A 138,431-nucleotide genomic window follows, 5' to 3' on the forward strand; every position below is an offset into this window, starting at 1 on the left:
TAATCCTAGATCTTATTTCAGGCAGGGTTTTAAGAGATGGTTTTTCCTGCCCCTGGTCCCTCTCTGGCTCCAAGAGAGCCCACACAAAGAGACAAAGCAAAAACCTTCCCCCCCACAGATTTGAAAGTATCTTCTCCCCTTATTGGTCCTTTTGGTCAGGTGCCAACCAGGTTATTTGAGCTTCTTAACCCTTTACAGGTAAAGGAGGGATTTTATGCTACCCTTAGCTGAATGTTTATGACATACCATAATAAAGTTGTGTGTTTTCCACGTGCTGAGCTGTGGTCTCTATCTCTGCTGAGTTTGATACGCTTGTCGTGTCCCGCTTAAAGCGCCTGTAACAAAGACGGGGCTCCAAGCACTCAAATACCGCTTGCTCCCCAAGTAACTATTGTTCTGAACCCCTCACCCGTATTGTATTTTTAGGCTGTGAGCCATGTGGGTTTGCCCCCCCGCTCCTCCCAAGGAACATCATTGACTTCAGTGCGCCTTCCTGTGTGGATCTGCAAAACTACAGTGACAATGCCAACATGCTCCAGAAGGAGGGAAAAAGGGGAGCCCTTCTATTGCATATCCTTTGGGCCTGCTGTCAGAGGAGCAGGACTGGGGCCACTAAGCCAGGGGGTCTTCTCCAACCGCCCCGCTGTCTCCGGTGCTGTCCGCACCCAGTAGTAGCCACAGGCTGCCCCACCCTCGCCCTTCATCCCCTTTCAAGAAGGGACATGTCAGATGAGCACTCAGCCTTTCCCCACAGCTATTCCACACGGTTTGTCATCTGGCAGCGGTAGGAGGGATTGCTCACCATTGCCAAACAGGTCTGGCTTCATAGCCTGGGACGAGCATGATGAAAGGGGACGCTTCACATCCAAATGTCAGCCACTGAAATACTCCTTTGCTGCCATCAGCCACGCCTGGCAAATTGACTCAAGCAACTCCCTGCAGGCTGATTGGCTTTGATGGGCTCCCATTCATGTGGGTCAGCTTCTAGGCCTTACGGCCCTTTGTCTGATGTTCTTATCCATGGTTTCAGAGTAACAGCCGTGTTAGTCTGTATTCGCAAAAAGAAAAGGAGGACTTGTGGCACCTTAGAGACTAACCAATTTATTTGAGCATGAGCTTTCATGAGCTACAGCTCACTTCATCGGATGCATACCGTGGAAACTGCCATGGTATGCATCCGATGAAGTGAGCTGTAGCTCACAAAAGCTCATGCTCAAATAAATTGGTTAGTCTCTAAGGTGCCACAAGTACTCCTTTTCTTTTTGTTCTTATCCACGTTACCTTAGCATCCCCAGGCACTAACCAAAACTGGGATCCCGCTGCGCTGGGTCCTGTGCCGTCACATAGATGCAGTCTCTGCCCTAGAGAGCAGACAGAGGAAGGGGGGGAGGGAAACTGAGGCACAAAGGAAGGGACTAGCCCAAGGTCATACAGCAGTCAGTGGCAGAGCTGGGAACAGAGTCCAGGTTCTGTGCCCTATCCCTTTTACACCTTACTTTGGCAGAGAGCAACCTGGTCAGTTTGCCTTGGCTGTTTCCTAAAACCCTATTTAAAAAATCATCCACCAACTAGGTTTTAGCCCTAGCTGATGGTAAGAGACTCGCTTTCAGATACATCCAAGGAGTCCCAGTCAAACCCGTGACCACTTCTTGGTATGTTCTATCCCTGGCACCTGCCCTTCCTGTTTCTGCCTCCCTCAGACAGGAAGTTCAGAGACTGTTTTTTCCCTATAGGTTTGTACAGCACCACACACAATAGAACCCCAGTCATCTTAGTAGTTGTATTACAGTAACACCTAGTGGCCCCAACTGAGCTCAAGGCCCCATGGTGCTAGGCACTGTACAAACACGTAGTAGAGATAGTTCTTGCCCCAAAGAGTTTACAATCCACATAGACAAGAAGTGAGAAGCTTTATTATCCCCATTTCACAGGCAGGAAACTGAGGCACAGAACGAGAAAGTCTCAGATCCTCAAAAGTATTGAAAATCCTAACATACCTTTGAGGAGATGGGCCTAAGTGGCTGGGCCATTCTGTGTCAGAGCCCAGTACTGAACCAAGGTCTCCTGGGCCCATAGCCCTGAACAACCCTTTCTCTCAATAATCTGGATTGGGGCCTCCTATCAATGATAATCATCGTGTCTCTAGAAGAATGTCAGCCTCGCAAAGTTCAGTTTACCTTGGGCAAGTCCTGTCTGACAGCCACACAAAGTCCCTTTAGTGACCAGTCCCGCTTTTGGCACCCTCGGACCGAGACAATTTTGTGCATGGGCTGGCAAATTTTGGTGATGGTTTTGCCAGCCTGGAATAAATATTATTCTTGCTGAGCCCTAGTAACCATCTTGATTTTCATCCTGAAGGATCTCAATGTGCTTTAGACAGAGGGCTCGCTTTACCTGCCACTGAAATGCAGCCACTTCTGGGGTGGAATGCTGCAGCTGGTTTAACAGCGCACAGCAACACCATACTGCAATAACCAATTGAAATAGCAGGGGAGAATTTAAAGAGGTAGAATGTAATTACCCTGGGTGTAATTTGGCAAGAACAATGGGGTTACAATGCCCCACCTCCTATAAAAATGACAACGATTAGTGAAGTCCTTTGCTTTACGTCTGCTCCAAGAGAGACAGTTCCATGCGCAGCCAGAGACAGAAGCTATTATACAATGTAATTTTGGAAACATTTTTTCCCTCTCCTAGCCGAAGATTTCCAAATGTGAACGGGGAGGAGGAAGGGGGCGTCTGCGCCTGGAACGGCCTGCCTGGGCATGGCTCAGGAATTTCCTTGCTAGATCCCACTCTTTCTACTGCTGAGTCTTCTTCCCCTCGACTCTTCAGATGGGGGCTCTGGCCAGGACAGCTGGCCTCGCCAACCCCAGCAGCTGCAGCCCAGCCAAAGCCTGGGTGACTCCCAGAGTGCCCCTAGTCCCCATAAGATTGGGGAGAGGGGTAGAAGGAAGCAGGTCACCCACCCCCAGATGCCCTTTGACCTGGCAGGTCATGGACCCCCAGGGCAGATCTGGCTGACTCCTACATCTCTCTATCAGCCCATTGCAACATTAAAGATGCTTTGGATGAATCAGGACTGACCAATGTGTTGTGACCCCCAGAGAGTGCGGAGGTGGGAACCTGGGGCCCTGTCCCTGAACTGTAGATTGCAGCCCCCCTTCCCCTCATTACCCACAAGATGGGTCTGGAGGAGACCTGAGCAGAGATTGCACCATCTCTCCCCCACACACCCCTTCCCCAAGGCAGAACCACTCGGGGATCCCACAATTGGGCCCTGCGTGGGGCTAGGCCTGCTGCATTGACCTCAAAGGGGGCCAGCAATCAGGGAGCAGCCTTGTCTCCCGCTGCAGCCCTGGCAGGCGTTTCCGGCCTAGGACGCGGAGCTGATGCCGGAGGGAACCCGAGCCTGGCAGAACTGGTCCGCAAGCAGGGGACCCTGGGATGAAGCAACAGGAGCACGTGCAGGGAGTCGGCCAAGGAGCGAGTGACTCCAACTCTCCGGGGAGTGTCTCTCACTTTCTCCACCCTCTCTCCTCCTCGCCCTCTTGTTTGTCATCCTCTGGCCACTTTCCTGCCTTCCCTGGGCCCCGGTCAGGCCTGCAGTAGGAGGGCGCCGTTCCCATCCGGTCTCCAAGCGGACCTGGGAGGGATTTCACACAGAGTGTGTGTTACGAAGCAGGTGTCAGCCGGCTAGGAGGCGGGCGTGACAAGCGAGTGTAACTTGCACGCACTGATCTGGGGCGTGCATGACGCGTGCGACCGACCCCGGAGAGGTGTGCGGGGGAGCGAAAGGGGTGAGACAGGAAAAGCGAATGACACAAGGGAGTAAGAGAAAACAGGTCTCTCTGGCAGGTGCAACTGCCCTGACCTCGCAAAGGCAAAAGGAGGAGTTGATTGGAAAACAGATTTAAGCTAAGAGGGACCATCCCTGCCCTGTTAGCTGGGGACCCCCATTCAGTCCATGAGGGTGTTAGCTACGGGACCCCATTCAGTCCTAAACGGGGGTATTAGCTGGGGGACCCCCATTCAGTCCATGAGGGTGTTAGCTAGGGGACCCCATTCATTTCCCAAAGGGGGTGTTAGTTCGGGGACCCCCATTCAGTCCATGAGGGTGTTAGCTAGGGGACCCCATTCATTTCCCAAAGGGGGTGTTAGTTCGGGGACCCCCATTCAGTCCATGAGGGTGTTAGCTAGGGGACCCCATTCATTTCCCAAAGGGGGTGTTAGTTCGGGGACCCCCATTCAGTCCATGGGGAGTGTTAGGTAGGGGTCCCCCCGTATTCAGTCCATGGGGGGGTGTTAGGGGAATCCCAGCCAGTCCGTAGCCTGGGTTCCTCCGGAGCCGCGGGAGCGCCTGATCCGGGCCAGGAGGAGCAGGGCTGGCTCGGGTGCAAGGGCGCCTCCTAGCGGTGCGGTTAGCTCCAGCTCCGGGCCGGCCCAGCCCGGGGTGACGCCTGGTGTGTCCCTGGGTCAAGTCGCGCACGCGGAGAGCAGGAAACGGCGCTGCTCCCCCCAGCTCCCCGGGCCGGTGCTCAGCCCAGCTCCGCCCCGCTCCTGCCTTAGCAGCCTCCGGCCACAGGGCGCCGCCGCTGCCAGCTCCGAGCCGCGGAAGGTCCCGGCGGCGGGGGGCGCAGACCCCGGAGCGGAGGCAGGCTGGACAGGTGCGGAGACCCCCGTCCCAGGCCCGTGCAATGTAGGGGAGGGGGTGCGGGGAGACCCCCACCAGGCCCGTGCAATGCGGGCATGGGGGAGGGGGTGCGGGGAGACCCCCACAGGCCCGTGCAATGCGGGCGTGGGGGAGGGGGTGCGGGGAGACCCCCACAGGCCCGTGCAATGCGGGCATGGGGGAGGGGGTGCGGGGAGACCCCCACAGGCCCGTGCAATGCGGGCGTGGGGGAGGGGGTGCGGGGAGACCCCCCCCAGGCCCGTGCAATGTGGGGGAGGGGGTGCGGGGAGACCCCCCCCAGGCCCGTGTAATGTGGGGGAGGGGGTGCGGGGAGAACCCCCCCCCAGGCCCGTGCAATGTGGGCATGGGGGAGACCTCTAGGCCTGTCACCGTGCAATGTTGTGGGAGGTGCGGGGCGACCCCTAGGCCCGTGCAATTCGGGGCTGGGGGTCGGGAGTAAGAGAGAAAAGAAGCGGGGGGAGGGCTGCTGAGAGGGAGATACGGCTGAGCCGTGGGCATGCTGTGGCCAGTGGGCCCTGCTGTCCCTGGGCTTGGGTCTGGGTGGAGGGGGGTGCATCTCTGCTCTGACAGTTTAATCTCAAATGTTTTTAATCCCAGTCAAAATAGCCTTTGTTTTTTGGTCCCGGCTGGCCTGGATTCAGCCAGTCTGCCTGAGGGCCTCTCCCCTCCAGCCCCTGTTGGCAAAGGGCGGCCGGGGGGCAGCAGGGCTGTGATGGGGGTAGCTCCACGCAGGGGATCAAATCCCCTTTCGCAGCTGAGCGGGGGACAAGCTCGCTCGTCCGCAGGCCTGTTGGGCTGAGCTCCTGGGCCGAGCTCCTGGGCCCCCCGTCACTGGGAGCTGGGATGTTTTGTGCCTCCCTCACGTCTGCAGCAGGGACCCCGAACCTTCCTTCTAATCCTCAGCCCGTGTTTCCTTTCCAGCGCTGTGGAGGAATAAGCTGCCCAGGCCTCTCCCCTGGGTTCAGCTCCTCTGACCACAGGAGCCCCGGGCCCTAGGTCCCGGAGGGGGGTGTTGGCCGGACTCGGTGTCCAGTTGCGAGTGAGTTCCGCAGCTGGGGGTGTCTACAGTCGGATGTTGTGGCACCCGTGGGGCTGGAGGGGGGTGACCCAGCTCATGGGGACATGACGTCATCCGGGGCAGGAGAAGTCCCCAGCCGCCCTGAGCGCGGCTGGCCTGTTCACGGGCGCTCACCCGCCCTGGGCCCGCGCATCACGGCTTAATTGTTGGCCGCAGCGGGTGGCTTTGGAATCAGTGCGAGGCGGCTGGGTGGGTGAACAGGGTAGGGGGATGCCCTGGGACTCCTCTGTGACAGGTGCTGATGGCTCCTAGCTGCTGGCCTGCTCCAGCGCGGGGCAGGGAGACCCACTTGAGAAATGGCTGAGACGGGGTGACCCCGACTCACCTTGTCTCTTCCTCTTCCTAGCTAGGATGGCTGAGCAGGACCGCCCTGCGCCCTCCTCCTGCGACTGCTTCGTCGCCCTCCCTCCCGCCACCGCCTCCCGGGCCGTGATCTTTGGCAAAAATTCAGACCGGCCTAGAGATGAGGTCCAGGAAGTCGTCTATCTCCCTGCTGCAACCTATGCCAGGGGGGCAAAGCTCAAGGTGAGAGGACCATGTGCCAGAGTTGGGGGCAGAGTTTGGGACCCAGTTTTGGGTGGAAAAGACGGGGATCTGAGCCCCTGTATTAAGGAGAGGGAGTCTCCTTTCTTGAAGGTCCACAACCCAGTCGTCTGTGCTTTCTTCCCCCTGCCCTGCTTCTAGTGTACGTACATAGAGGTCGAGCAGGCAGAGAGGACCCATGCGGTGATCCTGAGCCGCCCCGCCTGGCTGTGGGGCGCTGAGATGGGAGCCAATGAGCATGGCGTCTGCATTGGGAATGAAGGGGTGTGGACCAAGGAGCCTGTTGGGGAGGAGGAGGCCCTGCTGGGCATGGACTTGGTCAGGTGAGAGTTGCCGGGCGGGCGTGGGAGACGGGTGCTATGTCGTGTCGCCGCCCCCCTGATCAGCTGGACGTGTTGAGTCCAACCCCCTCTGTTGGGCTGTGATCTGATATTTTGAGCTGCCCGGCTCAGTCCTGGGGCAGCTGCCTGCTGCCCACGCTTGTTTGCCTCCCTCTCACACCCCCGCAATTCTCTGGATGTGCTGGGGGGATCCTCTGGGCTTGTGCCTGGAGAGGGGCAGAGCGCAGATCCATGGCTCCCCCCCCAAACCCCCTCTTCAAAGCTGCTCTGTTTGCCGCAGGCTGGGTTTGGAGCGGGGCAGCTCAGCTCACGAAGCCCTGCAGGCCATCACGGCTTTGCTGGAGTGCTACGGCCAGGGCGGCAGCTGCAAGGAGGAGCCGACCCCTTTCATTTATCACAACACCTTCCTGCTGGCGGACCGGAGCGAAGCCTGGGTGCTGGAGACAGCCGGCCGGTACTGGGCAGCCCAGAGGATCCGAGGTGAGCAATGTGAATACCCGGGGAGGCAGAAGTCCTGGATATACTGGAAGTGGGGCGTCAGGGAGCTCTGTTCCTGCAGTCCCAGCTTGTCCCAGCAGGAGGTGCTGTGGGGGAGCTGTTAATCCAGCCTCAGCAGGGATAGTGTTTGCACAGGGATGGATGGAAGAAAAGTTCTACTGGGAGACGATCTGGGGTATAGGGGCCTGGACAGCTCAGATAAATGTGGGGCCTTTCACCTCTTGCCGATCAGTCCTAGTCCAGCTGAGGCTGCTGGTTACCAAACTTTGTTCCTATCTGCAGCTGCTTTGGCGGCCTGTGTGATGAGTTTGGTGGGTCTCAACCCAGTTCGCCTCACAGCCACCTCCAGCCCATTTGTTTGTGATGCCAGCAAAAAGGCCAAGGATTGAGCGGGCCGTGGCGGCGACGTGACTCTTGTTTTATTCTCACGCCTCGAGAGGTGTCTCTCTGGGTCGGGGGGTTTCCTGGATGGTTGCCCTACTCCTGCCTGTTCTGATGGGTGGATAGAGGTGTCAGGTCTTGGGAAGGGCCCTGGGCTGGGAGCCCTCATGGCTACTGTCCCACCAGTATAGCTCCCTCTTCACCAAAGCCACGTCTTGTTGCAGAAGGGACCCGGAATATCTCCAACCAGCTGAGCATCGGCACGGATATCACCGCCGAGCATGCGGGGCTGAGGCGCCATGCCCAGAGCCAGGGCTGGTGGAGCGGGGACGGGGAGTTCAGCTTCAGCAAGGTCTTCTCTCTGACCCACCAGCCCGTGCGGATGGAGGCGGCCAAGGCCCGGTTCTGCGCTGGCAAGAAGCTGCTGCAGCAGCATGCAGGTGGGTGCGGGGGGTGGGGCTGTGCCAACGTGGTGCCTCAACCCGGTACCATCCACGGGAAGGATCGAAGCCGGTCTCCTGGTGCTCAGTGTCTCCCTGCCCAATGGGATGGGAGCAGCTGGTTGGCAGCGGAAGCACCTAGCAATCAGGAGAGGCAGGGTCCTGGGTCATCCAGACTCTGGGTCATCCAGCAACCACTTGGTGTCATCTCATTGGCCACAAATATGGTGACCTGACCTGCTGCTGGTTGATGGGAAGCATGAACCACCCAGTGGTTACTTGCCCATTGATCTTCCATCTCTTCCCCCCTGGTGTTGCTAGGCCGCATCACGGTGGAGACCATCATGGACATCCTGCGGGACAAGGCCAGTGGGATCTGCGTGGACTCGGAGGGCTTCTGCACCACGGGGAGCATGGTGTCCATCCTCCCCCAGGACCCCGCCTTGCCCTGCGTGCATTTCTTCACAGCCACGCCCGACCCCTCCAGGTTAGTACCAGTGCTGCCCAAGGGGCCCGCTGTGCTTGGAAAGCCCCTGGCTCCGGGCTGTCGGAGGAGGCTAGGAGAAGACAGTGTGTGAAAATTAAACAGACCCGTTGTGTCTAAGGTGCTGAGGGTTCTCAACCATCAGCAACTTCCCCGAGGATGCTTGGCCCGTGGCAGGATCGGGCCCTCTGTTTGCACATTAACGTCATGAGAGCCTTTGAACCAGGAGCCCTTTCCATCCTGTTTAGCCCTTTGCCCGGCAGCAACGAAACCGTCTGCTGAGTGCCCGTTGCAGATGTCCGAGGGGGATCCCGGGCGGAGACTGACCTGGGATTGTTTCAATGAGAAGCCAGGGCTCCACCCTAAGAGTGCTCAGTGCATGGGAAGTCACTGGGAGCTCAGGGATAGAGACTTAAATGGGGAACCCGACAGCGTCCCAGCCGAGTCATCTACGCTACCCTACTAGCATCCGGCCCCATTTCCCCGGGGCGCCCCCAGCTCAGCTGCAGAGCAGACTTTTGGCTCAACCCTGGCAGTGCTACTGTCCTGCTGTTCACTTCCCCTGTGGGCATGAGCTGCTCAGGAGGCAGATCCCTGGCAACCTCTGCCCGAAACCCACTTTGCCGGGGAACGTCTCAGCAAGGATGTTGTGGGGCTGCAGAGACACCCCTAACAGTCTCTGCTCCCGTCTCCTGCCCGGGCAGGTCCGTATTCAAGCCCTTCATCTTCGTCGCCAACGTGACTCCAGTCCTAAAGGCAATGTCTCCGAGCTTTGGTGACAAGGACCCCGTCCAGAAGGTCCCTCGATTCCAGAGCAGAGTTGATCGGAGACATGAGCTCTACCAGGCACATCAGGCAGCACTGGGTCTCGTGGAGACTAGCCAGGTAACTGAGTGCCCTGGGCTCGTACCCTGGGGTTCTGCTTCCCTCTCAAATGCTGAGCGAGGCTCCTGATGGCCTCGCCTGGTGCTAACTGCCCATCACCCCAGCCCTGGGAGGGTTCTCTCTTGGGAGCCAGTTGGGCTGCAGAGCTCCCAGCAGTACAGTGGGAGGACTGGGGTTGGGTTGTCTGAGATCAGCAGGGTGTTTCTGGGAGGTGGAGTGGATGGAATTAGACTTTGGACTCACTCAGGATCTACACCATCCCCATGAGCAGTGGCTTAGGCTGTATGTGTCTCTTACATCTCTCTCTTCTCCACTGACCCTGTCCAACAGGAGCAAGGCCAGAAGCTCCAGCAAACCATGCAGGATCTGGAGAGGCAGGGCCTGGAGGCCATGAAGGAAATCCTGGCCGGCGGTATCACTCTTGACCCAGAGGAGCTGGCTGACCTCTTGTTTGACTGTGTGGACACAGAAATCAAGTTCTACAAATAAGCCCGAGGCAGGTGGGTTTCAGGGTGGGTGGGTAGGGGAAGGAGAAAGATGCTGCAGAGTTCATAGATTGTGGGCTGCACCCCTCTGGGCTCTATTGGGGGGACCCCTCTATTTTGCCTGGTGCTCCCTGACTGCAGGTCCATTTTGGGGTATTGTCTGCACTGGCTCCCCCCTTGCCTCTGTGCTCATTAACATCCCTGTCCTAGACAGAGCCGCTCTGGGCTGTGGCCTGGAATGAAATGGAGCAAAGGCTCATGGGAAACAGTGTGGCATTGCCCCATGGCCCAGTATCCACGTGAAAGGCACAACGTTGTGGTCTAATACCTGTCCCTAAGGGCAGGGTCTGTGTGCCATGGGCTGGGAGAGTGTCAGCCTGGAACAGCTCCATTTATTTATGGGATCGGGGAAGCACGTCACAGAGGGGTTACATTGATCAGTCACTGGGATCTCGATGGTCTCCTCTTGGGAACCTGAAGCTCCTTCATCCTTAACAGAGATATATGGCCAGTAGAGACTACAGGGTCCACCATGCAACAGAACTGGGTTGCTCAAAGCAAGGCAGAGCATTGCATTCTGGGACTTGGGGTCTTCTTATGCTCATAAAAAGGAGAATAGGTGGGGCTGAGCCATGGTCACCTTGCGGCCACCCCCAGCCGCTGATGAAAGGACACCCTTCCTCTTGGTTTGTTTCAGAGCCTTGCCTGGCCTACCCTGTCTGGAGGTTGCTTGCTTCTCTCCCCTGCTTTCCTTTCAGCATGGAGCATTTCAAAGGAACAGGAGAACCTTAATTCCTGCTGCTGCTGCCCCATCTGCTCCAATCCTGATTCTTAACCTCACATCCGATCGCTGCCATTCTCTCCGGCTGCGTTAACTGGACTGGAAGTGGCTTTGCACCACCGGGATTATTGCTCTGGCATGGTGCCCTTTCTGGACCCTCCGCCTGGCATTTCCCAGCCTGTAGCTGTGGACAGCCCTCCCCTGGAATGGGCGCCTGCCACTCCTTTCAACTTGCATGAGTTGTCACTCCCATGAAGAGTCCGGAGCTTCAGTAGCTTGAACAGGCCAGCTGTCCTGAGCCAGACTCCGTGGGACTGGGAAGGGGAGAGCCTCAGCTAGCTAGATGGAGCTGAATGTGGTGGCTGGGTTACCAGGGCCCACCTTGCTTCTTCCTAAGAGGAAACACTGCCTAATGGTTAGAGCATAGGACAGCTGGGTTCTCTCAGACTCACCTAGGGACCTCGTTCGGGTCACTTTCCCCTTCCGTAGCAGGGGGATGATCCCCACCTATCTGGCCTGTACAGAGCTGGGATGCTGTGCAGGGCTAACCCCACCCCCGCCAGGGAGCGCAGGACAGAAGCCCCCAGGCAGACAGACTGAGGTGGAATAAAGAGGTTTTACATTTCAATCGCAAACGCCACTGTGCTGTTTTGTCGGGGCCGGCGCGGTCAGTCCCCCGTGCGCCTTTGCAGCGGGGGCTGGCTGGGCATCAGTCATTTCTTTGTTGCTCTGGCTGCAGTTTTAACCGTGGTGGAAGCTTCCCCTTTCAGGGGCTTGAGGCGGGCCCTGCTCCCGTGCTTGCTCTGCCCGCCAGTGCGTGGGGTGCCAGACCTCGTAGAGCCTCCTGACTTGGGTTTGGGGTGCGGCTCAAGCAGCCCAGGGGCTGGCGATCTCCCTCCTGCAGCTCCCTCCTCCGCTGGGCTAGGTGCCAGGCGGCCCTCCCGGCTTCCTGGGCACAGATGTCCTGGTGGCTGCATCAGTCTCTGGCGCTCTGTGAGCTCCTCCAGCCGGGCCTGGTGTTCACTCAGCGCCTCCTGTCTCCTCCTCTGTGAGCGGCCAGCCAGCTCCTGGTGGAGACCCATAAAGAACTCTGCGCAGGGGAGAGGGGGAAAAGTTAGAGCAAATCCCCCTCTGCAGCCAGGAGACCAGCATGTGGGGCAGGCTCATTAAACTGGCTCCTGTCTGTTACGGCACAGCATGCCCCTGGTGGTGACAGGGGACCATGGTGTGTCTAGCCCTCAGCTAGGATCCTGCAAAGTGCTGCAGAGCGGAGGGGTTTTCCCCATCTTTGGAAGGTGAGGACTGTCAGATCAGCCCCTTTCACCAGCACCGATATTCACGCACACAGCCCAACCCTGTTGTCATGTCTGTGCAAATCCAGGGGCAGGTGACTTCATCTGGATTTACCCATGTGTACCAAGAGCAGAATCCGGTCATGGCTGACAGCAGCAGCTTGATCACCTTTGTCTGCACAGAAAGGACCAGTCAGCTCAGGGACATCATCATCTTCCTCAGAGTCACTGTCATCAGAAGCTCCCTCCTCTTCCTCCTCCTCCGTTGGGTCAGGGTCCCTCCAGCTGGGGATAAGCTGGGTGTCCAACTTCATGAGATGGGGCAAGGCCCCGAGCAACAACTCTCTGGAAAGGCCAAAACAATATTGTGCCTTCCATCCCCGAGGATCCCACAGTGCTTTGACCACACCCACACACTGGCTCATGCGAAGCGTTGCTGCAATGCAGCTACCTCTGGGGTGGAACACAGCAGCGAACAGGGATAACTCCATATAACAGGTTTGGGCAGAAAGTGACCATTCTGCTATCCAGTTGAAATTGCAGATGGGGGAAGAATTGAGGGAGGCCAAAGGGAATGACTCAAGTTGGCATTTAGGGAGGACACCCGTTTAACATCCTGGGCTCCTGCAAAATAGGCCGTGGGGTCTTTAGTGACCTGGAGAGGGTAAGATGGAGATATAGCCCCACCCCCGCACCACCATGAGGCACTGGGTCAGAACTCACAGGGGAAATAATGTGCCACCACTGGGTGCGGGGGAGCCTTTAAAGATCTCAACTTGCTGGAAGGCAGAGCAGCAGACGAGTGCAGGTGGTGCAAACCAAACAAAAGAGAGGAGGGTTAACTCAGACAAGCATAACCCGGGGCTGTAAATATAAATGCCGGGCAGGGTGAGGCCAGGGTCAAACGACCTCAGAGCCCAGGGCAGGAAGAGACTATTTGCATTTTGATAGAAACACAAAAATCACACAACAATAAGCCAACAGAAAACAACTCATGGAAGCTCGCCAACTGTCACCACTCAATCCCTGGGCTTGTTCACTATCTCCCTTGCCCCTACATCTCGGTATAGGGGGAGCCCTTTGGGGGCACAGTCTTGCCCTCAACTCGGGGCACAGTGGCCCACATGCTCCAAGGTATTTAGGCTCCAGACTTCCACTGATTTCAGTGGCAGTTTGGAGCCTAAATAGCTTAGTGGATCTGGGCCTATCTAAATAACCCCACTCCTTGTGATGCTTAAGTGTATCCTTAGAGGGTCTCCCGTTGAAGGTATACAGCTAGCCTGACCCTGTTTAGCAATCCCCAGCTTGCACTGGAGACCGTTATATAAGAGAAGCAGGATTAGGTGCTTGGGTCCAGATCCTCAAAGGTATTTAGATGCCTAACTCCCACTGGGGTTATCTTTGAGGAGCTGGGCTTTAGTTCTCACCCATGAGACTCAAAGGAGGGGAGATTTCGCACACTCGCTCTCACCTGTAGCCATTTTGGCTGGTGCATCTGTTTCCTGAAAAGTTCAGGATGCGGAGGCTCCAGGGCAGCTCATCTGCACAGACCAAAGGGAAGAAAGAAGGTGAGGTAGCAAATCTGAGCTCTAGCTGCTAAGTAAGCGGATGAGCTGTTAGGTTGCAGGTCCAATGAAACCCTCCACCCCTCTCTGCTCTGGAGCTCTCTGAAGCCTCACAATACCCCTTGGAGGTAGGGGAATATCAATCCCCTTTCACCACGGGGGAAACTGGGGCACAGCGGTGACTTTCTCAAAAATCACACAGCCATTGTGTGATAGAACCCAGGAGTCCTGATTCCCAGTATCCTGCTACTACATTGTTAAGCTTTAAAAACCCAGGTTCCCTTGCTCAGTTCTCCCTGCCACAAACTAGAGGCCAATCTGCACGTGCTTTTCCCACATCGGTGCATATTACTAGAGGCCTGCTTAGGACAGAAGAGATACATTGTAGGAGAGCATTTCTGCCCAGAGAGTGTTTCATTCCACACTTTACCCTGGGAACACCCCGATGGATTTGTCATTAATCTGCGTGTAGCTTTGTTTTTGAAAAGCGGAGCGCATGGGAAATGGCTACTGTGCCTAAGAGTTAGACAGCCACACTACCGGCCATGGCCGTCTCTTATCCGCTTCCTGCCCAAATGAAACTGAAAAGAAACTTTAAGCTCGCTCTGATTCAGCAAAGTACGTGCTCAGGTTCGTTGAAGTCAATGGGACTGAAAAACACATGCGTTGGTGCTCTGCTGAGTCAGAGCTTTAACAGGACACAAAATGTAAACGAGGCCCTGGAGTTCATGGGAAAATGTGACGGCCTATTGGGCTGTAGCTTAGAAACCTGGCCAAGGTTAGTCAACGTCATAGGACTGTTGGAACGTGATGTGGCATGTAAGCTGGATTCACAACAGCATAAAGAATTCCTTCCCTCGAACACACACTTCTTGCTTTTTAAAGAAGCTGCTCTTTTGGCAGGAGACACACGTGCGGCATGTGCTATTCCCATGTCGGTGCGGTATCTCCGCTCGTGGTGTTGCCATGTGTGGTCGTAGTTTATTCCTGCTTTGGCATCCTTGGCTGGACAAGGCTAGGGACGTGCCCAGTTATCAATAACGGCAACATTCCACGAGGGGTCCACCCTCGAAGCGTGTTAAGAGCAATGAGGAATAAGCAGGAGGAGGCACGGAAGAGCAGCCAACTGCGTGTGTCTGAGCCTGTCCAACGGAGGCTGCTGCCTGCACCGCTCCTACCAGGGTCCAGTGTCTCGATCCGGTTCTGCGACAGGTCCAGGAACTGCAGGTCCTGGAGGTCCTGGAGGTTCTCCACTGCACGGATGCGGTTTCCAGCCAGCGAGAGGAACCTGCAGGGCGGGAGGAGTGGGGGTGGAAGAAGCTGTGTCAGTGAATGCAAAGGGGAACCACAGAGGCTGGGGACTTCCGCAGCGGGGACTATATCTGATCAAACCTGCATTGTGCTCTTGTGCGAAGCGAGATGGAGCTTGTGCTGATCTCAAAGGACCTGCTCCAATTCCCGCTGAAGTCAATGGCAAAACTGCCATTGCCTTCGGTGGGAATGAAAGGAGGTCAAAGGGCAGATACAGTCGTGTCTCTAAAGCAGAAGCATTTAGTTGGGATGCGTGCCTGAAAAGTTAAAACCAAAGGTCAAAGTCCTGTGTGCCACAGAACCGGGGCCAAGTTCTTAGGGTTAAACTGCCATGAGGCTGCTGATGTCACTAACTACACCCAATCCTCACTCCTCCCTGAGGAAAAGCCGGTGTTTTCCTCTGATTGCCGTGCCTGCGTTTGGGAAATTCACCCCCCACTAAAACTGCAGTGCAACAGCTGCTGTTTATACACGCTCTCTGTACAGCTAATCATGTCATTAAGAGCCCTACTTACCGGAGGTTGGGAAGGCAGCTGAGATTCTCAATGGTCTCAATTTGGTTCTGAAAAATGAAAGGATTTCTTGACTAAATGAAGACGAACAATGGCACTTCATATGTTCACAGTGCTGAACAAATATTAACTAGCCCTCGGGGCTTCCCGGGCAGTTAGCTGGGCAAGTATTATTTTACAGATGAGGGAAACTGAGGTAGCGAGAGACTTGTCCAAGGTCACAAAACAAATAAGGGGCAAGGCTGAGATTATAACGCAGAACTCCCCAAGTCTTAGTCCTGCGCTGGCTGTTCCACAGGGAACAGTTCCAAAAGGATCTCAGATTTATAAGGGTCAGGGGTGGGGGGAATAGAAAGGAAAGAATAACTTGCCAAAAAATCAGACCATGGGAGCAGACTCTCCAGTCAGGACGATAAGGTGTGAAACACACATGTGGGGTGGCCGAGTGTTAATCAGGTTAGATTTGCCCAGCTTCCCAAACAAGGAACCTTTACATAGGGATCACTCAGCTCCTGCAAGCCTTTACGAACATGTGCGGCTTTCCTCAGGGAGGTAGCTCAGCTGAGTTCCATAAGACACGTGGAAGAGTTTCAGGTGCAGATTTGCAGGATCACAGTCTAAGGGTATGTCTACACCTAAACGGCCACAGCAGCACAGCAGCTGATCGTTGTAGTGTTTCAGTGTAGATACTCCCACGCTCCACCTCCCCGAGAGGAAGCTAGGTTGATAGAAGAATTCTTCCGTCGACCTAGCACTGTCTACACCAGGGATTAGGTTGGCATAGCTACATCTCACAAGGGGTTGATTTCTCGCAGCTCTGAGAGATGAAGCTATAGCGATGTAAGTTACCAGTGCAAACCAGCCCCAAGACCCCAATCCTGCAATCAGAGCTGCACAAATGGACCCCAAAATCAATGGGCTCTGTAACGGGGCAGCATGCAGGGATCCCATTGCAGGTATGGGGCCTGTACATGTACATGACCTTAGCCAGATTTGCCAGATGGCTGAAGGCAGAGCACCACTCTGTTATTTATTAATCCAAAGGGAGCTCTTTTAAAGGTCAAAGACTGTAAGATTTTTAAAAGCTGAAATGTTCTTATTATCAGTGTAACTTAGATGGTTAAATTCCTGATTCTTCTTCCGTAGTTTAGATAATCAAGAGCAAAAGAATTAAAGATCAGATTTGCTTTTCGTTGGTTTTAAGTCATTTGTTTATTTTTTGTGATCACTTGTCTCTCAGAGTGGAAGGCCCCTAGTCATTGTGACTTTTGTTAATTGTGTCTGTCTGGATGTATTCACTTCTGGCTTTCAAGCCCTGACACAAGGCTGTGATGGTTAGGTGGCCGTTGCTATAGGGAAATGTTTAAATCAAAACACAAAACCGTGTTCAGTGATTTTTTTTAAATATTTCATAAACTTTTCTATTAATAGTACATATTTAAAAAAATAAAGTCTGGGCCTAACACACTTGCCATTGTCTCTGTTCTCACCCTCGGGGTGTCCCTCCCCAACACACAGCATTCTCGAGCAATTGCTTGCCAAAGGAAAGAGTCTGATCTTATTTCAAAGCCAAACTATGTTCTTGCTTACAGTGGAATTTACTGTGATGTGCAAAGAGAGTTTGGCTGCTGTGAAAAACCAGAGCTGATCTCCAGGGGGTGCTTTCTCCCAGCCTGAGAGACAGATCAGGTTAAAGAGCATGCTAAGTGCTTTACCTGTTGCAGGTAGAGACTGCGGACCTCTCTCAGACCCTGCAGGTTGCTGATAGCGCAAATGTTCTCCCTGTCCAAGCGGATGGTGAGCAGAGACGCCAAGGCCTTGGATCTATGGAGAAAGGCGTTCAGAACAATTCTGTATAGCCAAATTGCGGGTGTTGCTGGACTCCAAGAGCAAAGGCGATCCTTCTGAGAGCTCCTTCACAATGAAGGATCGCAGACTGCTGGGAGAGCAATGTTCAGTTCCCTGTAATAAAGCTACAACTTTATTTTAACCTGCTGGGTCGTGGCAGGAGCATAGCAACCGGATGCGCTTAGTAATTAGGGTGATCTCCCATTACTGTGTGTGTCTCAAGTCACTACCTCCGTGCCTCTGTTTCCCCATCTGTAAAATGGGGATAATAATGCTGACATCCTTTGAAAAATCCTTTGCAACCTACTGATGAAAAGTGCTATGTAAAAGCTAGGGAGTATCATTCCATCTCCCTTCCCATCTGCTAGGTTCTAGGGTGCCCACCCATCCCCCATTCCAAGGGACTTCCCTTCTTTGATCCCTCACATCCCATTTCAGCAGCGATCAGACACTCACATGCTCTCTGGGGTCTCTTTTTCTGCGGGGCAGGACAGGTTCCTCCGGGCGATGAGAGAGTTGGTGATGCTCCTCCCTTCCCCTGCCGGGCTCTGCTGAAGGTCTGGAAGCAAACACAGGGATCCACATTCCCTTGGGGTCCCTGATCCTGCTCTCAGCAATGTCAATTGGAGTTTGGCCTTGGACTGCATTGGGAGCAGCCCTTGGTTAAACACGGTGAAAAACTCCTGACCGTGCTATATATGGCGGGGGGCGGGTCCACCCTGACACCCCCCCATCTGCACCCCTGCATGCAACCTTCTCTCACCCACAGCCCCTCCAGGGCAACGGTGCTCTGCTGCAGTGGGAGATCCCATTGCACGGGCCACTCACCCCTGGGCCTGGCCTCTGGTGGGTTCGCCAGCCTGAAGAGGGAGGGGACACGTGGCCCCTGTACCCCAGTCCCCACCTCAGCAGGCCACAGTCATAGAAATGGGGATGGGGAGGGGAGGCGCTGCTCAGGGTCACTCTGCTGCTCTGTGTGACAGCAGGGCTGTGGGGACAGGGCCCGAGACAGGTGCCACCAGGAAGGGGCTGGGGAGTAGAGCCTGGCCTGGGGGGGATCCCGGGAAGGGGCGGGGGGCAGAGCCTGGGCCAGGGGGGGATCCCCGGGAAGGGGCGGGGGGGGGCAGAGCCTGGGCCGGGGGGGATCCCCGGGAAGGGGCGGGGGGGGGCAGAGCCTGGGCCGGGGGGATCCCGGGAAGGGGCAGGGGGGGCAGAGCCTGGGCCGGGGGGATCCCGGGAAGGGGCAGGGGGGGCAGAGCCTGGGCCGGGGGGGGATCCCCGGGAAGGGGCGGGGGGGGCAGAGCCTGGGCTGGGGGGGATCCCAGGAAGGGGCGGGGGGGGCAGAGCCTGGGCCGGGGGGGATCCCCGGGGGGGGCTGGGGGGATCCCCGGGAAGGGGCAGGGGGGGCAGAGCCTGGGCCGGGGGGGGATCCCCGGGAAGGGGCGGGGGGGGCAGAGCCTGGGCTGGGGGGGGATCCCAGGAAGGGGCGGGGGGGCAGAGCCTGGGCCGGGGGGGATCCCCGGGGGGGGCTGGGGGGATCCCCGGGAAGGGGCGGGGGGGGGCAGAGCCTGGGCCGGGGGGGGATCCCCGGGAAGGGGCCCGGGGGGGCAGAGTTGGGGGCTCCCCGGGAAAGGCCGGGCAGGCGGCGGAGGATACGCGTAGCGCGTGCCCGTTGCTAGGAGACAGGCGCTTCCGGGGGCTCCCAGGGGCGGGGGGGCTCCCCCTGCCGGCCTGGGGGGCGCTGGCAGCCTCGTGCGCCCGGCCCCTTGAACTCCCCCCGCCCAGCCCCGCGCGGGGGGCGGTCCTCCAGCTTCCCACAACCCCCCTCGGCTTCTTCCCGGCTAAGATGGCGGCAGCGGCTTTGTGCTGCCGGGGGCTCTGCAGGACGGGTAAGGACCTTCCCCCCCGGGCCCGCCGACCCCAGCAACTGCCCCCGGCCACAGAGACCTGCCCGCCCCTCTGACAGCCCTGTCCCAGGAGGGTCCCCCCCTTCTGAACCCTCCCCCAGAGACCCCCCTCCCCCCTTTGAACCCCCCAGAGATTCCCCCACCCCCGGAGACCCCCAGCAGGGCCCCCCTCGCCCTCTGAACCTCCCCCCAGAGATCCCCCACCCCTGACACCTCCAGAGACCCCACAGTAGGGTTCCCTTCCCCTCTGAACCCCCCCAGAGATCCCCCACTGACACCCCCAGAGACCCCTAGGAGGGCCCCCCCGAACCTCCTCCCAGAGATCCCCCACCCCTGACACCCCCAGAGACCCCACAGTAGGGTTCCCTTCCCCTCTGAACCCCCCCAGAGATCCCCCACTGACACCCCCAGAGACCCCTAGGAGGGCCCCCCCGAACCTCCTCCCAGAGATCCCCCACCCCTGACACCCCCAGAGACCCCACAGTAGGGCTCCCTTCCCCTCTGAACCCCCCCAGAGATCCCCACCCCTTGACACCCACAGAGACCCCCAGCATCACCCCACCTCTCTGAAGCCCTATCCCTAGTATTGCCCCCCCACACCCTGCTGAACAGCCCCTCCCCCCCCGAGAGATTCCCCCTTCTCTCTGGATTCCCCCCCCCCCCCAGCATTGCTCCTCACCCTTCTGACACCGCCAGAGACCCCCAGCATCACCTCTGTCTTTCTGAACCCCCATCCCTAGCATTGCCCCAGTAACTCTCCTCACTCCTCTGACAACTCCCTCCCCACAAGCTCCAGTGACTGTCCCCACCCATGGGGGACTCCCTGTATCCCAGTAGCCCCCATGCAGTTACAGCCTTGTAGATCTGGGGAGAGCCTGCACCTGATGAGTTGCTGGGTCTGGGATAGAGATGAGTCTGAGCTGATCTCTTTGCCCTCCTCCTTTCCTCCCCCCTGTAAATCCAAACTTGGCATTTCACACTTATTGCTGCAGTGGGTCCTGATCTTCCGAACCTCATATGACCCCTGCGCACTCCCCTGCCCCCAAATTTCAGATCTGGGTCAGAACTTTGCATCTTGGGCTGTTCAGTTACTGAAACGCCTCTGCAGTCTGTAGTGGCAGGGCCAGGCTGAACTTATCCCTTATGGGGGTCCTGTTAAACATCCCAGGTCACAGTCCAACTTGGGATCAAAGGCCCAGGAGCTGAGGCGCATTTAACTACGGCAGAATTTCGGCAGAAAAGGACCTAGGGGTTACAGTGGATGAGACGCTGGATATGAGTCAACAGTGTGCCCTTGTTGCCAAGAAGGCCAATGGCATTTTGGGATGTATAAGTAGGGGCATTGCCAGCAGATCGAGGGACGTGATCGTTCCCCTCTTTTCGACATTGGTGAGGCCTCATCTGGAGTACTGTGTCCAGTTTTGGGCCCCACACTACAAGAAGGATGTGGAAAAATTGGAAAGAGTCCAGAGGAGGGCAACAAAAATGATTAGGGGACTGGAACGCATGACTTATGAGGAGAGGCTGAAGGAACTGGGATTGTTTAGTCTGCGGAAGATAAGAATGAGGGGGGATTTGATAGCTGCTTTCAACTACCTGAAGGGAGGTTCCAAAGAGGATGGATCTAGACTGTTCTCGGTGGTAGCTGATGACAGAACAAGGAGTTATGGTCTCAAGTTGCAGTGGGGGAGGTTTAGGTTGGATATTAGGAAAAACTTTTTCATTAGGAGGGCGGTGAAACACTGGAATGCGTTGCCTAGGGAGGTGGTGGAATCTCCTTCCTTAGATATTTTTAAGGTCAGGCTTGACAAAGCCCTGGCTGGGATGATTTAGTTGGGGATTGGTCCTGCTTTGAGCAGGGGGTTGGACTAGATGACCTCCTGAGGTCCCTTCCAACCCTGATATTCTATGATTCTATGAACTACATCGTTCTTTTTTCTTTCCTGCACCAGGCTGGCTGCCCACCCTGCAGATCGTCCGCTATGCCAAGTCAGTCACTCGTCACTGGAAAGCGATGCACTTTGAGCGGCAGAAACTGATGGCGGTGACTGAATACATCGCCCCCAAACCGGCCATCCCAGAGAAGTGCGTCACTCCCTACATCAGAGCAATCAAGGAGGTAAGCGCTGAGCATGGGGCTGAAGCACTTGTACTGCGAGCAGCTCTGGTCTTGCACAGAAACCTTGTAGATTTAGCCTGTGTCTACCCTGCACCTGGGAGCAAGTCTCTCGGCCCGGGTTGAAACGCTTGGTCATTAGGGCCCACCTGGGCATGCTAAAAGTAGCTGCGTAGAAGATGCTTTGACGTTGCATCTCAAGCCCCCAGTGCCCCCAGGCTTGAGACCCCAAGCCCCAGCCTACATAGCCTTTTAGCATCCTACCTTGAGCCCTGCTAGCCCAAACCTCTGGCCCCGGGCTGGGAGGCTCGCTTACAGGCGCTGGGGATTCGTGGCTCTAGGAAACCTTCTCAGGTTATAGTTGGATTTCCCTTTCTTGTCCTTGCTGCTGTTGGGTCTGGACTTTCCTTTTGTTGCTCTGTTGTTGTTTTTTCTACCAGCCTCTTGAGTGATAGGTCTCCCTCAAAGCCTCTATCTCCCATATTTCTCAGCATTTCTACATCCCTTCGGCTTTAAGGTCTGATCGGCCCTTCTGCTCGCTGCATGCCTGATTCATCAGTGGTGCTGGGTATCCCGATCACGCCTGCTGAAGCATGTATGAGCTGGAGATGTTTGGCATCTCTCAGATCAGGCCTTATGCCCATGCTGTCTCTCTGGAGCTGGCCTCTTCAACCTTTGCATTCTGCTCTTTCCCGTCTTGGCTCTTTGTTTGTGAAGGACCCAGTCCAGCTCCTCGCTAAGTTAATGGCCTGTTGATGTCAGTGGGTGCAGGATCAGACCCCTAGTTCACATGGTACTATGGGCTAGTAGCTAAAATGGGGAACAGGGAGTCAGGATTCCTTGGTTCTATTCCTGGCCCTGCCACTCACTCTGTGTGTGACCATGGGCCAGTCACTAAATCTCTGTCTCTCAGTTCTCCCATTTGTAAACTGGGGATGGTGCCCACATCTGCGAAGCATTTTGAGGTTCTTGGATGACTGGAGCTCTCTAAAGGCAGAGTTCTTTTGCTTAATTGCTCTCTCTGCGCAGGCTTCGGGGTGGCCCCCAGGTTTCCCCCAGATCTAGGCTTTGACAGTTGTGTGTAAAAAATACGGCTCTCCCTCTCCCAGGAGAATGGCTATGCAAAGCTGTTACGCCGGCAAGTGACGGAGACATTCCGGGACAGTAAAATGATCGCCGTGTGTCAGCACAACTTTATACCCAGCGAGGAAATGCTGCTCATGAAACACCGCCTCAGGAAGCACAACATCCATGTCAAGTTCTTCCCTAATGAGGTACAGTCGGAGCTGCCTAGCAGCTAAATCCAACGCAGCAGGCTGCTCCTATTGGAGCAAGGTTTAGTTCTTAAGGGGTTGTGGCAAAGCCCCAGTGCGTGATTGTGCCCCTAGACTGCCAAAAAAAGGGGGGAGTGGAGATTATTGTGCGCCCTTTGTTGTGTTTTCTGGATTTGTTACGTGTATTTAAAAAAAGACCCTCATCTGGAGTTAAGTGCCGTCTACATCAAAGCACCAGATGGGCTAAGATAGTGGAGGTTGGCTTCTAGGGCAAACGAATGGTTGGCCAAAAAAAGATGAACCTTGCATTGTCCTGACGATCGGTGTGCTCTGGCACACCACGAGAAGGAGCGTGTTCCACCGGGATCTTGCACCAGAATGCCTTGCCCACAGCTCAACATCTAGCTTGGCTCTCTTGATGTTTCCTAGGGAATGGGGAGATCTGAGGCAGCTGGGTCCCAAACCATGGAGGGCTTCGGCCTGGTTCCCACCTGCTCCTGAATGCAGTTGTTTTCAAGTGCAGTACACTGCACACAAGTATAACATGCTCATTCTGGCCTTCCCCACTAAATAGTCTTCTGCATTTCAGCACTCGGTGAGGCTTCTAAGCAGCTGTCAGCACACGATCTCTTCATTCATTTACTGGAGGATGTAAGCTTTCCCTCCTCTGCCTCTTCCTGGAACACCAGGCATGTTAAACACATTGCCATGCCATGTGACTATGAGCACTGCAGAGGGAATGTCAGAAAAACATCTGGCTACTGGGGAACTGATGGTGCTGGCCACTTGATCTAAATGAATCCAATTTCAAGGTGGTTTTGTGCTGAAAATTCTGGTTAATGGGTGTCTGGAATTTGCTGGTCTCAGATTTCGAAGAGGGCCCAGGTCTGTTCTCATCTGGGCAGATAAAGGGCTTAATTTGAATATGGAGCTCCTGAAACGAATGTCCCTGTGGTGCTTTGAAGATGGCTTCAGCCTTTGTGTGATAAATTAACTGAGATCTCTCTCTCCTTATTACCTCACATACTGTTTGCCTCCCTTTTTCAGATCGTGAGACCCTACCTTTCAGTATCCAAATACAAGAACCTCCTTCCTCTCTTTGTGGGCTGCAGTCTCATGTTAGTGAGCCCAGAAATCAAGGCGAAGGAAATGTTGCGAATCCTGAAGAACGTGCCACAGATAAACCTCCTAGGTAAGGAGTCTCCCTCAATCAGGCCAATCTGTTGGATCAACCTCCTTGGAGAGCATCAGATACTATTATTTATATTACAGGGGTGTCTCAAGGTGCTAACTGATGTTAGGGCCCTTTTGCGGCAGGTGCTGTACATACACTTAGTGAGAGGCAGCCCCTGCCTCAAAGAGTTTATGATCAAAAGAGAAAGGGTGGGTGGAGTAAACAGACCGAGGGAAAACCATGGCATCGCTCTGAGTAAACTACTACTGCCAGGGCTGGCAATAGAACCTGTGTCCCGCCTGGTAGTTCAGTGCCCTGTCCAGTGGCCCACATAACCTCTCGATGCATCTGCGAGGGGAAAGTTTCTGTCTCTAGGTGGTTGGCCTGGGTATCTTTGGCACAGCTGCTTTGCCCTCTGTCCCCAGCAGGTTCAAGAGGGGTTTGTGTTAACACAGTCCAGTGGCAGCCCGGCTGGTGCAGCTCCCTGATGGCAGAAGGCTGGAGGGAATTGCTCCTTGGGTCTCATGGACCCGTGACTGTTCAAAGAGGTCTCTGCAGAAGAGAACAACTTTGAACCAGGCTTGCAAACAACGACACTGAAATATGTTTAGTTGGGCATGTGGGGCGGTTTACCGGACAGCTGAAGAGGCTGGAGCTCTTTAGGTCACTGGTTGAAATTCAGTCCAGGATGGGAGCAATCCAAAGCCCTGACCACCTCATGACTGCTAGGGGGATGAATTGGTTTGAGTGCAGGTGCTCACATCACATTAGCATGTCCCCTCCCGCCTTTGCTGGCAGAGTTGGAGACCAGGATCACGCTCCCCTTAAAGTGACCACCTTCAAGTCAGGTCTGAGTCACTTTGGCAGGGAAGCTCGCACTGCTGCTACCTGCTTTCTAGGTCCTGTCTACTGAACTGAGCGCAGGGCTAGGAGCCAGGAACTCCCTGGTTCTTTTCCTGACTTTGTCACTGATTTGCTGCCAGACCTCGAGCAAATCATATCACCTTTTCCCTTCCCCCTCTGCAAAGAAGGCAACACGGTCTCCAGGGTTGTAAATCCAGCAGCTGTCACCAGCATTAAACTCCCATAACCAAGCACCTTCATAACACACCCATGGAAAATAAGAGATCCCTGGCTCTCTTTCCAGCTTTTGCATTGTAGCTAGTATCTTGCACTCAGCCGTCTCTGCTCCTCTCTTGTCTTTCAGGTGCCTGTATTGACAACACCATCCTAAGCAACCAGGGGGTCGTAAACTACTCCAATTTGCCTGCTATGGAAATCATCCAGGGGCAAGTGGTGGGCACTCTCTCTCTCCTGGCATCCCAGACATGTGCTCTCCTGCATCACAGCCCTGTGCACCTCACGGCTTTGCTGGACCAGTACATCAAAGAGCAAAGTGGCGGAGCTGGGGAGACTGATGGGAAGGCAGGGGAAGGCCAGGCTGAGTTGGGGCCTGCCAAGAGTTCTGTGGGCCTTTGATGCCGGGTCCCTGGCACCCTGTGTATTAACCACATCCTGTACATAGAGGCTTATAGCAGGGAGCGTGTTCCTGCCAGTTTCATCTCAGGTGGGTGGGGATTAGTGGGAGAGGCCAATTGCCTGTCTAAGCCAACAACAGAAATAGCAGGAAAAAGATCCTAGAGGACTAACCTGTCAGACTGGTGCTAATGCAATGTGCTACTGTTTGGGGGTGGAGTCTGCAAGGTGGGTCCAGTCCCCCCGTTTCTCAGCCTGGACATGCGAAGCTATTCCTCCCTCCACTTTCTGTAACGCCCCCTCTCGTCAGCTGGTAATGCCACTGATGGATCATCCCGAGTCTTCCTCAGTGGGAAGGATTGTTCTGTGATGTGGGGAGTGGAGCGGACACTGTTTGTAGTAGCGTATGCTTTCCAACCACCACCAATTCAGCTGTGAGAATCACTTGCTCTGGGGGTCAGAACGCACATGGGGAAATTCAGAGTCCCTCTCTCAATTAGGGGAACAGAAAGGCAGCCACCTCTAGGGTGGAAGGCACCAACTGTTTAACAACACACAGTAACACTCCTCTACTGTTTTAAGACCGGAAGTGAAGAAGATACTGAAACAGCAGGCTATGCTCGGGACACAGAACGGAGGGATATGCCTTCACGGCAGCTGGAAAGTGTAATTCCCAGTGCGGGCAGATGTACACACGTTAGCTCTGCTTAAGCTCCCCCCTAAATATAGCACTGGGTCCGCCGTGGCTTGAGCTAACCGCCTGTGTATAGTCTCACAACCCCCTTGGTTGTACTCGAGTGACTAGTCCATGCGGCTGTGGCCACGCTGCTATTTTTAGGTGCTAGCTTGAGCAGAGCTAGTGCACGTATGTCTGCCCCAGCAGGGTATTATATCTCCCAGCTGCTGTGTCGACGTCCCCTTCGTGGTTAACCCTAGAGCAGGATGGACGTTTTCTATGGAGACATTTTTGTGGACGGATAATGGCTTTTATTTATTTTTTTTGTAAAACAGAATTTCTCGGGGGAGGAAGGGAGCATCTGTTCTTGTTAAACTGTGAAAGATTTTGGAGTCTTCAATTAAATCCTGCAAATATTTTAAGACCAATCTTATTTGTGTTGGAAACATTTTACCGAGGAGGAAAAAAAGGGAAAAGAAAGGTGTTAACCGGCGCCTGTGGACAGCTCGGCTTTAGCTAACAGCTCTGTTCTTTCAGATGGGGCCCAACGGTAGAGAGCTTGACTATCCTGGTTATTTTTCTCAGATGGGCCGCCCCTGCCTGTCCTCCCCCGGGGTGAACCTCCTGCTTCTCTCTCATCTGTGCTTCAGTCCGGCACAGAAATGCTACAGCCCAGTGCCTTCCTAAGAGCAATGGCAGGCACCCTGCCCCACATGCCAGCGGGACGTTAGCAAAATAGCGTTCATAGTGTAGTCAAGTGGCAGCCAATCTATCCTCTTCGCTGCTGTTGGCAGGGTCTGGGTAGCAATGGGAATTGAAGATGTGGAGGCAGATTTTAGCCCTGATGTAAATGGGACTAACACCACTTGACGTGAGTGGACTTGTGCCTCACTGAAGCAGGGCTGCGGATGGCATAAATCTACAGGCCTGCTCTGGAAAAGGCTTTGTCCTAACATTGTCAATGCCGCCAGTTAAATTGTTATTGGTGTAGGCCCCCGTTTTTTTTTTTTCCCCCGATAGCCTTGGCCACAAAGTTGCATGGACTGGAGCCAGGCAGTAGCAATGACAAGCCTGCCGCCTCCAAAGATGGAAAAACTCTCTGAAAGCGGGTTCCGGCTTGAGTGTTAACCAGCGCCTGTGGACAGCTCCTTCGTCTGTGCTTTGAACTAAGCTTTGCAAAGCATCGAGGCCTGGCCCCAGCCTGGCTGTGGGAGTGAAATGGGAGGACTCGTTAATAAACACTGTTTTCTAGAATGTCTGGGCTGCGGGAGTCTTTGAGGCTTTGCTCTTAGGATTTTTACAAAGCTGTTCCCCTTCCTTTGACTCCTTTGCTGGCTTCCCTTCCAGCTGCAGTATGACCCACTTGGTGTTGGTGCCACAGGGTGCTGGCCTGAAGCCTTCTTTAGGCAGAGCACAGAGGCCTCCCTGATCCTCAGCCCAGCCCAGCGCAGGCAGGGAGGGAGGAGGAGGTCCAGTTTCTTTACTAACTCAGCCTCTGCTGAGTCTCCAGGCACAGGGAATCCTTCTCCTAGCAGATGAAGCCTGGGTGGCAGAGCATCTCACTGGTCTCCTGGGAGATTAAAGAGCAAAGTCTGGTGTTAACCTGAGCTTCTCCTGCACTCCGAGATGCACTAAACTCTCTGGATGTCAGGAGGTGATCTAGGCGATTACATGCACCAGTGCCTCTTGCAATCTGTACAGTAAATGGGTTCAGTCTTTGCTTTAGTGAGTGAAGGAGGGTAGTAGTCTTTGGACTTCTCCAGCACCTTCCATCCAAGGATCTCAAGTCCCTTTAACAGTATGAAAGATGGCAGGAGATTGTTGTCTGCTGGGGAAACAGAGGCACAGCTGGGACGTGGCCTGCTCCTAGACACGGGGGATTTCTACTCAGCAGTGGCCTGTGTGTGTGGAGTGTTGTGTCTTTCTGCTTCCCACCAACACTGATGTCAGAGTTATACTTAGCTCAGGGTAACAGGATGTGGCAGAGCCTGAAACAGAACCCAGCTCTCTGCCTCCACTTCCTGCCTGACAACCGCACGGCCATCCTTTTGCCTGAGAGGGAGCTGCTGCATCTTCTCACAGGGGTACCTGGATATGCTCCCTGGGGCCTGTAGACCTCTGCATCTTCCAGGCTGCTTCAGGCTCGCTCCCTTTGTTATTGCTTGTAGCATAAATCACTTGATATCCCTGAGCCTCAGCATTGCTATAGGAGTCTGGGAGGGCCGATCCCTTCGCTACTCACGGCTCTTGTTCCCGAATGGAGGACCCAAGTCCAAGCAAGTGTGGTGCTCTCCTGATTAGCAATAGGGAGCCTGATTGCGCCTGGCGACCTTGGCTGCTAGGGACAGGAGATCAAAGGGGGCTGGCCGTGACAGCTCTGTCCCAAGCACAGTGAACTAACGAGGCAGCCCGGTCCCCTTCTCAAGGTGGGCGAATGTCTACTTCATGCCTTTGCTCTGCTTGGCAGCCAGGAAAGAACAGTGTGTGCTGCTAATGACCCTTTTGGTTGACTGTAGACCATTTCCCACCCCCTCTCCCGCCGATCTGATACAGCCGTGAAAGACCCTGCTGGATGGCACGTGATCTGTAAACATCAACAGTGGTACTGCATTTTCAGATTGTTCAGTGGGTGCCCCACTGCTACAACTGTGTGTGGGGGAGAGAGAGAAAATACTTGTCACAAGGCACCGAAGTGGAAATTCTTCCGCCATTGGGCTTGGCGCGTGGCGTTTTCTGCTGGTGCTCCCCATTGCAAATTGACTGGATTTCTCCCTTCACAATACCTGAGTGATAACAGCTCTGAAATCTGCACTGAGGTAGGTGGGGGGGGGAAGGGGAGGGGAAGGTTTTGTTTTTAAAAGGGGGTTTTGTGTAAAAAAAAAAAAAAAAAAAAAAAAAGTCATTTTATGTTTATTTTGATGAAAACAGGTGACCAGAGAGAGCTGCTGGAAGCAGGGGTTGGTTTTAGCCATTGGATCAGCAACATTCCTCATTCTCCATCCTCCTTGATGCCCCTGCAATTTAGTTCCTTCCCGTGGCTTCTGTGCTTTCCTACTCCCTTCCAGAGATAGCTGACGATATTAACTCTGATCTTCGAAATGCAAGGGGCTTGGGTCCTGTCTCCCTGGAGGGACCAATCTTCTCTCCACTTTACTTTGTGCTGCTGTAGCAGTCGAGATAAGGGTGAACATTTTCCGAGCTTTTTGGCAGAAAATTGGGGTTTCAGCTACATAAAAAGTGTTTTTTTCTTCCCATGGAAAAGTTTGGTTTTTGGCACAAGATTGAAATCCGAAATATTTTGGGCAAAATCCAAAATATTTAAATTACGAAAAGCTGCTGTCATGCCTCATGGGAGTTGTAGTTTAAGTGCCTCACACTCCCATTCTCTGTCAGTTGAGCTTCCTGGCTGGATTGCACCTCCCATGATGCACTCCCAACAGGGGAGATAATGATGCATCATGGGAGACCCAGTCTATAGAGGTGAATGGGAATACGAGGCACCCAAACTACAACTCCCATGAGGCACTGCAGCACCATTTCAAAACAGAAACATTTTGGGTTTTGGCCAACCTCTGTCAGTTTGATTTTTGGCCCAACACTTGAAATTATTGGCCGTCTTTGAGGTCAGCCGGGGGCTCCCCAGCCAGGAGTCCCAAGATTTAAACAGCTGAGCATTGTCAGCGTGCAAGACTTTGACTCTGGAGCTATTGTGTCAGTGGAAGAAGAAAGAGGGTGGAGGACTATGTGGTTAAAGCACTAAAGTGGAAGTCCATTCCTGTCTCTGCCATGGTTTTCTGTGGCCTTGGGGAAGTCACTTGACATCTGAGCCTCAATTCCCACTGTGTAAAATTGGCAGAGGTTTGAGTGTGTGTGTGTGTGTGTTATCCTTCCCAATTCCTACCCCACAGGGGTGTTAGGAGGCTATGTTAATCATGGGACAATCTGAAACCATGATGAGGGTGACCAGCATGACAAGCCCAAAAGGGACGCAGCCTCTGTGCAGATAGATTGCCAGCCCAGCTCACCTCTAGCAAGGTCCTTCACATGATCTGGCCAACTCTTCTGTGGCTATGTCTCTTGCTGGTGATCTTAAGCCACTGAAGTTTGTGGTGCCCATGTGGTCACGGGCCCTGCAGTGGCCTTCCTGGGCAAATGCCCTTTGTTCTTGCATGCTAATAACACGTCTCTATGAAGACAGTCGCTCAAACTGAACCAGCGTTGATGGAGGTGGTTGGTGGGGTCAGCCACAATGATCCTCTTTGCTGATCTTGTCCTGCCAATTAATATGGAGCAACCGACAAGTCCTTTTGTTCATCCCTTGTGGCTCCTTAGAGACTAACGCATTTAATTGGGCATAAGCTATCCTGGGCTAAAACCCACTTCACCAGATGCTCAAATAAATGTGTTTGTCTCTAAGGTGCCACAAGGACGCCTCTTTGGGCCGGTTCTGGCGGAGCCTCTGCGGCCGTCCCCGCTCCGGCAGGGGCGCTCAGCCCGAGAGACCTCCCCGCCCGGCCCGGGCAGCGCCCGCTCGGAGAACAGGACCCTGCCCGGGTAGGCTGGACCGGGCGGGGTCTGGACCGAGCCCGTTCCGGTCCAACGCCTCTCTCCCGAGTCCTCCACGGAGCAGGGGGGCAGAGCCGAGCCGAGCCGAGCCGCGGCAGGAGCCATCGGGGATTAGGGGCGAGGGACCCGCGGCCGCTTTCTTCCGTGTTCCGGCTTCCTGCAGCCAGCCGCGGCGGTGCGGGGCAGGGATGCGGCCGGGCGCCGGCGGCGGGGCCGCTGCGGGGCTGGGGATGGCCCCGCACGTCTAGGTAAGGGGCCGGCCGCGCCCCCCTGGCTCCAGACCTGGGCGGGGGAGGGCTGGGATCTGCCCCCCCCCCCCGGCTGGGGCTCAGCAGCTGCCCAGGCTCGGGGGCTGGGCACGGGGGGTCTGTCTCTGTCCGTCCGTCCGTCCGTCCGTCCCACCTCCTGGCCGCTCCGGGGGGGGCTCTGGGGGGTCTGCTCCCGGCTCTGGGGGTGCAATAGGCTAGTTGCGGGGGTGGGAGCGCCTGGCCGCCCCCGTCCCGGAGCAGGGACCCCGATATGCTGGGCGCTGTCCCCGGTGAGGGCAGCCGGGGACCGGCAGCCAGGACGCCTGGGTTCTATTCTCAGCTCCGGGGAGGCAGGGCCGGCTTCGGGGTTAGCGCGGGGGACCGGCAGCCAGGACGCCTGGGTTCTATTCTCAGCTCCGGGGAGGCAGGGCCGGCTTCGGGGTTAGCGCGGGGGACCGGCAGCCAGGACGCCTGGGTTCTATTCTCAGCTCCGGGGAGGCAGGGCCGGCTTCGGGGTTAGCGCGGGGGACCGGCAGCCAGGACGCCTCGGGTTCTGTTCCTGGTTCTGCCACTGACTTGCTGAATGGCCGCGGGAAAGTCACTTTCCCCCCCTCCTGCCTCAGTTTCCCCCATCTGTAAACTGGGGTAGGGACACTGGCTGAAGTGCCCTAAAGGAGGATTAGACAGTGTTTTGAAAATGCAAAGGGCCAATTCTTAGCCGTTTGATTGGGCCGGGCTGTTGCCCTGCTGTCTAGCCCAAGTGTAACTGTGATTGCATTCTGCCTCCTTAGATTCCTCCCCCAGTGTCACTTGGGTACAGCCGTCTCCTTCCCTTCCTGTCCTAAACCTGGGGCTCCGCGTGGCTGTAGAGCAGCCCCTGCGTGCCACCCCAGAAGCTGCTGCATTTCAGAGGGCCTGGGTGACGCGATGCTCAGACGCTTCCTTTGGGCGCATTGGCAAAGCCCTCTGGGGTGAAAAGCACCGTAGGCATCTCGGGTATTTTTAGCAGCGGCGGTGAGTGACACCCGAGTGGGTAGGCAGATTGAGGCGGCAGGCATGGCGGAAATTTACAGTGAGCGGAGGGAGATGGGGCCTCCCCGTGGAGCACGCCTCGTCCGGTTCATTCACACGTGCCTGGTGGCCGTTTGTGCGACAGCAGCGCCAAACCCAGGCTAAGAGACGGTCCTGGCCCTGAGGGGCTGATAGATTGGAACGACAAGGCAGTGGGGGAGGGCGGGGGGGGGCAGATTTTCAGAGCAGCTCAGGGCCAGCGCTCGGTACTCGCAATCCCGGCCTTCAGCACCCACTGGGCAAACCTGGTCTGTGCCTAGTCCCGGAACCAAAGCCCTAGGTCTAGTCTCGCGTTTTCAGGTTCAGCCTCCTTTTGCAACTCCAAAGGGACCTTTCCATGCCCCCCGCTGCCCTTAAACCCTTTCCAGCTCCTCCCCTCATCTTTGCACACCCCCAACCCAGCACCTGTTTCCTGACTCCAACACCCCTTCCCTCTGCCTGTATGGAGCCAGGCACTCCGGGCTTTGTGGCCTGTGGTAACCGCTCCCCCATAAACCGAGAGGCAGTAAAATCAACGCGGCACATCTTCAATGGGGGAGGGCAGTTGGGTTCAGGCTGGAGTTTGGGGGTGGCTGTCAGATCAGGTGGCACCGTGGAGGGCACAGGCCTTAAGGCTATCTCTGGGACGCTAGCTTCACACACCGTAGCTGTGCCAGTCTCTAGGGCTCCATTCACAGATTATCAGCAGGTCACCCAAGGTAGGAGGGTAAAGAAGGGGATCTGCCCTCATGAGCTGCCTGCAGAGGTACTGAGTCACCGCTGGCCACATGCAGGAAATGCTGAGGAAGCAGAATGGGGCAGGGTAGTTGGGAGGATGGAGTTTGCACTCTGAACCCAGCTGCCTGGCAGCTCCCAGGTAATTAGCTGTCGAGGGGAAGTTGCACTTGTCCGTTGGAAGAGAAGCCAAAATAACTCTTAGCGGGTTTTTCTCCACCCGGAGTAAGAGTGACGCTGGGCCCTTCTCCAGCATTTTCTACTCGGGGATCTCAAAGTGCTTCGTGTGTGTTGGGGAGTTAAGACTCAAAATCCCATCTGAGGTGGGTCAGTATCGTTATCCCCATTTCAGATGGGGGAAACTGAGGCACGGGGGGATGGGAGGGACTTGCCTGGGGTGAGACAGTGGGTTCATGGCAAAGCTGGGAGTAGCACCTAATAGTCCTGGTTCCAAGACACCCCTGCTCTAATCACTAAACACACTCTCCTTCTAGAGTTGGGATTAGAACCCAGGAGTTCCTTGGGCCCTCTGCTCTAACACTAGACCCCACTGCTTCCCAGAGCCAGGACTGGCACCCAGGAGTCTTGGGTCCCAGTCTTCTGCTCTAACCATTAGACTCACTGCCTGAAACTTCTGTACTTTTTAACTTGTCATCTGAATTTAGACGAGGGGTGGGAATATATAATTATTATTTGCATTATCAAAGCACCAAAGAGCCCTAGTCAGGGACCAGGACCCTGCTGAGCCAGTCGCTGTGCTATATATGTATTTACTCTCCTTTTTATGTTTCACATGGTAGATCACATTAAAAAAGTAATTTAGTGAACAGAAATTTGCTCGGAAAATATCAGTTTCCCTCCAGTTTGAGTTACATCTGGGTTTGTGATCAGCGTGTGCTGGGTCTGGGTGACTGAGATTTCAGCTGGTATAAAAGCTGGAGAAAATGTGAATGTTGTCAGGAGATATTTTGGGGTGTGGTGGGGGGAAGGTAGGTGTTGGCCCCCTGATGCCCATACCCTCTAGTTAGGAGACTCAGTTGTTAACTTCAGTGGGAGTCAGGGACTGCTGGGCTCTGTTCCCAGCTCTGCCACTGACTTGCTGTGGGACCCTGGGGAAGTCACAGCCCTGCTCTGTGCCTCAGTTTCCCCTCCCACCCTTGTCTATTCAGTCAGTGAGCTCTGTGGGGCAGGGACTGCCTCTTATTATGTGCAGGTGCTGCTATCATGCAAACAGACCCTGACCCACGTCTCAGGCTGCTTCCCAGTATTGAACTGAAAGTGGCGAGAAGAGGTTGTGCGAAGGGAGCGGGGTGGAGGAGTGAAGAGTGGTGGGCCAGGAGAGATGGCGAGGAGGGGTGGAGGTCTGGGGCCATGGCAGCTCTCTGTGTGGGGTGGAGGGGGCAGCAGGCAATCGTGGGGGGCTGTGCTGTGCCTGGCATTCCAGCTGGTGCTTCCCGGGGCTGGGAGGTGGAGGGGGTCGGCCGATGTGGGTGTCAGGGATAATCAGAGGAGGCAGAACGCAGTGTCCTGGAGAGATGGCTGAGAGGCCCTGGCCTGGGCTTGGAGCTGCTGGAGGAGGCAGGATCCCAGGGTGGGTGGAGAGTTTGGCCCTAGGTCCTCAGAAGTGTTGGAGGGACCTGTTCAGTCCATCCAGCAAGTCCCCGTCCCCATCCTTCCCAAGGGGGCATTTGTGGCACCCACAGTGTGGTCCAGGGCACACATTTGCTGCCTTTGTTTCCTTCCTACTCCCCATTCTGGGCTTATTCTGGGGGGGATTTGGAACACTGTCTTCAGCTTTCCTCGGGGGGCAGCGTGCGCTGCAGGGGTCGCAGCAGGGGACTTTGAGTTAGGACTCCTGGGTTCCTTTCCCGACTTTGGGAGGGGCAGCTGTAGAACTGGGAGTCAGGACACCTGGGTTCTGTTTCAGCTCTGGGAAGGACGTACTGTGTGTAGTGGCTCATGCTGGGGGACAAGAATTAGGACCCTGGATTCTGTTTCTAACTCCCCCACCGCCCACTTGCTGGGTGATCTTGGGCAGGTCGCTTCCCCGCTCTGTGCCTCAGTTCCCCTTCCCCCTCCCCCCCCATCTATAGTATATTCCCCAGATCTCTGCGTGCAAACGGTATAAACACAGAGGCCTATGAGCTGATTGGGAAGCTGGGAAAGGCCCAGTGCCGAAAGAGTTAAACCTTCCTGAGGCTTGTGAATGACCCTGTTGTCATAGCATCAGGGACAGGCAAGGTGTAGAACTCTGTTAAACTCCCATCCAGGCAACCCCCCTCTGCAGAAATACAAAGTTTTGTTTGCCAAGGGAGGGTGCAAAGGAGAAGGACAGGGAGGGCCAGGTGCTAAGATTCCCCTCCCCCACCATGTTCCCTCAATGTCACCACACCTGCTTCCTCCCCACGTCCCCGCTTGGCCTCCCCAGGGTTGTTAGCAGGGATCCTGCCAGCTGCCAGGGGCCCTGGGTCATGGCTTCCTGGGGAGCAGGAGGGTGATGGGGAGTAGCAGATGGGAGATTCCTAGCTCTCCGGTGAGTGGAGACACCAGCCGTCCTCTTCTGAGGATGAGGCGTGAGGAGGCAGAGACATGGGGAACGGGGGATGTCAGTGATGGATGGACAGTCAACCTGTGGAACTCGCTGCCAGGGGATGTTGTGAAGGCCAAAACTAGAACGGGGCTCAAAAAAGAATGAGATCTGTTCATGGAGGACAGGTCCATCAGTGGCCATTAGCCAAGATGGGTAGGGGACGCAACCCCATGCTCTGGGTGTCCTATAGCCTCTGACTGCCAGAAGCTGGGACTGGACGACAGGGGGTGGATCACTCGATAATCGCCCTGTTCTGTGTGCTCCCTCTGAAGCACCTGGCATTGGCCACTGTCGGAAGTGGGCTCGATGGCCCGTTGGTGTGACCCGGCGTGGCCGTTCCTACGGACCTGTCCGCTCGTGCGCGGCATTGCACCTTGTCATTTCATACGGCCAGAAGGGGCTATTCCATCGTCTAGTCTGGCCCTCCATATAGCCACAGGCCATTAATGTTCCTCCTGTGTTAAATCCAAAGACTTCAGCTCGACGAAAGCATTTCAATCCTTAGGAGACTAACCTGCCTCGGCAGAGACTGCGGGACCTCTGCAGGGTTGGTCGCAGGGTTCGTGCCGGCTGTGCCCAAGGCCCCTGCCGTGGCAGGGAGTTGATCAGGTGTGATATGTCCAGGTGATCCCAGCAGGAGCCTGGTGCCCCGTGCTGCGGAGGAAGGAGAATCCACCCCATGAGGTCCCTGCCAATCTGCTTGGGCTGGGGGGGTGGGAAATCCTGTACAAACCCCAAATCTGGCAACCAGTCTGACCCTGAGCAAGTCAGTGGGACACGCCAGCTGGGCAGCGAAGACAGGGTCACTGGCCACCTCTGATCCTCCTTCAGAGGCAGACTCTTAACCAATCCAGATGCTTTTCCTCTGTTGTTAACCCACTGTAGACCACCTGGTCAGTCTATCTTGCTGTGAGAATTAGGTATCGAAGTAGGAAATGAAGCCACGAATTCCCACGGCCGTGGCTCTTTTGGGTAATGTTAATTTGGCTCCTGAACCCCTGAGGTCTGAGTATCGCTGCTCTAGACACTTGTGTCCTGCCTCGTGGGGAGGGGAGACGCAGAGGAGACGAAAGCTCCTGGCCTGAAAAGGGGGGTGGGAGGGGAGAGAGACAATGCCCAGATCGGACCCTCACTGGGGCGTCCTCTCCCGCTGGCCCACAAACCCCTCTCATCTTCTGCTTGCTCCCTGGGCTCGCCCATCGTCTGCACAAGCCCCTCTCCTGTTCAGCCCTGAAGTGTGTGTGTGGGAGAGAGTTCGCCCTCTAGTGGCCGGGCCCACGGCTGGGGAGGGGAAGGAACCTGCGACTGCTCTCCCTATGGCGGGCTATTGCAAGGGGACGTCCAGGGTTCAAATCCTGGCTCTCCAAGGTGGCCATATATTGTTACGTGATCCTTGGTCCCTCTACCAGCTGACGACTCCTGACGGGCTGTGGATGAGCTGGGACGAGTGGATGCTTTGCAAGCGGTGCAGAGTCCCTCCTGCCACGGGCAGGTCGGGACGGGGGATGATAGAATCCACGTCTCTCCCCAGTCTGGCCAATCCCTAGGGCCTGGGATTGGAGTTTGCCTGCCTAGCACCCCCAGCAGTGGGTGAGGGCACCTAGTTTGCTTATGAGAATGTGCTATGAGACTGTCAAAAGCCCTATTAAAACCAGGCGAGATCACTTCTACTGTTTCGCCCATGCCTAGGCCAGTAACCTTGTCAAAGAAGGAAATTAGATTGGTTTGGCATGATTTGTTCTTGTCAAATCCATGCTGGCTAGCCCTTATTACCCTGTTATCCTCAAGATGCTTACAAACTGACTTGTTTGCTCTGGTATCAAGTTGGACTGATGGGTCAATAATTCCCCAGGTCCTCTTTATTACCCCTTTTAAGGATAGGTCCTGTGTTTGCCCTCGCTAATCCTCTGGGACCTGACCTGTCCTCCTCGAGTTTGCAAAGATATTTTCTCACATTTCCAAGCTTGATTCAGCTAGTTCCTTAAGTAGCGTGGTGTGAATTTCATCAGGCCCTGCTGACTTGAATACATCTAACTTACCTAAATGTTCTTTAACCCGTTCTTTCCTTCTTCTGGCTTCAGTTCCTTCCCCCTTGTTAATGTTAATTGTGTTAAGCATCTGGTCAGAATTAATCTTTGTAGTGAAGACTGAAGCAAAATAGGTATTAAACACCTCTGCCTTCTTGATGTCAACATCCATTATTAGCTTCCCTTCCCTGCTAAGGAGAGGACCTTCCCTTTCCTTTGTCTTTCTCTTGCTCCTAATGTATTTATAGAACCTCTTTTATGCTTCTAGCTAAGTGTAACTCACCTTGTGCCTTTGCACCTGGGCCATTCATTTATATTCATCCTTAGCAATGTGTCCACATCCCACTAGGCTGTAGATCCTACTAAAGAGGAGAGGATAGACGCTGATCCTACTCTTTGTGGGATTCCCTTTTTGATTTTCAGGTCATTAAAGAGTTCCGGATGGATCCCTACTGGCCTCTCACTATTCTGGCTCTCTTTCCTTTGCACCAGGATATTTGCAGAGCTTTGTGCACCCTGGAGCCTGCCGGGTATTCTCCACAGTGGTCTCCGCTAGTTAGAAGAGCCTTCCGCTCCATGCCTCCTACCATGGAGACACTTCCATAAGCTAGCGGCATCTCCCTGAGGCAGCTACCCCTAGCCCTGGTGCTCCTTTGCTATGCTGCAGCTTACAGACAGTGTGCCAAGCAGATGCAGCTTCCCAAGAGCCTTCTGTATCGCGGTGAGATCTCTTAGGGCTGTGGAATAGTCTGCCAAGGGAAGTGGGGGAAGCTTTGTCCCCAGGGACCCTTAAAGCTAGACAGGACAGAGGCGCAGGAAAATGTGTTTTCAGGAACAAGCCTGCTGGGACCGAAAGGGTCTCTTCTGTGTCCAGCTCCTGTGATCCGATGTTCCAACAGAGAGCGAAGCCCCCCGGAGCTCTCGCTTGCATTTCTGAGCAAAAAAGAAAAGCCAAAGGGCCGGATCCTCAGCGGCTGTAAATCTGCCTCTGTGGCACGGTTTTGATTTACCCCAGCTGGGGATCTGGCCCCACAAATGCAGTCAGGTGACACTGCACGTACCCCTGAGCTGATCGGATCAGAGCTGGCTTGGCCACACAGTACTGTCTGGATCTGGTGGTCTCCATGGGAATAAGCTGGCTTTTAGCCCAAAGCCAACCTTGGTAAGGCTCCTGCTTGCAAAATAAAAGTCCTGGGGGGGCTGTAGGGGCGATCGTTGTTCGTGCGGGACGTGCAAGGTAAAGGTCTGTGTACAGTGGGGTACGTGCTTCCCTGGCCAGAGGTCCAGAGTTCCCACTTCTTAGCAAGATGAGACTGAGGCAGAAGGGAAGGTGCCGGGATCTGCCCCTGACTGGCTAAACTCTGAAGGCGAGATCCTGCATCTGGTTTAGCGTCCACTCTGCGGAGCCCTATGCGAGCGGGATGAGAAATTTGCAAATAGCCCCTTGTCCGTGGAGGTGTTAGAGATCCCGTGGCCCTTCTTGTAAGTGCCAGGGTGTTCGCACCAGCGTCCAGGCCAAATTCCAGAACTGGACCGGAACAGAAGGGGGCTGCGGGCTGGGAGCGAGGCGCATCGGTAGAGCTGGGCCGGGTTCGAGGGCTGGAATAGCAGGGGGGCTGCAGGTCGGGATCGAGATGTCTGCCCCCCACCTCGGAACCTGCCTGTCATTCTCATGGCAGCGGCAGCTCCAGGAAGCGGGTCACAATGTCGCCACGGTGCCACCACTCCCAGGCCGTAACAAGCCGGGGTTTGGTTTCTCTCCCCGCAGGAGGGCTCCGAGCTGGAGATGAAGGGGTTGGCCTGACCCCGAGGGCCGTCCTGTTGATGAGAGGGAGCCCCCGGCCATGGGCAGCCACGAGAAGGAGCCGGCCTCCCCCCGGAGGGCACCGGCGCCGTCCAGGTCCAACAGCATCGTGTCTTCCAAGCACAGCAGCGCCCACCAGGTCTGGCATCTCCCCTCCCTCTCGCCAATGCTCCCACCAGACCCTCCCCTGCCCCCGGGACCAGAGCTAGGCCGGGGAGCCTCCTCTCCAGAGATCCCTGGCAGGGGGGATGGGCAAGAGGAGGCCTGGAGACCTCGCCCCAGAACCGGCTGCCCGGCCCCCAAAAAGCAGGGCCAGCCAGAGAGGAGGCCTGTTTGCACCAGGGGTCTGACGCCACCCATCAGTGACTTGGGAGCCAGGGATGTTCTCCTGGGCCCGTGTTGCATTGAGCTGGAGCAAAGGCAGGGGCTGGGAAGAGGTCCGACGGGGAACCCAGCTCCCTGCTGTCCCCACCCGCAGTACGGCACGGCCGTTCCCTAGTGCCGAATGGCGCTGGTGCCCCCACAGCCCTGGGCGGTGTGTGCGAGACAGAGAGAGATCATGGTCCATCACGCCAAGGAAGGCGCGTCCCGGGGCACTAAGGGAGCAGCGCAGGGGTTGCTATAAGACTTGTTACCTCCCTCGGCGCCCGGGGGTGGGCAGCGTTGCGGCCTGTCCGTTCCCAGTCAGACCCCCCCACCCGTGTGCTGCAGGGCTCCGAGTGCTGGGAGGTGGTGGACGAGCCCCGGGGCAGGATCGGGCCCGGCCAGGAGCTGGAGCGGCACGAGGGCTACCTGCTGAAGAAGAGGAAGTGGCCCCTGAAGGGCTGGCACAAGGTGAGAAGGCGAAGAGGGGGGATAGAAAACCACTCCCCTTCCACAACCCGGCACCCTGCTGTCACATCACTGTCTCCTTGCAGTGCAGCTGGGGGACTGTGAAGGGAAACTCGGGGCATTGCCCCAGCAGGAGGCGCTCTTCCCCACGCCGGCACTGATCGAATGCCCCAGCAAGGCCCTGCCTGCATCATTACAGAGCCCAGGGATGGGGGGTATCTGGCTAACGCTGGGGCGTTCGTTGACCCTGGTTTCTTTGGTCAGCTCCCAGCTTGGGTGGTTACGTTCTGCCTCCAGGGGATTTCCCTCTGCAGCTTCACGGTCCTCCTTCACTTCCTGTCCTAAACTGCCACGCGTTGTTAAATAGCTTCCAGCTCAGGCCTGGCTGCATTTCGCGGCTCTGTGAGCCATCCGTGGGCAGTGTGGCTGTTAATTGGGTCCTGCACTCCACCCCAGAGGCGGCTGCATTTCAGTGCTGGTGGAAGCGATTCCTGGATGTCATTTGGAAGGTGTTCTGGCATCCTCTAGGTGCCTTGAATCCAGCGCGTGAGCAGGGCTTCTAGGGGCAGATCACGCTGCCCTCTGCCCCCGACGTTCCCGCCCTCTTCTCCCTCCTTCAGCCTTGTTTCCTTCTCCTCTTCCTCCTGCAGAGATACTTCGTGCTGGAGGAGGGGATCCTGAAATACGCCACCACGCGCCAGGATGTGAGTATGGCACAGGGCTGGGTGCCTGTCCTGGCCTCTGGGCAATCACGGGGCTGGCCGGGGGCCAGGATCAGTCTGCCTGGGGGAGGCGTGCTGGAGCTGGCTTGCAAGGACCCTATGGATCGCACCCCCATTTCACCACCATCCCCCTGCCCCAAGTGGGACTGGTTAGGAAGGGGTCTCTCACTGGGGACCTTTCTTCCCCCGATCCAGGTGGGGTGAGGTGGGCGGGGCGGCACGGTACACTGAGACGCAGGGGTGGAATCCCATGTGCCCGGGCACTGCCCGGTGCCCGCTCGCGCCCCAGCTGACCTGGGCCTGCAACCCTGCCCCTTCCAGGTCCTCAAGGGCAAGCTGCACGGCTCCATCGACGTCTGTCTGTCCGTCATGTCCATCAACAGGAAAGCGCAGCGCGTGGACCTGGACACGGAGGAGAACATTTACCACCTCAAGGTCCCGGAGCTCGGCCTGGGCACGGGGAGAGTGGGTGGTGGAGGGAGGAGACAGGATGGGGAGAGCGGGAGTGGGTGGTGGGTGGGGAGAGGCCGGGGCTGTGGAGTGGGGATGTCTATGGGGGGTGGGTCACACCGTCTCATCTGCCCCCACCCCCCAACTCTCTGGGATCTCCCCCTCCTGCAGATCAAATCCCAAGAGCTCTTTAACAGCTGGGTGGACAAGCTGTGTTCCCACCGCCGGGTGGAGAAGCCTAAGTGCCCTGTGCCCACGGGGGCCCCGGCCGGGCAAGTCCTGCCCCCCACCCAGGTGAGCGTTGCCCATCTGCTTTGGGAACATGGGATGGGACTGGGGGCTCCCATCTGTGGGGTGCGTGTGAGGGTGGGGTGGCCATGGGAGACTCTGCCCCTTTGCGAGATGGAACCCAGGCGTCCGGGCCTCCCCCTCCCCCTATGGACAGAGTCTTCCCCTGGGGGCTCCCCTAACCTCTACCCCTGTCTCCCCCAGGGCTACGGCTCCTGGAACCACGTCCTGCCGTTGGATGGCGCCCCAGGCCTGTCCGCGCTGAGCAGCCCCCGGGACAAGGTGAACGCCTGGCTGAAGGACAGCGAGGGGCTGGATCAGTGCTCGGCAGGTGAGAGGGGTGGGAAGGCTGGGGCAGGGGTGTGGAATTCGGGGGCTGTGGCACCCGACCTGAAGGCCCCTTTAGGTGCCCCGTCCCCCTCCCCGAGTGATGGGGGTGGGGAGTGTGGCACCCACTTGCTCTCGTTCACTGCGGCTGCTTCCCTGTTTCTCTCTGTACCTGGCCCCCGTCTGCCCGCCCATCTCAGAGCTCTCCGAGTGCCAGGGGAAGCTGCAGGAGCTGAACAAGATGCTCCAGAGCCTGGAGATCCTGCACCGCATCCCGTCCGTGCCCCTCATCTCCAACAGCCAGGTGACTGGGGGCGGTGTGAGGGCTGGAACATGGGGGATGGATCCTTCCTGTAGGGCGGTGCTGGCTCTCCAGGGATACCCTGCAGGGCAGCCGGGGGGCAGTGCTGAGATCAGTGTCCGTACTGCTGAGAGCGGAGAAGACCCCAGATCACAAAGGGGAGCCCAGGAGAGGGATCGTGCCCTAAATCCATGGTGATGGGCTCTACGCAGGGTCCTAGGTGCAAAGCCATCCACATGGGTGGCATGAGTCTGAGCTTCCCATGGGCTGTTGGCAGCGGGTGGGGCAGGGCAGTGGGGATGCCGATTCACTAGCCAGGTGCAGCGTGGTTGTTAATTGGGCCCTGTGCTTCACCCCAGAGGTGGCTGCATTTCACCCTCAGCGAGCGATCCCTGCGTGCCACTGGCTGTTAACTGGGCCCCGTGCTTCACCCCAGAGGTGGCTGCATTTCACACTCAGCGAGCGATCCCTGCGTGCCATTGGCTGTTAACTGGGCCCCGTGCTTCACCCCAGAGGTGGCTGCATTTCACGCTCAGCGAGCGATCTCAGTGCACCACTGGCTATGGCATCACACCCTGTCACCTGAGTCTGCCCCTCGGCCCCCCTTTCCATGGTTCCTTCCCCTCTTGCCAGGTGGGTCTCACGCTCTCTCTTGGTTACAGACCTCAGCAGCTGCAGAGAGACCCAAAAAGGGGAAGCGAACCACCAGGATCTGGTGCACCCAGAGCTTTGCCAAAGACGACACCATCGGCAGGGTGAGTGGGGCTCTGCTTTGTGGGGGGAGGACCTTGCTGATTCGACTTTCCCCAGACCCATGCCGTGCTGGGTTCGAAGGGTAGAGGGCGGCTGGAGCTGACCATAGGAGAGGGAGGCCCCTGGCAAATGAGGGGGCTGGAGGAGGCCACAGCATGAGACCCCCAAGTGGCCTCGACAGCCCAGATCCCATGCAGAGCAGAGTCAGGGCTTCCAGGGAGATCCCCACACAAGCCAGATTCCCCGCAGAAGCGCGGCCTAGTGGCTGGAGTGTTGGGGGGGGGTGTCTCTGAGAACGGCACGAAGCCCCTTGCGGGGGGTCAGAAATCAGGCTGACGTATGAAAGGGGGTGCTCCATGGGGATCTAACCCTTCCCTCCCCCGCTCCGCGCCCCCACAGGTGGGCCGCCTGCACGGCTCCGTCCCCAACCTCTCGCGCTACCTGGAGTCGAGCCAGAGCCAGCCAGCCTTCAGCCTCCCCCCGGAGTACAGCCAGCTGCCGCGGAACTTCTGGATCCTGGCCCAGAAAGGTGGGATGGGTTGGGAGTGGGGGGCAGGGTCAGCCGTGGGGACAGGACATGGGGCCTGCTGCTCTGAGGGCAAAAGCTGCTTTGCTTTGAGCGAAAGGACACCCCCCCCACCCCCCCCGTCGGATTGCCGCCGTCCAGGGAAACGCACAAAGCGCTTTACCTGGTCCAGCCACTGGGGGAAGACAAAGCTCCCTCCACGAGGATTGCTCAGCGGTTTGAGCACTGGCCTGCTAAACCCAGGGTTGTGAGTTCAATCCTTGAGGAGGCCATTTAGGGATCTGGGGCAAAAATTGGGGATTGGTCCTGCTTTGAGCAGGGGGTTGGACTAGATGGCCTCCTGAGGTCCCTTCCAACCCTGAGATTCTATGGTTCTATGAAAGCTCAGCACCAGGTGAATGTGGGGGACAGCCTGACCTTGTCCCCCCTGCCCCTGTCTCTAGTGCACGGGTCCCTCAGCAACGTGGTGGCCGTGCTGACCGTGGAGAGGAATCGCCTCCAGGAGATGGGGCGGGCGCTGGATTTGCAACGCCAGGCGGGCAGCGCCAGGAACGCAGCCGTGGCTGGGGTAAGGCCCCAGGTGCGCGTGGCCAGGGAGCCGCGGGCTGATCCCAGCTTTGCCCGCCGACTGCCGGCATCCCGGTCCCCTGGATGGGTCATGAGCGGGGAACTGAACCCGGCCGCTCTGCTTGAGCTGACGGACGAGGCCCGGGGAAGCAGCAGCCTCGCCTTGCCCGCTGCAGCCACTAGAGGGAGACAAAGACCCTGGCGCTGGCGGTCATCGTCCCAGTTCGGCTGCAGTTTGCCGGGCTCCAGACTGGAGCGGGGGTCCCCGGGGGGGGAGATCCTGCGCTCCCGCTCCACCTCCTCCAGGCACCCGCCAGCATGGAGATCCCGCTAGCTAACGAGATGGAGAAGCTCTGGGTCGTGGGTTCGAATCCTGCACGGGGCTGTAGCGACTGGAAGTATGGACCGTTGGGTGGCTCTCTGGTTATGGAGTGTCGGCAGGGCGGCCCTGGGGGGGAAGGCTACACTCTGCCACCCGTGATCAGCAGAGCCCGGCAGGTGCCAGGCGGCCCCGCGCCCCAGGGCGTGCAGGAGGCGCCCCGGAGGGGGTGCTGGGCCAGGCCATCGCGAATAGGGGGGTGGGAGGGAGGAAGGAAGGGACATGCTCCCGGGAGCGGCCCCCCCCTCAGCGTTCCCTTGTCTCCTCCTGGCCCAGGCTCCCTCGCAGAACCCGGACCATGTGGAGTATCTGCAGCGTTTCCACGCCCTCTCCATCTCCTCCGACGCCACGCTGGACTCGTTCACCTCGCTCCACCCAGACGAGGTCAGGCGCCCTCTGGGACGGGGAGGGAGGGGAGTGAACAAGGGGGGGGTCAAACCTGCCCCTGCCATGGGGGGCCGAGACCCCCCAGGTGCCACCTGGCATAGCCCGTGCGCTGTCAGCGAAGGGTTACGGTGACGGTCTCCTTCTGCCCCCTCGCAGCCTGAGGCCCACCTGGCCAAGGGGCGGAAGCAGCAGCTGTCCAACCGCAGCATCGTCTCGCTCTCCGACTCGCACACCGAGTTCTTCGACGCCTGCGAGGTCTTCCTGTCCGCCAGCTCCTCCGAGAACGAGGTGAGGGGCCGGGCTGGGGGGGATCCCCGCTGCAGGGCTGTCCTGCACCTGATCCCAGGCCCTGCTGCATCGGTTGCGTCAGGTGTCTTATTGGTTCCCTCGGGCTAGCTCCAGGGGTTTCAGCGGGGTTGACTCACCAACGCTGACGTGGGGGCCGGCTGACAGCGGTGGTCCTGGATCAGTTATACGTGGCACGGGTCTGAGCAGTGAGACCCGCCCCTCTGTCCACGCAAACGCTCACGCATGTACCTGTGGGCACAGACCTGCACAACCAGGGCACGTGTGCGCACAGCCGTGGCCACCTCCGCACACGCACGGACCACACAACAGCCATCGTGTACGCGGGCACACGCAGCTGTCCCCACATGTGCATCGGTGTCTCCTCACAACAGCCACACAAGGACACAAGGTGCCGGCGTGGCCGCCAGGGCCACAAAGTTTAGACATCCCCAAGGACCCTGGGGGCGGGGCTAAGAGAAGGGGGAGGGGCTAAGGAAAGTGGGTGGGGCTAGAGGAAGCCACCCCATGCAAAAGCCTTTGTTTGCTGCTTTCCTTTCCTTGGCTGGGTTTGGGTTTTGTCGCACGCATTTGGCCTCTCTCTGTTCTTTCTCTTCCGTCCTCCTCTCCGCCCTGGCCCAGGCGCTGGCCGAGAAGCCCCTTCCCCCCCAGCCCCCCAAATCATCCTCGTGAGCTGTTATTTGTGTCTCGTGTAGACGTGACCTTGGTGCATTAGAACCATTATCCCTAGAAACCAGCTCCCGCTCTCTGCCTCTCCCCCACCCCCCACTTCTCCCCCTTGAAACCCCCACCCCGATCCTGGGTCTTCTGCGACTGAACCCCCAGCTCCCAGATGACCCCCCTTTCTAGATTCTAGCCACCTCCCTGCCTGCGTCTAGTGGGGGGGCGCAGGGCCCGGAGCCTAGACAGCTCCCTCCTGCCCTGTCTGTGCTTTGGGGCAGGGGGATTCTGGCTCCCAGGGGCTTAGGTTGAACCAGGCTCCCAAATTTGGAGTGGGGTAGCAGCCAAATGCACCCGGGGGCCAGTACACGCCCCCCGCCCCCCAATTCTCCGTAGCCTGGGGGCTGCTCCCCAGCCGGCTCCGAGGGTGGGGGATTTTGCCCCACCGGCTCTAGGGGGAGCGGGGGTGTTTGTGCTTTAACCCTCCCTCCCATCCACGCAGCCCTCGGCCTCCCCACACCCCCCCCCCCCGGCTCCCCAGTTCCCGGCGCCCTGCACCAGTTCCAGTCCCGTCGTTGCCAACCCGGCCTCTGACCTTTCTGCCCCTCCAGGCCTCGGACGACGAGTCCTGCCTCAGCGAGGCCACCAACAGCCTCTCCGACGAGGCTGGGGGGGACGGGCGCCTCCAGAGAGGTATGGGGGGGGCGGATCACCAGGGGTTGGGAGAGGTGCTGGATGATGTGGGGGGCATTGAGGAGGGGGAGATGCTGGGGGGGCTGGTGGCTTGGGGGAGGTTAATGGGTGATGGCTGTGGGGAGGGGGAGAGGTTGGGGGCCAATGGCTGAGGGGCTGATGGCTGGGGGGAGGTTAGGGGGTGATGGCTGGGGGGAGCGGGAGAGGCTTGGGGGCTGATGGCTGGGGGGAGGTTAGGGAGTGATGGCTGTGGGGAGCGGGAGAGGCTTGGGGGGGGCTGATGGCTGGGGGAAGGTTAATGGGTGATGGCTGTGGGGAGGGGGAGAGGTTGGGGGCCGATGGCTGGGGGGCTGATGGCTTGGGGGAGGTTAGGGGGTGATGGCTGGGGGGAGCGGGAGAGGCTTGGGGGCTAATGGCTGGGAGGAGGTTAGGGAGTGATGGCTGTGGGGAGGGGGACAAGCTGGGGGGGGCTGATGGCTGGGGGAAGGTTGGGGGGTGTTGGCTGGGGGAAGGGGGAGAGGTTGGGGGCCGATGGCTGAGGGGCTGATGGCTGGGGGGAGCGGGAGAGGCTTGGGGGCTGATGGCTGGGGGGAGGTTCGGGAGTGATGGCTGTGGGGAGGGGGACAAGCTGGGGGGGGCTGATGGCTGGGGGAAGGTTAATGGGTGATGGCTGTGGGGAGGGGGAGAGGTTGGGGGCTGATGGCTGGGGGGAGGTTAGGGGGTGATGGCTGGGGGGAGCGGGAGAGGCTTGGGGGCTGATGGCTGGGGGGAGGTTAGGGAGTGATGGCTGTGGGGAGGGGGACAAGCTGGGGGGGGCTGATGGCTGGGGGAAGGTTGGGGGGTGTTGGCTGGGGGAAGGGGGAGAAGCTGGGGGGCGATAGCTGAGGGAGGGGGTTGGGCTGGGGGGGGCATGGCTGCGAGGAGGGCGCCGGGCTAGGGGGGCCGACGGCTAGGGGGAGAAGCTGGGGGTGGTGACCGGGGGGAGGGGAAGGGGACTGGCTGTGGGGAGGGGGACCGATGGCTGGGGGGAGGACCCAGTTGACTGCCCCCGCCCGCCCCTAGCAGGCCGAGGCGGGGCGGAAGGCGGGCCGGTGCCCTGCGCCTCCGAGACGGGCGGGGGGGCGCTGCCGGCTCCCCCGCCCCTGCCCGCTCTGGTGCCCGCGTGGCTCCCACGCCGGAGCTGCCTGCCGGCCCCCAGCGTCCCCGCCAGCGACATCAGTGTGTGGAACATCCTGCGCAACAACGTGGGCAAGGACCTGTCCAAGGTGTCTATGCCGGTGCAGCTCAACGAGCCGCTCAACACCCTGCAGCGGCTCTGCGAGGAGCTGGAGTACAGCGGCCTGCTGGACGCCGCCAGCCGCTGCGCCGACCCCTGCGAGCGCCTGGTACGGCCCCCCCCCCCCGCCTCTGATCCTCCCCCCAAGCCCTCTGCCCCGCTCTCACCGGAACAGACCAGTTCTCGGGGGGGCCCTTCTTCGGCCTAGCCCGTCGCTGCGGGGGGTTCCTGGGCTGGCCACGTTCCTTCCTGACCCCTTCGGCTCAGGCCCTGAAGCATGAGGGTCGAAAGCCCGGGCAGCTCCTTCCGCAGCCATTTGTCCTCATTCCTAGAAATGTCTAATCCATTCGCCCTGCAGCAGGGAGTTCCACCCATTCATAGCCCTTTCCGCATGGTCCCACCTCCACTACATGAGTGGAACACGTCTCTCCCTGTAGCTGCCCCTCCACAGCACCACCTGCTGTGGAGCATGGGTGTTACGGCCAGATATGGACCAGGCCCCAGTGACTCTCTTCCCCCCCCCCCAGGTCTGCGTCGCTGCCTTTGCTGTCTCTGCCTACGCCTCCACCTATTACCGTGCGGGCAGCAAACCCTTTAACCCCGTCCTGGGTGAGACGTATGAGTGCGTTCGGCCGGACAAAGGCTTCCGCTTCATCAGCGAGCAGGTACTAAGCCGGCTGGCCAGGCTGGGGCGGGCGGGACACAAGGACAGGAGTCAGCCACTGTAACAAACTGACAGTGGATGTGACCCCCCTGCCCCCTCCTAGGCGGAATCCAAACTGCCTGCTGCATGTGTCATGAGCACCGTACTGCTCGCAGCTGGTGGGGATTCGCCAGGCGTTAGTTTGCCTCTCTCCCCCAAGAAGAACACCCGGGGCACAGAGGAGAGGTGTCCGTAGCTGAGAACGGAGATGGGAGGTGGGGTGGGGGCTGCAGAGGAGAGAAAGCTCTCATGCCGCAGGTGGGGGGAATTGCACCTTCCCCCAGCCCCAGCTCTCCAGACAGAGGGCACAGATGCGTGACGCTGGCCTGGGTGAGGCATGGCTCTTCCTTTCTCTCCCCACTGCCTGCAGGTTTGCCACCACCCGCCCATCTCCGCCTGCCACGCAGAGTCAGACAACTTCATCTTCTGGCAAGGTGAGAACCAGGGGATCAGGGCTGGGTCAGAACCGCCCCGGCAGCAGGATTCCCTGCCCTCTGTGCTCAGGGACTCAGGACCAGGGGCTGGGTCAGAACCGCCCCGGCAGCAGGATTCCCTGCCCTCTGTGCTCAGGGACTCAGGACCAGGGGCTGGATTGGGACCAGGGGCTGGGTCAGAACCGCCTGGACAGCGGGATTCCCTGCCCTCTGTGCTCAGGGACGCAGGACCAGGGGCTGGATTGGGACCAGGGGCTGGGTCAGAACCGCCCCGGCAGCGGGATTCCCTGCCCTCTGTGCTCAGGGACTCAGGACCAGGGGCTGGGTCAGAACCGCCCCGGCAGCGGGATTCCCTGCCCTCTGTGCTCAGGGACGCGGGACCAGGGGCTGGATTGGGACCAGGGGCTGGGTCAGAACCGCCCCGGCAGCGGGATTCCCTGCCCTCTGTGCTCAGGGACGCAGGACCAGGGGCTGGATTGGGACCAGGGGCTGGGTCAGAACCGCCTGGACAGCGGGATTCCCTGCCCTCTGTGCTCAGGGACGCAGGACCAGGGGCTGGATTGGGACCAGGGGCTGGGTCAGAACCGCCCCGGCAGCGGGATTCCCTGCCCTCTGTGCTCAGGGACTCAGGACCAGGGGCTGGGTCAGAACTGCCCAGACAGCGGGATTCCCTGCCCTCTGTGCTCAGAGATGCGGGACCAGGGGCTGGATTGGGACCAAGGGCTGGGTCAGAACCACCCCGGTAGCGGGATTCCCTGCCCTCTGTGCTCAGGGACGCAGGACCAGGGGCTGGATTGGGACCAGGGGCTGGGTCAGAACCGCCCCGGTAGCGAGATTCTCTGCCCTCTGTGCTCAGGGACGCGGGACCAGGGGCTGGGTCGGGACCAAGGGCTGGATCAGAACCACCCCGGTAGCGGGATTCCCTGCCCTCTGTGCTCAGGGACGCGGGACCAGGGGCTGGGCGTGGGTCAGAGCCAGGTGGGAGGAGTGCTCCTCTGTACTCAGGAGCGCGGGTTTGGGTCAGCACCGCCCTGAGTGTGCGCCCGTCTCTCTCTGCTCCCTCCAGACATGAAGTGGAAAAATAAATTCTGGGGCAAGTCCCTGGAGATCATCCCTGTGGGGACCGTCAACGTCAAGCTGCCCAGGTGAGTGACTCCCGGGGCTGGCGAGCCCCTGCCCTGGGCACCTGCCCACCCCCAAGGTGCCGGGTCCCTGCCCCCCAGCGCCCGGTAACTATCTCTCTCGCTGGCCAAGGTTCGGGGACCACTTCGAATGGAACAAGGTGACGTCCTGTATCCACAACATCCTGAGCGGCCAGCGCTGGATTGAGCATTACGGCGAGGTCCTGATCCGCAACACCAGGGACAGCACCTGCCACTGCAAGATCACCTTCGGCAAGGTGGGGGGGCCGGCCCCACAGCCTCCCTCGGCCCCCACAGCCCCTCTCGGCCCCCTGCCTTGCCTCCAGCCTCCCACCCCCTAGAGCGGGGCCGGGCCCCTCGGCCCCCGGCCTTCCCTCCAGCCTCCTGCTCCACAGAGCAGGGCCGGGCCCCATGTCCTCCCTCTGCCCCCACATCCTCCCTTGGCCTCCGGCCTTCCCTCCAGCCTCCCGCTCCACAGAGCGGGGCTGGCCCCCACATCCTCCCTTGGCCTCCGGCCTTCCCTCCAGCCTCCCGCTCCACAGAGCGGGGCTGGGCCCCACATCCTCCCTCGGCCCCCACATCCTCCTTCAGCCCCCTCTGCCCCCTTGGCCCCCTGCCTTGCCTCCAGCCTCCCGCCCCATAGAGCGGGGCTGGGCCCCACATCCTCCCTCCGCCTCCACAGTCCCCCTCGGCCCCCTGCCTTGCCTCCAGCCTCCCGCTCCACAGAGCAGGGCCGCACCCCACATCCTCTCCTCGGCCCCCACATCCTCCCTTGGCCCCCACAACCCCCCTCGGCCCCCCACCTTCCCTCCAGCCTCCTGCCCCATAGAGCGGGGCTGAGCCCCACAACCCCCCTCAGCCCCGCGCCTTCCCTCCAGCCTCCCACCCCACAGAGTGGGGCCAGGCCCCACATCCTCCCTCGGCCCCACAGTCTCCCTCGGCCCGCTGCCTTCCCGCCAGCCTCCCACCCCACAGAGCGGGGCCAGCCCCCACATCCTCCCTCGGCCCCCCACCTTCTCTCCAGCCTCCCACCCCACAGAGCGGGGCTGGGCCCCACAGCCTCCCTCGGCCCCCCCACACCTTTAGGGGTGGGTCAGACCCCCCTTCCCTCTCCCACTCACCCCCTTTTAGCTTCTGCCCCATCTTCTCTTTGCTCCCAGCCTCCCCCTTTCCTTCTCCTCCGCCCCATTCACTCCTTTCCCCCCGCCTGGCATTTCTTCCCCTCCTCCCTTCTCCCCCTGCGGTGTCTCTCCCCCCTAACCCCTCCGCTCCTCCGGCAGGCCCGCTACTGGGGCTCCAGCGTCAACGAGGTGCAGGGAGCGGTGCTGAGCCGCGGGGGGCAGGTGATCCACCGGCTCTTCGGCAAGTGGCACAAGGGGCTGTACCGTGGGGCGCCCCCGGCTGGCCAGTGCCTCTGGAAACCCAGTAAGAACCAGGGGCTTCTTCCTGGACGGACCGGCCTTCTATAGGGGACGGGGTCACCGCCCCCTGCAGGGACAGACCTCCCATCCCATAGGGTCGGGCCCTCCATAGGGGACTGGGAAACCACCCCCCACAGACCTCCCACCCCATAGGGGCCATCCCTCCATAGGGGACTGGATCACCGCCCCCTGCAGCGACAGACCTCCCATCCCATAGGGTCCGGCCCTCCATAGGGGACTGGATCACCACCCCCTGCAGCGACAGACCTCCCATCCCATAGGGTCTGGCCCTCCATAGGGGACTGGGAAACCACCCCCTGCAGGGACAGACCTCCCCACTCCATAGGGGCTGGCCCTCCATAGGGGACTGGGAAACCACCCCCTGCAGGGACAGACCTCCCATCCCATAGGGTCTGGCCCTCCATAGGGGACTGGGAAACCACCCCCTGCAGGGACAGACCTCCCCACTCCATAGGGGCTGGCCCTCCATAGGGGACTGGGAAATTGCCCCCTGCAGGGAGAGTTGCCCCCCCCCACCCCTTAGGGATCGGCCTTCTCTAGGGGATTGGGACATCACACCTATAGCTTTGGCCTCCTTTGCGGGACAAGGGGGGTGTGCTGGCCCCTGTAGGGACAGCACCTCTAAGGGGACTTGTGGGCAATAGCCCTGCACCCCATTACCCTCGTTGCACATGAGGTTTGGGGGGCCCAGGCAGGAACCCCAGTCTGGGCTGTGAGGGAAGCGTCCCGGCTCCCAGCCTCACGCCCCAGCCTGTCCTCGGCGGGGGGAAGGGTGCTCTCTGAGGGTGGGGGGTTGGAGCGGGAGGGGTGCTCAGAGGCCGGGTCTGTATCATCCCCCGCGCAGACCCCATGCCCCAAGAGCACGAGAAGAACTACGGCTTCACGCAATTCGCCCTGGAGCTGAACGAGCTGACGCCGGAGCTCAAACGCTTCCTGCCCTCCACGGACACGCGGCTGCGCCCCGACCAGCGGTGAGTGCGCCGGGGGTGGAGTCCCCCCCTCCGTAAGGCAGCCCCATCTTCTGATCCGGTGGGGTCTCGCAGGCTCGGGCTGGCTGAGTCCTGGCGCATCTCCTAGGGAAGGGGGATGTGGTAGAGGGGGTGTAGCTGAGACCCCACAGCTCATTGCAGCTGTGATTCCCCCGCCCACACACAGGTACCTGGAGGAAGGCAACGTGCAGGCGGCAGAGTCCCAGAAGCGCCGGATCGAGCAGCTGCAGAGAGACAGGCGCAGGGTGATGGAGGAGAACAGCATCTCCCACCAGGCCCGCTTCTTCAGGTACCGGCTCCCTGCTCGGCCGCGCCTGCGAGCCACCTCCCTGCCCCGCTCGGAGGAGGGGACCCCAGGGCCCACGTGCAGGTCCCCAGGGTGTTGTGGGACGCCCCCACCCCCGGGTCCTGGCTCATGCCAAAGCCACACTGTGGTCGCAGGAAACTGGAGCAGGAGAGGGGGCTCCGGTCTGGGAGGGGCCTTGGGACTCAGAAATGGGGGGAGCCCCTGGGATATTTTGGGATATTTGCGGGGGGGGGGGCGGGAAGCGAGTTGGGGTTCAGGCCTGGATGCTGGGCCCAGGTTAGTCGCAAGGCCCAGTCCGCAGTTGTCTGCCCGGCTCTCTGGGGCGCCCCCCGGGGGGGCTGAGTCCTGCCCCGGTGCGGCCAGGACCCCCTGCGCCTGACCACGTCCTTCCCCCTCCCCTCTCCTCGGCAGGCGGCAGACGGACCCCGGCGGCAAGGAGTCCTGGGCCAGCAACGACACCTACTGGAAGCTGCGGACGGAGCCCGGCTACACCAGCCTGGACAGCGCCGTGCTGTGGTAGCTGTGGGCGTCCCGGGGGCCGCCCTGCCCAGCGCTCTGTGCCCCTGCCTCCCAAGCACAGATGGATTAGTGGGCAGGGGCTGGGCCCCCCGCCCCCGCGCTGGACAAAGTACAAGGAGGGCAGGGCACTGGATCCCGGCTGCCCCCTCTGGGGTCCGCTGGGCCGTTCGCCCGGGTGCCTCGGCAGTGCCCCCCAGTGGACAGGGTGAAGATGCCACGTGTGAAAGGTGTCCTGGCCCTTCCTGGGTCCGCCCAGCTCCCAGCCCAGCCCCGTCGCTGCTGTCTGCTGGCCGGACAGCCCGCACCCCGCCGGCACCTCATGGACCGTGGGGGGTGCTAACCCCATGCACTTAGTTCTGCCTTCCCCCCCACGGGGGGCACCACGATGTGGGGGCGGGGGGGGGTGTGGGGGAAGCTTTTATTTTTCAAATTCTTTGTATTAATTTAAACAAACCTGTACACAGAGGGGGCTGAATTGGGATCCCAACTCAGCCCCGGGGCGGGGTGAACAGCGGCACATGGGAGGGTCTGCACAGGAGATGGGAGAATCCCGGAGAGGAACTGAGCCAGCTGTGTTACCTAATGGTTGGCCTCAGGACTCCTGGGTTCCATTCCCAGCTCCAGGATGGGAGTGGAGTCTAGTGGTTAGAGCAGAGGAGCTTTGGGAGCCAGGACTCCTGGGTTCAGTTCCTGGCTCGCCCAGGGCCTGTACGGATGGGTGAGGGGCGTCCCCAGCTGGGATGCGGGCGTTAATGACTGACTGTCTGTCTGTAGAGCCCTCGGAGCCCCCTCTATGCCGGGGATGGCGTGTTCGCCGCAGGGGAGCTGGGAGTTGTTCCCCTGGGGGCCCCCAAATCTGTTCAGGGCCTGAGCCAGCCCTTTTCTCTCACTTTTTTGGGGGGCCAGGGGATGCAGGGTCAGAAAGGACCCCGTGGGCACCAATGCTTGCGGGGAGGCGGTCCTGGGCTGGAGCACTCCGATCAGTTACCCTCAGGGGGCACCGTGGAGCGCCACCTTCCCACACCCTCACCCGCCAACATGGGGGGCAGGGATCCCCTGCGTGGCTTGGGGTTGGCCTGCAGGCGGGCAGACCCCGCCCCCTCCTTCCAGGCCTGGTCGTGCTGGGTTTGGCCTTTTGTTGAATCAAACCTTCCACGCCTCTAATAAAGGATCCCGAAGAGCCCGAGTGCAGTGTCTCCTTCACCATCACTCCCCCGCCCCCACCTTTCCTCTCTCCCCCGTCCCAACCTGTTGGGGGAGGGTCTTCCTCTCTGCAAACCAGGTCCCCTCCAGCCCACCCATGGGCTTCTTTCCTTCCTGCAACACAATGGTTTCAGACACTCCTTATCTAGGGCAGGAGGCTTCATTCATTCATGTGGCCTAGGGGTTAGAGCCGACAGCCAGGACTCCTGGGTTCTGGTCCCAGCTGTGAGAGGAGAGTGGGGGCCAGGGGTCAGTTGTGGGCGGGGGTGGTTGTCAAAGTGAGGTCTCCTGGGTTCTGTTCCCCATTTTGCCTCTGGATGCAAGTCACTTGTCTCTGCCTCAGTTTCCTCACCAGGCTGGCTAGAGCTAATTCACTGGTGTAACGTGCTTGGAAAGCCCCAGCTGGAAGGTGCTGGAGCCAGGCAGGGCTGCTGGTGCACACCCAGCAGGGGATGGCGTGTTGCACGGCCCCCGTCAGTGAATGAGCACAAGGGCTTGGGGACAGGTGAGCTGCTGCCACCCCGCGTATGGGGCCAGGCCTGCTGAACAGCTTGGCGCTGTGTGGGGTGTGGCCGCCCCCCCAAGGCGGCTGCCTGCGACCGCAATGGAGCCCATCCGTCCTGGGAGGGGGTGCAGGCTCCCTGCCTGGCTAGGTGCCCCCCAAAGCGCGGGGCCCGCTCCTCGTCCCGCCGTCACATCCCTCGAGTCACCGCCCGCCGGCTCTCGCTCACCTGTGCATCGCCCGCTTGCACCCGCTCAGCGGCAGGCCCTGAACAGCCAGCCCCACCCACAGGTATTGACACCCCCCCCCACCCATCCCCCAGCCTGCTCAGTGCATCCCTAGGCATCCATGTGCCCATCTCAAGCACGGCTGGGGTTGCACATGGTGACAGCCAGCCAGGCAGTTGCACCCCCCCCCTTGCACACACACAGAGATGGCTGTGTGTGTGTCACTCTCTCACATGCTCCCTGCACATCAGCTGCCCGGTGAACACACACGCACAGAGCCTCTGTATGCAGTCAGGTACTCAGCAGACTTACGGCTGGTGTGGCACCTGGTCCCATCCATCCAGGTGCCCCCCTCCCTCCCCCAGCCTCTGTACACAGGCCCCCTCCTGCCTGTGTCCCTGCTGTGCTCTCTCTCTCTCACACACACACAGAGTGTGGTTAGCCACAGCTTTACAGTTTATTTAAAGAAATTCTTAAGCCAAAAAAAAAAACCCCCCACGGAGAACGTGGAGAACCTGTACATGTTTCAATAAATATGTTCAAAAGTAAAGATTTTTTCTTAAAAAACAAACAAACCACCCCCCCCCACCACACACCCTCCCTCCCCCCCCCGCCCACTTCCCTCCCAGCACAGACCTGCACATTTCACCACCCACGCTTGGCAGAGTGTAAACAGGTTAGGCAAGCGAGGCAGGGCTGGTACTGACCCATGCCTGCAATGGGGGGCAGCCCAGAGCGGCAGGCTGTGCCCGCTTCTAACAGGCTGGCACCTTCCTCTGATTGTCTGGCTGAATAAATCCAGCTCCAGTGTTCCCAGGCTAGAGGCTTCAAATATTGCCCATCCAGGGGCATGCCCCAACTGGGGGGGTGGGGGGGGGGGAGCAAGAAAAATAACATTTAAGATGTACCTAAATCCCCCCCGAATTGTTAGGTGCGTAGCCAAATGGTGGAGGGTTTTGTGGGACAGGATTGCTGCTGGTTACGCGCTGGAGAGCAGAGCTCCCCCCCCCCCAATCCCCCACCAGGCGCTGGGGTGCAAAGGGGGGCTGGTTCATGCCTGGCAGAGGCCAGCGGCTGGGGGAATTGCTGGACGTGCGCTGGACATGGGGATGAGCCGTGTGGAGGGAGCATCATTCTGCCCTGCCCCCCCCCCCCCACGCTCTGAACTGCTGCAAGACGTATGAATATTTCTGGCTGGTGCCCCCCATGGCTTTGCACAGCAAGGCAGTAGTTGGCCACGCGGGGTAGGGTGGGGTGCGGCACCCATCCGCCCCCTGCAGGCCCCACAGCGTGGGTGGAGAGGGGTGGGGGAGCCGGCGGCGCTCGGAGCTGCACAATTTGGGCTGGCGCCCTGCTTTCTGACCTGGCTAACCTGCTCGAGGCCATGACGCTTTATTTGAATGGGGCACCTTTACCCACCAACTACCGCCCCCCCCGCCCACCATGGGGCCACTCAGACAGTCCCCAGAACTGCCCCTGGCAGGCCCCCGCCCAAAGAGCACCGCAGTCAGGGCCCCAGCAGCGGGCCTGATGGGCAGAGACATAAGGCCAGGACTTTTGTGGATGCCACAAACCCAAACCCATGAGCACAGGGGCTGGCCCCAGCCAAGGGACGGGACAGGGATTGGGGTGGGGGGGTGAAAGGCAACACCCCGCTCCCCGCAGTGCATGGCAGCAGTGGGACAGGCCCATGAGGCCAGGTTGGTGCTGGGGGCGGGGGGAGTGAGTGGCCCCCAGCAGGGCTCAGGGGGGTCTCAGCAGGTGGGGGTGCGTGTGTGTGGTGGGGATGCCCCGCACCCCTCAGCTGGGAGTGCCCCTGGGTGCCTCATCCAGCTGGCTGCGTTGCCAGTGGCACTGAAGGCCTGCCCCCCCCCCCCCCCAGCACAACTGGGTCGTGGCGTCCGTGGGGCCCTGCCTGCTCTGCCCCCTGAGCTGGGGGAACCCAGCGGCCCCAGAGATGAGGCGAAGACACAAAGACCCAGGGCAGTCGGGGAGGGGGCTCTTACGTTAAGGGCAGTCTGACAAATCTGGGGGCGGGGGGGGGGGGGAACGAGGGGGCAGAGCCTGCCAGGCTCCAGGGCCCGTCAGGCAGGGCCCCCACTTTGCTTTCGCTGCTCCCCTGAGCTGAGGGCAGGGGACAGCCCGGGGTCACCGCCAGTGACTGGGGTAAGGTTGGTGCAGGACTCACTCCCCAGCCTCCCTCCCCAAAACAGACACCACAGAGCCCGGGGGAGAGGGGGGAGCGCAGCCTCGGCCACCCGCGTGGTTCGGCTCCTTCCTGGCTGCGATGGGCACGGACGAGGCCGCTCCGGTGCTTGAACCCTCGACACGCTCGGCAGGGTGGGGGGGCAGGGGGGCGGAAGGTGCCTGCTGCAACGGAGGGGGGCGGGGGAAATGTGCCCCTGTGCCCAGCCCACCAGGGCCTGGGGATGGCAAGACAGGCTGCTCATCAGGGATACGCAGGGTCAGGCCAGAGCTGCAGCCTCGGCCGGTCTCCTGGCTGGCTGCAGGGTAACCCCATTAACGGTGTATCGGCGGGGGGGGGGGGGAGGCTGCAGGGGTACGGGGGGGTACCCGTGTGCATGACTGGGGCATGGGTCTGTGTGTAAATGCACATGGGTGTGAGCACCAAAGCGTGCACGAGGGCGTTTGCGCACGGGCCGATGCACGAACGCGGGTCAGCCGGGGCCCAGCCTGGCACACGCTAAGCCCCCGCCCCTGTCCCCCCCGCCAACTGTGCAACTGTGGGGGGGTAAAGAGAAGCTTCACACACACACCCCACCTTCACCTCCTCTGCTGCGCCTGTCTGCAGCGACCGCCCCCCTCACCCCCTTTCCCTGGGGACAGCCGATATGATTTGGGGGGGCGGGGTGGGGGACCTCTAGCCCCCCAGCACCAGGAAAACGCTCCCTCCCTGCTCCCCCTCAGTTGCCGTAGAAGCCGTAGTAGCCGGGGTCGGCGCCCCCCTCCTTGTCGTACAGGTCCCCGTTGCGGGCGGGGGGCGAGCTCTCGGCGCTGGAGGCATAGGGCGACACCCGGCGCCGTTTGCACTCCGCCTCGAACAGGCCCGAGTCCGAGGAGTCCACCGACTTGACCGAGGCCGGCTCGGCCCAGCCCTCCGCGTCCTTCCCCTTCTCCTCGCCGCCGGGCGGGGGCCTGACGTCCCGCACGGGCCGGAACCAGCCGAGCGCCCCGGGGCTGGGCTTGGCGGGGGGCTGCCAGGCGGCGGGCGGCGAGCCGAAGGGGTGGGGCTCCTGGTAGTAGGGCAGCGGGGCGTGGGGCGAGGCCGGCAGGGGGAAGGCCTTCACGCCGAAGGGCATGTACTTGTTCCCGCTGTAGGCGCCGTCGTAGGCGCCATAATCCAGGGGGGCGGCGGGGGGCTGCTGGGAGGCGAAGTACCAGCGGGGGGGCTCCTTGGGCTGCAGGGGCTCCCCATTGAAGTAGCGGCTCTGGGGAAGCGGGTACTGCTCCTGCAGGAAGGACGGGAAGCGGCTGCCGGGCAGGAGCTGCTGGCAAGTGGTGGGGTCGGGCGGGGACGGGGTCACGCGGTCGCCCTCTGCCGTCGTGTACATCCTGGGGGGGGGGGGGACAAACACAAGGTGGGGGGTCAGGCAGGGGGTGGAGAGGAAGCTGGACGGCTGGCACGGTGGGGGGGCCCCTGGTGCCTCAGGTTGGACTCCGGCCCTGGCTGGCTTCAGCGGCGCTCTGGTAACTGAGCTGAGTTTGGGGGGGGTCTCAGCCCTGCCCCGGGCCGGGTATCCCTGCCCGTCGCCATCCCTTCCTCCGGGCTGGCAAACTCAGCAGAGACACCCGGCCTCGGAGGGCGAGCGACAACGGTCCCTCTCACTTTTTCCACCCACGCGCGGAATAAATGTCCTTCCGTGCACCACTGTTGTGGTCCTGCGGGGATGGGCACCACCCCGAGAAACAAAAACACCCAGACAGAATCTCTCTGTTGAAAAAGTTCCCGGAGGGATAATTACTCCGGCCAGGACACGTTAGGCATTTTAGAACTCACTACTCAAAGAATCAAAGTTCAGTGAAAGAAAGAGAGGAATAAAAATTATGAAGGGCACAGACCCGTCAAAACACGAACGTTGCACTTTGAAAGAATAAAAGTACAGAGAACGTATGTGCATTGCAGGAAGGCCCAAGAAGGAACAACAAAAACACATGCGTTGGGAGGTGAGTGTGAAAGACCATGTGTGTGTGTGTGTCACACACACCCCCCTCTCTCCCCTCCGCAGCTCTGGGGTCTCTCCCGTCCCCATGCCCCAAGCTCCTCCAAGCCCCCCCATCACCTCACCCCGCTGCCCCCACCCTCCATTCTCCCCGCTCACCTGCGCACGTGGCCCTTGTGTAGCCATGCAGGTGCGCACCTTAGCGGGAACACAGGTGAGCAACCCGCCCTCCTGCTGCTAGGGGGAGGCACGTTAAGGGGTCCTGCGGCTTCCCCATCCCCATCCACCCAATGTTTGCTACCCCTCAGTGACCCCCTTCCTTCCCTCCCAACCAATGCCCTCTGAGCACTGGGGGTGCCAGACAAATGGGGGCCTCGGAGACGCCTGGCAGTGACCCATTGATGACTGTGCATCAAGGCACCGTCGCCCCCTGGCTGGGCTGGCCCGGCGGGGCGATGGGGAGCAAGCCAGTGGGGGGCGGGATGGGGGGATACTCACGAGTCGAAGTTGTCCCGGAAGCCCTTGGCAAAGGGGTTGTGGTCGATTTTCAGCTGAGTGATCTAGGACAACACAGGAGAGAGTCTGGGTACGCAGTCGCATTGCGTGAGTGGGACGGCATGGGGCTGGGGGGGGCAGAGGGGAAGGAGGGAGAGTCGGGGGGGGGGGAAGAAGCCAGGATCCAGGGCAGCCCCCCCATCTTCCTAGTGCTCCCCATCTGTTCCCCCAACCCTATGACACCCCCCACCCCATTGCTCCCACCACGGGCCCTGATCCACCTTTTCCCAGACACCCGTCCTCTGCTCTTCCCAGCACAAGGCAGGAGCCGGGCCATGGGGTGCGGACGTGATGCTCCAGTCCCCACCCAAGCGCACCGTGGGCGCCTCAGACCTACCCCTCTCCTTGGCACAGCACCCCCTAGTGGCTGCCCCTGAGTGTCCAAGGGGTTGCCGTGGCCCAGGGCGGCGCGGGGGCCCCGTACTCACGTCGGCGTTCTGGTAGGCCGTGACGGCGATGAATTGCGTCTCCGGGAAGATGAAGGTCTGGGTGTTGCTGGAGGGGTAGGCCTCGTCCCCTTCCCCCTCCTTCACCTCCGTCACGTGCAGCCGCGGTTGGTACTTGTGCAAGGACTGCAGCACGATCATCTGCAGAGAGCAGGGCACGGGAGTGTCACGGAAGAGGCGCGGCGCCCATAAGGGGTGCTCTGCAGCTGGGAGGGGGGGCACACTGGGACAACCCGTGGTAGGGTGATCCCCACTGCTCTGCGGGTCAATCTATGGGGGAGACCATGGCAGGCTTATCCTGACTGAGGGTACCATGGCCCTGGGGATAAGCCAGTGAGGGAACGTCCGTGGGATTCATAGCTTTAGATCGATATCATGTGGCAGGCAGTTCCACAGGCTAACTATTGGGCAAAAGGCAGCTCCTTCAGCTGGAAGGAAGGCGACAGAAAGAACGGAACAGAGAAAGCACCGGAGTCCTGGGAGTGAGCCCCACGCCGCAGAGACGTGGATGATGGGGAGTAGGTAGTGTCTGGAGGGTCCAGAAGCTGGAGGGGAGCGCTCCTGCCAGGAACAATGCAGATAGGCTGGCGGGTCTCTGTGTAGTACGCTGTAGGAGGGCGGGGTCGGTACATGGGTGATGGGGACGGGCGTCTGGCCTGTGCCCCGCGATGGGGGACGTTACCCAGGTGAGGGGGACAGGTGTCTGGCCTGTGCCCCGCGATGGGGAATGTTACACGGGAGAGGGGGACAGGTGTCTGGCCTGTGCCCCACAACGACAGGGACGGGCGTCTGGCCCGTGCCATGGGGGGGTGGTTACCTGTGTGATGTTATTGGACGCCCCCTTGTTATTGGTGAGCTTGAGTTTTCCAAACGAGACCTCCTGGCGCATCCAGTGGGCCCCGGTGTTGGGCGAGTCGGGGTGGAGGTACAGCCGGTTACCTGCCAGAACAGCCCCCTGCTGAGTGCCGGGCTGCTGCCACGGGCCCACCAGCAGCTCCCTGCACCCACGGCCTCTGGGCCAGCCCCCCCCGGCAGCCAGTGCCCCCTCCCGGCTGGGTGCCTCCGGCTCAGGGCTCGGAGCAGCACTTGGGACCAGCTTCTCCACCCAGCTACGGGGGGCGACTCCCCCCTCATCCAGCCCAGGCCGGGAAGTGCCGGCTGGGTAGGCAGGGGGCAGAGAGGCGAAATAACACATCGGTTATTTGGGGTGCTGTGCCAGCCAGGGAGCCACTGCACCATCCCGGCTGCCCACAAGAGGGCGCTCTGGCTCCTGGGAATGCCGCGAGCGCTGGGGAGGGGAGCGGAGGGGAGGGAGGGGGGCAGCCGGTGCTGGAGGGATAGGGTGGGGACAAGAAAGGAAGGGGAGGGGCTCCCTGCTGCTCCGGGATCCAGAGATCGGCTGGTGGGCTGGTACTGGACCCTGCAGCGCCAGGGGAGTTTGGGGTTGGGGCGAATTGCAGACCCTGGCTCTCCAGTCCCGTTCGGGGAAACACGGATCCAGCTCTTCCCCCCCCAGAGGGAAAAGGCAGCCCTGAGACGCTGGCCATCGCTGCTTGAAATCTTAACCCCCACCCCCCAATCAGGAACCACCCCGAATCAGGAACCAGCTGTCAGGTCACAGCAAGCCCCCCCCCCTTCTGCCCCCCAACACAGCTTCGATAGCAGGTGCCACTCTTGGGAATGGTGCAGAAGCTCCTGGCTACCCAGTCCCAGCCTCTCCCAGCAGGAGGCGCTGTAGGTGAGGGTGCAAGAGCAGTGGCTGGGGTGGGTGCCTGGCTCTCCCAGTAGGGGGCGCTGCAGGGGAGGGTGCAGGAGAACCCTAGAGACAGTGGCAAGCCCCGACCACTCCCCTGTACCCAACGCCCTGGTTCCTCAGCCCCATGAACAAGATAACTGGCCTGGATCTCTCCTTCCTACCTGGCATGTTCCCCTCGGCCTTGCCGCACTGGACCCACTTCCCGCCTTGGTACCTCCAGTGGTGCTGATCCACCAGGACGATGTCCACGCAGACCCTGTAGTGAGCCACGGGGTCCAGCCCGGAGAGGTTGAAGCTAAGAAACGGGAACATCCGCCTGGAGAGGGGACACAAACACAACCCAGCGTGTTACACTGGAGGGGACGCCCCCTGGGTCCCCAAATCACACAGCAAGACCCCCACACACATACACACACTTCCCCAGGGCAGAACATCCTTCTGCCATTGAAATCCCGTGGAGTCTGGCCACGCGGCGGGGAAAGGTCCCCCGAGGAAGGAGCTGGCTCGTGGAGGTGAGCAAGGACCCAGGTGGGATCCCAGCCCGGAGCAGGACGGAGCTGCCCTGAGGATGTATCCGTGGGATATGGGCTGGAGGAATGTGATGGCAACACAGGGGATTGGCGTGTGATGGCCTGGATTGTCCTCATGCTATTATTTATTATGGTAGCGCTGAGAGGCCCCAACAGAGACTAGGGCCCCGTTGTGCCAGGCGCTGTACAAAGACACAGCGAGGCAGTCCCCACCCCAAAGAGGTCACAGTCTGATTAGACAAGACACATACAGGGTGGGAGGGGAAACTGAGGCACAGTGAGATGTGACCAGCCCCAGGTCAGCGGCGGAGCTGGGAGTAGAATCCAGGCCTCCCAATTCCCAGCTCAGCATGGAGCAGGCGCCTTGGTTACCCCTCGGCCAGCCCCATTAGGTTACCCTGTAACTACATGCCCCTAGACAAGGCCAATGCCCAGCTGGTTTCCCTGCCCAGGCAGCTGGAATGCCCCATTAATTCCTGAGCACTGGGGAGGCCCCTGGGGGTATCAAACCGGAGAGATCGGGAGAGGGCTGGGGGCAGAGTTTGCAGGAGAGCCTGAGGGAGAAGAGGAGCTGATGGCCGTTAACCATTCCTGGTATTGCAGCAGAGACCGGTCAGGATTGGGACCCACGTGTGAACATACAAAGACGCATTCCCTGCCTTGGAGAGCTAGGCACAGGGAGGGATTGAGGGAAATGGGGGGACTGGAGGAAAGAGGGGAAGCTGGGGGTGGCTATAGAAAGCAGGGGGAAGAAGCAGTAGAGAACGGAGACGGGAAGGGAGACAATGGGGTGGGGGGGTGGGGGGTGGAAGCAACCCGCCCTGAGCTGGATTATTTCCCAGCTCTTCCCATTCTGATTCCGAAGCCAGCCCAGCCAGCTGGTTCTGATCCCAGGCCCCCCCCCCAGTCCCTTGCCCCCTATCAGGGCAGATTTAGCCACTTGGCCCTGTTGAGAACGCAGCGACTTGTCAGCGGACTGCGACAGGTGGCAGCTCGGTTCTGTGTCCCATGCCCCGGCCCCCACTTCCCTCTGCCCCTCCTCCTCACTTCTCCGGTTCAGAAAGTGACCGTTTCTATTCTCAGCCCCATCACCAGGCCAGGCAAGGGCGGAGGAGCAGGAGAGAGGGAGGCAGGGAGCGAAAAGGGGAATGGAGAGCAATGGCAGAGGACAGCCGGGAAGGGGGCAGAGGAAAGAGGCAGGATCGGGTGGGGCTCACACGTCAATTTCAAATCCCTATTTCAACCCCTCTGGTTAGTGGCCTCCCCCTTCGTCAGAGCAAGAAGAGGGGTCCGAGAAAGGCAGCTGGGAAATAGGGGACCCTGTCTCCCCACTGCACGGAGGGCCCTGGCCTGGTAGGATCAGGGGGGACCAATGCAACAAACCACATCCACGCACGCCTAACAGCCGCCAGCGAGGATCGAACTCAGGACCCTCAAACAATACCGGCCTCTGCTGTTTAAGCCAGGGGTTAGGGAGCGGGTGGTTGTAGACACCGGGGCTGGCCACAAGAGGGAGACATGACCACAATGTAAGGCACGCCTTTAGGGAGTGTGAGCATGGCTCCCTCTAGTGGCCAGCTTTAGGGACTGCAACAGGCTGCTGTTCCCTGCTGAGACCTAAGTCCTCTGAAGCAGCAGGGGCTGCTTTGGTTCTCAAGGCTGCAGGTTCGCTCCAGGCGGACGTAGGAACAGCCCGACTGGGTCAGAGCAAAGGTCCATCTCGCCCAGGGTCCTGTCTTCCCACAGCGGCCGGTGCCAGGTGCTTCAGAGGGAGGACACATGGCTCAGGCTCGTTATCCCAGCGACGGCAGCCAGGACCAGAGAGGAAACACAAAAGCCCTCTGCAAAGGTTGTACTGTTTTGCAGCCCCCTTTAGGAGATGCTGCCCAGTGACTTTGCGCTTTCTAACCCCCCCCCCCCCCCAACTCTTGCTTCAAACACATTTCAATGAAAAGAGGTTTTGTTTGGCACATTCAGCGCGTTCAGTGCAGGGTGGGAACCGCAGAGGCAGCCGAGGGAAGACACTGACAGGAGGAAGAAAACGAAACTGGCCAGGCTCCCAAAACGGAGCCAAGCGGGTTTTAGAGGCCTGATCCTCAGCGGGTGTACACTGGGATAGCGCCGTCCAAATCCGTGGTGGATTAATTATTGGTAATTTATGATGCATGCCCAGATCCTGCTGTCACCCACCCTGGTGTATAGCTGGAATGTTGCATTTATGCCAGATTTACACTGGTGTGCATCCAGAGTTAGCTTGACAGCGGCGAGTTAAAGATGCATGTTAGTGCCAGGCCCCTCTCGGGTTTACCCTGGATTTACACACTGGCTCACGCCGGATTAGCACGAGGGTAGGCAGGCCCCGAATCAGGCCCAGTCATGCTGATGTAAATATGGAGCCGCAATGCAGCCCTTCTGACCCGATCCCAGCCTTATCAATGCCAACTATTCAAAAGTCATCAAGCAGCCCCCCTCCTCCCACAATCGCTTAAAAATCTTGAAATTAAATTTTAAAAAAAATAGATGCCCTTTCTATTTGCCTTCTCGATTTTGAGCCTAGGGAAGTGGGGGGGCTTTATGACTTCAAGCCTCTCTCTGCACCACGATGGCTGGAAACTTACTGTTCTTTTGTTTTAAATGGAAGCCAAGAGTCTCACATCATCACTAGACTCCTGGAGCTGGGGCTTTCAGAACAACCAAAATCAGGAGCAAATTGCCAGAGCAAAAATGCCCGAGCTGCCACGCCTGGGATTCTGATCTGAATCCCCCTGGGAGGACTCAGGAGTGAGTCCGCTTCTGTAAGGGGGAGCGAAGTAAGCTCTTGGGGCCAGGGACCATTATTCTATTCTGTTCATACCTAGCATCATGGGGGCCTGGTCCATAGTTCCTATGTGCTACCACAATCTAGAACTAATCATAATAAGACTAAGAGCAGAATTTAATCCCCCTCCAGTCCTGCTCATATTCCTGGTGAAGCCAGGAGCTGAGGACCACGGGACGCAAGCTGTTGTCAGTTACACCAGTGTAAAATCTCCTCCCCCGCTGGTTTAAATGGGCGACGAACTGGGCTGCCCAGAGAAGGCCTGGCTGGGGCAAGGCTGGCCCAGGTTCTCTCACCAGAGCTCCCATGATCTGTCAATCAAATATGACACCCCCCCCATGCATCCAGTCCCGAACGTGGAGGGGACGGCGTAGGAGACAGCAGAGAGGAGAGCGTGTGAATATTTCTCTAGCTAGTGAATAAAAGATAGGCCAAGAGCAGGGAGCCAGTAGCCCTGGGCAAAATGCCTGCCCGTGCTGAACTGGCTGACCTGATGGCTCGCAAGGCAGACGTCACCGGAGCCCAGGCTGGCAAGGACGCTGGGCCTCACGGCAGCTCCCTGCAGCCCAGCCTGCTGGGTCTTGGGGCTCCATGCAGACATGGTGCACCCGTGGTGTGCATGGACAGACAGGCCCCCCCGTCCCCCCACAGGAGAGTGACACACTCAGCTGCACCTCTGTTGTGTAAGAGAGACAAGGTGGGGCAGGGAACAGCTTTTAGAGGACCGCTGGGGAGCCCGAAAGCTCGTCTCTCTCACCAAGAGAAGCTGGCCCAGTAAAGAGACCCCCTCACCCACCTTGTCTCGCTACTATCCTGAGGCCAGCCCTGCAGACACCCTGTGATATGCACACAAACAACACACACACGCTCTGACCCCCTCCCATACAATCAAACACGCACAACGGTAACCCATTCACGACATAGTGACACGCACCGCGGGCCCCCCCAGAGGGTGTACGCACAATCTGGCACGCACATATCCACGTCCACGCATATGCACACCTGACACACTCACACAACGCCCCGGCTGTGCACACACACAGATTCACACGCGCGCCGTCCCCTGGGCACACTCCCGGACGCACACAACCGCTCACCGCCACAGTCCCAGGTAATCTGCCACACACAAAGACCCACCCGCTGAGCCGCACTGAGGCAGACGCGTGCCCCCCGTGGGGCGCCGCTCTTGAAACATTAACGGCCCCCTTGAAATATTCACCCCCGACGCGCTCTGTCGGAGGCCGCACGCGGGGCCAGGGGGCGCTTTGGGACCCAGGGCCGGGCTCCCCAAATCCAGGCTGAGAGCTGGGGGGGCAGGGAGTCAGGGGATGGGGGGGGCACAATGTGGATTCAGTGGGAGCCCTGAGGTGGGGGCGGAGGGAGCCCTGCCAGAACCAGACCCGCTGGTACCGCTCCGTTTGCATGGGGAGGCCAGGGCAGCTCCCCCCTGCCCCGCAGGCTCCATTCCACCTGCCGAGCCCGGCTTTCTCCCCATCATTTCAGGGACCTCGCTCCCTCTCTGCGTTCCCCTTTTCCTCCCCCTCCCGCCGCTGCTCTTCTCTTCCTTTCTCTCTCTCTTTCCTCTGCTTCTCTCGGTCTTTCTCACTTCCTTCCTCCCCTCCCCAAGCTTGCCACAGCACATGATGCTCAAAGCCGACAGGCCAAGTCATCGCGGCGCGGCCCCCACCCCCGGCGTGGGAGGGGGATGCCGGGCGGAACCAGGAGGGGCTTTGAGCCGTCGAGCTCCGGGTTTCCTTGAAGCGCCGGCGTTTCTGATAAAGCAGGGCCCGGGGCGGAGTGATCTCAGGGCCGGGGGCGACCTGGCGGGAGCCGGGCCCCGCTTCTCAGAAACGACTTTGGAAAGCCCAGCCCAGGCTGGGCTCCTAGGGCCGGGCCGGACCTGGCGGGGGGCCAGGACCCTCCCCTCCTTCTGCATGGAAATTCTCCTCCCCGCTGCTCAAAGAGTGGCCCTGGGGTGTCCCAGGGAGTCATGGGAAGCAAATAACTTTCAGAGGTCACTTCTTCTGCCTGCTTTCACCCTTGGTTACCTCCAGGAGACCCTCATCCCAGGTCTCCTCTTCTGTACTACTGACTAGTGGGGGGCACCTCTGAGCACCCAGCCTGCCCCATGCCTTGTGCCCTCCCATGTCTAATCTGCCCCATGCCCCCAGCCTGCCCCACGCCCCTTGCCCCATACCCCAGCCTGCTCCATGACCAATGTCTAACCTGCCCCCAGCCTGCCTCATGCCCCCAGCCTGTGCCCAAGCCCAGCTGTGGGTTGGCACCAAGGCTCAGCAGCAGAGCTGGGGGTATGGGGAGCCCAGGGCTGGGATAGCGGGGGGTCAGGGTGGTGGAGCATCTGCAAAGGGGAGGAGGAAGTTGGTACAGCCCCCCTGCCCACAGCACGTGAGCATCTGTAATGCTCCTCATCTGGGTCCAGACCATGTTCCCTCTCCCCTGCCAACCCTTCTGCAGCCAAGATCTTCACGGACTCAAACTAAAACCCTGGATCCAAAGCGCCCTGAAAATCTGGGCCTGTTCAAATGCCCATCCCTGATCTGAGCCGGAAGGTTGCAAATGGCTCCAATCCAGAACTGCACCAAACCAGACCCGCTGCCCCGCTTTCAGCCAGGCATCTCCCGCGACCCATCCATTCTCCTCCTGCAGCTGAGTCTGCCCCATGCAGCGGGAGGTTCCTTCTCCACGGGAGCTTAGGTTTTATTTCAGCTCTGAGGTATCGGAGAGTGAGAAGAGGGCTGGGTTGGTGGCACCCTTCCTGCACTGGGATATTTATACCACGTTGTGCCGGCTCCTTGCCATGGTGACTTGCTGCAGACCAGGGCGGTGGGGGGCTGGGGTAGGTGCAGGCGGGGAGGGATACACTCAGCTGAGCTGCTGCCTCGGGTCTTAAGATCTTTGGTGCCCCCAACTTTCACAGACCCGAGCAGGCTGGATCCTGAGCAGAGTTCAATGGAGCTCCCCGCAGCTGGGAATCCACTCGCAGGAGCTCAGCGAGGCGTTGGGAGGCTATGCCGGTTTCCTGCCAGCTTTCCTTGCTCGATTAGGCAAATGAATTTCCCAAACCCTTGCCCCGAGGCTCCCCTGAACCTGGGGAGCGTGAGCGCTTTGCTGCTCTCCAGGAAGGTCTCTGCTCCCAGGACGCCAGGATCTCCCCCGAATAATTGTATCAGAGACGTGATCTTCATGCCGAGGGAACAAGCCCTCACCGTGTGTGGCTTCTGCCTCCCGATGCTGCTGATTTGTGGTGGCACAGAGGAGCCTGAGGGTGCCGTTTTCATGGCTGCGTCAGCAACGTATTGCCCCATATACTTATGGGGCAGGTGGGGCTGGGGCGTCTCAGGCCCGGTCTTGGTGCCATTAAACTGGTCACGTCCAATGGAAGCCGGAGTAGGCCCTGAGTTGAATCCGACGTGGAGCCAAAAGCAGCACCTCTGCACTGAAATGAAGCCACTTCTGGAGTGGAGCATGCCAGTGGCCAAACAGCTCACAGCAGCGGGGAGACCCCTGCCTCAGAGAAAGCCCCCCCTGGAGTGGATTTTCATGCCAGCATCTTTGTGCTCCGTCACTCTTGATTGACAGCAGGGGGAGGGGAATCAGGCCCCCAGTTTTAATCCAGTGCTTAGAGTTAGGCCCTCTCTCTCTGTGTCCCAGGCTTTTGAGTCCCAGGGCATTTAAGTGCCTCTGGAAGTTTATACAACCTCCCCCCACATAGTATCTGAGCACCCAAGGGTGGGGTAGTGGTGGGGAAATCAAGCCCTTTAATTATGCACCCTCCCATTAAGGCTCCTGAAAACCATTAATGAAGCCTCACAAAGCCCTGCCCCAGGAGATGGGTATCATTTTACCCATGGGGAAACTGAGGCAAGGAGGCCTGGCTATGGCAAAGCTGGGAGTAGAACCCAGGCATCCCTATGTTGAATCCGACTGGGCTACAGCAGACTTGTAGCTTTTGCAAGGCCAATGCTGCCCTCATTTGGGGGGGTGAGGGGGGAGAATTTCTTGCCCCCCTCCGCCAGATCGCTATGATCCCCGATGGGCATCTCCACTGCCTCTCCAATCACATTAGCGGCAGCCCCTGATGGATGGGCTGGGTCCCCTGTATCGTCCCCAATCCATTTGGGACGGAGATCATCATCTCTGTTTGGCTTTCACATGCGAGGGTAAGAGCCTTGGACGGAGCAGGGGGTGGGGACAGACAAGGGAGCTCTTTGGACTGGACCAGCTAGGGCTTAGCAGGAGGCATGGGCTGAGCCGCTCGACTACATGCCCAGGGTCCCCTCAGGCAGCTAGCCCACGACGCCATCCACGCTGCTGCCGGTGGGTCTGCATGTACCGTAATCACACCTCCGATGGCAACGGAGCCAGACCTCTTGTTTGCAGAGCCCAGGCTTCCAGCGAGTTAGAAATGAAGGGCGGGATCCTCCTTCAATGGAGCGACGCCAACGAACCCCAGCTGAGCTTTGACGGGAGACATCAGCATTCCTGGCTCCGTGATCATCTCGACGTCTGACTCTCACAGGCACGGGTCTGCACCAGCCAGCGATCTGACCCGTTAGATTACAGGCAAACCGGTTCATTGCTCTTATGTTGCACAGTCAACGGATGTCCAATCCGTGCGAACTACACCGCTTTGAAACTTACACCAGTTTCCCAGCCCCTATACACAGGGGGCCTGATCTTGGTTGCATGGGTGTCAGTAAGGAGCAATGACAGGTTTCAGAGTAGCAGCCGTGTTAGTCTGTATCCGCAGAAAGAACAGGAGGACTTGTGGCACCTTAGAGCCTAACAAATTTATTTGAGCGTAAGCTTTCGTGAGCTACAGCTCACTTCATCGGATGCATGCAGTAAGGAGTAAGTATCAGAGGGGTAGCCGTGTTCGTCTGGATCTGTAAAAATAAGGAGTAACTCCACTTTGTATTCGTACAGGGCCTAGCGATGGGGTCCTGATCTTGCCTGGAGTTTCTAGGTGCTACTTTAATACAAATAAATCATAATACTGTAATGATAGAAGTTAATAAAATACAGGTAGGAGCTGAAGAGAAACAGTCACGCAAAACTGTCCCATTCAATTACATCACGAGAAGGCAGACAACTAAATATTGACAATTTTGATAAGTGCTTGTCTACAAATGCAAGAAGTTTAAATACTAAAGATGGGTGAACTTGAGTGCCTGGTATTAAATAGGAGATTGATAGAATAGGCATCCACAGAAACTTGGTGGAGTGATGATAATCAATGGGTAATACCAGGGTACAAAATGTGTAGGAATGACAAAGTAGGTCATGCTGGTAGAAGAGTGGCACTTTATGTGAAAGAAAACCAAGTCAAAGATAGCAAAAATCTTAAATGAATCAAACTGCATCATAGAATCGCTATGGATGTAAATTCCATGCTCGAATAATATGAATATAGCAGTAGGGATATGCCACTGACCACCTGACCAGGATGGCGATAGTGACTGTGAAATGCTCCGGGAGATTAAAGAGGCTACAAAACCGGAAACCCCAATAATGATGGGGGATTTCAATTATCCGCTTATTGACTGGGAACATGTCATCTCAGGAAGAGATGCAGAGATAAAAATCTCTAGACACCATTAATGGCTGCTCCTTGGAGAGCTAGTCCTTGCACCCACAAGGGGAGAGACAATTCTTGATTTAGTCCTAACTGGTCCAAGAGGTGACTATAGCTGAACTGCTCAGTAATAGCCACCGTAATGTAATTAAATTTAACATCCTTGGGGAGAGGGGAAGTACCAGAGAAAATCACCACAGCAGCATTTAACTTCAAAAAGGGGAACTACAGAAAAATGAGGAGCTCAGTTAAACAGAAATTGCAAGGAACAGTCACAAGGGTGAAATGCCTGCAAACTGCATGGAAACTTTTTTAAAAACACCATAAGAGATGCTCAAACTATATATGCCCCAAATAAATAATAAAATAATAATAACAACAACAATAATAATCAGGAAAGGGACCAAAAATATGCCACCATGGTAAACAGAGTTAAAGAGATGCTTAGAGATAAAAAGACATGTTTTAAAAATTGGAAGTCAAATCCTATTGAGGAAAACAGAAAAGAACATACTCTGGCAAGTCAAGTGTAAAAATATAATTAGGCAGGCCAGAAAAGAATTTGAAGAGCAACTAGCAAAAGACACACACAAAAATTTTGCTCTTAGTTTTAAAGTATAACAAAAGCAGGACACCTGCCAAACAATCAATGGGGTCCACTAGTTGATTGAGGTGCTACAGGATCACTCAAGTAAAACAAGACCATTCCGGAGAAATTATATGAATTTTTTGCATCGGTCTTCACTGCAGAGGATGTGAGGGAAATTCCCACACCAGAGACATTCTTTTTGCTCAACAAATCTGAGAAATGGTTCCAGAATGAGGTGTCAATAGAGGAGGTTTTGGAACAAATTGATAAATTAAATGGTAATAAGTCACCAGGACTAGATGGCATTCATCCAAGAGTTCTGAAGGAACTCAAATATGAAACTGCAGAACTACTAACTGTGGTATGTAACTTATCGCTTAAATCAACCTCTGTACCAGATGACTGGTGTTTAGCAAATGTAATGTCAATTTTTTAAAAAGGCTCCAGAGGTAATCCTGGCAATTACAGGCTAGTAAGCCTGACTTCAGTACCAGGCAAATTGATGGAAACTATGGTAAAGAACAGAATGATCAGACATATAGATAAACATGATATGTTAGGGAAGGGAAAACATACCTCACCAATCTATTAGAATTCTCTGAGGGTATCAATAAACATTTGGACACGGGTGATCCAGTGGATATAGTGTACTTGGACTTTCAGAAAGCTTTTGACAAGGTCCCTCAGCAAAGGCTCTTAAGCAAAGTAGGCAGTCATGGGATAAGAGGGAAGGTCCTCTCATAGATCAGTAACCGGTTAAAAGATAGGAAACAGAGAGCAGGAACAAACAGGTTTCACAGTGGAGAGAAGTAAATAGCAGGGTCCGCCAAGGATCTGTACTGGGACAAGTGCTGTTCAACACATTCATAAGTGGTCTGGAAAAAGGGGTAAGGAATGAGATGGCAAAATTTCAGAAAGGGAATAGGGAAGTGTTATTTACCCCTTCACATAACACAAGAACCAGGGGTCACCCAATGAAATTAATAGACAGCAGGTTTAACACAAACATAGGGAAGTATTTTTTCACAGAATGCACAGTCAACCTGTGGAACTCATTGCCAGGGGATGTGGTGAAGGCAAGACAATAACTGGGTTCAAAAAAAAAAAAAAGAGAGTTAGATAAGTTCCTGGAGGACAGGTCCATTAATGGTGATTAGCCAGGATGATCAGGGACGCAGCCCCATGCTCTGGGTGTTCCTAAACCTCTGACTTCCAGAAGCTGGGACTGGATGACAGGGATGGATCACTCGATCATTGCTCTGTTCTGTTTGTTTCCTCTGAAGCGTCTGGCACCAGCCACTGTCAGAATACAGGACAGTAGGCTAGATGGACCATTGGTCTGACCCAGCATGGCCATTCTTCTGTTCTTATAGTCAGTGGGTTACAGGGCTCAATTCTCCTCCCACTTACCCCAGGTTCACTCTGGTGTAACTCAGCTGACCTCATTGGCGTTACTCTGGATGAACACCAGTGGGAGTGCACAGAGCATCAGGCCCCTCAGCGTGAGAATTGGTGTGAGATCACAGTTGCTTCCCCTGTTGCTTAGGTCATGGTTGACTCTAGCCCACTGGGGCTAGCAGAAATGTGTCCCGGTTACAAGCTGTTTCCATGGGCACGTGGAATCGCTCCCCATGACCCCACACCCAGGTACAACCCTCCTCACTCATTCCACCCCACGCCGACTGCGGTAATGCGGCGTCAGGGAGTTGCTCCCCGTGGGCCCTGCAGCATTTCAAACTTCCTCCTGGGGCTGAAGGTTTGGTTGTTTTTCCACTGAGCTTCTCTTTTGCTTTTTCAATCGCACATCGGGGCGGCAGCAAACGGAGCGTAACAGACCACACACACACACAAAATTACCACCTCCTATTGGCACCGACCGACGATGCACACGCAGGCCCACACAATCAGCTGGAAAGGGGAGGCACCCTGGGGAACGAGGGGCCTTAAAATTACAGCCAGACCAAAGGAAACTGATGCTCTGGGTTCACTGGCAGTTTTGACAGGTTAAACAAAGAAAATTATTTGGGGCCAAACAAAATGGTCTGTTTGACCCCAAAGGTTTCGGTTTTGAGCATTCTTAAATATTTTTGAATTTGAAAAGAAAATAAAGGCAACGTCAAACCGGAAAAATCAAAATGTTGAGGACCACCCCCCGCCCGCTGCCGAACAATTTGGTGAAACTGACGCAACCTGCGAACGGTTCTCACTCGCGCATTTTGGCCCCGAGACTTTCAGCTGAAAATTTTCGCCCACCTCTAAGGAAAACCCTCTTCCGGCCGGATCCTCAGCTGGTGTCTATCGACCTAGCGCTCCTGATGGCAGAGGGGCTTTGCTGATTTACAGCGAACCAAGACGCCGGGCCGGATTCTGCGCCACATCACGGCGGCAGAACAGAGAACCAGCCCTCTTGACTCAATCGTTCAGTGTGCTTCTCCTAACCCAGATACCGTCGGTGAAGCAACATCGGGGATTGTCCCCAGCTACAGAGCGCTGGCTGGCCAATCAAAAGGCACACGGATTGGTGTGACCAAGTCGTTCTTAAAGGTTGTCTTCTTTTAAACAACTGTGTGGAATTTCCTGAACACACTGATTTCAGCAGGTTTCCACCCCTTCCCCTTATCTTTCATTTGAGGATTTTAAAAGCACTTGGCAAAGAGCAATGTATGAAAGCTCACAATCTCCCCACAGGAGGTGGGCCATCCCCATTTAAAGATGGAGAAACCGAAGCGTAGGGTCTTGGCCCCAAGATCACAGAGAAAGAGCTGGGGATAGAACCCAGGAGTCCTGCCTCAGGCCTCTGCACGCGGACCACAGCCGGAAATAGAATCCGCCCTCCAGCCTGTCTGTGACCGCCAGCCCCCCAGCCCAAGGAATAGAAGCCAGGAGTTCCACCTTGTGGGTCCCCCCGGCTCTCACCACTAGACCACATGAGCATGTCCACAAACAAAAATTTCTTCTTCCCTTCACAGAGACTTCAGCAGGGTGTCCAGCCGGAGGGGATCACATGGAACACCGGTGGAGGCAGGGGATACACACGCAGAGCTGTGCCAGGCAGAGAACATCTGCAAAGCTCTCGCCAAACCAGTACGGCGCCAGGACCCACCCTCTGGCTGAGGGTTCAAATGTAGCACACGTCTCCCGGCCGAGCCACAGTCTGAGCAGCCGTTCTCAGCCTGGCTTGGTCAGTAACAGCTCAGGGAGGGGGGGAGGAGCTGGAGTGCTGTGGCAGAGAGTTTACAAGGGCATAGATTCTGTTCAGACCAGACCACCTGTTTCCCCCATTGTAAGGAACGCCAACGACAGCCCTGGAGTCCCACTGAGTTACCCCAGCTGAGTTCCTGGCTCCCTTGGAGTTTAAGAAGCCCTGGCAGGATCTGTCTGGTATCTGCTCGTTACTACACATTACGGGGCCTGCTGATATTGCTGGTAACCTCCCCACACGCACACACTTCACTGGTTTCAGTGGGAGGTTTGGCCCTGATGGATTTATTGGTAGTAAAGTAAGAACGCATTGTCGGCATGAGTGATAAAATCCAATCCCAGGAAGGATCCAAATGTGTCCAAGGCTGGTTGGGATTAAAGGAGAGAAATCGGGGGGGGGTCTCTAAAAGCAACACAAGAATGTTCTCAAATTGGGCAGCCCAAACTGGAGTCAATCCATAGTTGATGCCACAGCATCCAGCACGGATCCCTGAGCCCTTTACATATTGATAGAAAAAGATTCCCCTTACCCACCACTGGAATGCAACCACCTCTGGGGGGGAGCTCAGCAGCTGTGTAAGGGTTTGATCCAAAGCCAGTGGAAACAGTTCAACAGGCCATAATAGCACCCAATAATGCTGCACAACGGTTTCAGATAGGAAGCGAAGTGCCACAGAGCTTGAAGAAATGTTTGTTCCTATGGCCAGATGGGCAGTTTTTAGATTCTGGAGCAGAGCAGAGGGGAGATTTTAGGTGGTTTTAGACCTTTTTTTTTTTAAGCGCTAGTTAAAAATAATCCACTGGTCTGGTGACATTGTGGGAGATGTTAGAGGCAGGTTTTCTCTCCACAGGGTTGGCTGAGGCCTTATGCAAACGTGTGCGCTTGAAAGCAGAAACTCGGTCTCTGATTTTTAAACTCAATGGTCCAGACTCTCATTTGGTGGAAACGAACGCAGCTCCACTGGTTTCAAAGAAGCCACAGCGATTTACACCCACTGAGAACTTGGCCCCTGTTTGATAGCATTTTCTATCCACTTTCCGCTGGTGTAAATGGAGGGCCAGGGGGAACCTGCCCCACACTCCCTACTGAAATCGATAGAGGTAGGGTAAATCTGGAGTATCGACGTAGTGAGTCAGGGTGGCTATTTTAACCTAGGCCTTTCCTATTTAAATGTCTCCTCCTGCACGTGGCTGCATCTAGACTGCTGGACTGCCCCATCCCTGTGCACTGTGTCAGCAGGGGACACGCAGGATCAGGCCACCCCCCCCCCCACATGCATTGACTCAGCAGGAGACACGGCGGTTGCCTGATGGTGCGAGACTCTGAGTTCTTCGCCTGCCTAGCGCAAAGTCGGATTCTTAGGTGACAGCCGTCCTGCCTCCGGGCACAACTCCAATACGAGCCCTTGGGGACCGGGCTGTGATGAGCTACCGAAATCAACAGGAAGCAATTGCTGAAGTTAAATCTAAACATTACTGAAAGCCACGTGGCCCTGCCCTGCATGTAACACAATGAGCTAGTGCAGAGGTGGGCGAACTACGGCCCGCGGGCCACATCTGGACCGCGGGACCCCCCTGCCCAGCCCTTGAGCTCCTGGCTGGGGAGGCTAGCCCCCAGCTCCTCCCCCGCTGTCCTCCCTCCCCTCAGCTATGCCGCCGCGTTCGGCTTACGCCTGCCCACCTCCCAGGCTTTCCAATAAGATAAGGGGCAGGAGGTCCCGGGGGGATGGTCAGGGAAGAGGGGTGGTTGAATGGGGCGGAGGTTCTGGGATGGGGGGCAGTCAGGGAACAGGGAGCCGGGGGGATTGGATGGGTCAGGGGCTCGGGGGGGGGGGGGGGCTGTGAGGGGGAAGGGGTGTGGATAGGGGTTGGATGGGGGGTGGTCCCGGGAGGGGCATTTAGGAACGGGGGGAGGAGCTCGGGAGGGGGCCGTCAGGGGACAAGGAGCAGGGGGGTTGGATGGGTCAGGAGTTCTGAGGGGGGCAGGAAGTGGGAGGGGGCGTATAGGGGGCGGGGGCCAGCCTGTTTGGGGGGGTACAGCCTTCCCTTCCCGGCCCTCCATACAGTTTTGCAACCCCAATGTGGCCCTCCGGCCAAAAAGTTTGCCCACCCCTGATCTAGTGGCTAAAGCGCTACCTGGCGACTCCGCAGATGTGGGTTCTAATCCCCTCCCTGGCAACAAGGCTTGGGCAAACCATTATTTTGAGGCTTTATTTCCCTCTCGTCTATTTATGCTCCATGCTCTTTTAGTGCTGAGCACAAGGAGGCCTCTTTGGCGTCTCTAGGCACGACCGCCCTGGGTGTGGACACGTCTGGCTGGCGTGAGAACGTCTCATCTGCGTTATAGGCTCTCTTCTAGCAAGGGAGATTCTCCTTCAGCTCAGAACACTGGAGGATCTACCAGGACGCTCCACGTGGCCATAGGACACAGCGCGGCCTTGCCTGTGAAATCCTACCTGACCTCCTGTTTGTTACACTAGAATACAGGTGCCGGGCCCTTGTTTGCTGCATACGAATGTAACCCAACCAAGCACATCGCTCTCTGCCCCATAGAGCAGGGCTGAACCCCATGGTGGCCTAAGTCGGACAACAGAGACTCGGGCTTTTCGATCGAGGGGGCTGATCCCAGCTGCTGAAAAACCTTCCAGGGGTGCAGGAGGGTAAAATACCCCGTGTCCTCACCAGGGCACCACCCAGAGAGAATTCCCTTGTTTTCCCGCAGCATGGCCGCAGGGGTGTGGAGAAGCCTGACCCCTAGCGGGTGCACTTGAGGGATGCAACCGAACAGTGTCTCCTCACAGCCCCTGTTGACAGCAGTTCCTATTTATTTGCGGCCGGTCTCTATGGCAATGGATGGACTGCATCAGTGAGGACCGGCCTGGAGAAAGAAGAAGAGCTAAAGGAAATCTCTGGAGAGATGAGAACTTCTCACAGAGATGCTGGGAGGGGATCGGATCTCGCCCCAGCTCCAACTGCCTCTGTGGCCCAATTCCGATCTCACGGCACGGCCAGGCCCCAATTCAATGCAGCACGTGCTTCACATTAAACACACACCTTGTCATTACGCTTTCTGCCGGCCTAGCTCCATTTGGGGGAGGGGTCTCTTCCCCTCACCTGCCATGGGGCGATTCTGATCCGGCTCCTGAAACCTTTCTGCTCAGAGACTCCTCTGGAGAAACCCCTCTCCTGTTCTTGGACCTTCTGCCCAACCTTCACCCACCCCCTCCCATCCCTGGCACGGGTGCCTCTTCCTTCCAAAACATAGTCGTCTGCCCCTCCCCATCTGCACCCCAGTCTGGGGAGCTAGGATCCAACTCCCTGAATCCGCAGACTTTTCTCACTCCACAAGGGCAGGCCCTGGTCACGAGGCTTTTAATCCCAGAGGTGTTGGAAGATAAGGCCAAACCAGATCCCAGAGCACACTGGCAGGGGGAGGTGGCCTGGGAGCCATTCACCCCTCATTAAACGTGTCTTTCACCTTGCTCCTGAACCTCTTCCTTCATCAGCTCTGTCTCCACCTCAGCTCATCTGAGCAGGAACCTTCCTTCCTTTGTAGCTGCTTGGCCCCACCCCCCTGGAAATGGATTCCCAGCTCAGGACTGGTCTCCGCTGCATGTATGCAGCAATTACCCCAGAGCACAGTCCCACCCTATGTGGCTGGAGGAACTCCACCTCCCGCAACGGAGGTAGCGTGGTCGATGGAAGCATCCCTCCCTCAGCCCATCCACATCTACACCAGAGGCTAGGTCAGCTGAGCCCTCAGGGGTGTGAATTTTTCACACCCGAGAGCCGTGGCTATATTGATTGAGATTTTTAGGGTCGCCCAGACTGCCGCTGCCCCAGTGGAAATCCGATGTGGCCCCCCTGTCTTCAATGGATGCAGAGTCCCAATCTCCCTCCAAGATCCGGAGCAGCGCCACCAACTTTAAAAGACTAAATTTCTCACCCCCTCACTTATCCACTGACTCTGGATTTAGGCCGGTGTCACTGAGATCAGACTCTGACCCTTCAATGCAGCGATGTCCACTGCCACTCTGAGAGTTGGGGTTGATTCCCTCCTGGCTCCATGTCCCTCCACCCTTGACTTCTCTCTCTCCATGCAACACCCCAGCCCTGGCAGCCCTCAGCTGTGGCCAAACCCCAACACCTGCTTCCTCCACTCCTGCCCTGGTGCCTCTGGCAGAAACTCTGTGACCGTGTGGACCTTCCTCCACTGCGATGCCATCCTCTCCTCCTTCAGTTCTGCCCTCTCCCTACCAAGCAACCCTGCCTCTCCAACCCGGCCGACTCCCATGCCCTCATTCCCAGCTGTTTGGACTCCCTCCTCAAACTGTCCCCCTGTCCTACCCCTCCACTTTTCCTGCTTCATAGGATCTCCCCATTTTCTCCCTGCCAGCCAGGCCCCAAAACACGGCCCTCTTTCCAGACCCTCCCATCCAGGCTAGGTCTAAATCTTGCCAATTCTTTCGGCAGAACCTCTCTAAGGGCTAGTCTACACTGGAAGTGCTACAGAGCTCTCCTGCTGGCATCATAAAACCAGCCTCCGCGAGAGGCAGCCGCTCTGTCGTCGGGAGACGCTCTCCTGCCGGCCCAGCGCTGTTCACACCCATGCAACTTACGTTGCACAAGGGGATGGCTTATTCATGCACCCCTGAGCAGCGTGATAGTAAGTGGTAGTGTGCACCCAGCCTGGTCTACACCAGATAACCACATCAATCAGGGGTGTGAAAAATCCACACCCCGAGCGAAGCAGTTATACAGACCTAATGCCCCATGTAGACAGCGCTGGGTTGACGGGAGGGCTTCTCCCCCGGCCTTCAGGGAGGTGAATTGACAACGCCGACAGGAGAAGCCACGGCCTGGCCTCTCCATCCGTGCAGCTAAAACTCTAATCATCTCATGGCCCCGACCAATGCAGTCTTGCCCTGTGCCGCCCCGTTCAGACTGCTGCTGCTAAGAGCATCATTGAGCACCCCACCGCTCTCTCTGGATCTCTCCCCTGGCTCTCCCTTTCTCCAGCACTTCAAATGCGAGCGATTTGCCTTCACTTTCAATTCTTGTCAGCTCCCCGCAGGGGGTGCCAGCCCCATTGGTTACATTTTCAACAAGCCCCTCTGTGCTTGCTCCCACAGGGCCCCTCTAAACATCCCCAATCCCACCTCCTTGGCCATCCTCCTAGTGGCCTTCACTCTGCTGATGAAGTGGAATCTTGTTCTCCTGCAATTCCCTCAACTCTCTCCTTTGCCTTGATCCTACAAAAAACCGGTGAGGCAGCTGGTGCCGGTCCCGGCCCATTGTTCCCTCGGACCCCCCCATCTGCATCCAGCCGCTGTCTCTTGGACCATCTTTTTGTTCTGTGTTGGTGAAGCACCTGGCACAATGGGGCTCTGAGCCTCCGTGGGGGCTCTGCCACCTCCCACCCCCCCGGAGGCTATCGTCCTACAAACACCATCCAGCCCTGATCTCTGCTGAGGCCTCTGGTCGCTTCAACCATTACGAGCCAGATGCTCGGCTGGGGTAAATCAAAGCAGCTCCATTGATTTCCACAGAGCTAGGCCGATTTACACCAGCTGGGGATCTGGCCCAGACGACAATAGACTCCCCAAGCCAGAATGAACCAGAGTGGGTTAAAGGGACTGGACCAGGTTTCAATTTTTGGCAGCATTTCGGGGCTGGGTTTGGGGATGTGACACCCGGCGCCGATTTGGATCATGCATTGGGTGGGGGGAGAATGAGGGGGTTGGGGAAGGAGCGTGTGCGCTGGAGATAAAAGTCCCACCACGCTGTAATGTTGCATTAGCATCAGCAGGAGCTATGAGCATGCGGGGACCGGCCCCCCGTTCTCAGCGTCGTCTGCTTTTCCCTAAGGGGATCGGAGCGGGGTCAGGGGGAAAAAAAATTAACTGGCCCTGAGAACTGAGCATCTTCTGGCATCTAAGTCACAGCTCAGCCCACCTGCCGGGCGGGTTAGTTTGCAGGAGGGACCCCATGTGGACGCGCCTCGGGGAAGAGGCAGAGACGGTTGTGCAGCGGACACCTCCGAGAGAAGCCCCCCTGGATCCAGCTCATGGGAATGTCCTGACACGTCAAAAGGACGGACAGGCCGGCTCATAGAGCACGAGAGGGGGAGTTTGGAACATGGCCTTTCTCTCCTTGTGGATCCCAATCTCACCCCAACTTCAGTGGCAATTCTGGGGGCAGGAGGGAGGCTCAGCCAGGTGATAAGGCACAGTCTCCTCCTTAGATCTCATCCATGTTAGAACGAACATGCTAAGGGCCAGATCCTCAGCTGGTGTAAATCCACTGACTTCAGAGCAAGGCTTATTTACACCTCACCCACTGGGGAGCTGGCCTTCAGGCCACGTGGTTCCCTCCCCCCATACCAGTCTGATACTGAGAAAGAAAATCATCCATCATGCTGGGGACGCCAGCTAGCCATGCTATTTCTGCTTGGTCAGAGCAGCCCATGGGTCCTGGGCCAGAGCTATGTCCTCACCCCCCCATGTTCACACAAGGCCTCTGAGGCTCTCAAGCTACACCTGGTAGGGGGCTGAGCCTTCTGGGAGCAGGGGCCCATCCCCTCTTCAGATCAGAGACTGCCTTTGAGATCCAGATTACCAGCACTGGGGCTTCCCTTTTCTTTTAGCTTCTTTCCTCCCGCGGAAGGAGCATTTTTGTTTGTTTTCCAGCTGGGTCTGAGCCCAAACCTTCCTCTCCGAAGAGCCCCAAACTTTGGGGCAGATCAGATCCCATCCCCCATATATAGTTTAAATGCCTGCTTGCCAGGACATCACTGTTCTTATTCACTATTCGTCTTGTAGCAGTAACTAGGTGCCCCAGTGACGGACCAGGACCCCCCCACTGCTAGGCGCTCTACAAACACAGACCCAAAAGATGGTCCCTGCCTCCTACAGCTTACGATTGATGGTCTCATACTCATTTTAAAGTCACTGTCCTAAAAGTTCTCCAGCAGGCGCCAGAGGGAGGGCTCCACAAAACAAATACAATAAATAAAAACCTGTCTGTGAAACAAAGGCAGGACCTAGCTCGTGTTCTATTCCACCAGTTCTCATGGGTAGGGTGGGAGGACTTCTTTGTGGGAAGAGAAGAAAAAATTTTAATATAAGAATGAGAGGACTCAAAAATGGTTCTTTTGTGACTGAAGGGACACAACGCCAGGAGGCCTCAATTCAGCAAAGCACTTGAGCACCTGCTTACTGTTAAGTTTCAGGGCAGCAGCCGTGTTAGTCTGTATCCACAAAAAGAACAGGAGGACTTGTGGCACCTTAGAGACTAACAAATTTATTTGAGCAGAACAGCTGCTTTAAAGTCGCACCGAGCTGAAGATCTCTGCTGAATGCAGGGCCCTCACCAGGACAACACAGAGTGCGGCAAAGGTGGGCGTAATCAGCACTGGAAGAAACAGGCATCACCAGAGCAGAGCAGACCCGGGATCCTATTCGTCGGGCTCAGAGACCCAGTCTACATAGCGATCAGAGGCGTGATCGCAGAACATGACCGCACCCGAGTTCACTTGAATCTCAGGCAGCAACAGCAGGGAAGCTGCGGCCGCACAGACTAGCCACCCAAGGGTCCCGAGGGAGTTTGTACAGCCCGCACTGCTCCGCTCCCAAAGATAGCTGGATTAAAGCTAACTCAGGTGTGTCTACGTATGCTGCTAACACACCTCTGACCGCTGAACGGCCAATGAAGATGCAAGAAACCCACACAATAGTTTAGGCAGGGCTCTGCTAATATGGTGATGGGTGCTATGGGGAAAGAGTGGAGAAGAAATTGAGCAGATTATTCAAAATATCTATTGCCAGCGTTTAATTAGCCCTTAAATATGAAGAATTTAAAGCACTTACACTACGTTTATCCTACCCAACATAACTGTAGGCATTCGCTGGGTTGTTAGTTTTGCCATTCTTGCATTGATCTCATCACGCGTCCCTCGCTGTCCGACAAGCAACTACCGAGACATTCCCATAAACGGGCCAGGTTATCTGCTGAGCGTAAGCGGCACAGCTGCAGGGACACCGTCGATTTACGCCAGCTCAGAATCTTGCCCAGCAGTACCGGCCCCCGAAACATTTATAAATAAATATATTTCACATTTAAGCAAGTTTCGGGCGCGTGGGGACTTTGATGTGGTTGGAATTTTAATCTGTTACTGTGCAGGGGACCGTTTTATCTCTGGTGGCAAGTATCATTTAGAACATCGAAAGAGGAACACTTTAAGACCCTACATTCTAGCATGTGCCTGAGGACTGATCTATAGAAAAAACCCTGGCTTAAGCAACCAGCAAGGACTGGCCACCTCTTGGAAGCCAGGGCCATATTGTCTCAGCATCGAGGTAATGCCTTGGGGCTGCACTACACAGATTTTGTACTGATACCACTATGTGAGTTACGGGGCTGTTTTTTTTAAATTGATCAGGTTATACCAGTACATGCCCTGACCTCTTTCCCCCCCCCCGCATCCCATATGGGACTTGTTATACTGGTATAAAGCACCTTTCTATTGGTATAACTGCATCCGCACTAGGGGGCTTGTATGAATTTAACTACACTGCTTTTGCATTTAGACAGCCCTTGGGGTGTCAAACAGATCTGTGCTCCATGGTGCTAGGCACTATACAAACACACACAGTCCCTTCCCCAAAGAGCTTGGTTTTCAGAAGGGGTGAAATCCTGGCCTTACTGTCAATGAGAGTTCTGCCGTTGATTTCAATTGAGACAAGCTGTCACCTCATCAATTTTAAAATGTCACATTTGATTTCAAGTGTTGTTGCAGCCCTGGTGGGCTCTCTAATATCCTTGGACAAGGTGGGTGAGGTAGTATCTTTGATCAGACCAACTTCTGGTGGTGAGAAGGACAAGCTTTCAAGATTCGTAGAGCTGAAGAAGAGCTGCATCTCTGTGGAGCTGAGAAGTGTGTCTCTTCCACCAGTGGAAGTTGGTCCAATAAAAGATATTACCCTCCCTCACCTTGTCTCTCTAACATCAGATTTAAAAACAAACTAATATTGTTACAAGCAACACCTAAGGTTGATGAGGTTAATGAGAGGAAGTGGAGAGGGGGAAAAAACCAAAACACATTTTTCTATATGTTTTTCTACATTGTTTACTTTGTGCATTTGACAGCCCTCTGTGTCTTGTCAGTTTCACCATTTCCTCTGTTATAGTCAATTTCATAGTTTTCCCCTGTAGAGTCAATTTCCCCTGATTGTTGGTGAGTCTTTACACACTACAGGGGAAAGAAAATCTCTCTCTCCCCCTCCCTCTCTACCTATGCACAAGAAAACATGATTGTAAAATACGGTAGGGGGACTCCAGGGTAGGGGTAGGCTCTGAAATCACTTTTAAATTATTTTATTTAAATGGACTGGTTTGAGTTGATGGGGGTCTCTCTAAGCAGAACATTCCTGCTTTGACTTTGGTAGGGAATTCTGCTTAAAAATTGACAGCCCAACACCATGGGGGCGATGGGTCTACTCTGAGGGCTTGTCTACACTTAAAAGGCCACAGCGGCACATGACCTATGCCGACAGGAGATGGGAGGGATTCTCCCAGCAGTGTGGGTAATCCACCTCCCCGAGAGGCAGTAGCTAGGTCAACTGAAGCATTCTTCCATCGATCTAGTGCAGTCTACATGGACACTTCGATTGTCTCAGCGTGGTACAAGGCTAGGGAATGTATGAGCAAGTAACAATGTATTGTAACCTAGACCCAGCTCCCTGAGCGGCTTAGCTGAGTTGATCTAATTTGTAGGCCAGACCTGACATACGGATGAGGACCTGATGCATAGCTTTTGGTAAAGGTCAAGCTAAATTGTACTGGGAAGTTTGGGTTTACTTTGAAAGTGCTTTCTTAGGAAAGGAGGTGGCTTATCGCTGTTACTTCTGTAATAAACACGATTCCTGAAAGGCAGGGGGGGGTGGGGAGGGGCTCTGTCTAGGTTGCAATACATTGTTACTTGCTCATACATTCCCTAGCCTTGCACCACGCTATCATACTGCTATGCTAAGCACAAGGTGGAGACCACAGGAGTGTGGTTCTGACACAGAAGTGGGAGGAGTGGGCTGGGGTGAGGGCCATGGCTCGCTGCTAAGGATAGGAGATGGAAGGATCCGGGGCGGTGATGAGTCGTGAAGCAGTGACACAGGGAACATGGAGGTAAGTGGGTGCGAGTGGAAGATTATGTAGGTGCTCTGGTGGAAGGATATTTCGGGCCAACTTCAGAAGTGAGTAAGTCTGTCCAGAGGGAGTCAGAGTCCTCTAGCCTGCCTTGCATATCAGTCAGTCTAAGGAAATCTAAGAGCACCTTAGCCACCCACACATAGGCCTTGCCTCTGAATCTGCCCTGTTAACAGGAATGTCCTAGTGATTTGGGTGGAAGGGTCTAGGATAGAGGGGCGGGTGCAAGCGTGTGGAAATCAGTGGCCTGGTGCTGAGGTGGGACTCCCAAGCGAGGCCTTATTTACAAACACAGAGCCACAGAGCCTTGTGGGGGTGTGTGTGTGTGTGTCAGGTTCCCAGTGGGGGCAGCAGCCAATGGGTGTAAAATTTGCACCAGCTGACTTTCTGATTTTCCTGCTCTGCAAAGCATCCTCCTGCCACATTGCCTGCTGAAGGAATGAGCTTTAGAAGGGGATAGTCCAGGGTTCTAATCCTAGGTCTGCTGAGTCCCTGTCTGGTTGGGACAGCACGAACTTCCTGGTCTGTAAAATGGGGATGAGTCTACTGTCCCCACCGCAGTGCTAAGAGGACTTCTCTCATAATGGACCAGCTTCACAACAGCTAAGTTTGATCGTTAATTGGTTTGCTGAACCCCAACCTCCCGCCCCCCAGCCCCTTTTCTACCTCCTGAGCACACCACAGAACACAGCCCCGCTTGCTCCCTTTGGTTAAAAAAACCCCGCCGTGGAGGGGCGGCAGGTGGGCTGCTGATTTCCTGAGTCGACTTGTCTCCCAATGAAAAGCCTGCCGCTGAGTCTGAGCTGATGAAAGGGCGCAGAGCCACAATAACCACGGCCGTGCAAGAGACAGAAGAGTCAGGGAGGGATCATCAAAATCAGACGCTGCTGCTCACCTCCCCCCGCCACCCCGCTAATACCAACAAGGGAAAGAAAAGCTCTTTGCAGAGTAACATTGCACCGGGCAAGCCCGCCTGACTTCAGTGGCGTTTGCGCCTCATTTTACACCGGGGAGTGAATCAGGTCCATCGACTCCAAGGAGAGTTTAGCCTCAGGGCCAGTCGATCTTTGGATTTACTTTGCACCGGGCCCGTGCATCCGTGCAAGTTGGTGCTTACTCCAGTGCAACCCGCCCTGGTGAACTTACCAGTGCGAGCGCCGTTTTGCACCAGCACATTAGGGGAGCTGCGCTGGTGCCCCGCCTCCAGGGAGTTACGTCAACACAAGTTTTCCCAGTTTAGACAAGCCCACAGCAAATAAAACTAAGGAAGGGGTCTCCAGCTTTGGCTGTCAGATTGCAGTCGTGTTCTCACGGAGTAGAGCACACTATAGAAGTAACAGGGACCGTCTCACGCCCTGTGGAGGGATGGGTCCGGCACCAGATTTGCCCCAGACGCCTGTTGAAAAGAAAATTACTGCAGCGATGGGTCAACCCACAGTGGCGACGCTCCAAGGAGCCGGGTTTGGGACAGAGGCCCGGTTCCCTCAAAGGTATTTAGGCACCTAACTCTCGCTGATTTCAACAGGCATCTAAACATCTGGACCTGATCCATGTCCAATGAAACCATGGCTCCAGCAGATGCCAGATCAGCCCCTCGAACTGTAGTGTGTGTGTGAGCAAGAGACAGATGGGTCCAAATGATTTCCCACAGCACCTGCTGCCAATGGGGAGCAGCTGCTCCAGAGCTTTCACCTTCCAACACACACACACTTCCTGTGGGCCATTCGGAGAGGATTTAAGTATCTTCCAAAAGGGAAGGAGCTAACTGTTAAGCACCCCAATTCAGCGTGAGCACAGATATATATACACACACACACACACACACACACACACACACACACACACACACACACACACACACACACACACACTCCCCCTCTCCCTCCAGAAGTTACCCCAAACTCAGAGGTCTTAGTCAACATCAGACCATGAGCACAGAATACTGTAGCTCTTTCTCGTAAGGGCATGACCTGCCTCGGCAGAAGTCTGCATTAAAAGACAGCCACACTCCATGCCCAGCCAGACTTGTTTCATGGTTGTATTTGGGCAACAGCTGATTTCAAGGAGCAGCCATGGGACACTCAGGTTGGATCCACAGGCAACCCCACAAATTCAAGCCTAGCTGAGTGAGTCATGGAACACCCAGCAGATCCCTCTCTTCCTCCCCAAAATTCACAGCGCTGGGGAGGTAATGGGCTTCCCTTCACTCTAAAACCCCAATGGAACCTGATTCTTTGCTATTCAGATTGCAATCAGCCCAGTTTTGGGTGGATCTCAATTTGGCAGTATCCAGATGAAAGGGGCCTGACTTTCAGTCAGCACGGAGCCAACCCCGGCTCCGAGAGAATGAAGCCCCCTTTCAGGGGTTGCAAGTGAGGCACACAATCTTTAGCTACTTTCGAAAATCCTGGTCTACACATTCACACAGCACTGTTACAGAAGAAGGATCTCAAAGCACTATTAAAACCAACCAGCTTCACAGACTAGGTGCCGCAATTCTGCTCCCACTGAAGTCAATGGCAAGACTCCAATCTAGTGCCAGGGCAGCAGGACTGGGCCCTCTCTACATGTGAATCATTTTAAGCCCCTCTGGAATGCAGCCACCTCTGGGCAGTGTTTGTTTAAACACCCCACAGCAACAGATTAATTTAACTCATCATACTCGATTTAGTGAAAGGCTCAGAGGGATGGAATTAACTACGTGAATGCATCCAATGTGCAGTTAAAACTTGTTTGGAAGGGGTTTACTTCTGGGTTCAGGGAAAGAGGAAGCTATTTCTTCTGGTGATATTTTAGTAGGTTTCTATATGACCCCAGCAGTGGAAAAAAAAAATCTCAGATGCTGAAAACCTATCAAATATGTTCCACCCCCAATCTGAATTTAAATTTCCAGAGGAGCCGAGTCACTGGGGTTTGCAGGCAGAGAAAGGAATTGAGAGAGTACTAGCCAGGGTTTTTCTAGCTCCTGGTGCTTTTGGATATATCGGGTTGGTATTTCTCTTTTTTCCTTCCCCTTCCCTTGATAGTGATGGTATGTAACTGAATCGCCCTGAGTGCTTCGCAGAGGGCATGCTCCACAGGATCGTAGGCCTGGAAGCCTGCGTGGGAAATGAACCGGCCTTAACACGTTTAGACTTTCAACACATTAAGCAGGTTGGTTTGGGCATCAAAGTGACACCGTCTGTCTGGGCCAAAGAAAAAGAAAAAGCTGATAGGTGCAGAGACCTCCTGGGTGGAAAGGAGATGCCCCATCACAGCAGCAGCCAAATCCACCAAATCAGGTCTGCGTTTTAGCCATTTCCAAAGCTCTGTTTTGCCTTGATTTGCAGGGGCAGCTCCAGCTTTTAAGAAGTTATTAAAAAGCATCTTATAAAATGCATTAACCCCGGCAGAGGACGCGAGAAAGCACCTAAAAGGGAGGCAGGTTAGGTTAAAAAGAAGGGGCCAGATCCCCCGCTGGTGCAAATCGGCATGGCCAGAGAGTAGTCGATGGAGCTCGGCCAATTGACACCAGCCAGGGGGGGAAATCTGGTCCAGCATGTGTGTGTCCGCCTGTTAAACTGACACTGAAATAGGACTGTCTCCTAAGAAGCAGACTGCCGCTTAAAGAACAAATGCAACACCGCTCCCAGGCCCCAAGCTGAGAGTGCTGAACACCTTCCAGGACTAGGCCCTGATTTTGTAGTACCTCTTCCCTGCAGAAGTAACACAGGCAGGCTGTGATCGGCGATGGCGTTGTAAGCACAGACAGCCCGAGGTGAAACAAGCCTGACACCTTACAGGCCCTACACCCGCTGAATCAGAACAGTAGGACTGGAAGGGACCTCCAGAGGCCATCTAGTCCCGTCCCCTGCACTCATGGCAGGGCTGTATTACATGAAATCAGAGGCTCTCTGGCCCCTGGGCTTCAGGGGCAGGCAGATGGGGCAAAGCGTCCCCATCTGCAGTGTGGGGGAGTCTATGACATGGTGGGGGCTGCTGAGGTGGGACGTTTGTCCAGGGCTTGGAGATGACTGGGCCAAAGGCGGGCATTCATTAAGCCACTTCCTGCTGGCCTGAGGCCATTGAAGTCAGAGGAGTTACGCCACCAGAGCCCTGGGCCCTAGGTTGTCATCATCGTGATCATTAAAGGTCCATTTCGAGCTGATAAGCCTGGGAAAGGAGGATATGATTTTACTGTCCACTAAGACCCTGGATTCCTGTGACCCTCACCCCGTACTGCCTGGGGACCCCCTGGCACCGATTCAAACGGTTTCTCTCGGCTTGTTGAACTAGCTGGCACGCTATCTGAGCGAGCCTGCCACAGTCCAGAGGTTCAGAACCTGCCCAGCCACTCTTGGGCAGACTTGGCACCAGGCCCCCAAAGACCCTGAGAGTCCCTGGCCCGAGAGTGTCCAGCGGGCACCAGCGGCTGAGACCTGCTGGGCACCCAAGCAGAAATACAGGATGTGAGGCGGGAGACCTGCTCAGATGGCCAGGCGGACAGCAGTTGGCTTGGAGCCCTCACTGGCAGAAAGACAAGCGATTAGGGAGAGAAAGCCAGTGTGTGTGGAAGATCAAAGTAATTCTACACACCCTTGTCAGGGCCAGAGTTTGGTCTCAGTTACACCAGTGAAAACACAGAGCAACCCCCAGGCACTTCGCTTATTACTCGCGTTACTCTAGTAACTATGAGACTCAGAGCCCAGGAGGCCATCCTGCCCGGCGCTGTACAAACACAGCGCAAGACCCCGGCTTTGCACCGGAGGGGCTGAGATCCGGCCCTGGGGCCCCGCTGCTGTCCCTGCGGGGGCGCGTTACGCCCTGGCCGCCGGCCGCTGTCAAAGAGCCGAGAGCGCCGAAGACAACTCCCGGCACCCGTCTTTTGCAGACCCCCAGCGAGCCAGACCCCCGCCCCGGGACCCGCGCCCTACACCCCCTTCGCCCGGTGTCCCACTCGGGCAGGGAGGTGCGGGGCGCACGGCGGGGATCGGGGAGCTCTGGCTCTCTTCAGGGAAGTTTTAGGACTTGGATGGGGGAGCTAGAAATGGGACCGCATTAGGGGGAGGCGATGCGGGGGCTCCAGGTCTTCCCCGCCCCCGCCACTAGATTTGGGGGGAGTCCCAATCTCCCCACCCCCCCACTACTCCATCAGACTCCCCCCCCCGCCGCCCTTGTAGGGGGGTACCCGTCCCCCCTCCGTCTGTACCAAGCCCAGTTCTCCCCCCCCCTCACCCACCCACCCAGTCCGGAGGGGCCCAGACCCCCCCCTTACCTGCCCTGCTTGGTGATGATCATCTCGGTCTGGTGCTTATGGAACTTGGCCCAGAGCGGGTAGTTGTTGAGCATCACCTGGACCTTGCCGGAGAGCTGGTAGCCCGGCACCGGGTAGAGCGGGCCCCGGGGGAACACGTGCTGCACCGCGCCCGGGTAGCAGCCTTCCCCCGCCGCCGGGCTCGGGTAGAGCTCGCCGCCGCCCGGGTAGAGCTCGCCGGGAGGCAGCGCGAAGCCGTGGCTGCCCGGCTGGGCGGCGGCGGGCGGCGGCTGGGGTCCGTAGGCGGCGCAGCTGTTCAGGGCCGGGCTCAGGAAGCGGCCGGTGGCCGCCCGGGCGGTGGCCGGGCTGCTCACCCCGAAGCCCCCGGGGACCGTCGGGGCGCCGTAGGGCAGGCTCAGCGGGCAGCCCTCCGGAGCCGGGGCGTCGGGGAAGTAGAACCGCTCCTGCAAGCCCATCTTCAGCTCGCCCGGCTCCTTGGGCCCCTGCAGATCCAGCGGCTCCTTGGCAAAACTTTGGCTCTGGGTCCCATTCAGCATGGTGAGCGCGGGGCTGCTGGCTCCGGAGGCTGGGTCCAGGGCTCCCATCGACTTGCCAAGCGAGGCGGGATGGGAGTGGGCAGGGGAGGTAGGTGTGCGCGTGGGTGGGTGGGGGGGGGAGATCAGCCCCCTCCCCTCCCTCAGCAACTCATCAGGGTTGTGCAAAGAGGGGGAGGAAAAAAAAAAAAAGAGAGAGAGACCTCCCCCCCCCCCAAAAAAAAAATCTTTGCAGCGCTCGCCCCACAGGTCCCAGCCCCACTTCAGCGGCGGCTGAGTCGGCTTCACACGCAGCCCCGGGGCTCCATCGCCGGGCCGGACACGCCAGGAGCAAAGGCAGAAGGAAACCCACCCCCCTCCCGCCCCCAGGTCGGTTTGCACAAAATCCTCCTAACTAAAGATCCCAGGCAGGACCCGCTCGCTTCCAGGGGGCGGGGGGAGGGCCCCCCCCTCACACCTCTTCTCTTTCCAAGGGCAACGCGAAGGGGGAGGGGGGGGATTTCCCCCCACTCCTGGGAGCTGCCTGGTCTGCCCCGCTCTATCACTCCACCTGCCCCATCCTCTGCCTCCGAGAGCCGCTCAAAGCTCCCTCTTATAAAAAGCAGCCGAGCCACTGGGGCGGCGAGGCTCCGCCTCCTGCTGCCTGCTGGCCACGCCCCCCTTGGAGGGGGAGGGGGTGCCAGAGATTCGTTCCCTTCCCTCTTTAAAGCTACAGGCGACTCCCATTCTGAAGAGGGAGTTGAGATGGGGGGGGAGAAAAGGACACTGGCCAGCGGGGGGGGGGGGGGGGGGGGCAGGGATAGCTCAGTGGTTTGAGCATTGGCCTGCTAAACCCAGGGTTCTGAGTTCAATCCTTGAGGGGGGGGCATCTGGGGAGTTGGGGATTGGGGACCCTGATAGTCTATAAAAGGCGAACTTAGGGCCACGATCCTGCCAGCACAGATGCATGTGCTTCACTTTAAGTAGCACAGAAGATCAGGGTGTTGGAAGGGACCTCAGGAGGTGATCTAGTCCAACACACACACACACACCCCCGCCGCAAAGCAGGACCAATCCCCAACTTAAATCATCCCAGCCAGGGCTTTGGAAGGAGGTTCACCACCTCCCTAGGCAGCGTTGTTGTAGCTGGGATGGTCCCAGGATGTCAGCGAGGCCTCACCCACCTTGTCTTGCACGCCAACTAGGCAGCTGCCTAAGGCTGCAGATTTGGCCCAGCTGCCTCTCCCCCTCCTCCATCATGGCAGGGCAGCTAGGCCAATCACTAAAATTTGGCCCGTCCACCCCTCCATCATGAGGAGTGGGCGGCTGGGGCCAATCTGCGGCTTTAAGCCTGCGGGGGAGGTGGAGTTTTGCCCAGGGCAGCAGATTGTCTTGAGCAGCCTCTGGTCCCCACGAAGCCAGCGGAATCACGCTCATGGTTGCAGGGTCAGACTGTCACTTAGTAAGGGGTCAGTCCACTGCAGCTGCACCAGGTTTGGGTTTGATTCTATAATCAGGGCTATGCTGTTTAGCCGTTGTTATTTCACTTGCTTCAGAGTGAGATGGGCACATGTTTATAATCATCAGTTTGCTCCCCCCATTTTCCCTCTTTTGGTTTTCCGATCTCCCCACCCTCAAAAGGTCCTGCCCATTAATGCTTAGAACATCCTCTGAAATTTTGCAAATGATTGGCTGTAGCATTCAAAAGTTAACATGTCACAGACGGACGGAGAAATGCCTTCCTGTTGATTGGAAGCCCTTTGCAAGCTCGGCCAGTGGGATATCTTGCCTAACATAGCTATGCTGTCTGTAGTGCAGACAGTCTAACAGAGGTAGGCCCCCAAATCTCATTGGAATTGGGCACCTCATTTTGGAAATCCCAGCCCATGGCTCCAACCCTGCAAACACTTACGCCCATGCTTTACTTTATGCCGGCAAGTTGATGTCAGTCCTGTGTGGAAAGTTAAGCAACTGCAGAAATATTTGTCGGATCAGGGCCTTGTTTGCTTATTTCAGGGTGCTGAGCACCTGTGCCGAGCTCTAGTTGCTTCACAGACCCCACATTTGCATGGATCTGATTGCAGGATCAGGACCCAATTGTTCCCCTAGGATAATCACCCCCCAGTCTGTGGGGCTGAGCTGGGGGAGGGGAAAGGTGTCTTCCAAGCTCCTCCCCAAAAATAAACTGCACCCACGAGTCACCAAAATGAGACACTGCTCACTGTAGAGGTTTGAAATATGATGGGGTAGCACTTTTGGCTTGTTGCATTTGGTTCATGGAATCACAGAATCTCAGGGTTGGAAGGGACCTCAGGAGCTTCACCTAGTCCAACCCCCTGCTCAAAGCATGACCAACCCCCAATTTTTGCCCCCCATCCCTAAATGGCCCCCTCAAGGATTGAACTCACTACCCTGGGTTTAGCAGGCCAATGCTCAAACCACTGAGCTCTCCCCCCCCCAAGGGTTCCTTCCTGAGTGGGGGGTATCCCCAAACGTCACCGCTTGAGACCTCAATATCCCACCCAGCAGATTGGGCTGTTCTGTGACCCTCCCTCTCCTTTTCCACGAAATAGATAACACTGCTAACATTGAAATGATCACCCCAGTTAACTCCTCCTTGAGATGAATGGGGGAGTTAGCCTCTCTCCAAGCTACTGGCCCTGGCTCTCTGCAGGCTTGCATAGATGTCTTGGCAGCGGTTACTCATGGGTCACAGCTGAGGTTTCCTTTGCAACTATGACAGCTTGAGACTTTTTTTTTTTAAGTGAAAGATAGATGCTGGGGAAGAAGATAGTATCTTCAAAGAGGTGCCAGGATGTTGTATGGCCAAATACTAGCCCTGTTATCATGGTCAGTGGAACTGGAGTCAGAGGATCCAGGTTCCCTGGAGGAACCATCATTGAGGGGAGTCCAGGGGAAAGAGGAAATGGGGGATGTGGGCAATGGAGACAACTCAGCCATGTGGATGGAGCAGTATTCAGAGTCCCAACTTGTTCAACTGAACCCGTGGTCAGTTTCACCCTTTGCAAATGAAACAGCTCAATCTAAGCCCTGCATCAAGAGAATAGCAAAAATAAATCTCATTAAATAGTAATACCCCCTGTAATAAAGATGATGGTCATGATAAAGAGGTGAGGGAGGGTGTTGGATTTTCCAGGGATTTTAGAGGCCTGGGATCCAAACTTAAGACACTGAAAACATGTATTATATATTTGTTTTGTCATACTGCCAAGGAACCCCAGTTATGGATCTGGGCCGTGTGATGCCAGGCGCTGTACAAACACAAAGCAAAAAGATTGTCCCTGCTCCGACGAACTTACAATCGAAGTATTAGACAAGAGACAACAGGTGGATACAGACCCACGGGGGAGTACAATGAGACAGTATCAGTCAGCGTAATAGGCCCATTTTATGCATGCAAGTAAATCAGCACACTTCACTGACTTCAGTGGGCTTATTGGCATGAATAAAGCTACTGGCAACACATTTGTAGCGTTTGTGGGACCATGCTCTAGAGTTGCAGGGTAATTTGCATCCAATAAAAGTTTTGTTACTTTGCACGATCTTTAAATAGTATTTTTCCAAGGAGGGGGTAAAAAATGCCAGGATAGAAAAAGAACTTGCTTTAAAAAGCATAGGCAGGGGGAGAGTTGCTTGTTTTACAATTTCAGAGCAGCAGCCGAGTTAGTCTGTATCCGCAAAAAGAACAGGAGGACTTGTGGCACCTTAAAGATGAACACATTTATTTGAGCCTAAGCTTTCGTGAGCTACAGAAATACGGTATGCATCCCATGAAGTGAGCTGTAGCTCACGAAAGCTCATGCTCAAATAAATTGGTTAGTCTCTAATGTGCCACAAGTCCTCCTTTTCTTTTTGTTTTACAATATTTTCAGTTCTTTTATTTTTGTTTCTGCTTTTGCCCCCCATAAATCTGTGGTTTGGGGCCATGATCCTGTAGTCCTTGAGCTAGGACTGCCTGTATGAATAAGGGTATGAGCTAGGTCTACCTGGGTGGGAAGATTTGTGTTGGTGGAATCACAGGGACAGTCCCTGTGATTTCTTTTTGCGAATACCGACTAACACGGCTGTTACTCTGAAACCTGTCATTGATTTAATTGATACTGCTGGTTTGAGGAACAAAGGGTTAACCAGTTGAGTCAGGGTTCAGGGCATCCAGTACTCCTGTGATAGGTTTCAGAGTAGAAGCCAGCCGTGTTAGTCTGTATCTGCAAAAAGAAAAGGAGTATTTGTGGCACCTTAGAGACTAACCAATTTATTTGAGCATAAGCTTTCCTGAGCTACAGCCCACTTCATCACTCCTGTGATGAAAGCCATACAAGGATAGATAGATAGATAGATAGATAGATAGATAGATAGATAGATAGATAGATAGATAGATAGATAGATAGATAGATAGATAGATAGATAGATAGATAGAACAGGGCTATTAAAAGGACACTTTGAACATAAACCTCGTACAATCAAAAAGCAAATTTTAGCCCCATGGTACTTTGAAATATTGCAACTGAAATAATTGTACAAATAAAGTTTCCTTTCCACCATTTGACTTGTACATTTCCCTCAATTTGGATATTGAACCTCGTCTAGTCACTTGAATTATTTTCTTGTCACTTTCACCTTCCAGTTGTAAAGCGTTATGCTATGTACTGCTCGACACTAATTATTAATCCATTATTATTATTCCTCACGACACCTACCCCCCACTAGCAGAAAGGTCTAAACATTAATATCAACATAACGGTGACACCGCAGGGAAATGCGTCAAGCGAAGCAGCAAAAAACATGCATCCCCGTTCTTAGTGAAATTTCAAAAATCAAACTCCGAAGCATTTTCAGAATCAAAAAATAAAAAATCAGAACCGGACGCATTTTCTATTTATATCCAGGGTTTGTAACTGCAGCAAGCCTGAAATGTCGAGCCTAAAATTCCTTGACAGCACCTTTTCAAAATGTTCATTTGGAAGGTAGAAGGAAAAAAAACAAACTTCCGCTAGTGTTGAAAAAAAACCACAGTGAGATTTAACACCAGGGGCAGACAAATCAACTCCCCACAAATCCGTGGGCCTGATTCGGTTCTCATTTACACAGGAGCGACTCCACTGAAGGACATTTGAATGACAGTGGGAATGAGAGGCACAGGGCTTCAAAGAAAGTGCTGAAAGCCAGAGGAGCGCCCCTCTTCCAGACAGAAAGTCAAACTCATTTCAGGCTAAAGCGAATGTGCCCGGGTGGGAAGTTTGCGCTGACATGGAAGGAGGGGTGAGGCTGGGAGGGAGCATCCTGGGAGAAATGTCTGAGGTCAACAAGATGTTTAGTTTTTGTTTATCTCCCAGGCAGAGGGTCCTGGAGTGCCCGTCCAAGCTCTGTGCCACGCGTACTGGGATCCATTAAGTGCAGCTGCAGGCCATGCAGAGAGGATGTTGCTTTTAACACTTTTATATGTTCAGGTTTTCTTCTCTGCTGTGGTGGGTGGTTTTTTTTAGAATGCTCAAGAAACCTGAAAAATCCAGTGCTGCCTCAGGGGCATCCACCCTCTGCCCTCCAAATCATTCACCCCAGTCCATGCCCACCTCCTACACTCATCCCAGTGCCAGCTATGCCCACCCTATCCATTCCTCCCCGTGCCAGGCCATGTCCACCCCAAATAAGCTGGCAATCAAGAGACTGTCCTTCGATATAAAGACAGGTTTCAGAGTAGCAGCCGTGTTAGTCTGTATTCACAAAAAGAAAAGGAGGATTTGTGGCACCTTAGAGCCTAACAAATTTATTTGAGCATCGGATGCATCCGATGAAGTGAGCTGTAGCCCACGAAAGCTTATGCTCAAATAAATTTGTTAGTCTCTAAGGTGTCACAAGTCCTCCTTCAGTATAATGTTTCCCAGTGGCAGACCTGTACCACCTGTAAAGGAAATCCCTGTATCTTTCCCTACAGTGACCACTATTGTTGTGGCCATATTGAGAACCAGAATATTAGCGAGACAAGGTGGACCAACATCGGCTGGTGAAAGAGACAAGCTTTCAAGCTACACGGAGCTCTTCTTCCTTGGCAGCTATCCCAGAGAAGTGTCTGTCAATATTTTCCATTCCCAGAGGGAACAGAGTATGCAGGGGACGGTGGCCAGGGATCACTGATCTGACTGTGGGATAACAGCCCCAAAAATACACTGATCAGGAGGGTTCTCACCAAGCTATTTATTTCCACATCTCAGCCCGTCACATTCTCTCTTCTCATTAGAACTCTGAATTTAACTCATCTTGGAGATCACACTGAATAGAAACAGAACACCAGATATTCGTCACTCCTATGTTTTTTTCCCTTTCCCCAACTATAACATAAACAGCAATTGCTCTCCTTCTTGCGAGCCCCCTCCAGGCTGGAAGTCTGTTCTCTTCATCAGAGGTGGAAATATTGCAACAGCCACTCCAAAAAGTTTAGACAAGAAAATTAGTAGCCCACAGGCTTAGGGCTTGAAGTCAATGGCTGTCTCTCTGTTGGGCTTTGGATCAGGACCCCAGCAGCACATTTGCCAGAGCTCGGTAAGAAGCATCCACAGTCACTGCCAGATTTTCAGAAGTTCTCAGCTCCGGGTCTGAGCAACAAATGGCTTTTCCAGTTCACTGGCAATTCTGAAATTGTCAACAACGGAAGAACAGCCCTACTGGGTCATACCAAGGGTCCATCTAGCCCAGTGTCCTGTCTTCCGACAGTGGTCAGTGCCCGGTGGGTGCCCTAGAGGGAATGAACAGGACAGGTGATCATCAAGTGATCCATCCCCTGTCGCCCATTCCCAGCTTCTGGTAAAAGAATTTTGGGTTGGACTGATCGCCATAGTTGGGGTTGGGAAGGAATTTTCCTCCAGGGCAGATTGGAAGAGGCCCTGGGTTTTTTTTGCCTTCCTCTGTAGCATGGGGCATGGGTCACTTGCTGGAGGATTCTCTGCCCCTTGAAGTCTTTGAACCATGATTTGAGAACTTCAATAGCTCAGACATAGGCGAGAGGTTTATCACAGGAGTGGGTGGGTGAGATTCTGTGGCCTGCATTGTGCAGGAGGTCAGACTAGATGATCATGATGGTCCCTTCTGACCTTGATATCTATGAATCTATGAATTTTGGGTTGGACTGAAACATTTCCAAATTTCCAGGGAATTGAAAAGCTGAAACAGATTTCGTTTTGATTGCTTTGTGAGGATTTTAAAATGTTTCTGATTAAAAAAAAAAAAAGAAAGTCCATTTTGAAATGAAAAGTCCTTTCAAACCCACAAAGGAAAATGTTTTAGTTTGAAAACGGCCCTTTGGATTCAGAATTTTTTTAAAAAGTTTTTTTTTTTCCTAAATGAAAAATTTGGTGAAATTGACACGTGTTCGAGAAAGGTTTCAGTGTTGCAGAATCTGCATTTTTCACCAGAAAAAAAGTGTGTGAATTTTTTCCCGAGCTCTTGTCAGCGCTTAGTGCTAATAAGAGCCTGCATCTAACACTAACTGAAGAAAGCTGGGAAGAGCACCTGCAATGCACACTTGAGAACACCAGGGTGAGAGATGATGGAGGCAGAAGAGAATCCAGTTTAGTAGCACTGATTGCTGGTTTGCTTCATCCAGCACTCATCAGAGAGAGACTCTGGTCTGGGGTATCCATCTTTCCAAGAAACATTCTCCCACTGCCTCTTCTGCCCCTGCCACGGTGTGTGGTCATGTCCCCTCACCAGCAATTACAATACCCTTTCACACGATCTCTAGCTGGAACGGCAGGGCCTGGCATGTTCGGTGCTGCAGGCCCCAGTTCCAATCATGCTGTCTATAGTGACGTAACCAGATTTCACCCCCATTCCCGCTGGGACTTCCCATCATACCCAGCTTAGCGACCCATACGACATCCAGACTGCGGAAGATTAAGGAGCAAAAGGAGCAATGTGCTTCTCTCCCTCCACTCCTCCAGGCCAGAGGATTGGAGATTATGGAACCCTTTGATGGGCACTGACTTCTCCTTTCCACCCTGAATCTCAAAGGGAGAGGAGGCTGCTCCCCTTGGCTTTCTTCCTAATATGTGCGCCCACATCACTGGTGGTCTCAAAAACAACCCTGTTTATCCACTGGAATAACCACGGGGGGCAGCTCCCATCTCTGGCTATCTGAGGCCTGATTTTCAGAGGCTCTGAGCTTCCATCAGGCCAGATTCTGAATCCCATACTCTGCCCCCTACTCCACAAGCAAGTGTCCCTAACTTCACTGGAGTGCGGTGCTATTCAACAGAAGCTGGACGTGACTGAGAGACAGTTCTTCATATCAGGGGCTATTTGTTCTGTGTTTGTACAACTCCGAGCACAATGGGCTCTGGGTCCGTGACTAGGACTCCTAGGGTACGTCTACACTGCAATGTTTAGTCCCGCCAGTCCCAGTCAGTGGACCCGAGCCAGCTGCCGCCCTGCCGCGGGTCTTTGATTGCAGTGTAGACATGCATCTAGGGCTAGAAACTACTGAAATACAAATAAATAATATATGCACACACCCCTCTCTAAGCTGCTGTGTCCCAAAATCTCCTCGCCCTGCCATGTCCCCAGATCTGCCGTGCACCGAAATCCCCTGGCGCTGCGCTTCGCTACCCACTGGATTCGTTGGGGAAGTGACACTCAAACCATCTCCCTGCATCAGCTGAATAGGGAGAGACCACCCTGGGAACAAGACAGTGGATCTGCACAGCCCCCTTCCCCCAGTGTGGACCAGGCCCAGGGGAGCTCCCAAGAGTCAACCTCTCTTGAGACAGAGGAAATGGAGAGTTAAGGATGTGCAAGGCTCAGGGAGCCCCAGGGGGCTGGGGGGGAATGTGTCTGGGTGGATGGGAGTGACACCCTCCGTGATGGTACTGAGTAGCCCAGACTGATGGGCCTGGCTGCCGTCTCTATAGAGGGTTGTGTATTGCCCCATCAGATGCAGCTTAGCAGCCATTTCAGTCTTTTCAGAAGTTTAATTGTTTAGAAAGGCTTCCCTTCCCCCTGTTTAAATCTATATGCAAAATCGCCCTAGCTCCTCTTCCGGCTCCCTGCCAGCTCCTCCCAGCCCTGTAATCCCCCAGGAATTAGAAGAGCAAAGAATTGATATTAGGAACATTTAAACAGCTGTTTTATTCAAGGATTTTACAATGTGGGCAGCCAGACTGGGGAGGCTTTGGAAATCCAATATCCTGGATCCAGATGTCCTATGCTCAGTGTCACCTGCAGCCTGGCGACACACCCAGGGAGGACTCACATGAACACACGCTGAGGTGCAAAGATATTGCATCCCTATGCACCCTAATCCAAGCCTCGTGTGTGGCTCCCCACTCCCCCTGAGAAAACGGTGTCCACGAGGATCCACAGCTGCTTTACAAACTATACACTTCGGCCACCTCTGGGGTGGACGCCTTGTTACCAGCCCACAGCAATGCTGCACATCAAAAGCAGTGGAGGCCCAGAAATAAATCAATCTCTCATCAAAGTTCTTCCCAAAAACTTTCCAGCCAATTCTTGTGTCAGGAAAACTTTTGTTAAAAGAGAAAAGGGGGAAAAAACCACCCGACCAACTCATTAAAAGGAGACAAGAAAGAATTGCAGCCGCATGTGTTCCTCTGACGTCACCACGTGCTAATTCATTCCTGATTTACCATCCCCAGCGAGGATAAATTCACAGGCACACGCCCCCTCCTGCTGTGAGATCAGCCCTCCTGGCCAGGAAGCAGAGGAAGACAGACAATTATCAGGCTCACCAGCTTCCCTGCAGCAGGGGCCAGTGGACAAGGTACTACACCGGGGCCCAGGGGACCTGGGCGTTATTCCTAGCTCTGACCTGCTGTAGGACCTTAGGCAAATCACTTCCCCTCTGTTTCCTTCCTCCATTCTTTGGAGTTCAAGTTATTTTAGGGCCTTGTCTACACACACACACGGTTTATCACTTTGGCTAAAACTGAAGCGGTGCAATCCTCACTAGTGTGGACGCAGTTGTACCAGAATAAAAAGTGCTTTATACCAGGTTAGCTACTCCTGCATGGGAAGTTAGAGCGGTAGAAGGCATCCCACCACGTTTGTTCAGCACCTAGTGCAAGACAGGCCTGATCTCAGCTGAAGCCTCTAGACACTCGCTGTACCACAAATCTTGGCAATTCCAGGAGGATCCTGACGCTCTAAGGGCTCCTCTACACCTCAGTGGGGCTTTCACAATCAGAGATGACCCAGATCCAAACTGGGACCGCTTCTTAGCCCTTGTCTTAAAGCGGCTAGTGGCACAATTGCATGAAGCGCTGCAGGAGTCCCAAGACAGCCCTTGTCCCGAAGAGATTACCATCTCAATGGACGAGTCAGGTAAAGGAAATCAAGTATCCCCATTTTATAGAGGAGGCCCAGAGAGGTTAAGGGTCTCCCAGGGAACCTGCGGCACAGCCAGGAATTGACCCCAGAGCCCAAGAATGGTTCCCTAACCACGACACCATCCATTCCTCTCCACGGTGCAGGGTTTGATTCAGACCCATCATCTAAAAGAACAGAAGATCCGCTCAGATCCCAGGTCCTCCGGCATGTCTTCGCCCCACGCTCAAAGCCACCCAGCCAGCACAAACACACAGTCCAGGCTCGCAGGGCTTTGTTACAGCAGAGCAGGTGCTCGGCTCGTTCCAGATAAAGTTGAGAGGGGCTTACCGTTTGAAAAGCCGCCTTTTTGAAGTCCTCTCGCATCCACATTCTGACTCAGGCGGTCTTGGAAAGCCCTGTGTGGAATCAGAGTCCAGGGAAGGGTGAGAGGTCCAAAACGGGGGCCGTTGGAATAAGTGGTGCTGAAGTGAGCTGTAGCTCACGAAAGCTCATGCTCAAATAAATTGGTTAGTTTCTAAGGTGCCACAAGTCCTCCTTTTCTTTTTTAGTGCCCCTAAAGAGAGACATCAAAATGTCACGGTTCTGATAGGCTTGTAGGTGTCTGCGTACGCCCGGATCTGTCTGTATCTACAAGTATAAGCCTGTGCATGTCTGTAAAAGGCCCAGTATTTATATATAAGTCTGGATCTAAAGGTAGAAGCCTGCAGATGTGTGTATAAGTCTGTAGCTATATGCATAACCCTGTACCTACGCTTGCAACTCTGCGATTTCTCCCCCTCTGTATCAGTATTCTTCTTTCTGCAAACCTCATTGATACAAACATAAATGAAAGGTAAGGAAAGCCCCAGCACTTGGGCTGCCTAAAGCTTGACTGGACAAGACTCTGGTAAACAGTCAGCACAGGGAACAATCCTGTATTGCTCCACATATCTCCTGCCCCCTACCAGGGGACAGGTCTGAATCAGTGGATCTTTTTCCTCTCTAACATCTCTGACCAGATTCCCAGCAGGGAAGAATAAATCACACCTGGACGTTGGTTTCTGTTGGCTCTTTGCAAGGAAAAGGGCCAGAAATGAATGTTATTGGTAAAAAATAATAATAAGGGTAGCTAGACCGGCAAGACAGATAAGATGCATGCTAAGGACAGAGTCATGGAATGGATGTCCCCGTTCCATACCAGATCGACAGCTCCATGGACATCTTAGGTATTCAGTCTTCTCCAGGACCTGAAGAATGAACATTATAGCCCCGCCTGCAATATAATGGGATTTGGTCCCATAGGAAAGGGCAGAATTAGAGATGAATTCGATGGGGAGGGGAACCTGTCCCTCCCATTTCACCACCACACCAGCAACATAAATAAATCAGTAAAGAAATCCAGCGTGTCCCAACCAAGAAAAACCAGCCAAGATCGTTAAGGGTGAAACTGGCTGGAGTGAAGAGGATGTTCTGCTTTAGATTTATTGCATGACTTTTACGATCTCATGATGCCCATAAAAGCCCCCAGAGGAAATTTCAGGTCATTGCCGAGAGTTGTTAAAACCAGACAGCTGAGCGTAAGCTTCTTCGACCATCGTGAGACACGGCTGCACGCAGTGATTCGAGGGCTCAGAGTGGCGTCGGAGGGGAACAAAGCGCTGTTCTGAGCTGGCAGACTTAGGGAATCAACGTCCCGAGGAGAAGAGAACTGAACTAGCCCCTTTTCAGAGCCCTGAAAGAGGATCTTCTACGGCAGCAAAGAAATTCTCTGTCTCAGGATGGCTTCAGGCCAAAAATGAGCCCTTTTGTGGAAGTCTGGATCTCAGTGTTTTACCAGAGAGGTCAGTATCATTGTCACTATTGTAGAGATGGGGAAACCGAGGCACACAGAGGGGCCAGGACTTGCCCACGATCACCCAGCAAACCAGTGGCAAAGCTGGGGAACGGTAAGAGAGCAGCAAAGGCATGTTGCATCTCAGCTGCCCCGTCCCAAGCGCGTCCGGTTTCCTGTGCTCTGTGGCACACAGGCACCCTCTGAGGTGCAGCGGGCAGGAGGAAACGGCTCATGCCAAGGGATCCGGGCAGGATACGATTGTGGTCGTGGGACTTTTGCATTTTCTGTCTCTCTCTCTTGCCCTGTCACGCTTCCAGCTCAGGAAGCGCATTGGTGAAGTAGCTTCACCCTCCCCGCCAGGAGAGCTGCCGAACCCTGCGGCTATGCTGTCTTGTTCAGCGCGGAGGGAGACCCCAGCCGGGTGGGGCTGTCCAAGGGTGTTAGACAAGTGGTGCCGCTCCAGCTTCGTTTGTTCTGAGTCAGCGCTCAGCGGCTGGGGACGGCCATCTTGCAAGCCGCTATAGCCCTGAGCTCCTGATCAGTGATGACCTCCGGGAGTTTTCTGAAGTGGGTTCTTATCCACATTCCACCTGGACTGTTTACACTGGGCCTGTGGATACAGTATCCTTCCTGCCTTCCACAGCACTGTGGTGTCCTGTTAACCAGAGCTCACCTTTCAACTCAGCTTTGGCTGCCTTTCAGCTGGAGGTGATCCCGGGGCTGGGAATCAGCCAGCCAGGAACCTGACACTGTCCCCGGATAAGTCACTTCAATTCAGCCGTGCCTCAGTTTCCCCACTGGAAAATTGGCGATAACAATTCTTACCCGCCTTTGTCAGTCGCAGAAGCAAGTTAATATTCGTACAGATCTTTGGCGGGTGAAGGTGCTGTGCTGGTGTACCCACAGTATGGGGCTTCCAGCTCGGCATGTCTAGCTTTGGGGGAAAGGGGGGGTCAGACTCATCCCTGCCCTATTTTGAAGGCTGAAATGAGACTTAAACGGTGCAGAAGCCTTTTGCCTAGGGATGAATTTCATGCAGACAGCCTATTCCCAACCCCCTGCCAAGAGCTAGTAGCCACTCCATGCATCCAACGGCTGGTTGAGAAACTGTATTCTTTCATTCTGGATCAGCTGCTGTCAGTCCGTGTAGCTCTACGGTGGCCTAACTGCTCTGACGGAGCTGCGCCGACTGACGCCAGTTGAGAACCTGACCTAGAGGAGCCTGTGCAGAAACCATGGGCGAGGATGACCATAGTTTCCCAAAGGGAAAACAGGATACCACATGGGGTTGGCCCGAGGCCCCCTTCTACCTTGCAAGCATGGGACTGGCTCGAGTCCCCCCTGCCGCTCGCCCACACAGGGCTGGCCTGAGGCCCCTCTCTACCCCCCACGTGCAGGGACTGGGCCAAGACCCCCTGCCGCCCACCTGTGTGGGGCCAGCTCGGCCTGAGCCACTCTGCTGAGCCCTCCCTCCCGCACAGGGCTGGCGTTGCCGTTCGCACCCTCCCCCCGCGTGTTCCTCTGCGCCCCGCTAAGGGTCCCACCCCCCTTTTTTGGCAAAACCGGGCATTTGTCCCGTTCGCTCTTGCCAACAGACGATCAGTTGGCAAGAGCGAACGGGGGAAAATGCCCAGTTTTGCCAAAAATGTTGCAACGGCCAGGACAGGGCTTAGAAAAGGGGACTGTCCTGGCCAAAACAGGGTGTACGGTCACCCTACGTGGGGCCCAATCCTGCCAGCTGAGATTCATGCCAGTTTCTGAAGATTTTATTCAAGCAAAACTCCTAGCAAGAGCAGTGATCTGGGGATCTGGTCCCCTATACATATCATGCCAGACCCTCAGTTTGTATAAAGCAGCGTAGCTGGCTGTTAGTGCTCGTGGGCGGAATGAACACTCTGTTAGGGGAAAGAAAAGGAGGACTTGTGGCACCTTAGAGACGAACCAATTTATTTGAGCATAAGCTTTCGTGAGCTACAGCTCACTTCATCGGATGCACAGTCCTCCTTTTCTTTTTGCGAATACAGACTAACACGGCTGTTACTCTGAAACCTGTTAGGGGAGGCGCCAGCGATAAAGATGAACACACAGCCAACATTTTAGTTTCAGGCCACACGCGCTTTACAGTGAAGTCCCATTTGCAAACAGTCTATAAAGGGTTAATAAATGATTCATCGATGTGTCAATAATGGGCTAATCAATTGCTAAGAGACTCCAGCAGATTGCTTCTTACCACTTGGCATAACCGTCTTTAATCCGTCTATGCTGATAACCCTCTCTAAGACACACAACCCACGTCCATGCTTAGAACATCTGTTAATCCTTTATTAACCTCTCCTTTGCCGTGCTGCCAACAAAAAACTTGACAGTGGTTAGGCAGCTGGTGTAATGAGACCACTGTGTAGCATCAGCATAATAATGTCCAGCTCTTATGTAGTGCTTTTCATAAGCAGAGCTCAAAGTGCTTGACAAAGGAGGGTTGTAACATTATCCCCATTTGACAGATGGGGAAAACTGAGGCATATACCAATACCGTCTCAATGATTCCTTGTGCTCTCCCCCCACCTCTTGGGGGGAGGGATAGCTCAGTGGTTTGAGCATTAGCCTGCTAAACCCAGGGTTGTGAGTTCAATTCTTGAGGGGGCCATTTAGAGATGGGGGCAAAAATTGGGGATTGGTCCTGCTTTGAGCAGGGGGTTGGACTAGATGACCTCCTGAGGTCCATTCCAACCCTGATATTCTATGATTCTGTCTGTCTCAGTCTCTTGGCCTATACTTAGATCGTAAGCTCTTTGGGGCAGAGACCATATTTTTGTTCTGTGTTTGTACAGTGCCTAGCACCATAGGGTCTGGCCTATGGGTTCAGTGGAGATGCTCCTGATTTACATCAGCGTGAGCGAGACCAGAATCAAGGCCTGTATAGCTGTCAAGAGAAGAGTGTAAGTATATCCAGTCAAGTGCAGCTGGAGAGAAGTTTCTTTGCATCGCAAAATGAGCAGAGCTGGCTGGAAACAGGAATTTCTGTTCTGTGAGATATTCCAACAATTTGAAAAAAAAATTATATCACATTGGGAAACAAAAAATCAAAAGTTAGGAATTTCCTGCAGAATGAAAGTTCCAGAATTTCTGATTCAGGACTATTGGAATCTTTAAGTTCATTAAGGTAAAAACATTGGTTCAATACTGTTGAAACATTCTACTGTAAAATATGAAAAGTACCCTATTAAACATATCATATGGCACCTAATTTAATATTAAAATAATATTTTAATATAGTATAAAAGTCAAAATGGCACAAATCAAAAGGAGAAAGTCAAAATTAAACATCTGGACGTTATTGAAATGAGAAAGTCAGACGGATTCTTTTCCCTGTTGAAAATTTCATCGAAACTGACACATTCCTACAAGACCTTTTGATTTCAGCAAAATGGCATTCTCCGATGGAAAAGTCTCCCATCAGTGTTTTTTCAACCAGCTCAAGAACTGAGCAAGCATGAGCCTAGATGGGCAGGCAGCTGGGGCCAGACGTGCAACTGGTGTAAATCAGCATAACTCCAACAACTGCTGGTTTCCACCAGTAGAGGGGTCTGTGCAGATCCTGTTGTTATTAACAATAACCCCATTCAAATCCATTTACAAAAGGAATCCTGATATGAAGGGCAGCCTGAAGTCTGGCTGCGGTTCAGGTCTGAGGCAGGAATATGCAGGACTGGGAGATTCAAGTAGAGGATAAACCAGTGGGGCTGTTTCTTAATAAATCACTTTGTTCCTTTTTTCATTATTAAAAGAAGAATAAAATAAAATAAAATAAAAAAGGTCTAAATTAGGTCTCAGGAATAAAAATACCCCATCGGAAAAATTTGCATCTCACTTTTGCTATGCAGCCAGCCCTGACGTAGAAGGTCAGGGAGGCATGACAGCAAACTGCAGCCTGGCAGAGTTGGGCCCCTGCCACCTGGCAAAGTCCCGGGGAAAGAACCAACAGAGCCAGCTGAAAATAACTGCCCAGTCATTACACACACAAACAGACACCAGCCATGCCCAGAGACACCCAAACACAGAGCCCTATCAGCCACTGTGCGTGCATTGCACACAACAGGATTGTGGTTGTGCATAAACACATTCACAATTATAGGGCCAGATCCGCAGCTGGGGGTCAATCAGCGCCAGGAAAGTCAGTGGCCGCTACGCCAGTTTACACCAGCTGAGGATATGGACTGGTTAGCTTTACAGACCTGAATCACTTTCCTCATGTCACTGAAATGCAGCCAGCTCTGGGATGGAAGGCAGCAGCTGTTTTAACAGCGCACAGCAACAATACACAACAGTTTAGGACAGGAAGTGAGAAAGGATCCGGCACCTAAGAAACCCTTGCCTATTGTCTCGAGGTGCTGTGTAAAGTATGAAGCAACAAACGACATCATGAGTGTGCAATCGCTTTTAGAGGTGTAGGAAGGCCTTACAAATGGGTAGCACAGACTGTCCTGTTCTTTTTGCAGATACAGACTAACACGGCTTCTACTCTGAAACCTGTTAAATCCAGGCTTCCAGCTCCTCTGCCTTCACGGAGCTGATCTGAAGCTCTGAGGCCCAATGACACACACCTGTGTGGCAATTCAGGTGACGGTGGCTGATTGGTTGGGAGACACAGACGCACAAAGTAGTCAATGACAATGAAATCCCACCACCGTTCCTTTCTCACCAAGGGGAACGACTGTCAGAGCACTCGGGGCGTGTCTACATTGCAGTTAGACACCCGCGGCTGGCTTGTGCCAGCTGACTCAGGCTCGAGAGTTAGGGTCTGTTTAATTGCAATGGAGACCTTAAGGCACTGAGGTCTGCGGCCCTCCCACTGGGCAGGGTCCTAGAACCTGGGCTCCAAACCAAGCCCAACCATCTACATCGCAATTAAACAGCCCAGGTGTCTAACTGCAGTGTAGACACACCCGTGGAGGCTAAGTCAGCTGGCCCAACAGGGTCACCTTAGAGCTCCTAGAACGGACAGGAAGTTATCCTGCAAGGCTATTGTAACAGTGAGGCCAGGGACAACTCACGGACTGGCCTTGGTTGTCCCTGGCATACTCTTGGGGTGCGGCAGGGGGGTGGGGGGCACAGATCAAGCAGTCACTAAGCCTGGTCCCTAGCTGGTATAAATCAGCCTGGTTCCACCAAAGTGCCGATTGACCCAAGCCGAGGATGTCACCCCTCGCAATCACACTGAGTTATATAAGGCTCTTGCAAGCTGCTTTTTCCTTCCGACCTTCTTCCTTCTTGAAGCTTCCCAGCGGGGCCTCTCCCAGCACATTCTTGCCTTTGATTCATCACCCTGAGTAGCTCATCTACTGGAGGGAATGATCATTGCACCCACAGGCCCCATCCAGGGATCTCCATTGTGCTAGGTACCAGCCTGACCTTCATTAGTGACAGTCCCTGCCCAAAAGAACAAGCTGGCTAACTGTCAGGAATGCAACTGACCAGGCTAGAACGCACTGGGCTTGGGCAAGTACATAGCAGCTTCCACCCAAAGATGTTAATACAGCTGTTGAGTCAGCACCATTACCCCCATTTTACAGGTGAGGGAAACTGAGGCATAGAGAGGCTAAGTGACTTGCCCAACGTTACACAGGAAGTCTGTGGCGGAGCACGGAATTGAAGGCAGGTCTCCCAAGACTTAGGTAGAGCCCTAACCACTGGGCCATCCTTCTCCTCCACTGACCTGCTGTTGGACCTTGGGTGAGTCACTTTCCCCCCTCTGTGCCTCAGTTTCCACTCCCATCCTTTGTCAGGCTTGCCTACTTTGCTCGTAAGCTCTTTGCGGCAGGGGACTGCCTCTTACTGGGCACCTAGCACAATGGGGCCCTGATCTCGACGGGGGCCTTTCGGTGCTACTGCAATACGAACAATCCACGTTAAAATAAAATGACGGTCACGGCTGGCCCCGGTGCTATGGGTCTCAACGCAGAGACATTCAAGCCTGACTCTCCCTGGGCTGCTGAGAGTGGAGGGCGTAAGGCTGACCGGGGGGAGCGAAGGGTGATCTCTCTGCACGGCAGAGCTGGATGTACAAAGGGCCCCATGTGCGGTATAGGGAAAGAGGCGGCCTGCAGCCCCCCAGCACCAGCCATGGAACTCACTGGGGGGAAAGGGCTATTTCAGGTAGTGCAAGCCCTTTTCCTGAAGAGCATCCCAGGGCTGCAGAGCTGGCAAGCAGCCCCCTTAGCGTTAGTTAAGAAGCAAAGCCAAGGGGGAGTGTGTGTGGTTGGTGGTGGTGGCATGAAGAGGAGACCATCAGACATTAGCTGTCGCCCCCCCCCACACACACCCCATCCCACCCCGCCTCTGCTCTGCCAGTATCGTGTGTTCGAGTCATTTTCCCTTGCCCTGGTCCCCCGTGGACTCACAGCTCTGCCTGCGAAGAGGCATTGTCAATGCAGCGCGATATATCCTGAAAGCAGGCAGCTGTTCTGCCGGAGAACTTCCCCCTCCACCCCGCTCGGGAAGAGTTGCCAGTGAATTATAATGTTAGGAAATGGCAAATTATTCAGTTCTGGGGCTGACATGTTGACTCACTCTGGGTGTCTGTGAATGCCACCTCCTGCCTGGCCCCCCCGGGAGCACCGAGCCCTGGGCCCTGGCCTCTCTCATCCCTTCAGACAGGAGCCTTCACATTCGATCACGAAGGGCCGTGGATATAAGGCTCTGAAATGTACGAATCTTCATTCGCTTTCTGGGTCTCTGGTCAGAGCCGGCCCCAGCAGCTCAGAGGGTTAACCCTCTGTCTGATCAGACCTTTGGCCTCAGTCCAGGCAGCCTCTACCTGCCAACCCTCCCTTCTCATTGGGGTGAGATGTAACAGGCCCCGGCCAGCTCCTTGTCCTATTAGATTCATCTCCTGCTTTGGTGATCAGCTGGGTTAATAATAAACGGGTTCTCACGTCTTTTTTTGAAGCGAGGTTAATGCCAGCACAAGGGGGCAGGATTCTATGTTGGAAATCTGGCCAGACAACCAGCATTAATAAGCGCCAAGAGATCTTTAAGTGGCGTGATCGGCTAAGATCCTGGGATATTCACATCCAAAAGACGGCACCTCCAGTGCCATGGTTAAAATGCCACCTATCAAGTGACCAATTCCATATGGGCTTTCCCTAGAGCTCTCCCCTCCAAAGTCTGACCCTTCCTACCTTGGGAGATCTCATGGGATCTAGTGGCATGATAGCTTGGGAAATCTCACAGGCTCACAGCCCAAGGGACCCCCGACTAAAGTGAATTAAAAAAAAAACACAGTATTCTCCATAAAAAACATCAAAGGAAGCAAGTTTGAACCTTGTCTCTCTCACCAACAGAAGTTGGTCGAAAACAAGAGAGGACTTCACCCACCTTGTCTCTCAGAAAAAATGAAACGTTTTCATTCCATTTCAAAAACCCTGTATTTGTTTGGGTTTTTTTAAAAAACAGAAAAAGCAAGCAATGGAAAAGGTTCCATTTTCATTTTTTTCCCGCTTTTCTCCTCTTTTCATTTCCATGGACAACACAGAGAAATGCAGAGAGGGGAAGGGGACAAAAAAGTGGGGGGGGGAAATGTGTTTATTTTTTCCCATGACCACTCCCTTTCTGCCCCGCCTCCCCACAAACAAATTCAACAAAAGCAAAAAAACTCCACTGGACATTTTCTTGTTTAGTCAAAAAACCATTTTTCACCCTCTGCCCCCCCCCCCAAAATGCTTTGATGAGAAAATGTTGAGCCGCTCTACCTGTGACAGCATCCAGTAGAAGAGATGATTCACTAGACCAGGCTGGTTTGGAATTGAGATTGGTCACCCTCATCTCACGAGGACCACAATTCATGGGGTGATCCCCGAGTGTCTGCAGCTTTCGTCTGCACTGGAAGGAGCATCAGAAGAACCTCTTTCACTGTACTTCTGCTATGGAACTCAAATGCAGGGAGAGTTCGCCTTTAGCCTGGATCAAAGCCCAAGCCAGGACTTAGAGAGACACCCCCCAGATTTTGGGGGGTCGTTCACATCAGTGGACGGATGGGTTCCGTTTAGCTTTCTAAAGCTAGGCTAGAGTTGGGAAATTCAGACCCAGCTCCACATTGCAACCACTGTTCCCACTAAGCTGGGCGCATGTGTGCACACACACAGATCCTAACCCCCTAACCTCCGAAACACCGCGCACAATAATTTGCACAGAAGCACAACAATTTGCACAGAAGCCATTTTTTGCGCACATGGCCTGTCCAAAATGTGCACAGAAGGAATTTTTTGCGCACACGGCCTGTCAAAAATTAGAGGGAACATTGATTGCAGCTCCTCCAACGTTCGGATGGAGGGTTTTGATTCTCGGGGAGAAAAACAAACCAAGAGGGCAAATACGGTGTCTACTGCAAAGCAAAACACCATACAGTCTGTACCTGCCGTCCACCCGGTCTTTCCTTAGTGCGGACAGCAGCCTACATCTCTGTGATAAGTGGGGAGGCGATGAAAGAAAGATTAAACAAATAGTTATGAGTAATAAACATGCCCTGTTTCTCTCTATGAGACTCTAGGCTGTGCGCTCATTTTATGATCAGTGTGATTTGCGGACGGTCGATCTGCTCTTCAGTTGTCGCTGGCTAGTGTGTCATTTGCTCTGCGTGACAACTACATTACATGCACGTTTTGCCCAGACGCAGCCTTGTGCACGCGGATAGTTGTATCCGGAGAAACAAAGCGACCCCCATATTCAGTTACTGTAGGCAGTGTAGTTGGAGCCGGGTCGGTCCCAGCTGTGACCCTCAGAGGACCTTTCCCAGCCCTGAAGAAGAGAACGCTTGGCTCTCACCCCAACAGAAATTGGTCCCATAAAAAATATTACCTTGCCCACCTCGTCTCCCCAATATTCAATGCACTATTCCCCCACATACACACACGCTTTCAGCTCCCTGCAATCACTGGACTGCCTGGGACTCGGGGCTAAACCCCTTGAAATTAACCCTGTGAATTCCACAGCGGCCCTGCTCTCTCACCCAAGCGGGCGAGACTGGGGTTTCCTGGGCCCATCTCACTGGTGCAGCAACAGAGGGGACCCTGGGCCAGGACAGGGCCTGGAAAGACCCTGCCCTGAGATGATCACTCCCTGGCTCTAACCTGGCCACCCCTAGGGGCAGGGGTTTAGCTCCTGTCAGTGTCCCAGAGACAGAGGGGAATGAGCAGAGCAGAGAGGGTTCCTTAATCTTCGGGAAGGAAGCGGGCTCTGGTTACCCGGCAGGGCGACAGCTTGCAGTGTAAATGGAGAGGAACAGGAAGAAAAGCTATTAACATATTTCAGCTGGTGCCATCCAAAAACAGCCTCACTGATCAGCCCTGGGGGGGTGAGGGGGGCAGCATTCCAGAGGGTTAACCCCTTCCAGGCTCGGCTCCACCGACTCCAGTGTCAGGGCACTCACTGTTCCTCTGTAATGCATCCCCCCCTCCCCCCCCGCCGACGCGCAAATGCCCCTGGGCCTGGATTTCTCAATTTGCACCCCCCCCCCACAACTATATCAATCCCCCCTCACAGCGGGCATTTGGCCGGGCACAGGCTGCCCCTTGATTCCAGCATGAACACCCCCGGCCTTTGTCGAGACCCGTTCTCTGGTTCTGCAGCGAGCCCATCTTACAAAGAATCCAGCACCATGAGCTGGCTAAGGGCTGTGCATCACGGCTGCCCTCTACTGGATGAAACCAGAATCACCTCACTGTGTCGGACCTTCTACTGCCGGCAGCTAGTGGAGATTCTCCTTTAGTCGAAGCAGCCACAATCTTGGCTTCTAGGAGCTGGAGAATCTGATTCTACCCTCACAGCTGCCAGCACAGTGACAAGGATGAGTTCCTAGATGGCCACGGGGAGGTTAAATTATCTTGTCATCACACAGCGCCTTTCATACCAGAGGATCTCTAAGAGCTTTGCCAACTGGCTATAGCTCTCCCTCTAGCTTAGGCATTCCTAAGGCACTTTAAGCATCAAAGCGCCGAGGGCTGCAGCTGTTTGACAGTGCCAAGCCATATGCCACAGCAGTTTAGGACAGGAAGTGAAGAAGAATCCCAGCCCTGCTTGGAACGGCAAGGGAAGATTTTCGGGAGGCAGCTTGCAGCTCTCCCATTTGGAATGTGGACAGGGCCACGGAGCAGAAGAAATCTTTGCAAAATGTGCCATCTCGCATGACCCCAAATGGCCAGGCCCAAGATCTCACCTGGAAAGCATCATCTCCAAAAGGACAATGGAAAAGCTCCGTTACCAGGCAAGGGCATTGGGTTCAGACGTGGTTCAGATGGAAGAGTGCCTCCTACTGAATAGTCAATGCCACTCCCTGCAGCTTCTTTGCAGTGCAGTTGGAGTTGTTAACAAGCGGAAACAAGACATTTAGGCCCAGATCTTCAAAGGTATCTAGGGCCGTAGCTTCCATGGAAATCAATCTAGGAGCCTTATTTCCTCTGTGGCTGCAAGGCAGTGCCACCTGACACTGGGAAAAGCAACTCTTGTGTTATCATGATTCTCGCATCACTTACGGTTTTCTTAAAGTCCCAGCTCCTGGAGTCATGTGAGTATGAGAATCCCCCTTCCTTTTTTCTTTAAATAAAAGAAGTTCCTCGCCTTCATGGTTCGGCAGAAAAGCTTGGAAATGAGATCTCCTAAAAGCTGAAAATCCAAAAGGCAAATAAAAATAACCTACCATTTTTGAAATCGCTTGGATTTTTAAGATGATCTCATGGTTTGAATGCAACCTCATGCTCAGGGTGACCCTAAGCCTCTGACTGCCAGAAGCTAGGAGGGGAAGACAAGCATGGATCAATCCAACTGCTACATGCCACATGTTAAAGTCTAGGCCAGTTGGTCACTCACAGTGATGTAACTCCATCAGCCTCCCGGGGCTTACTCCCGATTTGCACCAGCAAGAGGAGAATCAGGCCCTCGGTGACGTTAATCAAAGTCTTTCCCTTGACTTCTGTGGGCTTTTGGCTCAGCCTCAGAGGAATGCAAAAAGAAAAGGAGGACTTGTGGCACCTTAGAGACTAACAAATTTATTTGAACATAAGCTTTCGTGAGCTACATCTCACTTCATCGGATGCATTCTGTAGCTCACGAAAGCTTATGCTCAAATGAATTTGTTAGGCTCTAAGGTGCCACAATACAGACTAACCCGGCTGCTGCTCTGAAACCCGCAGAGGAATGAGTCTCTTGCTGGTGCACTTCCAGGCAGCTTACAGAGCTTCAGCAAGCCAGCTTCAGGAACCCAGCCCAGGTCTCTTTCAAGGTTTCGGGATGCTTTTGGAAAGACCACCCCCCAAAAGTAGGACCGCTCCTGCCCCCTATTTGTGCTTCTCATTCTTCAGCGTCAGATGTTTCTCCAGTGTCCGTTCAGCCATGACCCATAGATCTGAAGGGCCCATTCTGACCATCTCCTCTGACTTCCTGCATCATACAGCCAGAGACTCCTGCCTCAAGCCCATAACTTCTGCCTCCCAGGCTTGACGCAAGCGATGAAGAATTCATCACGTCCGTAGGCAAGTTGTTCCAATGGCTAATTTCCCTCCCTGTTAACAAATTGTGCCTTATTTCCAGTCAAAATTTGTCTAGCTTCAGTTTCCAACCATTTGACCTCGTTAAGCCTTTTGCAGCTAGGGTAAAGAACCATCTACTATCAGAAATCTCTTCCCCACTGATCAGGAGGGCCCACACTTTTTCACCCGTAATGGGCTGATGTTTGTCCTGTTTTCATGCCTTGTTTGGTTGTACATACAATGTTTCACGCCCAGTGAGGGTGCAATGCCCAGTCTCGAGTTCTTTCAGGTGTGAACGGGAGCCATGTGTTCACACCCCACTTTTTGCCACATGAAAACTTAAACTGGGGGAAAACTGGACATGAAATTCAAAAGCGGAGATGTGAAAAATCAAGAGCACAAGAAAGTGAGCTATGACAGGCCACCAGGGAGACTTGTAGAGGTTGGTTGGGGGACGGGGAATAAATAAATCCCGTATCTGCAAAGCGCTGAGGACACTGTAATAAATAGATAGGGACACCAATTGGAACCTGCCTTAAGTAACCAGAGATGGGATCATCAAAACAGGTCTGCCTAACAGAAGATGGTCTCTGACTTAGATCCCCGGTCCGCTAAGAAATTGATGCGCCCCGATGATGGTTGTCAACAACTGGTTCTTCAGCTGGTGCAGTTAATCCAGATGGGACAGTTAACATTGGACTGGGTCCCTAGCACACTTTGTGCACCAATGTAATGGTTTTCTCCGTCTATGGCGGCACGTGGCAGGAACTGGGCAGAGGGGCGTGTGAGAGAGAGAACCAGTGGGACCGGTGTTGCATGCTCTGTGGCAGAAGATGCTTCCCACCCCGCAGGGTTTCCCAGCCATTGTGTTTCCATGAGCCAGAGCCTGCGGCTGGGTTAGAATGCAGTGGGCATGTGTTTGTATGTGTGTGTGGGGGGGGGGGAGGAATGGAAATTAGATCGGATCCAGCTGTGCCCCCCCCCCACCATCTCTTCAGCATAGGGGATGAGGGGGTGACGTGCTTGGAAGGGATCCAGCCCTGAGCTATGGCATGAAGAGCATGTGTGACCAATTCGCCATTCAGTTCCAACTCTGGGGATGGGGGGGAGGAAGGCTGCTGAGTTAACCAGCTTCCTTGGAAGGAGGCGGGGGGGGGGCGGGGGGTCTTTCCTTCCCTTATCCCACACTCCCTGACTAGTCAGATTTCATTCTGGGCTTCCAGAAGCTATTACACATCTGGGAAAACCTGTCCAGTCCCCATGCCTGTGCTCCCCCTCCCCGCTGGCCCGCCATGCATCCTGCCTCCAGGGCCTGCTGCCCAGGGTGGCTACTACTTCAGAGCCCGCCTTCGGGAGCCGAGACAGCACCTCGAAGCACAGAGCGGCTGATCCTAGGGCCTTAGCTAGACTGGGCTGGGTCGGGGCAGATATGCCCAGGCCCGGTTATACAGCTGCACCGGTGCACTAAAATCCCCTGGCATCGCCCCGGCGCCAGCCCTCTTCCACACCACACGTGCACTAGGCGTAGCACCGTCCATGCTCTAAGACGCCCCGAGAAGCAGCCACGCAGGAGAGGGAGCAGAAGGCCAGTGGAGAGGCGGGAAGAGAGGCGAAGAGTCCGTTTCACACCCACCCCCCCCCCAAACCCGCCTCTCCCTGACCTCCTGTCTGATTCCTGTACGACGCAATTTGTTTCAGAGGGAACCAGATTTTCTCTGAAAACAAGCTTTCCCCTTCCCAGTGCTCCTGGGGTGTCTCCAGTCCCTGTCTGCCCAGCTTAGCGTAACTCTGGAAAGCCAAGTCTCTGGGCGGATGGCCAGGAGGGTTCCGCCTTCATCAGAAGGATTAAAAGGCGCGGAAGTGATGGGTGCTGACCGCCAAGGCAAGCTGGTAAACACAACATGTGTTACATCTTCTGACAAAAAGCAAGGGTCAGAGCTCCTGTCATCTGCTGATCCGCCAGGGGCCTGGGGACCAGAGTGGGAGGGGCGGAAGAGGGAGAGAAAGATGGAGTGACAGAGAGTGGGAGGGGGGGGGGGAAGAGAGAAGGAGGAAGGCAGGGAGAGAAAAGACTGCCAAACGGCATGGCAGTGGAGGTAGAGAGATGCCAAAAAGAAGAGGGGGGCCGTATGCAGAAGTGATGCATGGGGGGCCACGTGCCCCCCCCTAGATCTCTGCCAGCATTTCTACACCCTGCCCTGAACCCCGCTGCATATCACCAGAGCCTTTATGGTGTACCCCCCTGTGGCAAAGTGGGGGAGTTTCTTCTTTTTCCTTGTTTCCTATGGGGGATTTTCTTGGTTTTCCTATGGTTTGCATGCAGAAGGGGTGGGACTCAGTTTCCCTAGGTGCTACGGGTTTAACGAGGTGATGGGAGAGGGAGTTTGTTCTTACACAGGACCAGCGAGGGAACTTGGGACCCCAACCACTGGCCTGGAGAATGGAGACCCCAGCGACTGGTGACCCGGTGACCCGGAGCCCAGCTCAGGAGCCGCAGCCGGTTCTGGCCAGTGGGAGGACAATGAGAGGAGAGGAGGCGCAGGGGACCCTGTTTACCTGGAGAGAAGACAATGGACAGAGGCGGGGCTTGGGCCGGTGATCTCAGATGCCCAGCTGGGAAGCAGGGGGGCTCTGGGCTGGAGGGAGGGAGCAGGCAGAGCCCACCTGGATGCAGGGGAGACTTGGATGTGCTGTGCTGGGGGAGGCCAGGCCTGAGGTCCTGAGAGTTTCCTGTGCTGGGTTCAACGCTCAATAAACCCTCCTGTGTTACACTGGCTGAGAGTCACTCCGGTCTAGAGAACAGGGTGGCATCATCCCCTTTGGGGGGTGGAGGCCCCGGCGGCCCAGAGCAAGTGGACTCCCTGAGGGGGCCCACGGCGAGAAATAGGTGTGCTAAGGCTCAGAGAGGAGCGGCTCCAGGAGGTGGAAGGGCTTAACCCCGAGAGAGAGTGGACCCCCGGGAGAAGGGCTGTCTCACTGAAAGGGGCACCCCCCCTAGACTGCACGGGGCCAAGAGTGGGCACGATCTGTGAGTCTGTGACCCCCCCACACACACACTATCAATCATCTGGCTGTGTGCCCTGCCCAGCTAGAGAGGGGAGGGCGAAAGTGCAGAGAGAAGGAACAAGTGGAGGAAGGGAGAAGTGGGAAAGGAAGGACTGGAGAAGGGGAGCGGAGGGGAGGGAGAGGCCAAGTGAGAGGGCTCATTGGAGAAGGCTCGAGAGGGGATGGTAGAGAAAGAGAAAGGATGGATGGGAGGGGAGAAGGGAGGGAGGGAGGCAGAGTGGGGAGGAAAGGTCTGTATGATGCCCTCTTTGAGGCCGGATATTCGCCCCTGGGGGCGATCAGCGTTTCCCCTCCCAGCGTCCCGGGAAGGATCGGGGCCCAAGGCCCCACGCACAGCTTCCGCCTGGACAGTCACAGGGCTGAGCTGAGCTCCAGGTTCCCTGAGTCCCAGCTGGATAAAGCCCTGGGGGAAGGAGGCTTAGGAGAGGAGTTAAAGCGGGAGGCTGGGAATCCTGGAACTCTGTTCCCAGCCCTGCCACCAACTCCCTCAGGCACGTCACTTTCCAGCCCCGCTTTCTGCCTCAGTTTCCCCATCTACCCGTGGAACATTTTTGCTTCCCTATCTCAAAGAGGAGGCTTGTGACGCTTCAGTCTTGCTTGCAAAAGCACTCTGAGATCCTTGGGTGGAAAAGGACAGGTACTGTGGTTACAACTAAACAATTTGGATCAGTCTGGTGTGCCAGTCTACAATTATAACAGCAGCCCGAGATCAGGGCCCCACTGTGCCAGGCGCTGCACAGACACAGAGCGAGAGACCGTCCCTGCTGCAAAGAGCCTAGAGTTTAAATGGAGCAGACTGTAAAATGGATGGGAAACTGAGGCAGAGTGGTGACATGACTTGCCCAAAGTCAGCCTGCAGTACAGCTAGGAATAGAACGCAGGTCTCTTGAGCAGGATCCTATCCACTGGACCACGCTGCCCCCTCAGTTTCTGTGCCATGATCCAAAGTACTTTGTGATTTTCACATTGGTGACCGAGTGGCCAATGGCTCAGCTGACAGCCTGTGGGGATTTCTTACTAGGCCAGCAGCTGTGTGATTTCACACAGCTTGCCTGAGCACCCGTCTCCGTAGCCGTCAACGCGAAGGGACGGCCTTTCAGAAACCCTTGGCTGTCCCGGAGGCCTAAGGACGGGCCCGATTTTCTGAAGTGCTCCACGCACACCCGGCAGCAGCTGCCGCAGCACTGGCTGGGTTTTGGGCAGCGCTCGCCCACCGATCGCTCTTGAAAACCTGGCCCAAGGTGAGGCTTAGCAGGTTACGATTTCTGGCCAGTCCCGCCCTTCAGAACAAGAGGTCAGAGGGGACAATCACAGGGGTACTTTCTGGCCGATGCATCGGTGGCCAGACTCACTCGGATTGCCCTGTCACTCATTGTGAGCTGGTGGGGGGGGGGAAGTCATGGAGACATAGACCTCCCACATGCAGTGTAACTACAATAGGCACAAGACAACCCCCCCCCCCCCCCCCCGGCTCCCACCGAGCGCTCCTGCACGACAGAGCTCCCAGGCCCCTGTTCCTCAATCGCTGCCCAGGCAAGGAAACCGTGCAGCATTTGCTACTGTACGTTTATATTGCAATAGCCCCGAAAGGCCACAACCAGGTCGGGGACCCCCCCCCGCCCCCCGGCCCTGGGGCGCTAGGTGCTGTGCAAACACACAACAATTGACGGTCCCCCTCCTGTTGCATGGCTCGGATACGATTTTCAATGCAGCTGTGCTTCGTTTTGGCTTTATTGACAAAGTGGGAGGTGCTCAGAAAAGAGTGGGGGGGGGAAATCTGGAGTGGAGGGGGTGAGTTATAAGTTAAAAAGTAACTAAAAATGTGTATTTTGGCTATGGGGCGTGTCAAAGGGTGGATCATTTACACACCTCTAAGCACTCAAGCCAGATCAGAGACCCATCACACTACAGGGACACACCATGAGAGCACGCAACTGGGGAAAGGGACATGCCCAGGCAGAGCGGGGATTAGAACACCGGTCTCCTGAGCCGCCAGCCAAGGCCCGATCCACTGAGCCCCTCTACCTCTCCGGCACAGCAGGCAGGAGAAAGAGGCATCCTAGATAAACCACTGAGGGGTTATAACTTGGGAGAAGGGAAAACACAGGCTGAAAGTTAGGGCAATCTTCCCAATAGCGAGATCTGAGGGGCGGAGGAATTGGCCCGCCCAGTAAAGGGCAGAGAACGCCCCCTGGATCTACCTGGTTGATAAAGCCTCAGAGGAGAGACTGCAGGGACTGGTCCTGCCCAGGCCCACCAGGGCGGGCAAGATGGGGCCTTGTCTTTAGCATCTCGGCTTCGGTGCATTCCGTGCCGAGGGGAGGAGACAGGCCTGGGCCCTGAAACCAGAACTGGGTCCTTCCGCTGCCTGTGATGGACTGGCCAGGTGAGAGCAGCCCTGAAAGCAGCAGGCTTTGCCCCCCATGGAGCCCCCCTCCAGCACAGCACATGCTCCAGCCAGGGCATTAATTGTACAACAGCAGCGGACAGCTGGGGACAGCTAACCCTGCAGGCATCAGAGGGGAGAGAGCGAACGCCCCTCTCTGCTGGAAGGGGAATTGCCTGCCGATCAGCCACTCTTCCACTCCCGGGCCTGCCCCAGTTCTCCCCTCTCACGTACCCACGGGACAGCGGCACCGTTGGAGGAGTGAGCGCAAGAGAGCTCAGCAGTGGGTGAGACCCTTCCTCCTTCGGCAACCCACGCCGCTCCCAGGCTGCCCCCAGCTCCCGCTTGGCTAGGAAGACCAGCGGGGAAAGAACCCCCTCCCCCCCCGCCACAGTATCTAAAGATGAAAGAGACAAACCTGATGGCCTGATTTCCTCCTTCCCCCAGCCTGAGGCCCCACACCACCCCAGGGTCCTTCTAGATCAAAGCAGCCTCTGTGCACAGAACAAGAGGAGGGTGGGCCCAGTGGTTAAGGCCCTACCTCTAGGACTTGGAAGAGCTGGGTTTAATTCCCTGCCCTGCCACAAACTCTAGCTATGACCTTGGGTAAGTCACTTAACCACTTCATGCCTTAGTTCCCCATCCACCCCTTGGGGATTATAGCCCTGGGGTGTAAGGATAATTGCAGTGCATTAAAGATACTAGGGTGATGGTCCCTATGATGGATGGATAGATAATATGCTCCCCAAGCTGGGAGTGTAGGAGGAGAAGCCAAGCTCTCCCTGGGGGGTGGGAAAGATGGGCCAGAGCAGTGGATCTCATCCTGTGGCCTGTAAGGACCCGATCCTCATGTGATCCCCTCCCTTCTCCGCTGTAAGGACCCCACGGCTTCCATCCAGCAATGACCCAGCTGGGTCCCTCCGGACTCTGCAGGAATTTATGTTTATTATCACTGCCCGACAGCCTCTACCGCCCCCATCTGCCTAGGCCACTTTGCAGCTTGGATCCGTTCTCTCTCTCCGCCGCTGTGTGTGGTACCCACAAACTCAATCACAGCCTGAATTTACCCACACGGGAAACCAGAGCCAGCAGGTGGCTTCAACATGACAGCCGGGGCTGTCTTTTTGTTCTGAGCTGGTACAGTACCACAAAAAGAGGAGACAACTGTGATCAGCACACCGGCGGCCTGACCACTGTGAAGTGGTTTGTAGCGATCCCAGCAGAGGATGGAGTTCAAGGGGGCAGAGCTGGTTTAGGGGATGGTTCTTCCACACACAAAGGGCAGCAGGGGAGAGAACGCAAACCGGCAGTCACGGCTTCTCTTTCTCCTTTTCTCTAGGATTTGAAAACCCAGACAGCTGCCCCCTCCCTGCCACTCTGAATACCCACCGTGACGCAGCCCCGTGTCTGGGAGCCGAAGGAAGCGCCGTCAAAACTAGAAGGAGCTGTGGGTTTTTCTTCCATACAACTGGCTTCATCAGAGTCGGCGCTCGCACCGAGACAGGCTTTGGATCGTGCTTGGCAGAAGAGTTTCCAGCTGACCTGACACACCGCGATCCCAAAAGGAACGCTCGAGCGACAGGGGAGCGGGGAGAGGGACGTAGCCACGAGAAAGTTGGTGAATCAAGCCTGTGAGACAAAATTGCTCAATGAAAGCGGGGGGAACGCCACACTTGCCCTCGCCGAGCGGTGACACCAGCCTCACAATGCCTAGTGCTTGCCCATTACAAACAAAAAGAGGGATGATTAAGAACGAACCGGGGCGCTTGGCCTCACCTTGGCAGGGCTATCAGCATTTCAGATCTACTTAAGGAACGGCCTGGGGAGCGGGGAGCCGTTCCCCATTTCATTTACTGGCTGGAAACCGTGTGCTGCTCTGCACCCAGGTGGGTGGGAGTGGCGGGGGACGGCAGCCCGCTCTTCAAACTAGCGCCCTCTGTGCAGCGTGAGCTTGGATGCCACTGGGAGTGGGGTCACACCGTTACCAGAAGTACCAGCAGGTCTGTATTCTGGGGGTGCCCCCTATTGGCTCCCCCCCCCGGAAGCAGTCTACTGCTTTGCTTTCCATTACCGGAGGCAGCGCGGGTTGGGGGTAGAGCACTGGACTGGAAGTCAGGAGACCCGACCTTGAAGCTCCAGATGCTACTGTAATAATAAGAAACTATTTCAGCCGGATTCATCTCAGCAAGAGGATGTTTTAAAAGATGCAGCATTTTAAATTCTCCCGTTATTCCCGCACCCTGAAGAACTCCTTGCTGGGCAATCCTTTCTGCCATTTACCAAATGGTATCCTGGCTCCGAGGAGCCAGGGAGCCCCCTTACACATAGTAGGTCACTCAGCCTTGGGTGAAGAACACTGAGAGCAGATATCAGACCTTTTCCTCCAAAGATCTTCCCCACTTTTGTCCAGGATCATTAACTCTGTTTAAGAAATGGGGGAAACTGAGGTACAGAGCCATAAAATGACTTGCTCAAGGTTAGCCACATAGCTGGGACTAGAACCCAGGAGTCCCTAGTCCTAGGAGCTGGCCACTAGACTACCCCTGAAGCTCCCACCGGTGTAACAGAGAACATAATCTGGCTCATTTAATGACTTCTTCCCCTGGTTTAAAGCTAAATCCAGTATTCTTGAGCCTCCCTCTAACAAAACCAGCTGCAAAAGTCCGAGTGTCCCATGGCCACGCGTGGCATTGGTGTTCTGGTCTCTCCAGCACACCACACTACTTTTTGGAGAGGAGGCTTTTATCTAGTCTCTTTTCTTTGTGGGTGCAATTTGGTTGACATCCGGCAAACATCTGGGCCAAGCAGGTGGGCGGGGGGGTTGCTATTCTTACAAGTCACCCATAAAACAAGCCTTACCCACGGGAGTAAAAATGCAACTCCGCTCACATTAGAGCCTGGAGATGATACTCGCGCAGCTCCCAGAGTTCAGGGATTGCATGGGACCATGCACGCCGCTCCTTGAGTGGGGAGAAACTGTGTAGTGATTTCTCCCAGCCACAGTCACCAGCCACTTGGGGCACCCAAGTTCTACTGTCCCCTCCTAACCCATTGTGCCGATCCGGGCACCTCTCTCTCCTACACGGGGGGATGAAATAGTTATCCCACTTGACAGTCACATTATGATCACAGGGCAGCAGAGTTAACCTCTCCCTGGGATGAATGGGACTGTCAGCCCCTCTCACAGCTACTGGCCCAGGGCTCCCTGCAGCATCCGCAGGCTGGCTCCACAGTGGTTACACTCCGGTCACGTTTTTGAAGGTGTCGTTTGCAGCCATGACAGCTTAAGGATATTTTATTTATAAAGCTGAGATTCTGGGGGATCTAGCATCAGAAAGGGGCTGGTGGGCGGCACAGCCTGGTAATCTGCGCTCTGGTGTCTGGAGAGCTCCATTGCCCACACACGGCCTTCACACCCAACATGTGTCATCAGTAGGGTTTGAACCTTGACCATCAACACAATGCATAGGCCTCTTGAGCTAAAAGAACAACCCCCTTGGCCAGTAGCAGTAGTGGACCATTATCCTGCATGCAGACCAGCCACAGCACACGCTGCAAGCATGTTAGCTGAACATGGTCTGAACAAATTCATGCAGGGCTTGGAGGCGGTATTAGCAATGCCATGTTACCAGCCCCAAGAATTCAAAAATCATAAGTCAGACGACCCCTTCAAGTAGGGTGATTTTTAACAGAATCTCATTACATTTAAGCAAAAACACATTTTCTTTGCCTCTGGTGTCTGAGCCTTTCCTAAAGGCACTCTGATCATGTTTTCAAGCTTTCTTCTGCAACCGCAAAGGCGAGAAACTTGGTTTTCATTAAAAAAAAAACAAAAAGCAAGATTCACATGTAATCACAGGACTCCAGCGGGTGGGGTTTGAAGGCACACATCTAATCTCCCCAGAGTTGGCGACGCCACAGCGAACATTTCGCATTCCTCGCCCAGCGTTAGAACTGATGCAGGGTGGCAGGGAAGCAGGGGCTAGGGGCACACTGAAGCCTCTGAGGCAGACCTGCCCAGTGCTGGCACCAGGGTAGCAGAGAGGGCGTTCGCCTCCTCCCTATTCAGGGACTCAGCTCTCAGGGGCTGCTCTAACTTGTCCCCCTCTTCAGTGACTCCTTGTGGGGCTTTGCAGTGCCACAGAACTGCCCAGGTGAAGATCCAGCCGCACACCCGCCTTGTGCCCTCTCCGCCCCAGAATGGCTGCTGGAGCCAGGCATGGTATGCAGAGGTCTTAGAGCCAGCCTGGTGCTTGGGAATGGCGGCTATAGGTGTCGGTCTCACTGGGATGAGGCACGGATATTGGCAGGAGACGCCTGTGGGGAGACACACACAATATAAAATGGGGGGGAGGGGGATAGTTTGCTGTTTGGATTATGTGGTTCTCTCTGCCCCAGCTGTTAAAAATTCACACGGGAAGTTTACAAAACCAAAATAAACCTTTTTTAATGCTTTCCTGCCCCCGGCCCTCGAGCTGCAAAATTGTCAACTCTTCACTGGTGGAAAAGCCACAAAAAATAGGGGGCGGGGAACAGAACCTCCCCCCCTCAACAAATATACACCAAAAAAATAAATACAGTTAATCAATCCACCACCGTCCCCCAAATTAAAAGTAAATACATAAAACCCTCAACCTACAAGCCAGGGATCCGCTCGTTTGGAAAGAGAGAGAGAGAGAGAGAGAGAGAGAGGGCTTTTGGAAATCCAAAGTGACAAATGATGCCTCGCGTGCATTAATTGATGTGACGCTGGGCTGACACCACAACCCCAGGAGGGGCTGGCGTTCAGGGAAGAGAATCCAATCAAATGTTAAAAATAGGTCAGAGGGAAGGAGATAAAGCCGTTTTAATTTCGGCAGCTAGTTAAAAGAATCTGCCCCCGGCTACAGAATGCTTAATGCAAGCCCGGGCGGTGACATCAGATCCCAAAGCCAGCACAACCGGCAAAGGGTGAAAATACAGTAAGCGAAGCCAGTTGCAGGACACGCAGGCTGGGCTTTAACTTGGGACGCCAGCTAGGGGCATAACTAAGCCATGAGGGGAGATCACACAGCACTTATGGTCCCGGGCACAGGCCTGTGTTGAGAGAACGTCCGCGCTAGGATCAACCCCACCTCCACCCTGTGCTCCAGCAAAGAGACTTTCACAGCCCCTGTGATCATGTTTGCCGGGCAGCCCACAATCTGTAAGGTATTTAACCTCCCACCACACCCGGGAGGCAGGGCAGTGCTGGGATCCCCATCATACAGCTGGAGAACTGAAGCACAGAGAGGCTAAGTGACTTGACCAAGGTCACGACCCATTTAACCTCCTCAGCTGAGCCTGCCTCAATTTGTGCCCACGATTGTTGCAATGGGGGCGGGTGGGCCCCTCCTGCTCCAGTGGGGCTAGGCTACGTCCCCGCACCGACCACAGCTTTGGGTCAATACTGGCCTGACTGGAACCGGCACCCGTAAAGCTAAAAGTAAAGAGCAGCGGGATGCGGAGTCGGAGGGAGGGCGAACAGCACGGAGCACTTGGTCTCCCATGGGAAAAAGCCGCTTTGCAGGTCCTGTCGCTGGAGAATTTCCCAGCACTGAGACTCCAGCAAGGGTGTACCGGGGAGACTTTCCAAAGCCCGGCTGCGGGGAGAGCTCTCAGACTTCGCCGGGCATTCACGCGTTGGCTCCGGCGCTCCGGTTTGGTGGACGCTCCTGTCTGAAAGGGTCACCGGGAGTTCAGCCTGACAGAGACACCGCTTGCTTCCTATGGATGGACCAGGCTGCCACGGGCTATGTACAGACAGACACAGCTGCAGCACCCCGAGGAAAGGCCGAGTGGGGGACGGGGCTCCCCGCGGCTGCCAGCCAGTCCAGCTGGCCAGCCCATGGCAGAAGGCGAGGCTGGAGCCCAGTGCAAGCTCCCTGCTGTCAGCGTATAGAGGAACTAGCTGGCAGCTCAGGAGTGTTGGGTTCAAGTCACGGACTCCCTGGGTTTCAGAGAGGTTGAGCCAGAGGGGACCATTAGATCAAGTGATCCAACAACCTTGGGCAAGTTACTTCATCTCTCTGCCTCAGGTCCCCGTCCATGAAATGGGAACAATAATTAAACATGACAGTGGGGGAGACAGGAAGTTTTGTCTGTAAGGTCATTGGGGCAGAGATTGTGTACAGCACCTACCCCAGTGGGGCCTGGAGCTTGGCTGGGGTCTCTAGCCCTGGTTGTAATGTACACAACGTCACAACCAAAATCAGAGAGCCTAAACTGGGAGCTGAGGGAGCAGCCATTAGCTGGTAGCAACAGTAGGCTGTTATCTTCTCTGGGAACCAGTCACTAGCTAACAAGTATTTTGCCAAATTGGTTCCACCGAAGTCTTTGGGCCAGGCCACAAGCAAGCTAGCAACTACAAGTCTGCTCTTACTTTTGCTATATACCTACACACACACACACCCTGGGCCTTGTACTGTTCTAGATCCCAGTGCAGAGTGAGTGTCATGCACTATCATTCCGTTTTGGTAGCTTTCAAACAACCCCCTGCCCCAAGAAGCCCAGCTTGGCGCTGGTGTAAATGATGCCGCACTGAGCAGGGCAGTGGCGAGCCAGAGCCTGGGGTGTGCCTGGCTTGGTGGTGCAGGGGGGTGTAACTTGCATCCAAGTGGGGGGAGTAGATGCAGGAAGTAGCCCCACAAACCCTGAAGGCTGGCTTTATGGTAGGGGCGCTGTGAGGGCCAGCCTTGCTTAGAGAGGAAGGATGGCCCAGTGGTTAAGGCACAAGCCTGTAACTTGGGAGGCCTGGGCTCGGACCCTGGCTCTGCCACCGACTCCCGCGTGACCGTGGGCATGTCACTTATCCTCCGTGCCTCAGCTCCCTGCCTGCTCAACGGGCACAGAAGCTCTGCTTCACAGGGAGCTTGTGAGAGACTCCGATGCAAAAAGATACCAGGGGCCATACAAGAACCTTCACTAGCCAGGGTCAGACCCTGCTCCGGTTGGAGAGGAGTGCGTCTGGTACAGAGGTCAGCATCCGACTCCTCTCCGCCTTCTGACCGGCTGCCTTGAGGCCGCGCCCAAGTGTCTGAGCGCATCACACGTCGTCCTGGCTGCTCGGCTGAGCAGCGGTCACGAGTGACTAAGCGGAAGAGACAGTAAATGGCCCAGCACTTGATGCGTTTCACACCCTTGCCTTGGATGCCAGACTCCGTTTTGCCCGGCCCCTTGGGTTCTACGCCACTAGCCTCAGACTTTGTATCCGTTGCGGGGGGGACGGGGACGGGGCGGGGGGGACGGAGATTCTGCATGGCTGAGGCTGCTGGATGGTCTCTCGCTCATCTCCTCAGGTTCCCAAGCTGGTAGAGGAATGGCCCTTTTGCCACAACATTGATTGGATGCTGCTGCCATGCTGTGAAGGAGTCAGTCCAGCCCTGTTCTTTTTGGGGGTGACATCATCAGATCTTATATAGCTAAGCAGCATCAGGCCAGGTTAACACTTGGGTGGGAAACTGATCACAGAACACCTTGTGTATCCCAGGAGGAGGCGCTCTTCCTCCCGACTCTGTAATGACTCAGGGCTCCATCGTCGTGGCGTGACGAGGTGCTGTCCTGCTGACGCGGCAGGGCCGAAACGCTGTGCAAATCCAGTGGAGTGGCTCTGGATTTACACCAGTGCCCGAGAGCAGAATCTGTCCCAGTGTCTTCCTAGAGACTGCAAATAAAAGCCCCTGACGAACACTGATCCCATGGGTAGGGTCCTGGCTGCACTGTGCTTTGGGTAACTACATCCCCTCTTCAGTTTCTACCCAACACTTCATTTTTCTTGATTTCCTGTCCCCACACCACTGCCACGCTCCACCCTAGAAGTGGCTGCATCTTAGCAGAAGAAGCAATTCCCCTATTAGATAAAGCCGATCAGGCGTTTTGGAGGCTGAAAGAAGATAATTATTGAGCTGAATCCGGGCTTCAGCCAGTGCTCGGGATCCTGCCGGCAGTTTCCAGACCCATCTCCCAACGCTGCTTTGGAGGTTAGAAATTCTGTCCCCCCACAAGCTTCTCCGTCCGCCCCCCACCCCATTCGGCCCGCAAGTGATGGGGCTGGCTGATGGCACCTCTCTGTCCCGAAACTGTTAGCAGCACAGGGGACTGGCCCCCAGCAACGACGGTGGAGTTGCTGGGAAGGTGAAATAGCAGGAAACCCAGGAGCAAGGTGATTGGTTGAGGGATGTGAAGGTGTCAGGAATAGAACATTTTGAAACAGACCCAAAGCGCCAAGTTGGGGTCTGGCTCTGAAGTTCCCAAAAGCTCAGGGATGATCGGACCTGGGCGGGGGGTTGGGTGGTTCTGGCCCAACTTTAAAGAGAGCTGAATAGAGAAGCTGCAAACGAAGATCCAGCAAAGTACCTGCCAGAGGGAAACGAGCGACGGGCATTTTTCACAAAAATGCTTCGAGCATGGGATGATCGCAGAGTGAGCTACAAACCTAGGGCAAGACTGTCCCCAAGAAACAGAGATAAAGGCAGCATGGCCACACGTACATCCCAGAACCCAGGTCTTCTAGATCCCACTCCCGGGGCCTATTCCTTAGACCTTACAACCTCCAAGCGTCAAGCCAGATGTATGCTTGGTGCCCATGATGTACGTGTACTATACTGGTAAAGTGCCCCTAATGCGGACACAGCTTAGGCCAGCAAAACTGTGCTTTGCATCAGTATTATTTATTCCAGTCCCTGCTCCTCCCACAAGTGAGATAAGCCATACAGGTGTCACCTGGAATGGAGACCTGGCCTTAGAGTATTAAGCCACGTGCCTTGGATAGATTTTGCCTTGAGTAAACACCATTATTCCTACCTGGCACTCCCCCCTGGCTCTCTGGCACGTCTACACGGCAGCCAGAGGTGTGACTGCAGCATGCCATAGCTTCGCTGCTGGTTTTAGCCACACTAGCCAGACTAAAGCCAGCATGTGGGTACGTCTGATTGCAGCGTAGCCATGGCCGCAGTGACCCCTGCTAGTGTTCACCCATCACAACTATTTCTATTAGTCCTTTGCAATAATTACAGATGTAGCAATCGTCTGCCTCCCGTGGAGAAGCAGCCAGGCCTAGACACTTCATTGCATGCAAAGCTACCAGGTCAATTAAATAAATTAATCCTCGTACAGGAGAGGCTGGCTGTTAAAAGCAAGTTCCATGAAGAAAGAGGATTTTTAAATTGGGATTCTGGCCATGCAAAGCCAAAGGCACCAAACACAATATTAAGACCCAAACAAAACAAAAGGCCCGGATTAGAATAGCACCAAAAGCTACTCACAATCAAACCATGGACCCCATTGTGTCAGGTGTGTCACGGAAGCGAGTCCTTTATATCCTTTCCCTACGTCACAGGTAAGCTGGCAAGATTGAACGCACAGCCATTCGGAAGGGGCTTTGGGAGCGTCGTACGGAACGGAAAACATCGCCATTAATCACGTTCTAACGAAAGGATTGTCCTCCCATGGGTAACAAAAGTTGCCTTGTTCTGCATGAGAAGCCACAATTCGACATTTCAGTGCCTAGACTGCGGTGTTATTGTTCCTCCTTCCATTCTAACTGAAGGGTTATTCTCAGCTCTTGGTACCTGTGAGCAAAAACTATTCCATCTCTTTGAGGCTTAAAGAAGGAAATTGACCGGGGGAGGGGAGCGGGGGGAAGAGGAATGACAGCAAAATCCCACTCGTTGCCATCTGTGGCTTTGCTCAGAAAACACACAGGCGCGTGGGCTGGGCATGTGAAGTAAACAAACTGCCATCCCAGTGAGAAACCCACCTGGCACATCGGCCACATAGGCAGACGTGAAAGCCCAAAGCCACCCTGGCCATCCACAGATCACGAACCCCCAAGAAGTGTCCGGCACATGGAGATGGAGTCCGAAGAGAGGTCTCCCGCTCCAACAGGCAACCAGGCGGGCACAAGACACCACCACTTTCCTCTAGCACCTCCTTGGATCTCAAAGCACAGGAGGAAATTTTAATTCGTTACCTAGCTACTTCTCTGGATTCCCATTGCCGGAACACCAGGGCACTCGCGAACTCTGATGGGTGTGCTCTCACAACACCCCGAAGAGGGAGACTTGTAGAACTAAACCTGTTTAATGGAGAGGCAATGCTGTCTAGTGGCTAGAGCAGCGATACTCAGGAGTAGCAAGTGGCTCATGAATGTGTCTCCTACAGCTTATTCAAACTCTGTATGATTTAATTATTAACCAACCAGGATGCTTTTACCACATTATTAACCAATAAAGTTATCAACATTTTTATGGCTGACTTAGAACAACGCTTCCTCAGCTCTCGTCCCCTTACGCCCCTACTCTACTTGCGCTATATTGATGGCATCTTCATCATCTGGACCCATGGAAAAGAAGCCCTTGAGGAATTCCACCATGATTTCAACAATTTCCATCCCACCATCAACCTCAGCCTGGTCCAGTCCACACAAGAGATCCACTTCCTGGATACTATAGTGCTAATAAACGATGGTCACATAAACACCACCCTATGCCGGAAACCTACTGACCACTATTCCTACCTACATGCCTCCAGCTTTCACCCAGACCACACCACATGATCCATTGTCTACAGCCAAGCTCTGCGATACAACCGCATTTGCTCCAACCCCTCAGACAGAGACAAACACCTACAAGATCTCTGTCAAGCATTCTGACAACTACAGTACCCACCTGCAGAAGTGAAGAAACAGATTGATAGAGCCAGAAGAGTTCCCAGAAGTCACCTACTACAGGACAGGCCTAACAAAGAAAATAACAGAACGCCACTAGCCGTCACCTTCAGCCCTCAACTAAAACCCCTCCAACGCATTATTAAGAATCTACAACCTATCCTGAAGGATGACCCAACACTCTCACAAATCTTGGGAGACAGGCCAGTCCTTGCCTACAGACAGCCCCCCCAACATGAAGCAAATACTCACCAGCAACCACACACCACACAACAGAACCACTAACCCAGAAACCTATCCTTGCAACAAAGCCCGTTGCCAACTGTGCCCACATATCTATTCAGGGGACACCATCACAGGGCCTAATCACATCAGCCACACTATCAGAGGCTCATTCACCTGCACATCCACCAATGTGATATATGCCATCATGTGCCAGCAATGCCCCTCTGCCGTGTACATTGGGCAAACTGGACAGTCTCTATGTAAAAGAATAAATGGACACAAATCAGATGTCAAGAATTATAACATTCATAAACCAGTCGGAGAACACTTCAATCTCTCTGGTCACGCGATTACAGACATGAAAGTTGCGATATTACAACAGAAAAACTTCAAAACCAGACTCCAGCAAGAGACTGTTGAATTGGAATTGATTTGCAAATTGGATACAATTAACTTAGGCTTGAATAGAGACTGGGAGTGGCTAAGTCATTATGCAAGATAACCTATTTCCCCTTGTTTTTTCCTACCTATCTCCCCCCCTCCTCAGACGTTCGTGTTAAACCCTGGATTTGTGCTGGAAATGGCCCACCTTGATTATCATACACATTGTAAGGAGAGTGATCACTTTAGATAAGCTATTACCAGCAGGAGAGTGGGGTGGGGGGGAGAGAAAACCTTTTGTAGTGGTAAACACCCATTTTTTCATGGTTTGTATGTATAAGAACATCTTCTGTATTTTCCACAGTATGCATCCGATGAAGTGAGCTGTAGCTCACGAAAGCTCATGCTCAAATAAATTGGTTAGTCTCTAAGGTGCCACAAGTCCTCCTTTTCTTTTTGCGACTACAGACTGACACGGCTGCTACTCTGAAACTCACACTAAGTTATTAACTTATTTGCTGTGTGTGTGTGTTTGTGTGTGTGTGTGTCTCTTATATAAAAAACAACAACCTAAGAATTTCCTGTCATACTCTTTAAATATGACTAGTACTATAGACAATGAAACCATGAATTCCCGCTACTGAGGCTCTTTTGGGGAACGCTGATTGCTAATCTGGCTCCTGAACGGCTGAGGTGTTAGAGCATTGGACTGGGAGCAAGGGAGTCTGGGTTTGATTCTGGAGTCTCTGTACCTTGGCCTTGCTGACATTTGACACTGTGCGAACGTCCCGTACCTACCACAATGGGCCCCTGATCTTGGCAGAGGCCTCAAGCTGCTACCACAACACAAGTACTTAAGCCCTTCAAGGACTGTCTTTTTGTTCTGCATTTAGATAGCAACCAGCACCATGGGGTCCTGGTCCCTGACGGGGCTCCTAGGTGCCACGTTAATGCACATAAATAGAGGAAGAATTTACTGACAGATCAATGGGGCTTGCCAAGGTCGCACTGGGAGTCCCAGACTGGAGCCTTACCCACAAGACCATCCTTCCCCACACACAAAGATTATTGTCCCCATTCCACAGGTGGGGAAACTGAGGCACGGGGAAGTGCTGTGCCCCCTCCTTCCCCCCCCAACACACCACTCCCCAGTCTCGTGCTCTAAGCACTGCGCTGTGCATCTAACGGTGACCAAGTGCTTTGTAAGCGGCAGCCCTTACACGTCCGAGTTCCTCTCCCTTCAGCTCAGAGAACGGAGCAGACAGAGATGCCACTGCCTTAGGAGAGGCCTAAGAGACATTGGAGCCAGACCCCAGGTTCTATCTACATGTGGAGCCAGGAATGCCCCAGCCATGAGACCCTGAAGCACCTCACTGAACCCCCCCCAAACCAAGCCAAGGGGCCGCTGTGCATCCAGCCACCAGCAGCATCACAAATCATCAAGCCAAGAGGGGAAAGAAACCAGAAATCTTGTCTACAGCAAATTCCTTCCCGCCACCCCAGGTCCCTCCCAATTGGGAATCTCTGCAAAACACAACATCACACAAAACCAGCCTCTGGCACCTCAGGTGAGACAAGATGCCAGGGCTGGGCAGTCCACAAAAAAGCTTCCGAACATGGCTGCCTTCTCCCTTTTTTGTTTAGTTAATTCCCAGTTTTTCGTAAGCTCTCCCCCTCTTCCAACGCCGAGGGGCTGCAGCCACGGAAGGAGATGCATGGGCCAAGCCAGCCAGAGGCCATCGGGCCAGGCGCCTCTGATCTGGCAGAGCCGCGGGAAGGAGGTGGTGGGGGGGGTTCTGGCTGGAATTAAATCGCTTTCTGAGAGATAAAACACCCTTTGATGTTTGATATGGGTGACCCCGAATTTAACCCCACTTACTGCTCGGGAAAACGTTACCCCCAACACAAATCGGCTCTGACAGCCGAGAACTATCCCCCTGGCTGGAGCTGTGTGCGAGGCGTTGACCGCAGCGGTGGAGGAGAGAGAGAGAAGGGAATCATGTGTGCTCATGTCACTGGGAGTTCAGGCCTGTTGCCCCCTGACAGCGAGATCCCTCGCCCTGCAGGCTCCTAATCAGGCTCCCTCGGGGCTCGGGTTTTTGGAAGGATCCGCTATTCCCCCAAACTGCAAGGCGTCCTTCCTCCCTGCTCCATAGCGGCTGATCAAGCTGGGCATATGCCTGGCTCCACGGTTCATTTGAAGGGCCGCGCCCCCTGGACTTTGGCAGCCTTGCCACTTTTGGGGGGACGTCTGCTGTGATCCCTTGCTTTTGGCTCTCAAAGTTCAGGCAACTCCCACTCGAATGTCAACAGCTGGAGAGAGGTTGCGTCAGACAGCGCCCGCTTAGCGCCTCGCCGGGCTGCAGCATGTGACCAGCAGCATGTGCTAACGAGCTGGAAGTCGGGGCCTCCCATCGGAGCGCTGCAAGGGAGCGTGGCTTAATGGTTATCTCTAGTCTCATCTCCCACTTGCTTCTTTTCAGCTGCGATTTGAATAGCATTGTAAAGTCACTGAGCTGCCCGCAGGGACACAAGAGGAGGGCTTTGCAGATGGCGGGGCCGTAGGGCCAGATCCAAAGCCCAGTGAAGTCGGTGGAAAGATGGGCCCCTGTAGAGACTCCTTCTAGAAAATTATTCTTAGCACAGAACTGGGATGGGCAGGCTCCTCTGCCCTCCCCCCCCACACACACACACATTTTTCCTCCTGGCATCTGAAGTTAGCAGGACGGTTGCCATGAATTCCCAGCAGCACAGGTCCCAGCTTGTTTGCTCGGGTGCAGGGTGGGTGTCCACCTTGGAGGTTCGGGGGAGGGAATAGATAACGAGATAGACGCAGGGCTGGGTCCCTGGTGTGATTGCAGCCGGTCGATAGGGATGCCAGCCTGGGGCTGCTCAGGAGCAGGAGTGAAGCGAGTTCGGTGGGTCTCACGCAACTCCTGCCTTGTGCCAGTTTGGCACTGTGGGCAAGGGCCGGGGTGGCCCATAGAAGATAAGTCTGCTGTCAGCCTGGAGTCAGGGCAGGGCAATGTAAGGGAAACTTTGGCTGCCTTTGCCCCTCTTCACTCACCCTCCCACCCACCAGTGAAATGCTTCTGCACCCACCACTCCAACCTGCACCAGCCCTCCTGTCCAATGCACCTCCCCACCCCCCTATGGGGCTTTGAGGGGCTGTGGAGTCTTACAGTTCCAGATCCACCGGCCGCACACCCCCTGCCCAGCAGCTGCCCCTCACCCCAGTAGAAGCCGGGGTTGGAGCTCTCCTCCGCTGTGTACGGAGGCAGTGGGGTGGGGGGTTCCCTAGGTGGGAACAAGACCCCACAGTCATTAGTTGCAACAAGAGACCTTGACTTCACTCAGCCCGCTCTCAATGGGGGAAGGGAGGGGTAATTGTCTCATCGAGTTCAAGGAGTTCAAGAGACAAGATTTAGGACCGGAGATTGAAGACGAGATCGTGACCAAGCCAGAGTTCGAGGAGCGCAAGAGTCTCTCCAGCAAAGATTTCAGGATGCTCAGCCAGAAGGCAAGGGAAGTATTCTCTCTCTCTCTCCCTACCCCTCGGCTTGGGGATCCCGTTTCCCCAGTCTAGGGTTTCTGAGCTGGTTCATCCCAACCCGCAAGGGAGTCAAAAGCAATCAGGGCCCTAGGCATTGAAAATTTGATTCCAAGCTCAAGCAAAGAAGATTTCACTCTCCCCCATCCCCTTGTCCACCAAGGTTCAGTTTCTTGGGGGCTTCTCCAAACAGGCATCAGTGACACATTTACTACAGAAGAGTTTTAAAAAATAATAACTGGAGTGTGAGGCGGGTACTGAGCGTTTTGGACTTTTGACGAGCCGTCACCAACCTGGCCAGGTGGAGAAATGCTGCCCTTGCGTCGAGGACCTGAACCCAGGGCTCAAGTTCCAGGCAAGCATCCAAAGCCCTAGGTCGGACTTCCCCTCTGCGTGGATTAAGGTTTCCATGCAGGAAGGGGCCATGAGATCCCAGAACAGGGCTTTCCTTTTCCTACAGCTGTGTTACCCGGTGCCAAGCCACTTTAGCATATGACAGCCAGAAGAACATTTCATGGACCAGCGACGGGAGCAACTGGGCCTCCTCCTGCCCCAGATGGGCTGGGGACCCCTCTCCAGAGAGTGTGATGGAGAGGCCAGGGAGCTGCCTCTGGCTAGGCAGAGCGGGCGAGGGGAAGAGCCAGCCCAGAAGAGTAAAGATCTAAATGGGATTTGCTGAAGCAAGGGGTGGGCAGCCCAGCCCAGGCACACATGGAAAGAGAAGGTCCAGCTAAGGAGACCTGGAGAGGAAATGAGGGTGGGGAGACTCAGTCAAGCAGCTGGAAAGGGATGGAGAACTACAAGGGGGCAGGAGACCAGTCAACTGGGAAGACCTGGAAGAGTCCAAACAAAAGACAGGCTTGGAGCCCGGGTCTCCCCAGCCCTGGGCCAGCGCCTTCGCCGCAAGGGAGGATGGCTTCGCGGGGACGGGGCACCTTGTGGGACATTCAGATCCAGAGGTGGCTTTGGGATTTTGAGCTCCTCCTCCATGTTGGGGGCTGGGATGGGGCGGGGGGGGGGCTAGGAATTTCAGGCAGATGGCTGAAAACAGGGCCTCTGCCTTGCAAGCGGCATTGACCATCACGCTGCTGAGTAAGCGGCGACCCAGAGGAGCGCTGTGGAAGGAGAGGATTATGGGTACTCATCACCAGGGCCAATGCTCTGCCAGCTGACACCCGCCCCCCTCCCCATTCGAGGCTCCTTAGAGGAGGCCAGAACTCAAAGTCACCAGCACCTTCCCCCCCACTTCCATCCGGGCAACAGCCCCAGCTCAATGCTTTCTCTCCACAGAGCAGCCAAGTCCTCGGCTGTCCCACAGCCCATTACCACTGGGAGGAGCGCTGGGCACCGTTCCGGGGAGCGCTGATCTGACCTGACAGGGATGGAGGTCTCCTGGCGAGATCGCAGGCTGCGCCTCTCCCAACCCCTCCTCTCCCCGTCCCCAGAGGCTCATCAGCACCTAGCACCCCCAAGAATGTGCTAATAGGAGCAACACGTTCCACTTTCTCACATTAGTCAGAGGAAGGGTGACGGAGCAGAGCTGCGATGCCACAGACAGAGAGACGCGGCCCCCGGCTGCATCATCCCCATCCTGGGGGAGGAAAGCCCCCCGCCCCCGTTCCACCGGTGCCTTGCAGGAGCCCAGCACTCACACCCTCCCGCAGGTTGCTACTGAACGGAGAGCTGTTTGAACGCCGCCCCGCCCCGCCCGTTATGGGCACCGTCCCTGCAGAAGACGCTCAAGCGAAAAGATGCACAGAGCGCGTGCTGGGCCGAGCCCATCGGGCACGAGGTTGGCACCTGGGCATTGCACGCCAAGGACGTGTCCACACAGCTATCAGGACCGGAGAGGCGAACTCAGCACGTGTGGGGCTGTGAATAACTCGCCACAGGGCACAGCGGGCGGTGGGGACTGACGGAGCAAGGAAAAAAATAACCTCCGTGAGCATTCGCTTTGGGAGGAACATCTGCAAAAGGTCAAGCAGCTGGCGAGCATGCAGAGAGGCAGGCGTGGGGGTTGGGGGAGAGATTTCTGAAGCTGCATGTGATCTGGCGGAGGAAGGGAAGTAAAAGGGTTGGTGGCAGGAGGGGTGGGCAGGGCCTCTGAGAGCTAGCACTGCCGGGTCGGATTCCCCTCTCCGTTACACCCGAGTACGTCAGCGGCGCAAGAAAAAGGGGATCATTCAGCTACGGGGAGAAGGCAGCACGCTGAAGAGACAATATTTTTTCACACAGGAATTTATTGCCACTGAGTATTTTCACCCAAGAGCGGACTTAAAAGTAAACTAAGAGGCTCAGACACTGGTGTAGAGAACAATAGACATAAGAGCAGGCAGAGTGGGTCAGACCGAAGGTCCCTCCAGCCCAGTGTCCTGTCTGCCAACAGTGGCCAATGCCAGGTGCCCCAGAGGGAATGAACAGACCAGGTGATCGTGAAGTGATCCATCCCCTGCCGCCCATTCCTAGCTTCTGGCAAACAGAGGCTAGGGACACCAGCCCTGCCCATCCTGGCAAATAGTCATTGATGGACCTATCCTCCAGAAACTTATCAAGTTCCTTTTTGAACCCTGTTATACTCTTGGCCTTCACAACATCCTCTGGCAAGGAGTTCCACAGATTGATTGTGCAAAAAAATACTTCCTTTTGTCTGTTTTAAACCTGCTACCACTGCTAGGTATTCCTATTACATAGCCCTTTCCATCAGTAGATCTCAAAGCACTTCACGTCACAGATAGGGAAACTGAGACACAGAGAGGTTCCCCCAGCAGGGCAGCAGCCGAGCTCAGAATTAGAACCCAGGTCTCCCACATACCAGTCCCACATTCGCACCACTAGACCACACTGCCTCTCCTCCTACTTCACCTCACAAGCCAGCCTCTCACTAGTGGGGATTAAAAGGCAGTTTTCCCTGTGGGGGAGATGGTCTCCTATTAGCCCTCTTGCAGGTTTTCTTCCTCTGAAGCAGCTGGCATTGAGACCAGATGGACAAGGGGGTCCTAGCTCAGAATCCACCCTCCCCCTCATTGCCTCTCTACGGGCTTGTCCAGTCCCGGCAGTGCCATCCATTTCTTATAAATGCTCCTCACCAAGCATCCCGTATGACACGGCAGGCCGGGGGCTGTGGTTAAGCGCCAGGGCTTCGGGTTTGAGTCACACCGCTTTCATGGCGGGGCCCTTCCCCAGGAGGGCTGGAAAGAAGCGCTCACTCAGTCAGGGGCAGCCGGCGATTTCCTCGCAGCGCTTTGAATTGGCATTTCCTCTAAAGAGAGCCGCTTCTCTGAAGGAGGAGGGAGTCCCAGCGCAAGAGCCCTGCCAGGCTTTCCGATGGGTGGGAGGGGAAAGGCAGCTCTCTCTCGCCTTCCCCCAGCCCTAGATGTGGTTAACAGGTGTGTGGCAGCTTCTGGAGCGGACGCAGGTGAGCCACAGAGCCCAGGAACGGGAGAGCGGGGGCCCGGGCGAACTGTTCCTTTTTGCTTTGAGGTCCTGGGCAGGAGTTATTAGTATTGCGGTTGCATCACTCTCACCCACGCAGGGTGGCCGGGCCGGGCCACCGCATTAACGCCAGCAGCCAGGACTGACCCCTGGATCTTCGGTTGTAGGGGTACGAGCCTCTGACTGTGGGAAGCAACCCAGATCCGTTAGACAAGGCTGTAGCAGGCTCAACCACTGTACGCAGCCCAGCTGCCACTAGAGGGGGACAGAGGGCCACAGTGAGTGGGCGAGGTTAATAGCACCTAGTGACCCTCCCACTGTGCAAGGCGCTGTACAAACACAGATGAGACCGGGGGCCCTGAGCTTTGAGACTGAACGTTACCATCTGGGGGAGGCCAGTGTGCACTACGTTTTGGGGGTGCTTGGGCCATACCCCAGGGTGCACAGCACAGGTACTAACTGGCTTCTCCTGGCGACATTGCCAGGGCAGAAAGTCAATGAGCCAACAGAGACTGCAGGGTAGGGTCAAGGCAGACAGTGGGTGGAAGTAGCTCATGCTCTAGTGGATCTGGGAGCCACAGGTATGGGGCTGTGAAGACCTCCAAAGACGACCCCCCCACACCCACCCACCCACACAAAATGTATCGGAGAAGTTGGATGGTGATGC

General features: G+C 55.7%; 5 protein-coding genes across 14 annotated transcripts; 3 read left to right on the top strand and 2 right to left on the bottom strand.

Annotated features, from left to right (window-relative positions):
* Positions 1–3,696: 3,696 nt before the first annotated feature.
* SCRN2 (secernin 2) lies at positions 3,697–11,237 on the top strand. 7 transcript variants are annotated; one of them, XM_073325706.1, is made up of 10 exons: positions 4,398–4,667; positions 5,615–5,732; positions 6,118–6,296; positions 6,456–6,637; positions 6,936–7,135; positions 7,759–7,974; positions 8,296–8,461; positions 9,163–9,343; positions 9,674–9,843; positions 10,587–11,237. In XM_073325706.1, the coding sequence occupies exons 3-9, from the start codon at positions 6,123–6,125 to the stop codon at positions 9,830–9,832; spliced, it is 1,278 nt and encodes a 425-aa protein (XP_073181807.1). In that variant the 5' UTR covers positions 4,398–4,667; positions 5,615–5,732; positions 6,118–6,122; the 3' UTR covers positions 9,833–9,843; positions 10,587–11,237. The 7 variants fall into 7 exon arrangements, with proteins under 7 accessions (XP_073181804.1, XP_073181807.1, XP_073181806.1 ...); XM_073325705.1 differs by having other exon boundaries at positions 9,674–9,839; positions 10,526–11,237; XM_073325702.1 differs by having other exon boundaries at positions 6,122–6,296; positions 10,526–11,237.
* On the bottom strand, positions 11,207–17,977 carry LRRC46 (leucine rich repeat containing 46). Of its 2 annotated transcripts, XM_073325707.1 has the most exons (8): positions 17,901–17,977; positions 17,594–17,696; positions 17,005–17,113; positions 15,293–15,339; positions 14,645–14,754; positions 13,373–13,442; positions 12,071–12,246; positions 11,207–11,699 (listed from the first exon to the last, which is right to left on the bottom strand). In XM_073325707.1, exons 1-8 carry the CDS (start codon positions 17,947–17,949, stop codon positions 11,323–11,325), a joined length of 1,041 nt encoding a protein of 346 aa, XP_073181808.1. In that variant the 5' UTR covers positions 17,950–17,977; the 3' UTR covers positions 11,207–11,322. The 2 variants fall into 2 exon arrangements, with proteins under 2 accessions (XP_073181808.1, XP_073181809.1); XM_073325708.1 differs by lacking the exon at positions 12,071–12,246 and having other exon boundaries at positions 11,535–11,699.
* Positions 17,978–18,958: 981 nt separating this feature from the next.
* On the top strand, positions 18,959–26,182 carry MRPL10 (mitochondrial ribosomal protein L10). Its single transcript, XM_073325852.1, has 5 exons — positions 18,959–19,026; positions 20,997–21,163; positions 22,270–22,434; positions 23,482–23,626; positions 24,816–26,182. The coding sequence occupies exons 1-5, from the start codon at positions 18,984–18,986 to the stop codon at positions 25,085–25,087; spliced, it is 792 nt and encodes a 263-aa protein (XP_073181953.1). The 5' UTR covers positions 18,959–18,983; the 3' UTR covers positions 25,088–26,182.
* Positions 26,183–30,288: 4,106 nt separating this feature from the next.
* OSBPL7 (oxysterol binding protein like 7) lies at positions 30,289–55,228 on the top strand. Of its 3 annotated transcripts, none has more exons than XM_073325789.1 (23): positions 30,293–30,574; positions 38,745–38,919; positions 39,492–39,614; positions 40,262–40,315; positions 40,655–40,768; positions 40,955–41,077; positions 41,276–41,402; positions 41,599–41,702; positions 42,362–42,454; positions 42,852–42,981; positions 43,422–43,546; positions 44,201–44,308; positions 44,468–44,599; positions 45,889–45,970; positions 47,033–47,355; positions 47,774–47,911; positions 48,320–48,383; positions 49,450–49,528; positions 49,638–49,782; positions 50,806–50,950; positions 51,812–51,938; positions 52,123–52,245; positions 52,675–55,228. In XM_073325789.1, the coding sequence occupies exons 2-23, from the start codon at positions 38,821–38,823 to the stop codon at positions 52,781–52,783; spliced, it is 2,667 nt and encodes an 888-aa protein (XP_073181890.1). In that variant the 5' UTR covers positions 30,293–30,574; positions 38,745–38,820; the 3' UTR covers positions 52,784–55,228. The 3 variants fall into 3 exon arrangements, 2 of the variants coding, with proteins under 2 accessions (XP_073181890.1, XP_073181891.1); XM_073325790.1 differs by having other exon boundaries at positions 47,036–47,355; XR_012156371.1 differs by lacking the exons at positions 50,806–50,950; positions 52,675–55,228 and having other exon boundaries at positions 30,289–30,574; positions 52,123–52,212.
* Positions 55,229–56,222: 994 nt separating this feature from the next.
* TBX21 (T-box transcription factor 21) lies at positions 56,223–90,424 on the bottom strand. The gene is made up of 6 exons (XM_073325689.1): positions 89,841–90,424; positions 61,814–61,968; positions 60,714–60,835; positions 59,879–60,037; positions 59,394–59,455; positions 56,223–58,287 (listed from the first exon to the last, which is right to left on the bottom strand). The coding sequence occupies exons 1-6, from the start codon at positions 90,422–90,424 to the stop codon at positions 57,639–57,641; spliced, it is 1,731 nt and encodes a 576-aa protein (XP_073181790.1). The 3' UTR covers positions 56,223–57,638.
* Between the last annotated feature and the right edge of the window lie 48,007 nt (positions 90,425–138,431).

The sequence above is a fragment of the Lepidochelys kempii genome, chromosome 27, assembly GCF_965140265.1.
Source record: "Lepidochelys kempii isolate rLepKem1 chromosome 27, rLepKem1.hap2, whole genome shotgun sequence".
Classification (NCBI taxonomy): Eukaryota; Metazoa; Chordata; order Testudines; family Cheloniidae; genus Lepidochelys; species Lepidochelys kempii.

Coding starts and splice junctions, on each gene's coding strand:
- SCRN2 (XM_073325703.1), top strand. CDS start 6,123: ATGGCTGAGCAGGACCGCCCTGCGCCCTCCTCCTGCGACTGCTTCGTC. Junction 6,638..6,935: donor CTGGGCATGGACTTGGTCAG/GTGAGAGTTGCC, acceptor TGTTTGCCGCAG/GCTGGGTTTGGAGCGGGGCA. Junction 7,975..8,295: donor GCTGCTGCAGCAGCATGCAG/GTGGGTGCGGGG, acceptor TGGTGTTGCTAG/GCCGCATCACGGTGGAGACC.
- LRRC46 (XM_073325707.1), bottom strand. CDS start 17,949: ATGGGATCTCCCACTGCAGCAGAGCACCGTTGCCCTGGAGGGGCTGTG. Junction 17,697..17,900: donor TTGCCCTGGAGGGGCTGTGG/GTGAGAGAAGGT, acceptor GTTTGCTTCCAG/ACCTTCAGCAGAGCCCGGCA. Junction 17,114..17,593: donor AAAGAGACCCCAGAGAGCAT/GTGAGTGTCTGA, acceptor CTTTCTCCATAG/ATCCAAGGCCTTGGCGTCTC.
- MRPL10 (XM_073325852.1), top strand. CDS start 18,984: ATGGCGGCAGCGGCTTTGTGCTGCCGGGGGCTCTGCAGGACGG. Junction 19,027..20,996: donor CCGGGGGCTCTGCAGGACGG/GTAAGGACCTTC, acceptor TTCCTGCACCAG/GCTGGCTGCCCACCCTGCAG. Junction 23,627..24,815: donor GCCACAGATAAACCTCCTAG/GTAAGGAGTCTC, acceptor CTTGTCTTTCAG/GTGCCTGTATTGACAACACC.
- OSBPL7 (XM_073325789.1), top strand. CDS start 38,821: ATGGGCAGCCACGAGAAGGAGCCGGCCTCCCCCCGGAGGGCACCGGCG. Junction 40,769..40,954: donor AGAACATTTACCACCTCAAG/GTCCCGGAGCTC, acceptor CCCCTCCTGCAG/ATCAAATCCCAAGAGCTCTT. Junction 43,547..44,200: donor GGAACGCAGCCGTGGCTGGG/GTAAGGCCCCAG, acceptor CTCCTGGCCCAG/GCTCCCTCGCAGAACCCGGA.
- TBX21 (XM_073325689.1), bottom strand. CDS start 90,424: ATGGGAGCCCTGGACCCAGCCTCCGGAGCCAGCAGCCCCGCGCTCACC. Junction 60,836..61,813: donor GGCCGAGGGGAACATGCCAG/GTAGGAAGGAGA, acceptor CTGTTCTGGCAG/GTAACCGGCTGTACCTCCAC. Junction 58,288..59,393: donor TTCCGGGACAACTTCGACTC/GTGAGTATCCCC, acceptor CCCCCCCCCCAG/GATGTACACGACGGCAGAGG.